A 139,979-nucleotide genomic window follows, 5' to 3' on the forward strand; every position below is an offset into this window, starting at 1 on the left:
GAGAGCCATAGATATATGGAGGCACTCTGTGGACTCAACTGTGGCCCTCTGGCTGCAGGAACCGGAGCGCCTGCTACAAAAAAAGAGGAAGAAGAGAAAGAAAATAAAGGGCAAGAAAAAGAATGATCCACCCATCCATGCATCTATGCATGTCTCGACCTCAAACTGCATTCTCCCTTTGCAAAACCAACTGCACTGTGCTGCACTGCGCTGCTCTTGCTTTCTGACCTGACCACTTAAATAGATGCTAGTGAATATTTGATGGTGCAAAACACTCAATATTTAATATTTAAAATAGGATTTTTGTTCCAGAAGGGACTAATGTACAGCTAATGCTTCATTTTTTTTCTTTAACTTGGAGGACCAGATGAACACAAAGAGATTGAAGAATTAAATGGTGAACAGTAAATAAAGAAAAGACTTATAAGTATACAGAGCAGGAGTGTGAACAACACACAGTCTGCTCATGTTTAGCTGGAGTATGTTTGCCAGAAAACACTGTGTGTGTGACTGAGTGAGTGAGAGAGAGATGCTTCTGGGAGTAAAAAAAAACAGTGCAAAGTGCAAAACTACCCCAAAAAAAGTCAAATTGGTGTAAAAACTGATGTAATGTGACATGTAACCTTGTTCCAGGTTCCTTCATGCACTGGTAGGAATGCGCTCTACACCACTGTTGGCCCTCAGTATAACAGATGTAATGTCTCAGTACAGTAGACAGATGGTTCGTGCTAAATTGGCCCCTCTCTCTCTTGCACTCTTTTTTCCTCCTTTCAAAACGGGCATTTTGCAACACATATAGGGGGGGGGGGGGGGTGTTCAGATGCCGCTGCTGCTTTGTAGTGTTTCCGTGTCACTGCCATAATTAGTCATTGACAGATCTCTGCTCTGTGGAATCATGTGTATGTGTGGGTAGTAGTTCCAAGTTTTGTTTCTAATTGAGTGTGCGTGTGTTATGTGGATTCACAGCTGCGCCACTATGAAGTTGACGTGGCAGCCAAGTCAAGTCAAACCCAGCCAGAGCTGCCTGGGACAGACGAAATAATGCCCCCTTAGCTTCATGATTCCAATGCTGGACAAATGTATGAAGGAAAAACACCCAATGGGAGGAACTTGATTGTGTCAAATGTTGCAGTCACATGCAGGTCAAATGTGGCATCCGTAAAAAAAAAGAACAGATAAAGGTCCATTCATCTCCAGGAAGAAGCCTGAATGTTTCACTGACCTCAAATAATCAGTCAGTATCAACCACAAAACAAGAAGACATGTGAACTCCTGTACATATATAACATGTTGTTTTCTCTGTCCTCCTGAAATAAAAGTGGTAACAGAAAGGTTTATTTTTAACCTTCTCTCCTTTTCTGTCTTCTGTCTGGTGTCTGATTCCTCCTCTGGACAGATTTTGCAGCACCTGGATGAAGTCCTGAGTAAACCATGGACCAGTTATCGAAAATCAGTTGACATGTGAACATAGTTTATATATGGGTTGACTTCCTGTTGCTATTAAATAACAGGAAGTCTAACTACGATTTAATATTAGCATGTAATGAGTGCAAAGATCATACTGACCAAATGTGATGTTGATCTGATGTTTGTAAAACCAAAATGGCAGCCATCCTAACGTTGGAATTATGGTCTCTACATGTGTTGGTTTGGAATATCATATGTGGGGGCGACTGTCTGGGCGCTCTGTCATAATAGATTTGTAGGGCACTTGTTTCTTTCAAAGTTTATTGAGTTTCTGAGCCTCCCAAGCCCCTCATCAAGTACCTTACCTTCTGCTGTATTAAAAGTCTACTTTTCACATTTTCTTTTATCTATTGGGTTTTTACAGTGTATCTGTATTATTACTACCATTCACATTCAAGTTCAATACTGCATATTCAGCAATATAGTATTGTAATTAGAATCAAAGACTCATGTTATGTTACTCATATTTGGTATTATTAATATATACAAAGTCTATTACACATGTTCCCTAACTATGACTATAAATATGTCAAAAATCTAAATGTAAGCACCACAAACTCTGTCCCAGTACAAATCAGGCCTCTTTAAACAGGTTTGGCAGCCTGTGCTGGAAAGACAACATATGTCAACATGAGGAAGTGGAAAGCATCCTACATGCTTGCCATCTGTGCAAGAAGCTGTTTTTGTTGTAGTCTATCAAACATAAGAGCAACACACACATGCATGTCAACCCATTCAACACAGCCAAAGTTTCCGCAACATGACAGCGTTAGAAATTTTCTGAATATTCCCGTCTGTACTCCGTGTCGATCTCTGATGACCTCCCTGTGGAAACAAGGCACCAATGCAGCATTAACATTGTCATTATCTCTGAGAAGTCTGTGTGATCTGTGTCTGTACACTCCAAACGCACAGTTTATGGTGTGTCAGGTCTCTGTGTTCATATATTTTTTTTTGCCCTAAGCTGTCTGCCCGGCTGTTGTGTTGTCATTTCAAATCTCCATATGACCCACTGCACCAAATTTCTGAACTGAAACAAACATTAGATTATTAGCTCATTTGTCTGACATATGCTGTTTTGTGTTAATTTTGGTAATTTGTTTATTTCTATAACATCAGCCTGTAAACTATTAATGAAGTAAAATGTCAACACAGCACTGTATTTCAAAGAGTTGCCTTAGTGATTCTGCTGAAATGAGACTGTTGGCATCAGAATTATAATCAGCTGAGTCACTGGAGCACTCACAGCTACCATTCTGAGTGTAATTAGTTGGCTTATTTCCCCTTACAGCTCCAGCGCAAGGAATGCAAACACACCTGTCAATGCAAAGGGGCAGGCTCAGGAGTGGTTCGCTGTCACTTGTTTTAACACAGGCATCATTCAAACGAGCAGAAAGTCATTGTCAGAGAGAATGGACCTGAGGAGTTCACTCTAAGGGGCAGTCATTTTTAAGAGGATGAGAAGGAAAAGTTGGTGAAAAGGAGGAGAATAAACGTGCAGCCATGACGTGGAGGAGCCCTCTGGCCCTGGTGAGGGATTATCTGCAAGGTCAGAGGGCACGGGAGAAGGACCTCCGCAACCTGGTGTCCAATCTGCCTTATGAGGGCCTGGAGAAAAGGAAGCAACCCAACCGCTACTTCCTATCAAATGCCATCAAAACCACCAAATACACCCTCCTCTTCTTCATCCCCATGAACCTTTTTGAGCAGTTTCACCGGCTGGCTAACCTCTACTTTGTGGGTCTGGCTATTCTGAACTTCGTCCCCGCAGTGAATGCCTTTCAGCCAGATGTAGCTCTGATCCCCATCTGTGTCATCCTGTCTCTGACGGCCCTGAAGGACGCCTGGGAGGACTTCAGGAGGTACCAGTCTGACAGAAAGCTCAACAACACTCCATGTTTCATCTACAGCAGGTAATAGAGTGAAAGGCAAATCATGTCCTGGTTATAGATTCGGTGTGTTTTCTGCTGTTCAGTGAACACTCTCACGGTTAACGGCACCTCCACATCTGTGTTTGTGATTCTTATCTTCCTGCTGTGAGAGTGTGTAGATCTGTGAGATAGTGTGATACACTTGTTGGTGTTTGTGTGTGTGTGTGTGTGTGTTTTAACTCCTCTGCATTTCAGCACCCTGTGGGAATTTTTGACTTAGAAATAGAAAATGTGTGGGAGACTATTCCTCTTTTGAAGAGCCTCACAACAATATCTCTCACCACCACATTGTGCTCATTTGATGAAATCCTCATCTGGGTATTGCATCAGCAGAGATGGTAAGGTTAGCAGTTATCTATTTTTGAATTACTGGTGAAAAAAAAATGAATAATTTACAAAAGAGAGGATAAACACTGTCACTTTCAACCTTTTTATTGCTGTGATTTTGGAGTACAGTGGGACGAGGAGGAGGAGGTGGTGTGGATGTGGATTTCCTATGGATATGTCCCCCTTTCACGATGAATTCACAACCCGTATAAAAACACTACAAATCAGCAGGGCTCAGCAAGGGAATCCTCGGCAGGGGAGTAGGGAGAAGTTTGTGTGTGCAGGTGGTTTTGAAAGTGACTCCAGATCCAGCACCACACCACCTGCCTGTCCCACATACAGCAGCTGAGCCATGGCGAGGCAAGTTCTTGTGGGTGTCTCATGGTTCTCATGGCTGCTAAAGTTTTAGGGTTTCTTTAAAGTCAACAAGTGTTCCTTGTTGAAGCACAAGATGGATGTCTATAACTTGTAAAGCTGTTTTGACATGCAGACTTTTAGATCTGTCAGTCATCCTTACAGCGCACGTGAAGGCTCACATGGACTGTAGTCAGATGGGGATTTGGATTTAATTCATCAGACCTTCTCACATGCACGTCTTTATTTCCCATCAGCCCTCAGCTCAGCTGTGTTCTGTGTTGTGATGGAGGTGTGAAGTGTCTGTGTTTGAGTGTGACAGGCCTTATCTTTAGGGTCATCTTATCTATCTTGTCTCCATATCAATCCACCTGCACTCAGACGTGCTTGAACATGAAACACGCCGGCTGTTAATCATGCTGTTTGAATGCCAAGACGTGTGCTTGTATTGTACAGCATGTCTTGTTTTATTGTTTACAAATGAGGCTTAACTAAACCTAAACTCGTTTATTTCCAACAAAAACTAGATACAGCGACTCAAAGTTTGTGTTTCAGGTATTCTGTCACACACACTTATCATCAGTTAAACATCTACCAGCAGCATATACATATATTCAAAAACATGTTGTATAAATGATTAAGACAAACCAGACAAACCTGTACTAAAACAATGGATTTATAGCATAAGAATGGTGGCTGTCTGCTCATCATTCTATTTAAAACCTTTCTGGATGGGAACCACACTTCATGAGACTTCCCATGTCCTGAAGGTAAAGCTGATAGACATCCCTTAACTGGACTGACGGAAAAAGAATTTGTGCAACATACTAAAAATACATAATCCACCCCTTCTGGCTTTGTTTGGAGTGAGGTGTGGTGTTGTGTAGCAGCCACCTGATCAGGTCCTACATGCAGGACAGCATACCTGCGACTCACCGTCAGTGGAGGATAGTCAGCTTGACGTGCAAGTTCAAACCATAAACACATGTTTATATGGAGGCCTGATCCCTGTGGACAGCAACAGCTCAAACTGTAGAGTCTTCCTCTGCAGACCTCGTCTGCGCTGCTCTCCAAAAACAACAGCATCGATCTTCTTGTTGACTTGTGTTGTTTATTCACTGACTTAAGCTCAGGTTTTGTTTCTATCCTCAGTAAATGAATCAATTTTTCATTTCACAGGATACATAGGAGTGTTAAAATAATCCATAATGATGTTCGGTCATGTGTGATTTCAGGAAGGAGAAGCAGTTCGTGCAGAGACGTTGGAAGGATGTGCGTGTGGGAGATTTTGTGAAAGTGGTTTACAATGAGATCATCCCTGCAGACCTCCTTCTCCTGCACACATCAGACCCCAGTGGAGTGTGTCTCATAGAGACGGCCAACCTGGACGGTGAGACCAACCTGAAACAGAGGACGGTGGTGTCTGGACTCTGCAACACGGTGAGGGGCTTACTGTCCTCCCTTTCCTCCTCCTCTCCTCATGACGTTTATTAGATTTACCAGAACAAATGTGAGATGTCCGGACATTACTTCTGGTAACTGAGGTCTTTAAAATGTGTCAGCGTGAGATGACATACTGGTTGGATCACATACTTCATATAAATTCTTCCTGAGAGCAGGAACATTTCCATTAATACTGTGAAGTCTTCATGTCCCTCCTTTTAATTTTACAGAGTCCTGAGTTTGAACCAGAAAGCTTCAACAGCATTGTGGTGTGTGAGAAGCCCAACAACAATCTGAATCATTTCAAGTGTTACGTGTGAGTATCAACACACAGATCAGATTCCCCAAAACACTTTCCGTGAGCCTTTCAGAGCAGCCGAGCAAAACTAATTCCAAACCACTTGCCGGACTTTCCAACGCATTATTGTAGCAGTAATGGACTATAATCGATTTTCTCAGGAAGCGCAGCTCTTAGAGATGGTCGGCCTGTGCTGTCCAGCTACAGCCATAAAGCAGCAGAATTGCTAATGGGGAATGCATAAGCAGTAATGAATATCTAACAAGATCTGACAGTACAAAGGAGGTTTCTCACTTTCTCCTGCTGCAGAGAGAAACCTGATAAGGAGAAGGTGGGCGCTGGGATCGAGAGTCTGCTGCTGCGAGGCTGCACAGTGAGAAACACGGACCATGCTGTCGGCTTTGTGGTTTATGCAGGTACATTCTCCATTTTCTCAGCTGGCCCACTGCTTTAACCTTGACGCTGAAACACAGAGGTCACATTTTAGACCGTCATCCTCACTCTATGAAATGAATGATTAAAACAATGTACCTTACATAACTTGCAGCTCGGTGGAACATTTGTGTTTTTATTTTGACATAAGAACAGTTAACTTTAGTCTGCAGTCATTCAGGCTGTGGGACTGCACATCAAATACTGAGCAAGATGCTATGTCAACATGCTAACATTTACAATTATTTGTAATTTTGTTACCACATACAGAGGATAGAAAATGACATCTTAGTCAAAAGACCCATGAGCCACATTTGCTATTTTACATGGGCCACATCTAATTCATCAGGGCCACATGAAGGCCACCAGTGCTGCATCAATGCCAGAAGTGGGAAACATTCACTTACTATCTGGGATATTTGTGTATTTTTATTATTATTATTATTGTTATTATTTTTTGTTTATGTTGCTTTCATCCTCTTTACTGGTCCTTACTTGATGCTGTATAAAAATAAGATGTCACTCAAAAAAAGACAGTGACGCCCAAGTTTAGTACGTGTTAGCTGATATTAGTGTGTGAATTAAAGGTAGGGTAGGAGATTTCCTTCTGATGCACGTTTTGTTAAATTAGTGTAACTTCTCTTTACAATCCGATAGCAACCGATTAGTTCGGCAGTTTCGCTTTAAAACAAAGAATATGAATCATCTGTGGAAGCTATAAAATGCTAAAAACATCAGCCAATCCTCAGGGACGACCCTGTGTGGAGTATTGGTTGGTTGTCACTCTCTTCCTGCTCTGCGTGCACCAGAGAGGTACGTGCATGATGGCCGAAGTCACAGACCGCAGCTCGTCTTCAGGTAATGCGCGTCCATGTGTTTGGGAGGCGTGGCTTCGGGGTGAGCTTTGAGAGAAAGGGGCTCTCTCTCATTGAGTTTTCAAAATCTCCTACCCTACCTTTAACAGCGGTAATCAGTTGAGGTAATAGTAGTATTTCATGTATGTTTTATCACTTGTAGAAATCAGAAATTTTTCATTTTACATTTAAGAACAAACTTTCTTGTTATACACCTTGTTGTTCCGCATTGACAAATGGTTACTAACACATTAGCCTGCAGCTTAATCCCATGAAAATGTAATTTTGCATGCATAAAAAACACTAGATCTTCATCAAAACACCTTCTCATCCAACATTTAAGGCCATGAAACCAAGTCCATGCTCAACAACAACGGGCCAAGATACAAGCGCAGCAAACTAGAGCGGAAGCTGAACACAGACGTCATCTTCTGCGTCATTCTCCTCTTCACCATGTGTCTCATCGGAGCACTCGGTAAGTAATGAATTACATTACTTAAACACAAATCCACTACACAGACTCCTTCATGATTAATGCATCGACATTATGAGGGGACATTAAATTTCCAATAAAATGTCCCACTTTGGCCACAGGCCCAAACACATTGACTTCCAAGAGCAGGAGGGAAGATGGGGGGAAGTTGTAGTGCCAAAAATAGCTTTCCTCCCTACTCCACGGTCAGTGTGATTAATCCCTTCTGTCCTCATACATACAGGTCACTTCTTATGGCTGCAGGCGCTGCCCAGTGTGCCCCCTTACCTGGTCCCTGACAGCAACGGTCACCTGGACAGTCCCAGTCTGTCTGCTTTCTACATGTTCTTCACCATGATCATCCTGCTGCAGGTGGAGCAGGCGGAGACAAAGCATTTATCACTGTTTGGTGTTTGTTTCATTAAACTAATCTAATCTTGTCTTGTCTGTTGTCTTGGTTTCTTCTGTGGTTACTGATCACACTTTTTCTCCTCTTCCTTATTCTGTATTATCACCATCTGTTCCCACATTTCTTCTTTTGTTTGGTTATCTGCTGTAATTACATCGTTGCTATTTTCTTTTCTCTCTTCTTCTTAACTCCCACTTCCACTTCTGCCTCACTTCTCTTCTATTCCCCTTCCTTTTCATTCAACTTTCTTTTCTCTCTAGATCCTGATTCCTATCTCTCTCTACGTGTCCATCGAGTTGGTCAAGATTGGTCAGATCTTCTTTATCACGAATGACGCCGATCTGTATGATGATGACACTGAAGTCCGCATGCAGTGTAGGGCTCTGAACATCACAGAGGACTTGGGACAGATTGAATACATCTTCTCTGACAAGACAGGCACCCTCACTGAGAACAAGATGGTGTTTCGGCGATGTTCCATCGTGGGCACTGAGTATCCACACAAAGAGAACGGTAAACCTCCACACTGTGATGCAAGGCCCATATGGGAATATTTTACAAAATTATTTTGATTGTTTGAAATACAAATAAAAAAGACCCATTTTATTTTGTTTTGCTGTTTGTCACCTGATCACATGGCATGCACTTCCTGGTCGGCTCATAAAATGTGATTTTCCATTATGCTGTGTCATCAGACCTGCATTTGAATCTCAGTGTGTATATTAAAGTTCAATTTCCCTTACATGTTGCGTGTATGATCATGCTGATTAGCCTTGTTAAGGGCTCAGCCTGATCTGTCAGAGTACATTTTACATGTGTTTAATGTGTCATGATATTTTGTTGGGATTTCCAGCCATCCGTCTAGCTCTCCTCGCTGAAGTAGATTTAGAGGAGGAGGTTATCTTCAACCAGCATCCACAACCTCCGCAGACGAGTTGGTCCCTGGATGCTGAGGACACAAACTCTCAAGACTCACATCGCCGTGGCAGCCGATGCAAGAGCAAGGTCGCAGCAAGTGCCCAGAGCGATGTGGCCTTCAGCAGTCCACTGGTATGGTGATCACTTAATCCTGAGTGGGGTTATTTGTTTTTTTAATAACCTGACTTGATAATTCAGTGACAAATTAAACATGGCAAACAACACTGCTATGATTTCTTGATTTTACATTCTCTCGATTCTGACAGTAGATGACATGTTTGTGTCAAAGTCATGTCCTGACTTGTAACAACACAAAATCCGCTGTGTTAACCAAAAATGAAATAATGAATATGGAAGTTTAAACACTGTCAATCCTAAACCTCTTACAGTATCTTGCATGTGGACACAGGGGACTTAAGATTATCCCAGCATGCACTGGGCCAGCAGCAGGATGCACCCCAAACTGATGGTTTGTCTATCACAAAGCAACAACAACATTAGATCCATCACCCACTGTTTGTGGTGGGAGCAGATACAGGCCGTATTTTATGCCAACTTGGTCGCATACAGTTTTTTCACAACATTTGTTACAATGTATTTGGAATATAATTCCAAACCAAAAATTTGCCATTTGTTTACCCAAATCTGACCTACCCTCATGTCAAAAGGCCTTGTGGTCTCAGTCCCTGCTGCAGATGGCCGAGCTGCTAGGTGTCAGTGATGAGCACATCCATTTTGGCTCAAAGCTGCCCCTGTGTCTGTGACGGGACATATGGTCATGCTGAGCACCATTTGGCACAGACCTCTGATGTCACATCAACTGTAAACGTGCACTATAGATTACTCATCACCATCTTGTATATTGTACAGTATTTCTGTGCCTATTTTTGTCCATGGGCCAGAGAGCAGAGGCCTGGAGATTCAGGCTGAGGCAGCCAGTGGCCATCTTTAGCATTCTTCATGCTGTGTGTCTATGAATGAAAACTTGCTTCCTGTAATCCTTCCACAAGCATGGACAAACAGATGAAAAGTTTAAAAGCCAAACACCCCCCCCCCCCCCCCCAAATCCAATTACCAAAAGTGGAAATACTTTATCAACATAATTAACAAACTGATTAACTTTTACTCCAACAGGAAACTGAGGTGATTCCAGACAGGAAGCTCCTTCAGCAGATTAGCAGGGCAGAGAGCAGCAGCAGAAGGAAGACAGATCCTTACCTGGACTTTTTTCTGGCTCTCGCCATTTGCAACACAGTGGTCGTTTCCATGGCAACAGCTCAGAGACGGAGGGTGAGCACTCGCTTTGCTGTGACTGTAGATGAGAAGAAGAGAGATGGAGAAAGCAGTCAAGAGAGCAAAAAGCATCGGTTCAAAATTATAAACAACTGCACTCATGAATAAATAGTCCATTAAATATGTCATTATTTTATTCTATAGAGACAAATTATATTATATTATATACATTAGTCCACATGAAAAAAGGTGAATTCTTCCTAATCTCTCAGATGGTTCATAACAAGAAAGTTTGTTTCTTCTCGTCCGGTACATTTAAAGTCTCACTTAATCATTCTGAGTTCTCTAAATCTGCCACAGAGTTAAGGGAGAATGGCAGGGTCAGTCAGGGTTGCCTTTATTAATTTGAGCCTTTGCTGCTCCCGACTGTGCTGCTCTGCAGCCTGGCAGATGGGAGAAATCAGTGTGTTTTTTTTCCCCTGGAGTTTGGAGTTGAAGGTAAAACAGAAACAGAGTTATAACACCAAACGTGTGTCATCTTGTTGTGTTAGAAGATCTTAGTCTTATAACATTAATTATTTCTATTTTTCCCCCAGGTGAGTGTCTCTCCACATGCCTGGCAGACAAATAACGCATTGGATACTTTGTCGAATGTGGTGAAAAATGCTGGCTGCATTTTTACCTCCTGTTGGCGTAAGCCCAAAAGGAACCGTACTGTGTCAGAGGGCTCAGCTTTAGAGGACGACAGTTTCCAACCCCCTCTAAAAATGACGGGGACTGTAAACACCAACGGGATCCAAACATATTCGCTCCACACTCCGTCCCAGGGCGACAAGCCTGCAGCAACCCTGGATAATCTGAGGTATGAAGCAGAGAGTCCAGACGAGGCCGCCTTGGTGTATGCAGCCAAGGCATATGGCTTCACTCTGCTGGCCCGCACTCCTGACAGTGTGACTGTGAGGCTCCCGTCTGGGGAGGACCTCGTGTTTGAGGTGCTGGACACCTTGACCTTTGACTCCAACAGGAAGAGAATGTCTGTTTTGGTGAGACACCCAATCACCAAAGAGTATGTGCTGTACACCAAAGGTGCAGACTCGGCCATCATGGAGCTCCTTGGTACACCGTATGCAGGTGTTTGCAAAGTACATATCAACATAAGTGTGCATTATTCTAAATGTAATAAATATAACTGCATTTTATTATTTCCAGAGCACTTGATGACAAGAAATATCGCAGCTGATACTCAACATCATCTTGACTGTTATGCAAAGGAGGGCCTTCGTACTCTGTGCATTACAAAAAAGGTACAACATCATATATTTTTACACTCACTGGGATCGATATTTGACAAGAACTGTGTTTTATCTTGTCTTCTTCACATGTTGCAGGTGGTGAGTGACAATGTGTATGAGAGCTGGTTAGTGGACAGACAGAGAGCTCTGGCTGCTATAGACAACAGAGAGGAGCTCATCATGGACACTGCTGTGCAGCTTGAGAAGAACCTTTCCCTGCTTGGTAAGAAGGACACATCATTCATGACTGTTCAAAGCACCACCAGTGTCACAATTTGGATCCATGTCCTCCCGCAGGAGCAACGGGCATTGAGGATCGTCTGCAGGAGAATGTCCCAGACACCATCATGGCACTGCGGGAGGCTGGAATCCAGGTGTGGGTGCTGACCGGTGACAAGCCAGAGACAGCTGTCAACATTGGCTATGCCTGCAGGCTGCTAGAAAAGGATGACCTGGTGATCAACATGAGCTGCAAAAACAAGGTGAGGAGGCCGCATGCTACACTGAAGGTTGAGGCAAAAATTATTAACACTGATCAAAAATGATTAGCTTTGCAAAACATGATCTGCATACAGAGGAATAAAACAGGATGTGCTATAGACGGTAAAAGATCAAGGGGGTCTATGTAGACAGAATTGTTTTCAGAATTTATTTCTTCCTTTAAAAATAGCATAATAACAGTAATGTTCTGTTTATAATATATGTATATATACTGCACCTGTCACACACAGCTTGTTTAAGAGAACTTTGACCTCTTTAGTTTTCATTCAGGACACGCTTTGTGTTTTCCTAGCAGTAGGTTCAGGAGGTTTCACCCGTGAGCTTGCCTTCCTCACATTTAAATGACTGAATCTTTTTCACCACTTTTACATTTTAACTAAAGGTCAGACCCTCAGATTTCCATCTGAGAATGATAAGGTGTCAGGTGTGGGCCCTGCTGCTTCTGTGTGGTCATTAAAGGTCTAGTAGAGCAGAAATGAACTCATCCCCTGCCTCAAACAGACTGAAATAATCGCTAACAGATACAGTGTGAAACATCACTGATGAAGAATGGAGTGAGATACCCGAGCACAATAACTAATGCTTTTATATCTAATTACCGGTTTATTATTCAACCCTCACAGGAAATACCCTCGCTCTCATAATCCAGAGTGGAACCACATTAGCAATGAACTATTTTTTTTACTGCTGTAACTTGATGACCACCTGAGAGATGCACTCCCACAACCACCATCCTCCCACCAAGCCTAATGAAATTTAGCCCATATTAGATGGAATAAAAATAGGGAGCAACCTTTTTTTCCCTCTATCATCTTAGTTTCCTTTTGGCTGAGAGACTGGAGTTATTTACACACAACAATGATGAGTCTAATGGGACAACAGCACAGCTACTATTCCTCTTCACATGCTGCTGCAGAGTAAAGTCAGTGTTGTCTTGGTTGAATGTTACATTGTATAAATTAACACATGTCAAGAGCAAAAATCTAAAGGCATTTCTAAAATCCAAGCTTATTGCTTGATCTCTGGTCACCATCAGAAAATCGGTGTTGCTTGTTGTTTTGCAGCTTGCATGCACATCCATCCTGGACTGCACTCTGGAAGAGGTGCGGAGGTACAGCCAAGACCCGCGGAACGTAGATACCACCCCAGACATCTCTCTGGTGATTGATGGGTGCACCCTGACCATGGCCATGTCACCTGACCTGCAGGAGCGCTTTGTGGACCTGGCCAAGCGCTGCCGCTCTGTGCTGTGCTGCAGAGTCACACCACTACAGAAGAGCAGAGTGGTGAAGGTGATCAGGGAGAAACTCAAAGTCATGACGCTTGCTGTTGGTAAGAACATGTTGTGTGAAAGGAGTCAATCACCTTTCCCATGTTTATTATTATCTCCGGTCCATTCAAGGTCCCTCTCTCTGTGATTTAGCTAACATTCACTGTGTGGTTGCAGGCGATGGTGCAAATGATGTCAACATGATCCAAGCAGCAGATGTTGGCATTGGGATATCTGGTCAGGAAGGGATGCAGGTTGGGATTCATTTGTCTGGCTTTCATGTGCAATGACTCTGCAGCTTCAAACATATCCTGAGTCCTCTTTGTCATCTGCAGGCGGTCATGGCGAGCGATTTCGCCATATCTCGTTTCAAACACTTGAAAAAACTTCTCTTAGTGCACGGACACTGGTGCTACACTCGACTGGCCAACATGATCATTTATTTTCTCTATAAGAATGTGGTGGGTCAAACCTCTGAGTTAAAGCCTCCCTGCTGTCTAAATCACCCTTTTGCACGGGTTCCTCATCTGATCGTCTGTTTGATGTGCTCCTCAGGCCTATGTGAACTTGCTCTTCTGGTACCAGTTCTTCTGTGGATTCTCTGCTACCGCCATGGTCGATTACTGGCTGATGATTTTCTTCAACCTCTTCTTCACCTCGGTGCCACCCATCATGTTCGGGATCATGGACAGGGATGTTTCTGCAGAGATGCTGCTGGGTGTCCCTGAACTGTACAGGACTGGACAGGGTGCAGGGGTCAGTGACTGAATAATTTCCCTCAAAAGTTGGCACAAATGTTTAGGTAGACTCAAGAGTGATTAGAATTTGGTGGTCAAAGCTTAAAGGTCTGCTTTGCGTATCATATCTTATACTTTTTTTTCTATACTTTTTTGTATTATAGCAATACAAGTTTTCAACTTTCTGGGTCTCTATCCTCGATGCCTTCTATCAGAGTCTGGTGTGTTTCTTCATTCCATATTTGGTAAGAGACACACTGGTTAGTGATGTTTCTCGTGGTGCATGAGTGACGTAATTTACCGGTTAAGTGTCCACTACCCTAAATCTGACAGCCCTGTTTTATTTCTCTCAGGTTTACATGGATTCAGACATTGGTATTTTTACCTTTGGAACTCCTTTGAACACAGTTTCTTTATTTACCATCTTGGTACATCTGTCAATAGAGATTAAAACCTGGGTGAGTGCTTGATGCCTGTTTCAGCAACTACAACAAAAACACACATAACTAACTGTGTTTTGTCACTGCCTTGCAGACAGTGGTGCACTGGGTAGTCATGTTTGGCAGCGTGGCGCTGTACTTCATCGTAACGCTCGCCTACAGTGCCATCTGCGTTACCTGTAACCCTCCATCCAATCCGTACTGGATCCTCCAGAACCAGATGGCCGACCCCATGTTTTACCTTATCTGCATCATCTCCACTGTGGTGGCCCTATTGCCCAGGTAGTGTCAGTGTTATTCTCACTGTGCCTCTCTGTCATTACTCAAAGCTAGCAAGGGGTCAGTAGTGTGTCCACAGTTTTGTAATCAGGTAAACAAACACAACATGTTTTATAATACACAGTAGCATAAATATATCTGTTTGGATTCTCTCATCTGTGTGATGTCAGTGTGATTACCGGGCACAGTATTATTTTTCTAAAGTGTTTAGTTTTCTAAAAACCATAGAAGAGAGCACATCTCTTCACCACCGCCGCTGACAAACACACATTGCTCAAAATAGCTCCAAATCATTGTAGTGCTGCAGTCATTTTATCTGAGCATGTTTCAACCTGCTCAACCTTATAATGATTTTGTATTTATATTAGTACGAGTAGGCTTTGACTCAGATCTCAGATCATTAATTGCTATGAAATTGTGAGGTTGTTGCAGTGCATGTACTGTATGTTCTGGGCAGATTTGTAATTAAATAATGTTAATTGTGAAGGTCAGGAACGACTGCAGCAGGGCTCGGTCTTCCTCTCAGTGGCTGATGTAACTCAAAGTGCTGATATTTAGAGGGGATGCTCTGATTTACATCAAAGGGCTGCATATTTTTCTCTGGCCTACTTTCTCACCACCACACTCTCTCCCCCAGGTACATGTTTCACGTGCTGAAGAACTCTATCGCCCCCTCCCCACTTGTACAAGCCAGGCATCTGGACCGGCTGGACTCCTCCACGAAAGAACAGTGGATCAAGGAGTGGAGGAGCTTCAGGGGTGGAGGGCAGGTTAAACGCTCCAGGCTGTCTACCCCACCTTCTCCCACTCTAGAGAATTCTGTGGACATTAATCCTGAGACTCCCACAGCTGCTGAAAATATGGAGGACGATTTCACACTGAATGTAACCAGTCAGAGGCCTGTACACACATGAGGAACAGAAGTAATATGATGTGTTACTTGATCTTTTCAACACACTGTGGTGATCAATTACTCATGCCACCTACCCAACTAAAAAGTGGCACAAAATCCTTGGTTGGTTTAAATGTTCCGTTCACCTAGACACCTCAAACTCTCACAGTAGTGGCCTGTAAGTTGTTTAATTTATATCTCTAGAAATATATGTAAATTAAATTCTATTTTTGTCTTGGTGTGTGTGTGTTACGTGTGTAAGGTTTACACACAGACATCAAACAAGCAAAAAGGTGCCTAAATTTAGAAAAAAAAGGCTTCCCAGCCACAAAGTCTGCTGCGTTTTATGGAAATGGATTGTGCACAAGTGAATCCACTTGTAAAAAGGGCTGAGTTATCACTGGCATGCTTCATTATACAGTAGTGGCTCTGCTTATATAACAGTTTGCTGCAACCAGTTAAGTCATTGCTGCCCTCTAGAGCTGAAAATGAAGAGCTGCACAAAGATCAAGGAAGACAAAACATACATGGTAACAAGGCAACATAACGCGCAGCATTAAAATCTCATCATATATTTTAATTTATTTGTATTAAGAATTAAATACAGTATCAATAAACAGCAGTATTTTAAAGAAGCCTGATTGTAGCTGTAGCAACATAACACATGTGGCACCAGGTACTGTGGAAACTTAGCTTAAGCATAAAGCTTAAAGTATATATATATATATATATATATATATATATATATATATATATATATATATATATATATATATATATATATATATATATATAGAAAAAATATTTGAATGTAATCTTCGTCTTGTTTAATACCCTTACATTTGTTTTATATAAAACATATATATATATATCTTTAGACACAGCAAAGCCATCAAGGGTATTAAACAAGACGAAGATTACATTCAAATATTTTTTCAATAAGTTTACACCAAACCAAACGAAAACAAGCAGCAATGGTCCTTTGTCTTTAGATGGTGTGTAGGTGTGACTCTGACTCGACTGGAAACTCTTGTTTTGCATTGATGTCACTATTGTGTGACATCTATTCTATTGTGTGTTACTATGTTTAGTGATGCGCTCAGAATGAGGTATGCTCATCATCCACTAGAAAACTCTACAAGTCCAGATGCCTTGCTTCAATCCTCTCTACGTATGATGACCTGGATGACTGAGAATCTTCATCAACATCATCCACAAACTAAAAAATAACTTGACTACCACTCAGAATTTTACATTACAATATAAACATACAAAAAGAAAACAGATCAATCTGCACATTTTAAGAGAGAGACAAAATAATTAGATTCACTCACAGACAGCTGACAATAAGCAGCAAAAACATTAGTTAAACAGGATAACTGAGTTGAAGCCCTGTCATGCAATCCTGGGGGCCATGACAGTCATGTGCTCCATTAGCAGCCCTCGTTTCTGACTTGCTGTCAGCCTACCATGTGGGCATCATGTCAGGGAACCACATACGGCCGAGGTGCTTCGACACCTCAGCGTGGATCTGCTCCATGTTGTAGCTGCTGTCTGGGATCAACACCTCTTCCATGATTGACAGCTGAGTCAGCCGGCCCCCACACATCTTCATAAACTCTACATAGCTGCTGCAGGTCACCTCGCACTCACCCAAGCCGATGGCCGCCAAGCATTTGCAGCACTCAGCAATACAGATCAGCTCCTCATCCAGGGGCTCAAGGCCATTGGTGCACACGACCAGCTCCACCAGCCGGGGGCAGTGCAGTCCGATGAGGCCCAGCGTCTCTTTGATGACCGCTCGGCCAAAGTACAGGTGGGTGACTGGGGCTTCCTCACAGAAGAAGGGCTCAAACTCCTCTTCGTAGAGGAAGAAGTACATGACAATGTTGACCTTGGGTGAATGCCGCACTAAAGGCTCCCAGCTGCTCCTCTGGATGGTGTGAAATCGTGTCTGGCCAGGGTTCTCGCTTACCACATCAATACACAGGTGTTCCAGGTGGACATGTTTTTCAGATGACAGGGCAAGAAGCAGTTCATCACTCAGGAGATAGTAGTTTAAAAATGCCAGCCCCGTGAGGCCATGGCACTGGTCTGCATGCCTGAGGAAGAAGAAACTACTTTAGTTACAGTTCCTTAAAAAAACTAATCAGCCAAGCAGGGAAGGTCAGGATATTGAATTTGAGGCTCGGATGTGAGTCCTTCCAACTTTGGTGTCATTTTGCACTATTATCTTGTTCAAGTGATACTTTGGTTTACAAATAACAAATAAACCTCAGCTGTACATTGCACACAGCACGCTAACACTCTAAACTGAGGAGATGGAGATGAAGCACTACTGTGCTTCTCAGACCTGCCAGAATTTATTGATATATTAATATAATATAATGGTATTTTCTCAGTCATGTGGTGATGATCAGGTTTGTAACACACGGAGCTCACTGTAAAATGTGCTGATGACTAAAAACAGTCAGCTACCAGCTGGGGAGACATGAGGACAGCTGCTCATCTTCAGCAGCTTAAAGGTGTCACTGTTGTTGGCAACAAGCACCCTCAGGGACGGATCGTCCACAGGGGTGTCATCAATCTTGATAGAGGACAGGGACTTGGAATTGACAAACACCACGGTCAATGCAGACACAAAGTGGGCCTGAAGAGGAGCAAAGAATACCTGTCATCAACAACTTTTATCTATTATTGTGCAGAATATTATCATAATGTGCAAAAATCTGTTTCATCAATGTCTGTGAGTTTCTGTGAGGCAGTTTCTTACCTGAGACATCTCCATGAAGCTGGACTGTGCTATAGGAATCAACCCCAGGGTCTTTATGGTGCAGTTCACCAGCTGGGAAAGAATGTCACAGGCCGCCTCTGCAGATTCTGTGCAGCTGTTCACCTGATTTACCAGCAGTGATTCACCATTTAGATAAAACACAGAAGACACACACACACACACACACACACACACACACACACATAAAATATGAGGGAGGGAAACACGGAGGTGTAAGAATCATCTCAGCCTGTTAGAAGCCATTACTGCCAAGACAGCTGATGTGTCATGATCGATTCTGCAGCAGATGGTCTGGATTAAGCGTGGTTCATATTGTTTTAAGGACAGCTGTGATGTGAAAGTGGGGGAGGACCGAGGAGGTGAAAGAGGAAGCTCTTACTTTAAGCTGACGTATTGCAGGTGTTGTGTGTGCTGCTTGATGATCTGCTGAATGAGGTCAGGGTGAGTGGAGCGCAGGTAAGACGTGGCCGGCTGATTGAGCTCAAACTCAAACCTCCTCCAAAGGTCAGGGGTATGAAAGATGTCATTCGAGCGCCGGCACACAGATGATGCCCTGGCACGGTCTACCAGGGACAGATGCTGGAAGACCGGCAGGACGATGTGGTGGGGCAGGTTTCCCCAATCCTGTGCAGGAGCCCGCTTCTGTCTCTTAGCCTGCTCCTCATGGGAGGGAAAGGTGTCGCACTTGGATCTGAGACCGATCCTTCCAGGTTTCATTCTAAAACCAATCACCAATAACCCAAATTTACTTTTACCAATACTTTTACTTGTCTATTATGTGTACTGACTGGCTGCTGAACATCGTAAAAACATTTCAAAATTACTGCAAAATTACATTAACATGCTAAACAATGAAACAGACTAAAGTAAATAAACTTGCCTAAAAGCGCCTGCAAACATGTCGACAGAAATTCCCCTTCCTTTAAAATTAGTCAGCAGTCTTGTCGAAAGCAAATTTTCAGCCTGTATGCACTGATGTAATCTATATGTAATATGCAGGAAACACCAATCAAAATCTCCTTTACTCTCTCCACTGAGCAGCCTAGGTTTATTACTGCCCTATTTGCAGTGTAAATCTCAATGTGAGCTGCTATTGGTAAATGAACTACCATAACAGTAAATATTGTTTATATGCTTATTAACTGCATATACAGGCTCTAAACGGACTAGCTCCACTATACCTGCAGGATCTAATAGTCCCATATATTCCCAATAGAACACACGGCTGGGGGACACAAACATGATGCACTGAGCAGTTCCATCACCTCCTCAACACCACCACCATCTCTATCCCCCTCTCCCCTCCTCGCCTCTTATTAGGCTGACCTATGATCCATTATTTTATGTCACTAACTGTGTGTCCAGTCTTTTCTTGTCTCTCTCTCTCTCTCTCCCTGTAAAGCACCTAGACACAATGTTAATTGTAAAAGTTGGAAAAATGGAATTTAATTGAATTTTAAAACTGTTTCTATTATTATAATTACGTCATTATTATTGATCCCTTTGAATAATAATCTGAATAGAGAGTGGTTTCAAACACATTAGCCTACAGATTTCTACAGTAGTTAGTATAGTTGGATGTTGTCCACTCCAGAGCGCACAGAAACTTCCCCCCCCTGACTCACACCTCAACAACAGATACCCACACTGTCCATGCAAACACCAGCTCATCTACTTACACGAACGGCTCAAAGACTTCACTTTCCTTCAGGTTTGGTGCTGAGAAGACAGCGTCCACTTGGAGCCATGGCTGGAGAAACGCTGCCTGCCGCTGATATAGGACAGCACCAGCAGCTCCCATAATGAACTCTCCTCGCTTTAGTGACAGCTTGACAGGCGCTGTCCAGCCTCCGGTGCATGTGAGCGGAGGGAAACATCTGCTGGGCTGCATCATCCTCCACCATCATACATGCAGAGAAACACAGTGATCTACGCTAGTACATTAACATCAGTGGAGAACACAAGTTACTGTGTGCACGCGTCCGGAGAAAGCAGGTCAGTGTGGCAAAGTGCGTGTGCGTGAGAGAGAGAGAGAGAGAGTGAACAGCTGCAGAAAAAATATTCAACAATACTAATAAATCAATATGTATCGATCACCACTTTAAATGTAAAAACTGCTCTGACAGGACTTCTGCTGAATGCGGCATTATAGCCTCTGTGTGTGTGTGTGTGTAGCAGTTATTGCTTTTATTTGTTTAATCTTGTAATATAATGCATGTATGATCTATTATTGTGGCATATAAATACATATTCTGAATTTTTGTACATATTTCGCCTGCTTTATAAGCATATAATTTTAAAAGGAATCTCGAAACTTTGTTTGAAGCTACAAGTATTAAGTAGCGCAATAACAAGTAAGGCGAATTATTCTGATGAAATAAAGCATGGAGGTCCCTGAGAGAAGGTGTCCAGATGTGTGTAACTAAATACTTTCTTCCATCTTCTAAGATGTCTTTTGTTAAAACAAGTTTCTCAGTCTGTAGCATGACTGCAGGCTGAGCATCAAATTTCACACATAATATTCCTGACTACACAGGAAGCAGGGCTGATTTCAGTAGTCAGGGATACAACTAGGGGGCAAGACAAGGAGACGAGGCAACTCTAAGAAGAATGATTTTAAGCCCTGATATTTGTCTGTTAGGCTGACTATTCTTTTCCATCTGAGTAATAATACGTTAACCATCCATCGTAGTCGTTCTTAAAAGTTTACCTATTCTGAAAAATAATAAATACAGTGTAGATACAATGTTGATTGGGGCGATAACAGCCTTTTATGGCTTCAACCTTAGAGATATGGTTCAGGGAAAAATGTCCCTGTATTCACAGATGTGGCTCCGCCTCTTGGTGGTGACGTAGTAGAGTGCAGCCGTCAGGCACGTCGGCATGAGGAGAAGAAACAAAAACAGCTCCGCACAGTTGGGTTTTGTGACAACAGCTGAGCAAAAGTCTAACTTCAGCACTCTTAGTTGTTCTTCGTAGTCAGCGTGATGCAGCGATGTGTCGTTTTTGTTGTCTGTAACTCAGGTTGAAGAGAGGATGCTAACTAGCTTGCTAGCTTATTTCAGCCACTCCGTCTGACAGCTAGCGTCAGTTGCCTGAAGCTAACTGGTTTGTTCCTTTTGAGCAGATAAGGTGAGTTTTCCCCCCTTTACTCGTAATGTTACATATTTCCACCAACTCTGTTTAATCAGACAGTGCGTTTTGTGTTAAGTAAACGTTTCTTGCTGAAACATCGGGTGAGTTTCTTAAATTGTGAAGTGTTGTGTGATTTTTAACAAGTAGGCGACAGCTAACAGTCATTAACTACTGCTGGAACTCATTATTATGTTAATCAAGCTAATTTATTGTTAGCCCTAACCTCTGCTAAATAAAATGTGAGCCACGTGTTCTCTCAGACACAACTTATGAACGAAACAAGTGTCAAAGATGGTATTTAGCTTGTTGTGTACAACGTGTCGCTTTATTTGTCGCTAAATGTGTTTTGTTCCTGTTTTAGTTGTTTTTTTTTCTTACACAAAAAAGTATTTCTGATTTCTGATGCTTTTGTTTCTATTAGCATTTTAATGTCAACCTCAGATCTACAGTTTTGAGTGAGTGGTTATGATAATGAGACTCAAGAGTTTGTAGCGGTATAATTAGATCAGATGTCATCCTTAAGACCGGTCTGGAACTAATATGAGCTTTTGTTTATGTGCCAAGTGAGATTCAAAACCCCAGGGCATATTGACAAAGTTGATATTTGACATAAACTCAGAATTCATAGCAACATAGCAGCTGTGTTGTCACCACTGTTTTGGGAGAACAGTGACTTCATTTTCAGTGAACTTGCACATTATCTGTCAGAGCATTACTGTGATAGAGGCAATTGTAAGTTAATGAGTGGCATTACATTTCAATGATAGGATTATTATTCAATGCACGCACAAAATTAATGAAATATTATCTAACGTTCCTAGTGGTTTTATATGTCATATATTCCTGCATGTGGCACCTTGAAAAAACTAGAGGCGCTTTGTTCCTCTTTTCATTTAGGCTAATCAACTATGGCACAGAATCTGTGTTCGGTTACAGTTGGAGTGGAAGGAATGACCTGTGGCTCCTGCGTCCAGTCCATAGAACGGCACATTGGTTCTGTGCATGGAGTGATGCATATAAAGGTAAATATTGTCTTTATATAGAGAACATTTTTTACACTAAATGTCATTTTATATTCAGTGATGATGTGCTTTCTTAAAATTTGCTGACTTACTTTTTAGTGGTACTTCCAGTTTAAAAACAGGTTTTGCAATGATTACTGAGCTGTTGCAACATTGTAGTCTCTAATTTAAAATGGAGTGTGGAAACCCATGGACAAGGCAGAAATGTATACATTATATTACAGGTCCCACCCATGTTATGGTTTTAGGAAACCTGCAGTCTTATGCCCTCAGGGGTAGCTGGTGAGATTTACAACTAAATAACATCAATGTGGCCATGAGAGATAGCTTAATTCCAATTGTTGTGGTCTGCTCTTTTGTTTATTGTTTGTTTACCCCTCAGGCTGAGATTAAATGAGAAGGTAATTTAATTGTGTGTACCAGATAGTGCTCTGCCCTTTGTAGGATGTGACATCAGGTCAATATACATTGTGCGCCCAGAGGAAATGTAATTTGTGCCCTAAGAGAATTTAGTGCCTGAATCACTTGATGGTTATAAATATATTGGCATGAATGAATTGATTTTTCCCTGTTAGAACAGTTATTGTCTACTTCTCAGAAATACAAGTAAATTCAACAGGCAGCTGCACTCACTCAGTACCAAACCCTCCAAGTCAGATGATTTCTTCTGTGTGTCACATGTTTCTTTGTTGCTTAGGGTCATGCTGACCAAACATGCTGTTAGTTACCGAGTCCATGAAGTCACTTCCTCCTTTATGTTGTATAAAGGTTCATTGTTGCATAAAGATGTGTTCACAGCGTGGTCGTAAAAAGCTATTAAAAGCAAATGGAAGTAAAGGTAGTTGGTGTAGTTGCATAGAGCAAAGTTGGTCTTTTTATATTATTTAAATCAACTCTGAATAGCTTATTGGGTTATTGTAATTCAGTGCTTCAACAAATGCAAACAAACCAGTATTAAGTACTTAGGAGTGTAACCAGCAGAATATTTGATCAGGTTGTTTGCCTAATCATTAGCAGCATGAAAGTCTATAATTAAATGGAGCTATTGCTAGCTGAAGGGATTAGTGATTAGTTAGGTCTTATTTTTATAAATTTAAAGTTGTACTATATGTAACATTCTCCTCTGTCTACCCATAATTTCTACCTTTATCTTGTAGGTGTCCTTAGAGGAGAAGAATGCCTTTGTCATATTTGACCAAAGCCTGCAGAGCACAAAGTCTCTGTCAGAGGCCATCGAAGACATGGGCTTTGAATCAAGTTTACCAGAGGGCTGCACGGCCACACCGGTCTCTACAGATACCCAGCTGATTGCCACCTCAGGCCTGACACCTGCAGCCCAGCAGGAAGCTATGGAGAAGCTGTCACAAATTCAAGGAGTACTAGATGTCAGAGAGACCCTGCCACAGACAGGTCTCACTGTCACCTTTGTTCCTTCGCTGACCTCTGTGCAGAAGCTGAGCGAGGCAGTGATCATGTTAACACCTTTGGAGACCCAGTCTACCAGCAGCTATATGAAAAAAGACCCAACCTTATCCCCATCTCATGCTAGTGGAGGAGGGGTGGCAATCCTAAAGTTGTCCATTGAAGGAATGACCTGTCACTCCTGCACCACCACCATAGAGGGCAAGATTGGAAAACTGAAAGGGATTGAAAAGATCAAAGGTAATGTATTTTTTTGACAAGCTGGTAATCAGATATAACTACATTGTCTGACCTGGAAGAGATATTGAAACACAGCTGCTGCGTTGCACATCTTTAAGAACACAGGTGTCATGTCACTGTGCGTCAGTCCAATGCTGAGAGAGTGCTTAGTGAGATTTGAGTGACTCATAAAAACCCTTCCCTGGTAATGTTAGGAGTGGCATGTAGACAGATAGGATTATGTTTGCTGAGTACAGAATTGTCTCTGTGTTTAAATGGTGCTGTATTCTCAGGGAAGTTGTCTTGCACCGTGTGGTTGTACGTGTGTACTGGATAGTTTGGATAAATAAATGATGTGTGCTTTTATGGCATGATTGTTTTGCTGGTAACTACCAGTTTTTCCTTCCCTTTTTCTGATTTAACCCACTAAACCTCACACACAATTGGATGCTCTTATTCATCCAAGTCATGTTACATCCAAGAGTTTAAATCGAGTTTTTTTTTTTGTTGTTTTTTCCAGTTGCCTTGATTTAAACTCTTGGACAAACCCCACACATATTCTTCATGCCACATTTGTCAAATCATATTTTTACTACACCATCCAGTCCAGTCCAGCACAGATCGCAAGAATTAGCAAAAAGTAGGGACGTGTCTTTTGTGCAATATGGCAATTATAGTTATGGAATCTTGTACATGTTCAATTGTGCACACACTTAATTCTGTTTTTTCTTTATTCATGCATAGTCACATACTGTTGCTGTAAAAAGTAAGCTTTGTATGTATGTCTAATTTGTTTCTGTCTTTATACTCCATAGTTGTTTTGGAGTCTCAGGAAGCTACAATCGTCTATCTGCCTTACCTCATTACTGTCCAAACCATCATCAATCAGATCGCAGTGGCTGGTTTTAAGGCCAATGTGAAGTCCAAGCCCCGCCCTCTGCAACTGTCGCCTAGTGAAGTTAAAAGTTTTATTGATTCTCGAAAAGATTCTTCACCTTCAGAGACATCAGAGGAGACAGAAATCTTCATAGACACAGCACCTGTCGTGCTCACGGTGAAAGGCATGCACTGTCACTCCTGTGTGCTCAATATTCAAGACAATATCTCAATGCTGCCTGGTGTTTCCTCTGTGGAAGTTTCTCTGGAGGAGGAGAAGGCCTCTATCTGCTATGATCCTCTGAAGATTACAGTGATTCAGCTGCAGCGAGCCATTGAAGCTCTCCCTCCTGGAAACTTCAAGACTCAACTCTGGGACTCTTCTGGCCCCCTCAGTCCTGTATCCACATCACTTACACCTTCCTTATCAAGACAAGCAAGACAGGCCAAACCTGCTGCCTCACAGCCTTGTTTTACGCAGCCTCTGGCATCTGTAGCTAACATCCACATTGAGGGCATGACATGCAACTCTTGTGTTCAGTCTATCGAAGGCATGATCTCCCAGAGGAAGGGAGTGATGTCAGCTCAGGTCTCTTTGTCTGACCACCAGGGGGTCTTTGAGTATGATCCCCTTCTGACCACCCCAGAGGAGCTAAAGAATGCCATAGAAGACATGGGCTTTGATGCTTTTCTGCCTGGTAAGAGTATAGATTGGCTTCTATTAGTCAGCTTATTACCCACATGGTGACTTGATTAGTTACTGCAAATATCAACACTTACAGGAATAGTGTTTTGGACATCTGGAACATCCTGGAAAAAATAGTGCCATGGTTGCTCAGCAACTATTGACTCAGTGTGTAGTAGCTCTAAGCCAGAAGATTTTGCTGCCCTTCAATAACTATCATTTCTTGTGTACAGAGACCAATTCTCTGCTGCCAGATCCCATGTTGTCCAAGTCTTCAAGTGCAGTACCTGTTAAAGGCAAGAAGTTGGAAAATGACATACACAAACAAAACACCTTGGGAAGCAATGGAGACAAACACTCAAAATGTTACATCCAGATTGGAGGGATGACATGTGCTTCCTGTGTGTCCAACATCGAACGAAACCTCAAGAATGAACCTGGTCTGAAAATATAATTTATTCCAAAGTGAATTAATTACTGGCCATTGTTTTTGTTAGAAGCTAAAGAGATGGTATTTTCTGTCTTAATGCAGGTATCTACTCTGTTCTGGTGGCACTGATGGCTAGTAAAGCAGAGGTCCGCTATAATCCTGAAGTCATTGACCCTGTGAAGATAGCGGACTGTGTGAAAGAGCTGGGCTTCACCTCCTCTGTTATGGAGGACTATGAAGGCTCTGATGGAAACCTGGAACTAGTGGTAAGTCAGTTAAACTGACCCTATGTTTTGTTGTATGTAGAAAAAGACTTGATGCATTCCACTGTTTATGTGAGCAATATGGAAGCCATAACAGGCTTTTATATTACTGACGTGTGCATTTGACCTCTTTTTCTCTCGAGCGAAAGAATCTTGCCAGTTCCTCTCTACATACACTCATAATGTATTTTTGTCTCTACCTACCTGACTGCTCCTCTTCACTTTTTTCAGGTCAGGGGAATGACGTGTGCCTCTTGTGTTCACAAGATCGAATCCAGCCTCATGAAGGAGAAGGGGATTATATATGCCTCTGTTGCCTTGGCAACTAACAAAGCACATGTTAAGTACGACTCCGAAATTATAGGGCCGCGGGACATCATCAAGCTGATTGAGGTATTAGTCCTTTCCCTGTCTGTTATGTATGCATTTAAATGGTTTTAGTAATGTTTGCTATTGCTTGTTGTCCACACAGACCAGCCAAATACAAAGACTTTATTAGCAGTCTGGTTGTTTGTTGTAGAATCTAGGATTTGAAGCATCTTTGGTCAAGCGGGACCGGACTGGTAGTCACCTGGATCACAGCAAAGAGATACGACAGTAAGCAGGGTTTAATTCTTTTTCTCAGTTGTAGTGATATGTACCATCAGTTCCCATGACTGGAGCAAGATCTCTTTTTAAACCATAAATGATAACTCAACAATTTGTCTGACCATTTGTGGCTAAAAATGCTGTTTACAGCTGATGTTCTATTGCAACTACTGTTGGACAAATGTTTTGAAACCACAGATTATATAAAAAGAAGTGGAAGTAGTTACTGCGATTTGACCCACTGGCTTCATGTTGAGCCACTTTGTGACCATATTTAGATGCAAGGTTGGACTTGATGGCATGATGCATGGCCATTCAGTAGTTGTTAGTCCCAAGCTAGCATAAAGCACACTTGGCTGTTGCGTGTGTTTTACAATGACTCCCCTTTAGGGTAAAAAAAACACAACGTTCCAATCCCAGTGGTTATATACAATATATGGTCAACACACACAGCCTTTTTGCAGGAGGAGACGGAAGGACATGACATCTGTTATTTTAGGGGTCTAATAAAATTAATCTGTTTCTAACGCAAATGTCTCTGCTCCCTAAGGTGGAGGAAATCTTTCCTTGTCAGCCTTATTTTCTGTGTGCCTGTGATGGGAATGATGATGTACATGATTGTTATGGACCACCAGATGAATGTTTCTCATCAACACAACGCCACAGCAGAGGACCGCAACCATTACCACTCCACCATGTTTCTGGAGAGACAGCTACTCCCAGGTCTTTCCATCATGAACCTCCTCTCCTTCCTGTTTTGTGTGCCTGTACAGGTAGATCACTTGGATTAATTGCACCTACACAAAGCATCATGTGGATACATTTAACTTGACGCTTTTGGATTGTAAAATGGGTTTTCTGTTCTACCTGGTTTTAGTTTATCGGTGGTCGCTACTTCTACATTCAAGCCTACAAAGCTGTGAAACACAAGTCAGCCAACATGGATGTGCTAATCGTTCTGGCTACTTCCATTGCCTTCAGCTACTCACTGGTCGTCCTGTTAGTGGCCATGGTGGAGAAAGCAAAAGTCAACCCCATTACATTTTTCGACACACCACCTATGCTGTTTGTCTTCATCTCTCTAGGACGCTGGCTGGAACAGATAGCAAAGGTTTTTCAGACTATTCTGATCTGATCATTTCCATTCTGCGTAATATGCATTAGTTACAAATCCATTGTTTTGTGTGCTGCCTTCCAGAGCAAGACCTCTGAGGCTTTATCCAAGCTGATGTCATTACAAGCTACTGAGGCCACAGTGGTCACTCTCAGCAGCGATATGTCCATTCTCAGGTACTCCTTGTTCTCTACACTGTTTGCAATAAGATTTCATATCTTTAGTTACTTTACTAGATTACAACAGTAAATGTTAAACATTGAAATGTCATGAGAGGGATAACAAAAGGTGTTTAGTTTTACCCGTCTGTGTTTTGAAAATAAAAGCACCTTCAGATTTTTAAGGATCACTTGGCCATTAACACCACAAGACAAAAGTTTCTTTCATTTCCATCATAACAAATGTAATAAGTACAGTAAGAGTGATGACACTTGTTTTGGTTCATACTCCTGTGTTGCAGTGAGGAGCAGGTGGATGTTGAGCTGGTGCAGAGGGGGGATGTGGTTAAAGTCGTGCCTGGAGGGAAATTTCCAGTCGATGGTAGGGTCATTGAGGGACATTCAATGGCAGACGAGTCTCTCATCACAGGTTAGTCTCATTAAGTGAAGGGCAGAATACCTACTAAGTAATGAGTAGTAATATGAAAGCATCAGTATATTCTAAAGCTGTGTGCACGCATACCTGTTGGGTTGTGTGGTTCCTTGCTATCTGAAAAATCTTTATTTACATTTTACCCTTTGAAACAGTGTAAATGAATAAATAGAGGAAGTCAAACTCTAAAAATCAGCAAACTGTGTTGTATCAACAAAGCACCAGTATTTGCTCCAGATGACCTTGTTTTTCTGACCTGCTGTTGCCTTGTGTCTCCAGGGGAGGCCATGCCAGTGACAAAGAAGCCTGGGAGTTCGGTGATTGCTGGCTCCATCAACCAAAATGGCTCTCTGCTCGTCAGTGCAACACACGTTGGCACAGACACCACACTGTCTCAGATTGTCAAACTAGTGGAGGAGGCACAGACGTCAAAGGTGAATGATGTGGTTTGTGGCAGTATGTTCCAGAATTAAGTGTAACACTGGACTGTATTTAATTTTGGAAAATTATTGTATTTCTGTATTTTTGCAGGCTCCCATTCAGCAATATGCAGATAAGATCAGTGGTTACTTTGTCCCCTTCATTGTTGGGATATCTGTACTTACATTAGTGGCATGGATCGTCATTGGGTTTTTAGACTTCTCTTTAGTGGAGACATATTTTCCGGTGAGTTCTTGTTTATATTGTTAATATTACCACTAGTTACAAGTGATTTTCTTTTCCTCACCTGCACTTGTAAGTAATTGTTATTTAGAAAAAAATGAACATCTCCATTCCCTCCTTGCAGGGTTACGACAAAAGCATCTCCAGAGCTGAGGCAGTGATCCGCTTTGCCTTCCAGGCCTCTATAACAGTATTATGCATCGCCTGCCCCTGTTCTCTTGGCTTGGCAACCCCGACAGCTGTCATGGTGGGCACAGGGGTTGGAGCCCAAAATGGCATTCTGATAAAGGGAGGAGAACCACTTGAGATGGCACATAAGGTGTGTTAGTAGTTATATTCTCACACCTTTATGTAAAGGACATTACAGTTTTTAATAATATTTCCTTTTATGTGCAGGTCCAGTCAGTGGTGTTTGACAAGACTGGGACCATTACCTACGGTGCTCCAAAGGTTATACAAGTCAAGATTGTTGTGGAGGGGAATAGGATGCCTCGCTCTCGCCTGCTGGCTATTGTGGGAACCGCTGAGAACAACAGTGAACATCCTCTGGGAGCAGCTATCACTAAATACTGCAAACAGGTTGGTTACCCCACATTTAAACTCTCTTTGTGGTGTTCACCAATGACAAGAATTTCAATATTAAAGTTAGTTAAGTGCTGGATTAAAAGACGCATCATGATGCAGCTACAGAAGATTCTGTGTTAGTGCTATGAGGTCGTTAGTAACCAGGATGCTGTAAAAAATTTGATCAAAGCATTTGTGTATTAGTGTAACCATAAAGGTACTTTTATTTATCCTCAACTGTGGCTGGTAGGTTGAACATTTGGCAAGTGGTGGGTGCTAATTTTTCAACCCTGACCCATCCTATACATTACCCACCTAATAAAATGTTTTGTCAATATTTGCGTGCAGGAGCTTGGGACAGAGTCTCTTGGCACATGCACAGACTTTCAGGCAGTGCCGGGCTGTGGCATCCGTTGTCAAGTCAGCAACACAGAGACTCTGTTGAAACAGATGGACAGTGACAGTGAGGACAACAACCAGCGCAACAGTGTCCTTGTACAGATCAGTGACACCCGGATGTCCACCAGCTCCCATCCACTCATCATGGACCCACAACCCTTAGGTATGTTGAGTGTGTATGCAGTTGAGTAATGTAGTAAAAGATTATGCTTTCTAACCTCTGTTATCTCTGTATGCAGGCCTGGTTGAAACAGCAAACTATGTAGTCCTCATTGGAAACAGGGAGTGGATGAGGAGGAACTGCCTCCAAATCAGACCTGAAATTGATGAAGCCATGACGGAGCATGAGCGCAGAGGACGCACTGCTGTACTAGTCGCTGTAGATGGTGTGTAGTAATGTGAAGGTCTTAGAATAACAACTGTGCTGAGAAATGTCTTTACTTACTGTGAAATGTATGTTGTTGTTTTTGTGTATAGATGTGCTGTGTGCAATGATAGCCATTGCAGACACGGTAAAGCCAGAGGCGGAGCTGGCTGTCCACACATTGACAAACATGGGTCTGGAAGTTGTGCTGATGACTGGAGACAACAGCAAGACAGCTCGAGCCATTGCTGCTCAAGTAAGAGGAGTGACTGGAAAAAGAGCTTATTGTGATGTTATTTGTGTATTTTTGTGGGCAAATATTCAATCTGTCCTTCTTATTCAACACTTCAACACATATTTTAAACAGACAAGCTCATTGAGAAAAAATATTTTTATATTATAGTGTAAAGGACAGAAAAATATTTAACGTTCCGTACTGTATAGATTCAGTCTATTAGGCTGAAAATGGAATAATATTTACATCATGGTTTGTGTATTTCTGAGCCTCTCTGTGTCTGGGTTTTCCACCAGGTCGGCATCAGAAAGGTGTTTGCCGAGGTGCTGCCCTCTCATAAGGTGGCCAAAGTGGAACAGCTGCAGCAGGCTGGAAAGAGAGTTGCTATGGTGGGTGATGGTGTTAATGACTCTCCTGCCCTAGCAATGGCTGACGTGGGCATCGCTATAGGAACCGGGACAGATGTGGCCATAGAGGCAGCAGATGTGGTGTTGATCAGGGTAAGAGTTTGAGCTTTGAGGTGTTAGTCTTATGACACAAAGGCATGATCTGCCCAACAGCATGGCCTCAGTGTCGATCACTGTGTCAGCAGTATATACACAGTGTTATCAAAATAATACATTTTCAGTATAAATGATCTGATTGTTTTTACCCTCTGTTGTGGTCTTGTCTGCAGAACGACTTGCTGGATGTTGTTGGCAGCATCGACCTCTCTAAAAAGACTGTGAAGAGGATCAGGATCAACTTTGTCTTTGCTCTTATCTACAATCTGGTTGGGATTCCTATTGCTGCAGGTTAGTACTATAAAAATCTGTACCATCTACCTATTACAGAGACAGCAGCCTCTCACTTGATTGGGTGAATATGGTCTGTTCTCAGGTATGTTCCTTCCCATTGGTCTGGTGTTACAGCCATGGATGGGCTCTGCTGCCATGGCGCTGTCATCTGTCTCTGTGGTGTTGTCCTCTCTTCTACTCAAATGGTAATGACATAGTTAATGTTTTGTGGATTCCTCTTATGTGTTCTGTTTTTCACCCTTATAATATTCCAATTATTTCCTCTGATTTTCTCCCGCCGCCTGTGTAGTTACACTAAACCCACTGCTGAGAACCTGGAGGCCAGACTGGGAAATAGCAGGCATCAGGGCAGCCTGTCCGACGTCAGTGTCCACATTGGCATGGGTGAGATGCGTCGTCCCTCCCCCAAACTCAGCTTGCTGGACCGCATTGTTAACTACAGCCGAGCCTCCATCAACTCCCTTCGCTCCGACAAGCACTCGCTTAACAGCTTAGCACTGAATGAGCCTGACAAACACTCGCTGCTGGTGGGAGAGGCGCTGTGTGAGGAGGAGTTCTGCTGAATATGTTGAGCTCACATGACTACCCAAGATTTTCAGATAGTAACTGCATTCTTTAAAGGGTAAGTGGAGCCCAGCTGAAAGGGTTATAATGAATAATGCCCATCCATCTGCAGCAGGTGCCCTCGGGCAGGCAGCACTGTTTACTTGAAGACGACTTATGTGCCCCGTGGTTTCTTTTAGCTCAACCAGCTGATCACATGCACTTCAGAGCATGCTGGGGTGATGTCTTTGCGTTGCAGACTGTCTTTTATTCAGGTCACTGCCCTGGGGGACACTCCCATTGACACTTTGAACCACCAACACACTCTCTGTAGGATATAAGGCTTCTTCAGAACCCTGAGGCAGATGTCCACATCTAGGAAGCAGAGCTCTAATCATCTCTGCCACTGTGGTCATGTGCTGTTACAATCTTTGACATCTATCCAAAGACTTTCATACAGTAGTGCCCTTTGTAAGAGTGGACACTACAGAGTTATATTGTAACTAATTTTCCTAAAATGGAAAATTGTAACACAGTTGTATAATTTTATTTCTGATTATTTATATTATCATTATTTATCTATTTTTGCATTTATAGCCTATGTGGAGAAATGAAGTTAAATCTAAATGCCAATTTTCATTTTCACTCTGAAAATGTGTGATTACTGATTAAATGGAGGTATAACATTTGATGTAACAAGCCTGGAAACTAGCTGCAGTCTGACTATTGTGCAAAACACTAATTGAGTTGCTAATGACAGTGTTACCCAAGTGCCAATCAAAATGCCAACATGGCAACGCCCAACACATTCCAAAGATAGCAGAGTACAGGCGTTACCTTGGACATCATTGGCACAGAGTGTGAGCAGAGACACGGGTCAATGATTCAAAGCAGAGCTGTGCTGAAGGTCGACCACAGTCTGGTTTAATTTAGCTGTATCTGCACCTTTGGTCAATGATACAAGAATGTGAACATTCACCATTATGTTGAAGCAGAAGTTGTTACATTGTTGGCACTGGGCTTGGAAGACTATGTGCCGTGAAAAGGCCAAACTGTTGTTACAGTAGGTAAGGTGCTGTTACTGTTCCTAAGATTCTCTGTCAGCTTTTTTGTAGGTTTCACACTGTTGCACCTGATCAAAGAAAATGTTATACCCAGGCGAGCTGAAAGAACAGCAGCATCCGCAGCCAGAACACAGCTGAGTCCAACAAGATCCACCAAGCAAATGACTAAAAACAAAGCGATTACCTAAGTAGGTAGCTGTCTATTTTCTTCTCCTTGATTATTATCAGATGTTTTGTTGCTTTACTATTGTTAAATGAGCACAAAATCAATCGCTACATATTCCTTAAATGTTTGCGTTGGATCTATTTTTTGTTTTCTTCGTAATGATCAGTTAGTCCTGCCTTCCCTCAATGCACTGCGTATTCTGTAGCGGCCACAGCTTGCCGAGTGCAGTATCTGCCAATCTTTTGTTTCCGTGCAATGCTTTATAAAGACGTCCATAGGGCTTGAGATCTGTGTGCAGTTAAATCAAGCATTGTTTGCTCTAAGTTCTTCTGAACATCGTGTGCCTTGGAATAAAAAGCTTTTGTGAAGTCACTCTGTTATGTCCTCTTTCAGCCAGTAGATGGTACTGTGGAGTCATAATCAACAAACACCACCTGCAGGATTTTATACTTTTTATTTCATCTGTTAATCTAAACATTACATCACCCCAATGTATTGCAAAACAATCAAATACCAGATCTGTCGTTGTGTTTTTTAAAAATATTTCAAATGGATGCAGACTAGAAACAAGCTCTTGAGTTGTTTTAGCTTTGGCTGCAATAATTTGGTTGATCTCAGTTTATGAATGTTAGTTTATTACGGAGTTAATTATTAGATTTTCACACATCAATGAGGAATGAGCCCATCAGATGCGACTGTAGGACACTCGTTATTATATCATCCAAAGCCCAGGTCATAATCTTCTCCCCCTTGCGTTTGCAGATCAATAATGTGTTGAAAGTTATTGTGGTCAGGAAACTTAACGGGTTCTTAAAAATGTGCAGCATTTTAAATCTGTTACATCATTGTGCTTTTCTGGACGAACACACCATAAACACAGCTGTAAATCTCAAAATGCTACATTCAGTTACCATGAACACTGGAATCAACAAACTTGACTTCAAATCGGCTCCAACACATATCTCTCCAGAAACACCAACAATCTAAAATAAAGTTACTTACACAGCCATATTATGTTAGATTACAGTATGTTTAACATTAAACACTTTACATAAAATAATGCTTAATGAGAGGGCATTCACAATATACTTCATTTTAAGATGTAAACATTGGAATTTAATACACCTTTAAAAATACAATTAAAATCATCATATAATCAAAATGAGGATTAGTTCAAGATTTAAATAGTGTGTGTGTGTGTTTCACTCTCATCCCTGATTTAAACATATCTAATGGTGAATCTAGCTCATCTTTCTGATGTACACAAAGGCCTTCAGTATGTAGCAGCAGCAGCAGTGTGAATTTGATCTGTCCTCTGCTGCAGCAAAGATACAGAGCAAAGGATACAACATCAGACTGCTCCTGTGTTATCAGCTCACCAGGACTAAAGTCTTTTTACTGTAAGTATACATCTCCCATAGTGAAACTGAAAGCAGAAAGCAGTTGGGAGCTAAACATATCTCAAACCAGGCTGAAGTGAGTCACTGTGAGCTGAAACTTGAAAAGTAGCAGAATTCTAATTAAATACACATACTGTATACGTGTCCTTATCATGAGGTCCACTGTCCTCGGAATGTTTTTGGTATTTCCCATAAAAGCAAACATCCATAAAATACTAGATCAGCTTTAAAACAACACCTTTAAACTTTCACATTTTTCTAAAATGTCTCACTTTGTGCAGTAATTGTTGAACCTGTGTAAGGCATGAATGAGTTGTGGGAGATTATGGAAGTGAAAACCTGTGTTTTTCTGGTACTGTCAAAACCATAATGTTTTCATGAATGCAGCCTTTCTTCTTTAATATACAGTTAAATCCCACAGTGCTCATATGAGGAGTGGTTTGTTCATATTCGTGTCTGGTGAGCAGAATAAATAGTGTGATCAACACTGATTAATAAGACATCAAATAGCACCATGTTGGTCTGAAAATATGCCACCATCAGCACATTTTATAGGGTGAGTCCCTGGAGAATTGTTTTACATACACGGTTAGATGTCAAGAGGCCCCAAGACTTGTTTAATGTGACTAGTTTGGTAATATGAATTGGATTTTAAATTAATACTGTTCTTTAAAGGTGAAGTAGGAGGTTGTAATTGGTAATTGAGGTCTAAAAATGACAGATTTGGCAAATAGAGAGTTATCTAAAGTCAAATCTGCTGTAGGTGAGTGATAAACTGCCTGCCAACATATGGTGTTGGATTCATGGCGACATATGATCAACAAGTCACCAACTTAAAACGACATACAGCACAAACAAAAAACAATCTTACACGGGGCCACTATACATCTGCCATGATAAACATCAAACGCTTCATCCGGCCCAGTCGGAAAAAAATCTTCTCTAGAAGTTTCAATAAAATCAACAATCACATTGACAAATAGCAAACATGTCATTACAAAGAGAGAGGGAGTCCTCAGATATCCATCTGAATGGAGATGAAAACTTAACTTTGGCACACTGAATGAGGAGAGCCGGCAGAGAGGTGAGGGCCGAGCCTGCAGCTGTGTTATGGCAGTGTTTGGATGAGGAGGGTGCACACTCATAGCCCTTTGTTGAAATAGACCCTCTCCACTCCCGGGTGGTTGGCCCGGATTTTCTCCTGCAGCTCGGGCTCCAAGCGGCTGACTGACATGGAGCTGGATGACGGGGAGATTTGCAGGGGGTTAATGGGTCAAACAGGCAGTATGTGCATATCATGCTGCTTTTTTAAGGCAGAAAAGAATCTTGCACAGTCTGCATATGTTCAACCAGAGAACGATAAGGAATCTACTTTTATCTCTGTGTCAAGTTTACATGAGTCACTCACCTCTTCTGAGGGAACAAAGCGCAGCACAGTGGAGTGGCAAACACCAGACTAAAAAAAGGAACAACATTTATGAAACATACAGGCAGACAGCACAGAGCCTCCTGTTCTAATATCATTTCGCTGTCTGAATACAAACCCACTGGACAATTTGGAATAAATCCATTCATATCCGACTGATTGTTAGGTGAGTACAAGCTTAACAAATGATGTCAAAAGTCAATTTACTAATTGTGCACTATCACCCCTGCAGCAGCTGGTTTACTGTGTGTGTGTGTGTGTGTGTGCTAGTTGGCAGGATGTCCTGCTAATGCTATTTGAGTTAAAGTAAAGGAATGTTACACGTGAGTTAAATGGGCACACTGGAAGCCACAGAGAGGGAGAGCACGGCAGGAAGGCTCAGCAAAACACAGGAACAGCGTGTGAATAATTTGCACATTATACAAGCATGTTTAATCATAACATACTTCTTAATGGCAGCATTTAAACTTTTTGTTTTAGAAATTTTAAAGGAACCACACATGGTAGCTTATCAGGTGGACAATCTCTGACAACTCACCAGAATCCCACCAGGCCGACTTGAATAGGTGCACTCATCCATGGGAACTTCTGAAAAGACCAGGCAGAAAAAGAATGAGGGGCACAAAAGCAGTTGTGAATTCCCATACTGGATTGGCCTCAATGCTTTTCATTCCTCTGATATGTTGTCGCTTCATGGTCTTTAAAATCAGCCATTGTTTTATAGGCGACTGTAAGAAATAACTCAGAAACACGCTTACCTTCAGGAAAGCCTTCTTTTCCAAGTGGTTCATTAAAAATGGGGGGATGGCTAAAAACACACACACACACAACAATAAAATATGACTGCAGGTCCACTGTGTGTCTGACTGAACAGAAGACCAGAGATGTTCATACCCATTCCTGGGGAAGCCATGAGGATCCTGGAGACCACAACCTGAGTGATGGCCTGCTGTGCAGCTTTGGTCGACTCTCCTATCCTGTTGTCATTTTCATCTGTTATGGGAATACCGTGCTGAAGTTCTCTGAAGGTTGAGAAGAAAGAGAAGATCAAACTAAGACATGAGGAGGCGATGGCAACACTGCACTGTTCTGTTGGCTTGTGGGAGTTTTATTTTGTAGATTCACAATTAAAGGTCTCCTGGTACGTTCCTGTTCAGTGTTTGCCTCACAGCAAGAAGGTTCCTGGTTTCATTCTGACTGGGGCCTTCCTCCCACCCTTTAAAGATGTGCTTGCTGGGTCATTTGGTGTGGTTGTTTGCCTGTGTATGTTGCCTTGTGATGGACTGGCAACCTGTCCAGGACCCTGACCTCTCATCCATAGACAGCTAGGGATAGGCTCTAGCCCCCCATGACCCTAATCTACAAGACAAAGATGATGGATGCTCTCCCACACATTTAATAAGCAATCAACAAATAGAAATAGGATTTCTCATCTCTGATTTTCCCCCAGCTTGAGCATGTACACTGTTGCTCAACAATGATCTATAATTACTTATAAGTTAATCACACTCGGCAACAATTGTGTAATCAGAGGAGCCATGCAGGCACACTGCATGTGTGTTTCTATCTGAGGTCCACTGCTGATGAAGCCGCTGACTCAGACTCTCAAAGTGGGAGTGTATAGCTCAAAGTGGACACACCCTGGAATCCAGCTGACCGTTTTAATTTCCTATATTGCTTGCTTTTCTGTGTATATATTTTGTGTGTCCCTCTTACCTTTGTCTCATCAGAGGAATGTTGATACAGTTAGCCGCAGCTACAGCAGCAAAAGGAACGAACCGCCCAATCAGAGGTGAAACATGCTGCAGCAGGAGAGAAGGGGGAAAAAATGAAATCAGGACACTTTTCACTTTCCAGACCAGCAAAAGTTAAAATTTCTGATGCTGTACACGAAGGCTTTTCTAGCATTAAAGATGATCTGCAACACAAATCAGTATAAAAGCTGGCAGAACAACAGGCTGATTACTGAGCATGACCCTGTGAATAACATGGTTATTCTATGACAAAGAGAGTTTATGTGTGGCTGACTTCACTTCAGCACACCCATGCTTCTGGGGGGTCAATACATTAATATGAGATGCAGAATGGGGTTACATGAACTGATACCTTTGTTAGTGCATTTAGTCCTAGAGCGGTGGCAACAGCCCCTGTGGTGGCAGACACATAAGCTGTGCCAAGCTGACTGCAAACAAAAGAGTCACCGGTCACATCACAGAAACAAAACATTGAACTGAAGGGTTAATATGAGCCGGTGTCAGTGCTTAAACCTTTGTCTCTTACCTGACAGTGATTGGAGCGTCCCCGCTCCTGTTGGTATAGTTGACTATTGCATTGAAAGACTGATTGATCCACTGCCAGAACAGCACAGCTGGAGTAGTCCTGCAAGATCCAGCATGTTCAATTAGAACACAAACTGGTTTATAATATAAACATGGCATAAATTTCATTGTGCAGCATTTAGGGAGCTCTATTAGCAGAAGTCAAACAGTATTTATAATTGTTTCATTAGTATAAAATAACTAGCGGGCAACTGTTACCTTAAAATAAGCTATTTATATACTGTTGAAGCTGTCAGCCATGCTGTAACTCCATGTTTCTGCTGTAGTAGAGTGGACAAACTAAAGCAAGCTTGGAGAAGAATAACTGCAATACACAACCTCACCACTAGATGTCACTACATCTTGTACATTAGTCCTTTAAATAATTACTGGGTTTTAGCCATTATAGTTTTTTTCCAGCTGTCACTAAATACTGATTGACAGGTTTTACCTACAACATTAAAAATGAAGTGAATTTGTAACATAACAGCACCTTAGAACTACTAACAGCCGTACTTCTATAAGCTTAAATGTTACAGGCGCTGTCTCATTATAAAACAGGTTCTCACTTGTAAAACGTCATCATGCATCCAGTGATCGTCATGTTCATTGGAACCTGTGCTGACATGCGGCCGATCAGGATCATCTTCTCTCCGGTGTCGGGATGGAAAGCTGAGTCAAAGACATATTTTGCCCTCCACAGTTCATCCTCTGTCAGTCCCGGAGAGACAATGCCTTGCCTACAAGGAAACATGTCAGAGACTGATGTCATATTTCTGGCTTTTTCCCCTCAGAATCAGGCCTCTGCTCTGCTGAAGTGCTATTTGTTTACCTGTAGTCTGTGATGATTTTGTGCGCGTGGGCTAGTTGTTCGTTGGTGAGGAGGATGTTCCGGGGGTCTGTGACAGTGAAGAAATGTTTAGCCCGGCCTACAAACGTGCTCTGGTCCCACCGGGGCTCCTTGATGTTTATGGAAGTGGATAGCTCTGCTGCCATGTTTATCTGCAGAAGGAAAAGTGTTACAACCATCACATTTAGGCGCACAGTAAAGACAGTTTACAAATGCCTTCTTCTGACATGAATGCAGTCAAACCTGCTGAGTTAAAGTTCTCCAGTTCCATGTGTGTTCTCAAGTCTGTGTCGTATTTGGCACATACTGAGAGTCCAGGGCTCAGACACAAGTCAGTGCAGGAGGGCTTGTGAAATACAATGCCCCCCTTTAGACTGCCATGCTGCTAATTCAGCATAATGTTGCTATGGTGATGGCTGACCTGACACAAGGGTTGTGAAGCGCTAAATTGCAAAGCCCTATTATGGGCACACACCAACCCCCAAACTGTGTCTGAAAAGCACTTCTTGGAAGGTGACAAAAGCCCACTACATGTAGCCACTGTGCATGACTGTAAATGTTATTTTCTATCAGCAAATTGCAAATCAGGGGGATGCAAAGCACAGCAGGGTTATGCAAGATCTGGCTTTTTGTTAGTGTGCGTTTCATTGAGACTTTATTCGTGTATTATTACACTAGTCTGGAACCAGATCAGGCTGGCTTTGTGGATGTGCTCCTTTTCTTCCCAGTGTGTGGCTCCCTGTAACCCAGTCTGATCTGGTTTTTAACCATTTGTTCTTTGCTCCAGATAAACAGCCACACAATGAGTCCTTGCCAGTCCTGTGTGGAGTGATATGCAGCAGTGTGAGTGAAACTCTACCTGAAGCTGCACCAAAAATGGCTGCTGGACTGACACGCCAGATAGAAAGACTGTCCCTGTCTTGTTTGCTGGCTGCTGTGCTTTCCCTTTAAAATGAATCAAACTCACGAGATGGCAAAAAAAAAAAACCTGCATGGGGCTGGACTGTGATGAGGTTGCAGGACACTTCCTTCCTGTGGTCAAACCCACTGTTAACAGCATTAATAAATCACTATTGATTGTAATATCAGAGGTCTGAACTTTGGACTGACACGCGGCCTATAATCGATAACCCCTCCGCGGCTCCTGCTCTCACTCTCAGCCAATCAACGGCGGCCTGCGTGGCTACACATTAACCCGCAATCCACAACTCCTTGAGATGAAAAACATCATTAAACGCGGCTCATATTCGTAGCTTCGTCTGCTGCACGCCGCTTCCTGTCTGTGGTCGCGGGGTAAACACGCTCCCTGGATGGATCACGCTTTATTGTCCAACCCGACGTAGACCAGTCAAATCTGGACTGTAACTGGAGGTGTTTCAGCTTCTCAGAGGAAAAAAAACAACACCTTCACCAAACAATGGTAATCAAAGTGTCATCATTTGATCAGGCCTGATCAGTCGTGGCATCTGTCCAGCCACATAATTGTCCAGCTGTGCGCCCCAGATTCAACTAGTATCATCCTGCCACATACACACATCCAGCCAAACTGTACAACCGCTGCTCCTCCGATCACACACACACACACACACCCGAACCCCTTTGTCCATGTGGATCCTTCTCTAGAAAAGACATGCACAGCTTATACTTACTGCACTGTGAGCTCCGGCGGTCCGCAAGAGGTTTCCCTGAAGGGCTGCAGCCAGCTAATTTTTCATGCAGCAGCGTCAGCGCAGGCAGAGCTCACACACACACATACACACACACACACACACACACACTCACACTGTGGCACATCCCCCCAGCAACAGGAAACCCATCTACAAAGTAAAAGCCCTGCCTTCATTTATACTGGAAAACACATTCTAATAATGACCAACGAGCTGTAAATGGTCATTCTGAAAGTGCAAGCAATAAAATGGATCTGAGATAAGATGTGACACAGTAAGTTTCAATACACGCTGTCCTTTAAATCATGCTTTTATTTCCAGCAGCGTCTACGTCCGCCAGCGCTCGGTGCGTTGATTTACAGGCAGTAAATCATTAATGTCTGTCAAAACTTTGCAGGATTTCAACGCATGCCACTCTTTATACAGTAACACCAGAAGTGACAGGATGTTCTATTAGCGGGTGTCCCTTTAAACAACGAAAGCTTTCTTTGGTTTACTCAAATGTATCAATCAATTCAAACCGATGACAACACTGAGACAGAGACTGGTTCACCCGAAGGACAAGATTCCCAGGGAGAAACACAGCAATGTGATATATGCAGTCCAGTGCAGTGAGGAATGCTCTGATCTGTACATTGGAGAAACTAAACAACCACTTCACAGAAGAATGGCTCAGCACAGGAGAGCCACCTCCTCAGGACAAGACTCAGCTGTTCACCTCCACCTCAAAGACAAAGGACACTCCTTTGAGGACAACAATGTTCACATTTTAGACAGGGAGGAAAGGTGGTATGAAAGAGGAGTCAAGGAAGCATCTATGTTAAGCTGGAAAAACCTTCCTTTAACAGAGGTGGTGGCCTCAGACATCATCTTTCCACCACATACAATGCAGTGATTCCATCCATTCCCAGGAAGTTTGCACATACTCACAGTAAGAACAAAGGGCTGTCAACCAGTCCTCCTCCGGCAGTTTCATAGTCGTTAGCCAGTCGTTAGACACACCTGGCCCAGTCAGCCAGAACATCACAGGTAAGTATGGAAACATTTAGTGCTATTGTTTTTAAGTTTTACACAGACCCACCCACTGAGGTCTGTAACCACATATAAACCATGTTTCCCCACCAAACAGTTAGAACTGATGAAGCTGCTTGGATGAGCAGCGAAACGTCTTCTAGAAAACTCTACAAGTCCAGACGCCTTGCTTCAATCTTCTCTACGTATGATGACCTGGATGACTGAGAATCTTCATCAACATGTATCAATCAATAATACATGAATGGATAAATGACCGCAGTAAACAAAGATTAAAACAAAAAGAATCACCTTTGGCTTGAGTGACACACTGCAAACTAACAGAGAGCGAGAGAGAGGTCTGCCAATAATAATCAATCAATCAATCAATTGATCAGTCAGTGAAGCAAGCAAGATTTGTGTGTCTGTTTCCATCTACTGGTGACTGGTGGGAAGTGTCTGTAAAACAAATGTCACACACTGCAAGGGAAATAAATGACAAAGCAACTCCAGGCTTTATTTTGTATAGCTGTGGCTGCAAAACATTGAGTTAATATTTTTTTTAGTTACACCTGTTATTGCCTATTTTAATGGATAATCAGAGACAGCAGACAGAGAGCTATTATCACAGGGTATAAAAAGAACAGGTCTGTCAGTGCCATGTGATAAAAATCAAATACAAAAGTGCAAAAAGAACATATGATCGTTTCTGATCCCTTATCTTCTAACATCACCAAATAAAACACTTGCTCTTCGGTTACAAAAAGAAAAGAGTTAACGTCATGTGTGTCAACCTTTGATATGAGGCCATGCCGAGTGAAAGATGCAGCTGTATATACTGTATATATGGCAACACACTCTGGTCATCGTCAACACAAAGAATACTTACATTTAGTCTCAGCATTAGTTCATTATTTTCTCCTGACAAACCAGCAGGTATATTATGTTCATAGTAGCAATCGTTTCTAGCATTTAAAATGTCATGCACAGAGAGGGGACAGGTTGATAGGATGGTGCTCTTTAGCCTGGTGTGACAGTTTCTGTTTTATTTGTGATTATGGCACACAATTTTGAGGAGTTTGAACCCTTCTTTTCTCAAACCTCTCTGCAGCCGACCGCTAACCGGTCTCACCAGTGATCTTTACAAGAAATAGTCCGGCGTGCGCCGCGTCACATGGGGCTCTCCTCTGCGTGGTGCAGGGTCAAACTGTAGACTAAAACAAACAATAGGACAGGAGTCTACATCAGCTTATGGACAATTATCAGTATTTTGTAATGATTATTATCACAAACTACAGACATGACTTACAAAGAGTATTTCAGTGTGTCATCCAGTTCCATTATTGCTGCCTGGTTTCCACATCGATAACAGTAGTTTGGTGCACTGAAGATTGTCACAACATTCCGGTCGTGGCACCAATTATAACCCTTTAATAAGACAGTAGCTGTGTGTCAGTGATTTTTTAAAACAGGCTGTGTAATATCAGAGCTGAACCTTAGTGAATAAATACACTCAGAGTACCTCCATCACCAGCTGGTGGGCTCTTGAAACCAAAGTGAGGCCATTTGCGTGGTTGAATGTCTCAGAAATGTCCTGCCCAAACGTGTAACCAGCACCACGGGGCGAAATGCCCCAACCACCGCGGTCATCTGGATCTGACCATAACAAGTCACACATGGGACCCTAAAGCGTGGAGGGAAAAGTTGTTAAATCTATTATAAGTATAGACTTCATCATCATCAGTGTGCATGTTTGGTGGGAGGTTTTAGGTAAAGTTATTGTGAGCTATACCTCATGAGGAACCTCCTGCAAGCGATCCAGCGCTCTGATGTGTTCCAGTGTGTCTATGGAAGGCGATAATCCTCCATGGAGGCAGAAAATCTTCAAGAAGAAAGAGGAAGTAAATAACAGCCTCTGTATTTGTGTGTATTCTCTGAATACACAACCTTACCTGGTTGTCTACCAGCGCAGTAAGGGGCAAGTAGTCAAACAGATCTGTGAAGTACTTCCAAACATTGGCATTCCCATATTTTCTTAAGCATTCATCGTAAAATCCGTACACTTGTGTGATCTGTCTGCTCTCATGGTTCCCTCTGAGGATCGTGATACGCTCGGGGAACCTAACCTACAAAGACAGATGTGTTTAAAAAACAAATACATATCCAAGCAGCTGTTATAAACACCAAATGGCAAGATACTTTACCTTAAGAGAAACCAGGAGTGTAACGGTCTCCACAGAATAATAGCCTCTGTCCACATAGTCTCCCATGAAGAGATAATTTGTGTCTGGAGACTTCCCTCCGATCTTAAACAGCTCCATGAGGTCATGGAACTGTCCATGAACATCTCCGCAGACTGTTACTGGACATCTCACCTCCTGCACGTTGGACTCCTTCGTTAAAATCTCCTTTGCCTTGAATGGAGAACCAAGAAGGTGCAATAAGCTGCTGTAGTTAACAGGTAACAGTGTGGTGCAGTGTAGGAGTGTTTGGTGGGCGTGTACTGGAGACAGGTCGCTAAATTAAACCCCTATATTGTTTATTATCATATTATAAAAATACAGCAGAGCTGTGGTGCTGTGGTTCTGTGTGCACTTCAGAGATGAGGAGGAGGAAGCAACAGTGGGCGTAGCTAAGGAAAACATCCAGGCATCCCCCTCCATCTTCTTCAAGACATGTACTGCATGCAGCTGCAGTCAAATGGTGAGCTCCACAGCAAGGCCACATGCAATAAATGATGACAGTCCAAGCTACACTCCTAGTGAGCCTGGTGATGCAGGACATGTTAGAGCTAACGGAACGCTAGCATGTAGAAGGCTAGTGTGATAACTCGCCTGCCTTCATGCGCAAATCTTACCTTTTCACAGAGGACTTTGACCTGATTCTCTGACAGCTGTTTGCACTCGTTCAGTTGTTCGATCCATCCATCCAGCTCCTTGGTGAATGACTTGTCGTCCATGCCTGGTTTGCCGTCAACTAGCGAGCCGACCAGCTTGAAAATCCCTCAGGAAAACCTCTGGCTCTCGCTCGTTTCAGTGTCCCGGCCACGCGCGCTACGTCCTGGCTGGCTGTGAGCGCTGGCTTCGCGGGCGCGTGCGTGCGTGCGCCCACGATCCCTCCCAGCTGGATGCTGGTTGATGTCAACAAATGTCTTTAATAATAGGAACGATGTGTTTCTTCTCATAAGACCAAGGTCATCGTAAAGAATGTAGTTTAAACCCTGCTGGTCCACAGAGAGGCCAATTTACGTCATCACATCAAGCGCGAGCATTTAAAGGTGGATTTACAAAGTGTGGGCTTTCTACATGTGTTGTTATAATGATGTCGTGTGCCTGTTATATCCTAATGTTGCTCTTATCTAGACCGAAGGGCTGATGTTTAAAAGTTGACTCGCTGGCTGTCCCGCCCCCTGCTGGAGAAAACAAGGTACAGCCAGCCAAGGGATGAAACTATAAACACCAGTATTTGGAAGCAGATCACAAAAACTGATTCATTGTGTTTAGTTGCTTATCAGTGTTTCAACATGTATGTTGAAACACTGATAATATAATATAATATAATAATATAATGTATTAAATTACACATTAAAAGGCAAAACGGCAGCATGTTTTTAAGTAGTCCTTTTGCTTGATAATATTGTAGCAAGCTTGCTAAGCAAGTCTGTCTAAGAAAACGAAGCAAACCACCAACGGTTTTTACTCTAACTTGACACAACCTTCTACTCTTTATTTAAACATGTGTATGTGGGTGTGTAGTAGCTGTCCCTCCACCTGTCAGAGGGCCAGACTGCGCAGCACAGGAAAAACTACATTACCCGTAGCTACACCACTTCCTTTTGAGTACACATGCGCAGTCGTTTGCTCTACTCTAGACAGCTGTAGGAGAAAATGGCAGCGTTCATGCTAGGACAGCAGGTAAGACATTGAAGTCATTTGTATAATTTTAGGCGTTTTATATGTGTTTTCGCCGTTCTTTCATCGGCTTAAAAACTTGACTTATGAATTGTAATCATTCTAGTGACCAGACCGTTACGCTAAATGTCCAACAAATTTACACGAGGTGTTGCACTTCAATGACTGCTAACGTGTTAGCCTGCTAGCTAACTGCTGTCATTGCAAACGGTACAAAGCGTCCTAAAACGGTTCCCTTTAGCTCTAGTTTTAGTTTTTGTTTCTCTGATTAACATCGTGCAATTGTTTTTCCAGGCCCGCCAGCTCAGCACGTCTGTGGCCAGACCTGCAGCAAAGCTGATCAGGGTAAATAACGTCCAACAGCGCACTTCATAACTTATCATCAGCATTCGTGTTTAGCTCAATTCTTAAAGTTTCATGTGTTTATGTCCTTCTAGCCTCCCATCCAGGTCTATGGAGTGGAGGGCCGCTATGCCACTGCTCTTTTCTCAGCTGCCAGTAAGCAGAACAAACTGGACCAAGTGGAGCAGGAGCTGGGAAAAGTCACTGTAAGTCGAAACAACACTATGGAGTATTACCGTATGTAATGAGGAAGATGTCAGTGGAAAATGGAAACAATGATTTAACTAATGTTTATCCCAAAGTAGTGTTATCATGTTTAAAACCCTGTTAACATTATCGTGTCATTGAGTTAATGAACAGTGCAGAATTTTGTAATTCTAAGGAATTTCTGCCTGACTTGGCTCTCCTCTTGTACATTAACTCTTTGCTGAATGCCACCTTGTTTTTCAGGCTGTGATCAAAGATCCCAAGTTTTCCAGTATTGTAATGAACCCTCATGTAAAGCGCAGCCTCAAGCAGAAGACCTTCCTTGATGCTCTTACAAAGGCTAAGGTTTCACCTATCACCATCAACCTCATCAGTGAGTGTTCACTGACAATGAGCATGTGCAAAGTGGAGCCCATGCTGATGTGATGTGTTTTCAGGTCAACTTAGTGCAAATAATTATTGTAACTATTGTACTACACAGAAAACACTGTGGAGATCATGTTTACATGCTTTCACTCTCTTTTTTGTCAAAGGTACCACCATGTAATTGTAAATGTGAAAGTTAATAGTCAGAAAAGACACATGCTGTGATGAGTACACAAACATGCAGTGCATTTTGGAAAAAAATTAAATTTGTCTCAACCTGATTAGTTTATTTAGTTTGTTAAATGTAACAGACCTGGGGCAAACAATATACACCAACCCTTTTCCTAGTGGTAAGGCTGGTTAGCAAAGAAAGCCTCTTGGACAAATACAATAATCATGGTTTATTCCTTAGATGTTTTGGCTGACAATGGTCGTCTTACTCTAACTGGTGATGTTATCAGCGCTTACGGCAAAATGATGAGTGCACACCGTGGGGAGGTCATCTGCACTGTCACTACTGCTCAGGTATTAAATGATTCTACAGGATGTGTTTCTATACATTCTTGTAGTTTCTTATAAAAACAGGCACATCATTCTTCTGAATATCACTCAATTATAAATTACATTATTTGGATATAATGTATAATCTGTCAATAAATGTGTTTTTCTTTATTTAGACTTTGGATGATGCTAATCTTGCTGAGTTGAAAGTTGCACTGAATGGCTTTCTTCAGAAGGGTGAAACCATCAAGCTAGAAATAAAGGTACAGTTCATGACCAGCACTACTGAACAGTAACCATATTGCATGAACACATCCTCTTAAATTCAGCAATGGTTATTAAAACATTTAGTGTATCAATAGATTTGGGTGTAATTTCAACATGTGTTCTTTTCACAGTCTGACCCTTCAATCCTTGGTGGCATGATTGTCAGCATTGGAGACAAGTATGTGGACATGTCCACCAAAACGAAGATCCAGAAACTGACCAAGCTCATCAGGGAAACTTAAGTCCTGTGGACTTAATTTTGCAGAGACGTTGGTGTAAAAGTTGATAAATGTACATTGCTATCTGCTCTAGCACTGCGGTTGCGCCATAAATCCACTGTCTGTGTTAATAAAAACAAGAAAAAATGGAAAATGGTCTTTGTTGTCATTGTCACGCATGCATGCGTTTCCCAACAACTTAGTGCTGTACAGACCTATCGATAGGTCCTTATCAATAATACCATGATCATAATTCAGCATAAGATGTGTATATAATGTTTAAATTTATTCGTATAATTGTATTTATAATGATTCATTATGACCAGCGGCGCGCATTTTGCACGTTGCGTCACATGGATCTGCGGCTACGTTTCCTGGAAGCCTTTTGCGCATGCGTGCTAGGCGCATTTTGTTTTATTATTTTTTTGTTGTCCAGGCGAAAATGGCTGCCCCTCTCATCTAAAGCTCCTGCGTAAAGGATTAACTGAGCATGACACGGGCAGCAGAAATCACTATCCTGCTTCAAGACAATACTCTCAGACGGCAGGGCGTAGTCTGAGCAGCTCCTTCACAAAGATGTTGTGGCTGTCAGGGAGGGAAAATGTATACGATTCGTTATTAACCCTTTCTAGCCCAACATCCAACAACAAATGAGGTACGAACTGTTCATTTTACATTTGTGAAAATAGTTGAGCGTTTTTCGGCAGTAGGCAGTTACATTTATTGACGTGCATGCCGCACCTATTGCACGCTATAAATGTATTTAAAGCCACTTTTTTCTTGACCTCATTTATTTTTTATGTTGCAACGCTGAAAGGCCTGCTTGTTGCAAAAGTAAAGTATGTAAGACGTCTTTTTGGTTTATACTTGTCAGAGTACATGAGGCTCTTCTACCTAATATTTGCCTTTTTTTTGCACCCCACCAGAAAATGATGCATCAAGTGACCAGCAGCAGCAGCGACTATTGTATGAGTGGACTGGCTGAGGACTGTCATTCAGCCAGCCACTTTGATTTATGTAGCACACAATCCAACAAATTCTACCACTCTCCCACAAACCCTGGTCTGCAGCTGTCCCTCGCCGGCCTTGCCCCTTTGCCACAGGGAATGCACAAAGCCATGGCATGTCAGCTGCAGGAGACCCAGACTGACTTTCAGCCGCAGGCAGTCAGAATCAGGGCTGGTGAGGCTCTGGGGCCTGATGGCTCCAAGAAAAAGAAAGGCATAGTGAAATCAGGGCGGAGAGGGAGGCCATCAGGGACCACAAAATCAGCCGGCTATCGTACAAGTACTGGACGCCCACTCGGGACAACTAGAGCGGCTGGCTTCAAAACCAGCCCAGGGAGGCCTCTTGGAACTACCAAAGCTGCCGGATATAAAGTCAGCCCTGGAAGACCGCCCGGAAGCATCAAGAGTCTAGCACGGCTCAAGAAGCTTGAGCTTGGCTGTGACAGCAACAAGAAACTTGACTTTAGCAACTGTAGTGTTCCCAAAAAACTGGACTTTACTAGCTGTGACGTTCCACCTTTTCCATACACAGTGATGGAGAAAAGAGACCTCTGTGAGCCCAGTGGTAAAATGGATGAAACCAACGAGTAGTTATGCATGAAAGACGTCTCAGAAAACATTTCTCAAATATTTGCTGAATGAACTTTTTCTCTGTCTGTGTGACATTCTCGTTATCCTCACATAATAAACGACTGAATTAGACTTCTGTTTATGTTCCCGTCTGGCAGAGATGCATGCACAGAAACTAATCACACTGATCAGTATAGGGAAGAAAGAATCCGTTCCTCTGCTTTAACATTTCTACATTTATCAAATTACTTTTTCCTCCCTCAGCATAGATGTGAGCGTGTAGTTGTCCTTTTACAGTATGTGTTGTCTGTGATATAACACTGCACTATGTTTTTATTAGCTTGACCCGGTGGAGCTCTATGAGTTGTTGTTTTTCTGCATCCTGTAAATATAGTTTTAAATCTGTGTTGTAACATCCATCCACACACTCTCTCATGCTATCAGCAGGTTTACATGTAATTTGGTCATGAGAGGAAAAAAAAAACAATGCTTTGTGGAATGTGTAATAAGACTAATGTTCTGTATGTGAAACCGAAATAAAAGAAACCTTTTCACACACGGGTTTCCTGTTAAATTGAAAGCATGTTATTCTCCCTGTGGACACAAGAGGGCCTGTGTCTCCAGACAATAGCAATCATTAACGTTTTTATTAACCCCCCTAGTTAAATTAAATTATGGCGTTCAGACAGTCATGGGCTTCTAAGGTGTATTTTTAAACATGTGAGAGAGAGAGGGGTAAAACTTAATGTTTTAGAATTACCTCTCGGATCTGCCAGTTCTTTCTACATGATTATTCAGCTGAAACATTTGACAAATAAACAAATAAAATACGAACAAATAAAACAGAAAGAAAGCACAGAGAGGTAAGTTCCTCCGCTGTCAAGTCGACACGTAACAGGATGGTCTTTGTTTCATCATTGGGCCGCTGCACCGAGCTTATACTCTGCGCCCTTAAGTGTGCGCGTTGCCATTTCTGAATATGTTTCCATTTACACGCGCACCAAATGGTGAATGTTATATGAGGGCAAAGCTGAAACATGGTAGGAAGGTGTTTTTTAATCGGAGTGGAACCCGACACACGGCCACACACCGCCTCTCCCCTTCTTTATGTCATTTTCCTGAGCGCCTAGCGGCCTGTTTCCTCATGTCAGAGCTCTCCGTGGAGAGGCAACATGGCGCACGGAGGTTTGGTTTGACCGGACAGGCCGTGTGGTTGTGTTTATAAGCGCTCGTTTTTGTTTTTTATTTTTTGTTTTTGTGGATCTGCCCTGCTGCTGTTGCTGCTGCTGCTCACAGACACACGGGCCTGGGTCAGTTTATAAACTTGGACAATGAGATGGGAAATGCGCGCAGAAACGGTGCCAGTTTCTAAAAAAACAGGCCAATAATCCACGTGATATTATCGCTGATATTATTTATCATTAACTAACAGAAACTTCACCTGGGACGTACACGCGCGTGCATGTGCAGGCTTGTGTGCGTGCGTGCCTGTGAGTGTGCGTGCATGTGTGTTAGGAGGGTGAGTGTCACGGCCCTCTGCAGACGGGGGGTTGGGTAGCAGTGCCGATTGGTTGCTGCTCACCAACACAGTCAGTCTGGGCTTGTTTTAACATTACCGGGGGCACTTCGACAGCAGGCAAAAACCATATAGTGAATAAGCCACTGTGGCTGTTAGGGGACCGGTTAAGGCACACTGAAATTCGTCGCTGCAAGATGTTGCAGCGTAATGGAGACTTACTTGTTATTTTGTATTGAATGTTACAGTTTTTTTTTCAGAGGGCCGCCGCTGATGAGGCGATGAAGTGCCGAGAATGAGAGCTGTGCCTTGGCCTACTACTAGTGCTGCTGCAGCTGGGCTTGTGCAGATCTGCTTCCACAAACCGAGAAAAACACTCATTTTGTGCCACATTATCAAAGATCGGCTGTTGGTTTCACGGTGACCGACCTCCAAATGGTGAGTTCTTCACGTTCCCCCCATGTGTTGGCAGTGTGGTGAACTTAGTGCCGATCAGCCCTTTTTTGTGTTGAGTTAATAGCAGCTTCCTATGTCGGTGTGTGGCTGTAGCTTGTTTGTGTGAGCCACTCACTGCTTCTGTGATGGCTCAGTGTCACCACCTCTACTACAGCTTCAGCGCTCCTCCATTGACTGTACTAGTCAGCGATCGCCATGACCCACGACCATCAGACAAAGCGGCGTTATTTTCTAATAGTTTGTGAATGAAATGTGTGAACGGAGCGGTTGTGTGTTTTGTCTTGTGCCGTCCGACTGGCCACTAGAATGGAGGCCATGCAATGTCGGCTTATTAGTGTGAGTGAGTGTGTGCGCGCAGTCCTTAGCTGGTATGCTCTTTCACGGGTTTCCTGTCGGACTGCTCTTGTTTTGAAAATGTGTGTGTGCTTCTGTCAGCATGCTTTGCTTGTGTTGTGCGGGATAAGAGTCAATAACGCTCCCATACTGTACACAGCGGGAAACTTAAATGGCACAGTTTCCCCATCTAACCCTGCCTCTTTGTATTTGACAGGATGTAGGCATGACAACATGAATCAGTCATACAGACGGGGTCCTAGGGTAGGCTCGGTGTTTGGCTCAAGCCAGCCAGAGCTGAGGCCCTGCAATGGCCTTGTAAGCACTTCCTATGGAAACCAATGTGGTACTGTGAAGCGAGGATCAGACCACACTTCACAACTGTCATCCTCCTGCCTCAAACAACCTGCTTTACTGGGGTACAGCCAGCCAGACCGGTCTCACTGCTACAGCCCGCCGAGGAGGCCGCTGGACCTTAACCCTGTGGTCAACAAACCCGACCTAGGGAGGGACATCCATCCTCAGAGCAGCTTGCCCTGCGCAAGCCCTATCAGTGATGATGATGAGTTTGAGGCACCATCAGTCCAGCTGCCTCCATCTCCAGGCAATGAAGACGTGGAGCCATTTGAGACCCTACAGGACGTGAACAGAAATGGCTTCTCCCCTCATAGTTCGGACAGCTTTGAGCACTGTTCACCCATCCCAAATGGCTACCTGCATTTTGAGTCCACACTGTTTGACAGCAGTGACATTAAAGAGGAGGAGGAGGAGGAGGAGGAGGAGGAGGAGGAGGGGAGGCACAACAGCCGTGAGAACGTCACCCCTTTTCACCACCCCCTAAAACTAAGTGTGGACCAAACGGTTTCTGAGCGTAAGACATCATGCAACTCAGGGGTGGAGAAAAGGACATACAAACCTACAGTCTTTAATCTAATGTCCAAAACTATATCTGAACTTAACCCTACACTAAGTCTTAGTGCACTGCCAGAAATCACTATGAGAGATGGGTGGAGCTTGGGTGAAGAATCAGACAGTGATGGTGAACTTACCTCTCCTGTTGACCCTGGACTTATCTCACCGGCTGGCACCAACTCAAATGTGAGTCTGAAACTTTTGGCCAACTTCTCTGGACACCTATCTGATTTGGTTTTATATTGATATACTGTAAAACTTCAAATAATAGCCCGGGCCTTTATTTGCCTAAATCGCAAAATTGTCCCTGCTTGTATTTGGGGCAGGCCCTCTAATTATTCTGGCGAAAAAGCCATCCAGAACTAGCTGAAAAGTTGTCCACATCCCTTCCATCATTAATGTCATCGTACATTTCCTTAGCCTTGTTTATGTGTCTCTATGACAACGTCACACGTTGGCATAAAATGTTGTTTGCTCCTTACCTTATGAGAAAATCAGACCTGGCTTATAATTGAGGCCGGCCTTTATATGTCCAAATCCATATTCGGACCGGGCCTGTAAACGGAACCTCCGTCAGTTCGGGGCTCGGCTATTATTTGAAGTTTTACGGTATAATATGTATATATACATTCATATGAATCGTGTGATGTTTGAAATCAGAAAAAAGTTCAAATCAAGGGGGAGACATTACAGGTTTCCAACAGTGCTATTATAATATTAGAATGCAAAGGATGCTCTTTTCTTTTTAATATGTCATTTTTTAGACTCATAGCTCAAACATGACAGGAATTTTGATAGCTAGCACTCTGTGCTTCTAATATTAAAGTATTAAAGTAAAGTATTTCATTGTACTGATTAGTCCAACAGCCCAAAGAAAAAGCCTCCTCCTGCAGTGAAATACTTGGAGGGTGACCTGGTGTGGGCAAAATTCAACAGGCGGCCGTGGTGGCCCTGCCAAATCACCTGTGACCCAGGCGAGGGCGTCCACACTAAGATGAAAGGTGAGGCTTGACATGAATACTTGACCTTTAACCCGATAGGTGAAACCAATCAAAGAAATGTTGTGTAATTAATGAGCCTTAATTTTTTAAATTTTGTCCCAGCTCCAAGTCCTCGTCCTTGTCGGATGTACTTCCTGGAGACAGTTGGGGAGATTATAGAGAGAGCCTGGGTTCCAGGGAATGCTGTTTTTTCTTTTGAAGGAGGCCAGCAGTTTGAAGACCTTCCTGTGCTCAGACGGAGGGGGAAGCAGAAGGAGAGGGACTACAAATACACGGTAAATACTTTAAATTGATCTTATAGTTCTTTACTGTGACCATCACTGTGATTGTTTTTCCTGTTTTTTTGGTAGATACCTAAAAGTTTGCAGACTGCATGGAAAGTCAGTGTGGCAGAAGCAGAGTTTCTGCTCCCTGGACGACAGAGGAATAGGGAAAGTGCACTTTCAGTACCCATTGGAGAGGAGCGTGTACCTAGCCCACTTCCCTCAGAAAAGCCAGAGGTGGCCCCTTCTGTCTCTGCTGTGGACCCCTGTGGACCTCCATCACGGCACATAGCCCCCAATGGAAATGAGCGCCAGCTCCTTAAAAACTCCACCTGCCAAACAAATAAGAATAAATCCTGCAAGAGGAAAAAGAAATGTTTGTCAGATATATTTGGTCATATAGTCAGCGGGTCAAAGGAATCACCTACTGTCACAAAGCAGTTTCATACCACAGTACATGCACTGAAAGACGAGCCAAAGGACTCGCCGTACGCTGACCTGGATTCAGTTCCAATGCTGCATCGTCCTAAACGCACAGCTGTGTCTCCGATTAAGAATATGGATGGACTCATCAGAAAAGAACCAGGTGCAACAAAAGCTAAAAAGAACACTGAAGAGGTCAACCAATGTGCTGATTCATCTGGTATTTTAAAAAATAAATTGACATCTAAGGATAGAAACCCTGAACAGAAGTTGGGCAGCTGTTTGGAACGGATGTACAGTTCAGGTAAAAAGCACTCTGCGGATCTTCCTGCCAGCAGTCGTCTGATGACAAGGGCTTTAAAAGCAGAGGAAGAGACCGATCTCAAAGATGCACTGGCCACAAGCCAAATCTCAACAGATCACGATGTTTGTCCTGATAATTCTTCCATCACAGCTGAAAGGTCTCCTGACAGGGAATCTCCCAGAAACATGTCCTCTGTTGGAAATCACACCTCACCAAAAAAGCATGTAAGGAAGCTTGACAAGAAACTCATTCATAATGGCTCATTGATTAGGTCTAAGTGTGCGGACTCAGCCGAAGTCACTGTGCAACCTGTTAAGATCAAGATGGAAGTCCCAGATCTGTCAACTACTCCCCCATCCTTACCTCTGTCTCCAGTGGGTGCGTTCCATGATGTGAAGGAACTCATGTTTAAATCTCTTGCAGCAGAGGACAGCAGCGACTCTGACATGAGTGTTTTCCGGCCGGACTCCAACTATAAATTCAGTACTTTCCTGATGCTCCTGAAAGATATGCACGATATCAGAGAAAAAGAAGGTAAACCTCTAACGGTTCCACCGTCACCAGTTTTAATCAAGGAAGAACCTCTGGTGATCCCTACTTCCACAGAGGGTGACCCTCTGAAAGGTTCTTGTGATGGTGTAACTCATGGGATTAAACTTGAAAATGGCCAGTCAGGGAAATCCACATCAACCCGGAATGCAGCAGTGAAAACCAAGAACAAGACTAAAGGTATCATGAGAGCTGACACCTACCATTGTGAAGACTTTCCTGTTCACACTCAGCCTGGAAGTGCAGACAAGCAGCGTAGAAAGCAAAGGCTGCCTGCCAAACTGAAACTTAACATACCCGGCCTTTCTTCAGACCTGGCTGCCATGGCTTACGGCAGGGAGTTTGTTAGCGGGCATGCAGACTTGGCTAATGCTGGATCTGATTCTCATGTTGCTGCTGATCCTTCCACCAGCTACCTCCACAAGAACTCAGAATCCACAGTGGCTCCAAAGAAGCGCTGGCTGATGGTGGAGGAGGATCAGGGTGATGTTTTAGGTGAAGTAAAGGAGTCTTACAACCTGAGCACATCACCGGGACTTGATCTGGAGGCTGAGGGGCATGCAGAGAATGACTCTCATTTCTCAGATGCAAGCAGCTCAGCTGGTAAGACACAAGCAAACTCCGCTGAGTTTGTCTGATGAGACGGAAAAACTGATTTGTGTTTTATTTGTTTTTGCACAGGACATGCCGAGAACAAACGTCTCCGGAAACCAACCAAAAGACTCCTAGAGTCAACTGAGGAGTATGAACAAATATTTGCCCCAAAAAAGAAATCAAAAAGACATGCGTCTGAAACTTCCAAACTGGTAAGAAGTCAATCATTCCTGACAGTACTGAAGGCTCTTGTTTTCACTTGCTTTCACTTCACTCACAGTGTGTTCTGAGCTGTCAGGGATAATGACTGGATCAATGCACCTTCCTGGACTCGCTACAGGGTCACTCACAAAAACAAAATGCTAAGAAATGTACATGATTTCCTTGATTCGACACAACTTTCCACAGGGACCGGCTACAAATCATTTTTACACAGTTGAGCAGTCTGTGTCAGCATCAGCTGCCATCCGAAAGCTTTTCTTATTATTACTCTAGCCAACGTTTTCATTTTTAAAGCTCTTACAAATGCCATTAAATGTGTTAATAATGTCTTAAACATATTGTTACATATTTTCTGTTCTTTGTGCTGCTGTAGGTTGATATTAATCAGTGTCTCTGGAAAACCACAACATGTTACTGGGATATGTCAGTCTGTGTAGACAGTTTAATCTACTCCAACTTTTTTGTTGTCTCGTGCTCATGCAGCAGACTTCAGGGATGACAGCACTCCACAATCTCAGCACCACATCGGATATTGTTACCTCACCCTCGCCATGTGCAGAGCCTGCAGAGGCTCCAGCAGAGCGGGAACAGAGTCCTTCTCAGGATGAGCTTTCTCCTGTAGCGCCGCCTGTATCTCCAGTCGCAACACAGCCCTCCTTTGAGGCAGAGACAGCAGAAGAAACTAGTCTACCTCCTAAATCTGGTAATTTAACTGAATACGATGTCAGATAACAATACAACCTTTTTGATTTCTCGGAGATGTCATTGTTGAATTATTTTTGCCTTAGACTCGAGATCTTTAGTCCAAGAAAAAAAAAGGCCAAGGAAGCTGTCACACAAGGTGCTGGATTGTACCATAGAAGAAGTGTCAGTTGCTCCTTCAAAGAAGAAGGTTTGTTGGATTGAGATGGAAAGCCAGCATCAATCATTGTGAGATGTTGAATGGATTTGACAGTGTTTTTTTTTTTATTGTTCTTTAGGAATTTAAGCGACACAGTGGAATTATATCAGAGGTGAAGGTGGTAGTCAAGAAAAATCAGGTACTACAACCAAACTCTGTTGGTATAGCCCAGCAATGTTATTATTATTTATGTTAAAGTCTGCTAAAAACAATGAAATCTCACAGGTTGGGTCTGTAAAGAAAGAGAAGCTTGCGCCAGGCACATCCTCTGCTCCTTCTCCTGCTCCTGCTCCTGCTCCTGCTCCTGCCGCCGCCGCCTCTAAGCCTGCAGAGAGCAGGTCTCCCAGCCCCCAGAGATCCAAAACCCCCAGGCAGGAGGCAGAGATGGAGGCCTGGACAACTGAGGAGAAACACACTGGAACACTAACTCCCAAAACTGAGGTAAGAAAATCATCTATCAAAGAGAAAAATAATCTGTATATTTGTCAATGCCTGTTAGTAACAACAGAAAATCTCTGTAGGTGCTACCTGTTAGCTTGAATGATGGCCTGACATCCCAGGTGGATGGAAAAGGGAAAATAGGTGCTACATGCTTAAAGGAGAATGTCTGTCAGGTGAGGCAAACAATCAGAATCTGTATTATATGTATGTAGTTTCTCTATGCCTAGGTTTCAGAAATAATTAGCATGTGTATGTGCAGGTGTGTGAGAGAACTGGAGACCTGCTGTTGTGTGACGGCCACTGTTACGGAGCCTTTCATCCACAGTGTATTGGCCTCTCAGTAGCTCCAAAGGGAAAATTCCTTTGTCATGAATGCAAGAGTGGTGAGTACACTTTGTGTTTGACAAGACCTGCATGTCGCTAACTATAACGTAAAATGATACAATTGTTTTTATCCATTTATGTTGTTCTTTCAGGTCACCACACATGTTTTGTGTGTAAGAAGTCTGATAATGAGGTCAAGCGCTGCATAATACCACTCTGTGGGAAGTTCTATCACACCGACTGTATAATGGCCTTCTCAGCCACACAGCCAAATAACAAAGGATTCCGCTGCTCGTTGCATGTGTGTCTGTCCTGCCACATCACCAACCCACTCAATGTCTGCAGCTCCAAAGGTGAGCCGTCGCCTCATGTAATGCTTATCAGTTCAATTTTCCAGAAATGCAATCAAACAACTTTGTCCTTGACAAAGTCAAGTGTTTAGTCTCATGCCTGAATTTTGTTTTATATAAGTGAGGCACTTGTATTAGATTAGTTATAATTGTCACTGTTAGCTAGGTTCATGTGTGGTTAGATGCAAAGCCTGAGATGCTTTCATACACACTCGGAATGTTTTCATGCACAAAATATTTGTTTTTGCCATATAAGCTGTTTTACATAGCTTATGAAAATTAATACGCTGTCAGAGTGCATGTGAGCTTTGATTTTGGGCGCTCATCTATGCTGCAACCTTGCAAACAGTTGGCTGGCGGGTTTGTTTGCAACCTAGAGCAGAACGGTAAAACCCAAAAAGAGAAACATGTTGTGAATGTGCTCTTTATTAAAAATCAAAAAGGAAAAAGTCACAGGGAAAATCAAAATATCCAAAATGAAACCAGTACTGGGCGTGGAACAGGTGTTGGTGTGATTTTGTATACCATCTTTGCTTTTTTGCATACAACTTTGAATGAGTATCAATGACCTCCTTTGAACTCAGTGTTGAGGAGATTCAATTTCATGCCTGGAGAAGTCTGGATTTGTTTTGGTGATTATTAAGCCCTTTTTTCCTGAATGACTCACTCGCCTTAGTGTAGGCAGAGATGGATGCGTTCAAAAGTATGTCTCAACTCTGGCAGTTTTTTTAGACACAAAACCTGACCTGAGATGCTTTGTTCATATAATATTCTTAGAACAGCCCCTGCAAAACAAAGTGTGGGTGTTAACTGCGTTTTGATGTGGCTCCACACAATGCTGACTGTACAAGAGCTTAACATTTAATGACTTCCGTTGCTTTATGTCATTTCTCCTAGTATTTCCATAGCAGTCAGTGTCTTTGTGTCAGGCTTTGTAATGAAAGTGTGTTTGAAAGATCTGAGAGCATTGTATGCCATTTGTTTAATGTGACTGAAATTCCAGATGTGCATGAATTAAGCCGTTCTTTCATTTATGCATTTGTGCTTTAGGCCGGTTGGCTCGATGTGTACGCTGTCCTGTTGCCTATCATGCCAATGACAACTGCATGGCAGCAGGCAGTGTTGTGCTGGCGAACAATAGTTTCCTCTGTCCAAACCACTTCACTCCCCGCAAAGGCTGCAAGAACCATGAACACATCAACGTCAGCTGGTGCTTCGTCTGCTCTGAAGGTCAGTCTGCTCTTCTGTCTCTGTGATCATATGTTGTAATGATCGCATGGATTACAGAGCTAGATACACGTGTAAACCTTAAAGCAACAAAACATTGCTAATCACTAATAACAGTGAATGTGTTTTTAAAGGGGGCAGCCTGCTCTGCTGTGAAGCCTGTCCTGCTGCTTTCCACCAGGAATGTTTGAACATGGAGATGCCTCAGGGTAGCTGGTTCTGTAATGACTGCAAGGCTGGAAAGAAGCCTCGCATTAAAGACATATTGTGGGTCAAATGGGGGCGTTACAGGTAAGGGCAAACCACTGCCCCTCCCCCCACACACAGTCGCTCTGCCCATCAACTAATGGATCCATATCTGTATTTCTGACTCTTCTTTAGATGGTGGCCTGCTGAAGTCTGTCTGGCCAAAGATGTCCCTAATAACATCTTAAGGATGAAACATGAGGTGGGGGAGTTCCCGGTGCAATTCTTTGGCTCCAAAGATTTTGTGTGGACATACCAGGCTAGAGTCTTTCCCTACATGGAGGGTGATACTCACAACATAGAAAAGATGGGTAAAGGTGCAGATGCAGTGTACAAGAAGGGTATGTATGCCTAAGTGCTTGTGAAGTACTTTCTCCTAAGTCTTTGTTTTATCTGTGGTGCAAGATGGGCTTTTAAAGGTATTGACAATGGTGTCTGTATTTACAGCCTTGACAGAAGCAGCGGAGCGGTTCAAAGAACTTCAAGCAGAAAAAGAAATGAGGCAGCTTCAGGAGGACAGAAAGAATGACAAGAAACCTCCTCCATACAGGCACATAAGGGTACTACAAGTCACTCACTTTACACCAAACTAAGACTAGCTTCCTCAGATGTGCTGTAAAACACATCCTGCCTCTCTCCCCCTTTATCAGGTAAACCGGACGATTGGGAAGGTGCAGATTATCACAGCCGACTTGTCAGAGATCCCACGCTGTAACTGCAAGGCCTCTGATGAGAACCCATGCGGTATCGACTCAGAGTGCATTAATCGCATGCTGATGTACGAGTGCCACCCTCAGGTGTGTGCAGCAGGGGAGAGATGTCAGAACCAGGCTTTCACAAAGCGCCAGTACACAGCTGTGGAGATTTTCCGGACACTTGGCTGTGGCTGGGGTTTACGCGCTGTGTCGGACATCAAGAAGGTAGGATGGGGGAAAAATAGAGTAAAGATTATTTTTTTTACCACATTTTATTCAACTTTATGTTTTGTCTGTAGGGAGCTTTTGTGATTGAATATGTGGGAGAGGTGATAGATGAAGAAGAATGCCGAGCCAGGATCAGACACGCTCAGGAGAACGACATCTGTAACTTCTATATGCTTACACTGGACAAGGTGATTGTGTGCCACCAACCCCCAAAAAACAGGCTGGATTTGGCACAGCTTAGCGACTTGTGTAAACCTGCTTGTGTTTTTTTTTTCTTCTCCAGGACCGGATCATTGACGCTGGGCCCAAAGGAAACCAGGCTCGCTTCATGAACCACAGCTGTCAGCCAAACTGTGAGACTCAGAAGTGGACAGTGAATGGGGACACCAGAGTGGGGCTGTTCGCTCTACAAGACATCCCACAAGGTTTGAGTGACATGCTGTCGTGGATCAAAAACTCAGACTGTTTATTTTACCAAGTGATCTAATAAAACATGTTCTTTAGGTGTGGAGCTGACTTTCAACTACAACCTGGAATGTCGTGGCAATGGAAAGACTGCCTGTAAATGTGGAGCGCCCAACTGTAGTGGTTTTCTGGGTGTTCGACCAAAGGTAGATCTTCATATATTAATTCTTGCTTTGGTCGTGATTTCATGCACGGAGCTGCTTGTAACCTTTCTGTTCCTTATCTGTGATTTAGAACCAGCCACCAGCTGATAAGATGAAAGAAGGCAAACGAAGGGTTTCCATGAAGAAGAAGACAAAGCAAGAAGTAACCAAGGAGAGGGAAGATGAGTGCTTCAGCTGTGGTGACGGGGGCCAGATAGTGTCCTGCAAGAAGCCCGGCTGCCCGAAAGTCTATCACGCAGACTGTCTCAACTTGTCAAAGAGACCTGCAGGCAAGTAGAGGAGGAAAATTGGTACTGTACATGCAAGAGTTTCCTTGAGCACAATAACAATTAGATGAGCTGTGTGACCCTATGTCTGTTTGATATGGTCTACAGAGTCCAAACGTGTACCAGGCTCCAAGCATATTTATATCTGTTGTAAAACTGGACATTTTAACACTAAGGTTTGACTCGCTTTTAGAGCCAGTCTCAAGTGGCCATTGAAGGAACTGCAGTTTTTGGCACATGGCCATTCAGCTGCTGCTTTAAACACACTCCAATGGCTTTTATGATTTATTTATTTCAATCAATGTTGATGGTTTAAAATCTTGCTATATTTGTACATTTTAACCTAAAACCTCTCTCTCATCTCCAGGGCGATGGGAGTGTCCATGGCACCAGTGTGATATATGTGGTAAAGAAGCAGCGTCGTTCTGTGAGATGTGCCCCAGCTCGTACTGTAAGGAACATCGAGAAGGAATGCTGTTCATCTCCAAGCTGGACGGCAAGTTGTCTTGCAGTGAGCACGACCCCTGTGGGCCCGAACCACTGGAGCCAGGGGAAATACGTGAATATGTGCCCAACGTGACCTCCATGAGGCCCAGCTCCATGGCTGTGCCCATTACTCTCCCTCTGGTCCCAGAGTCCAGAAGAGCCTCTTCTTCATCTTCTTCCTCCTCTTCGTCCTCTTCCTTTGCTGCGGCTTCCATTTCCTCCCCTGCTGTCCACCCAGCACCACCTATGCAGGAGCCTCCACCTCGTCTTTACATCAACACAAAGACTGCTACCTCGAGCTTTGTCCCCTCCAGCAGGTCTTACCTCACAGATAGAACTGAGGAAAAACCTTTCTTCACCCCTGCCTCCTCCAAGGATGAGAGAGAGGACGGAGAGGTGGAGGACGGGGAGGTGTGTGGGTTAGATATGGAAGAAGTGGAAGATGGTGACGATGATGAAGAAGAAGAAGAAGAAGAAACAGAGGAAGAAGAGAATGATATGGAGAAGATGGAGATAGTTGAAGATGAGGAGGAGGAAGAGGAGCCAGTGTATGGAGGTGATTTGGTGGAGGAAGATGATGACGACGATGATGAGGAGGAGGAAGAGGAAGGAGGGGATGTGTATGACACTTGGGGAGAATATGAAGATGGAGATGAGGGGGAGTGGGGAAGAGTGGAGGATGAGGATAAGTGACACAGACCATTCCTTCATTCATACTCTCAAAACCTCTCAGACAGTGAAAGGACTGAAAAGTTTCATATTTTGGTACCTACTTGAACGCAACACTGCCTTCACTTTTGGTACAACAAGGCCTTCTCATCTCCGGACTGTAGGACCGACAGTGGAGATGTATACTGGTGCTAAAGGCTTACCGGCTGATTGACTCAGTTCCTTTATACTTTTGTCAATATGTTTATTTGTGTCTGGTGCTGTTACGTTCTGTTGTTGTTTCTCTTAACATTGTTTACATTTTTTGGCCTTTTTTAATGTTTGGAATATAAGAAAACGGTGAGAGGTTTCACCACACCAGACTGTCACCATAAGAACATCCTACATTGTCGTTACTGTCTTAACAGGAATCATCAAAATCATGTTCTCTCGCTTGTGATATTCAAAAATAAACCCACTGGAGTCATCAGGCTGTCGATGATTCTTCTCATGACAAAAAGAGTCTTAGTTTCTGTATTTAAACTCCAGACAGGTCAGAGCACATAGGGAAATAATGGTGTACTTATTCATTTAGTGGTCTGTATTTTGTTTTCTTACAGTGACATCCAGCAGACAGAAACTTGTCTACAACATTTTTTTTTTAATCTGCGACCTACAATTTAGAATTTAATGGAACATCTTACCTTTTTCAAATGTTGTTTTGGTACAAGTTTGTCAGCAGGCATCCACCCATGACATGTCACTGCATTCTGTGCAGTGATACAGTTCCTGAGTGTAGTTTGGTAGAAAAGGAAATATTTCTGCAGAAAAAAATCCTGCATATTTTTTTTTTTTTGTGCTATATCTAGCTTTATTATATTGGAGAGAAGAAAGGAAACCTCTAAGGCTTGATAGCTCCAAAACAAAACTAACACTAAAACAACCTTGATGAAAACAGGAAAAATAGCAATATTTCATTTCTGGGTCATTCCCGTACCTTAAAGTGCCATTTATTTCTCCACAAATAGGATTATTTAATCTGTGTTTAGGTGATTGGGGAAATATTTACCCCTTTCTGATAGAAAATTTTTCTGTGCAGTGTGATCAGATTATTTATGAAAAACAATATGTTACAAAACACCTGAATTATTGCCTGTAAATGACCCATAGAGTATAAGGACTGAAGTAGTTTTAGACTCCTTATGATAACACCAAGATCAACTAGGAAAGGGCATTTCCTGATGAAAATGCAAGTTTGATTTCTGCAGCTGAAGCATTGCTTTGAACCCTGATGTGAAGCAATCTGAATTTAATTTGCTGAAACACGGTTAAGACTTCAATGTTAAATGGCTTTTGAATTTTTATTATATTTTCAAAACGAAACATATTTGAACAAATACACGTTTAATAGCCCTTGGAGAGCTGAACAGAATGATGTTTGAATGGTTTCTGTAGCTGAAAACATGTGGAACTAGTTACATGCCAAAGTTGAAGGTGGTTTTGAAGGCTCCTCCATAGACTCCCATGTTGAAAATGACGCATAAATTGCTTAATATTTGAAAAATTATAATTTAAAAAAAAAAAAAAAAACTTGAAGTTGACCCGGAATCTCCTCTGTGAGATGAACATTTTAATAGCTGAATGGCTGAAATCGGTCAATGTATGCTGAACATACGCTGCGCCAAAAAACGTACGAAAGAATAAGAAAGAAGAAGAAGAGAGAGTGTGAAGAACAAAGAGTTTGATTGCCTAGCAACGGCAATCAAAGTAATTATTATTATTGCGCTTTGATGCCGCATAGTTCCAAAATAGCTCCAGTCATTTGTGGATCATCAGGTCCTGTAACTGAAAATATTCATTGGTATTTCTTTGGTTCTTTGCAGAGATAAACAAATAGTGATGAGCTAACGGTAAAGACAACCTTTTTTAATCGGTTGGGACACAGCGAGGAGCTTTGTTAAATAGACAGTGGCGCGGTAAACACCATCGAGGAAGAAAGGATCTGACGTCACCGGAATAGAGGTAAAATGGCGACGGACGCGTTTTACTAAAAACACAGCGAACGAACTTCAAAAAAGGCAACGTTTAGAGGGAATACTGGTTTTACGGAGGAAATAATACTTTCTCGGTTATTCCTGGGCTTTACCAAGGTAACGAAGTAACTCAATAAATTAAATATGACCTAAATACAGGCCATTCTGCTCGTAAACAGTTAGCTCAGCAAACGTTACAGTAAGGATGTCGTAACTTTGTGTGAACACGACTAGCAAGGCAATAAACATATTCTGGACGCAAATGTTGCTGCAGTCGATTAAATAAGTGTTTGTGTGTGGCAGGTTTAGTCATGACGGAGCAGACCAGCGCGAACACCGAGGGGATCGTGGGCCTAGATGAGCCCAAAAAGATGACCAGGGAGGACTGGAGGAAGAAGAAGGAGCTGGAGGAGCAGAGGAAGCTGGGAAACGCTCCAGCTGAGGTGGACGAGGAGGGAAAGTAAGCTTGTGTGTGTGCAGTGTGTCTTCTCATAAGCAGTTTGAGAAATGTTCCAGCTGGGTGTATTGCCTTTTCGTATTGTCTTCGCACTGGAAACGTTTCAGTTAGTAATGTTGTGATATATTTGTGTTTCCAAGGGACATCAACCCTCACATCCCACAATATATTTCATCAGTACCATGGTACATTGACCCATCTAAAAGACCCACGCTAAAGCATCAAAGACCACAGACGCAGGACACACACAACTCGGCCATCGCAGATTGGTACAAAAGAGGAGTGCAAGAGGCAAGGATGACAAGCATTACCTACTTTCACATCATTGAAAAAGAAAAAATATCATAGTAACATAAATCTTATTTTGTATCTCCACAGAATGCAGTTGTGACTAAATTTCGTAAGGGTGCTTGTGAAAACTGCGGCGCCATGACACACAAAAAGAAAGACTGTTTGGAGGTAATTTTTTTTCCATTTTCTGTTTTCTGTATAACAAAATGTTTGTATATTTTTTAATATCTGATTTTAACTTTTGTCCCATCAGCGACCCAGAAAAGTTGGGGCAAAGTTCACAGGAACAGGGATAGCTCCAGATGAACACAGTCAAGTCCTGCTGGACTTGGATTATGATGGAAAGCGTGATCGCTGGAATGGATATGACCCTGAAGAACACCAGCGCATTGTTGAAGAGTATGCCAAAGTAGATTTGGTAAGCTATCCTGTGCTAAATTATGCTTGACTAAACAGAAAGATACATTGAACCACACACTTTGAACCTGTGTATATATATAAAATCAAAACCTGATGTAAGAACATTTGTTTTATCAGAATGTATTTAGACATAGTCCTGTCCTGTCATAGTCCTGTTTCAGCTTCCAAGAACACTAAACTCAAAACACTGTGTTGTTGTATCTGTTATTGACTACAGTTGTACTACACAACTGATTTGTTATTTGCTTTGTATTGTTTTCAGGCCAAAAGGACGCTAAAGGCACAGAAACTTCAAGATGAGCTTGCCTCTGGAAAACTTGACCAAACTGTAAGTGTTTAGTAATAACCAAGTAATAACAACGATTGTTTTGTTGCTTAATTTTAGAGGTAAAACCTGCTTTTTCTTTGAAGGAGCGAGAACATGACAGTGAGGATGAGGATGAAGACAAATACGCAGATGATATCGACATGCCTGGTCAGAACTTTGACTCCAAGAGACGAATCACTGTCAGGAATCTGCGTATTAGAGAAGATACAGCCAAAGTAAGTCGTTTCAGTCATAGTTTGAATAAAATACAATAAGAGGAGGCTTCGGGTCCCCTCTAATTTCTGTTATAGAAGTTTATGAAATGAGAGGTGAGGGTCTAATGCATTCAGTGATCTATTCATTGTGTATTTTTTACAGTACTTGAGGAATCTGGATCCAAATTCAGCATACTATGATCCAAAGACTCGAGCTATGAGGGAGAACCCGTATTCAAACACTGGCAAGAACCCTGATGAGTAAGTTATTGTTAATGTATTTCCAGATAACTTGGGTCTTTTACTGAAATAATGTCCAAACTCTTGTTTTACAGAGTGGGGTATGCTGGGGACAACTTTGTTCGGTATTCTGGAGACACAGTCACCATGGCTCAAACACAATGTAAGTAACAAAGATATGCCCTATGCTCTTCAGCAACTCACTGCCCCTGCACTTTATGTTGGAAATGACAGTTAAAGACATTTACATTTGGATATGTGTTCTGTCCCTTGTAATGTAATGTGGCAGTGTTTGCCTGGGAGGCTTATGAGAGAGGCACTGAGGTCCATCTGCAGGCTGACCCCACCAAGCTCGAGGTGCTCCACCGGTCCTTCAAGGTCAAGAAGGAGGACTTTAAAGAGACACAGAGGGAGAGCATCCTGGAGAAGGTACACAGCTGCCGTAGTCTTTAGAAACGTTCAATGTCTTCTGCAGTGCTCATGTATTTCTTTATCATCTTATGGCTCATTCTGTCGGTCAGGCTGTGGACAATAATATCGGTGCTGTCACTATGTTTCCCTCCACTTCGGACAGCCATTTTTAAAATGTTTAGGTCAAAAGTAGTTAGCAAGTGAATACTTTACTGACAGTCTTTTTGCTTCTTTGTGTGGCAGTATGGAGGTCAGCAGCATTTAGATGCACCACCACGGGAGCTGTTACTGGCTCAGACTGAGGACTATGTGGAGTACTCTCGTCACGGCGCTGTACTGAAAGGACTGGAGAAGGCTGTCGCCCGCTCAAAGTACGAGGAGGATGTGCTCATCAACAACCACACTGTAAGAACAGTAGAAGAAAGACTCTTGAAGATCTCTCTAATGTTATTACATGTTAATAACATTGTATTCTAAAAAATCTTTTTTCTTTTAGTGTATTTGGGGCTCCTACTGGAAGGATGGCTTTTGGGGCTATAAGTGCTGTCATTCCATGGTCAAACAGAGTTATTGTACAGGAGATGCAGGAATTGAAGTAGTGAGTATATGTACCAGCTGTGTTGAAAGCCAATGCTTGATACACATGAAATGTCAGTTACCGGTAGCTTTTAAATTAAATACTCATATTTTTTTTTTTGCACAGAACAACACAGACTGTGTTCCATTTGAGGAGGGACTAACTGAACCACAGGAGGAAGAACAGCCCAAGTCTCTGCTGGAAGTAAGTGAAAAGACTGAGAACGGAGATTAAGCATGAGCAAGACTGAGCTACCAGTGTTGCAAAGTTTAAGTGCTGGTAGAAAGACCTTCTTCTCTGTTCTTAATACCAATTTCTGTACTTAACAGATGCATCGAGAAAAGATAACAAAAGATAAGAAGAAGAAAAAGAAGAACAAAAAGAAGAGGCATGGCTCTGGCAGCAGTGACTCAGAGGACGAGGAGAAGAAGAAGGAGAAACTAAAGAAGGTAAACATGGTTCTACACGTTTTTAGGTACCTCTGTTTTTGGTTTGCTTTGCTGTTAACCTCATTCTTTCTTTTAGGCTCTGGAAGCAGAAGACAGGCGAGTGAAGCATGTAGAAGCATTGATGCAACTGGATGAGAGGAAGAGACCATACAGCAGCCTGCAGGAATTGAAAGCACCCACCGAGGAGGAGATAGAAGCTTTCCGCATGAAACGCTGCCGGCCAGATGATCCCATGGCTTCCTTCCTGGGACAGTGACCCCTTCTTAAACACTGCTGACTCCCACAAGCTTTCTCCAAGGACTCCGCCAGAGCAGCTGCTCAATAAAAAAACAGTCATTTTTTTGTGGTCGCAAATAGTAGAAAAACTATGTACAGTACTTTACTTTAAAAAAATTCATTTGTTTTTGAAGCTGCAGGTTGACTAGAGGACAAAATAAAAGTTGTTTTTGCTTGTACTCGGATCCACAGGAAGGTTTAATTAAAGCTTTTTAAACATATTTAAGTCAAAACAAAGGCCACCTTAAGTTCAGGAGCATGTCATTCCCTTTCATGAGATAATTGTGTTTTTATAATAAAAAAATCTTCCAGTCTATTGTGCTATGTGTACAATTTATTACACTTTTATATAGGGAGTTTCTTGTGTCAGTGTAAGACAATATTAACTAGTGTCCATTGGATCACTGTTAAGGTATTTTCAGTCACATCTATTACACTCAGTTGATCCTGAGTGCACAAGCACCACAGGTGTGAATGTTTTATACAGAAAATCAGTTAAGAGCTTTCAGCAAGTACATGTGAAAATATTCTTCAGTGTCAAATTCAGTGAAGCTTATACATTAGATTTAAGCAATAGTAAGTACAAACTTTCAATTGGACATGATCTCTGCCTGTTCAATACTGATAATGTCCTTAAGTTATCAATGATGAGTGCGAAGGTGTCAGGATATATAATGGTACAGCATATACAGTCAGGTGTTGTCTGAGTCTCTGAGTGTCGTTACTTTTTGGTCGTCTCTATAGAAACAAACATTTATGTTCACATTTACTGTAAAAAGTAAATGCAATGGATCCGCCCAATCTTAACTTGACTATCTATTTAATGACAATTCGGTATGTTGCTTTACAAACTTTTATGTTAAATTTCTTTTTCTCATGCTAACAGTGTGTGAATTGTGTGCATCAGTGTGTGTTGCGTCACTCCTTCAGCTGCGTATTGTTGCTGCACTGACTTGAATTTAATGACATCATGGTGAAAGTATTCTTTGGCTCTGGACTCTCTTGAACAGGGTGGATGTTCTACAGACGATGATTCCCTGGACTGCTCATTTCTCTGCAGTGCTTCTCTTTGAGAATGCTACCTCACACATTAACTGGAAAACCATGTAGGGAAGTTTGTGTGCCTTCGAGCAGAAAAAAGGCCCTGAAAGAGTGGTGAGTAGTTCCTCCTTACTTTTAAAAATGGCTTACCGGTACACACACCCTTTGGAAAACAGGCGGTAAGTTACATTCTTTCCTTTTATCAAACAAACTGATCACACATTTACACAATTGTACACATTATTTATCTGATTATAGCTCAAGATGCCACGCATGTACTCTACTTGCCTCTATTTTATACTCTAGATGTGAAAAGATGTCTGCATCATGTGCATATGTTTAACAAAAACAGTTTCTGTCCTTTCTCTTCTTGTGACTTTACAGTGTCCATCATGTTCCAGATGTGTGTGATGATCTGTGCGTTGTCAGTTGTCGTGTCACAGTCGACTAATTCCTCGTCCAAGAGAGGCCATAATTTCACCGTCCACTCCTCCCAGCTGGTCTGCAGCCTGCCAGGCCCGGCAGGACCCCCAGGAAACCCAGGAGCCCCTGGATCACTGGGGACAATGGGACCCATGGGTCCTCCAGGGAAGGATGGTCCTGATGGGATGGATGGAGAGAAAGGAGAAAAGGGAGGGAAAGGTATTTCTGTCTGACTCCTACTCAACACCATACTATACATAGAATATATTCTAACATATCATTATTTGAAAATAATTTGAAAATAAAACGTGTTGATATGAGTTTTTAACATAAAATGTCACATTACTTCTGTTTGGGGTCTCAGAGGCTCCAGCTGTGTGACACAGTTAATACAATAAAGTTTCATTATGCTTTGAGTTCAGTTTGATGTTACTGAAGTATTTTATGCAGCTTTAGCCTTCACCATTTAAAATGAGGTGGTAAGATTTTATATGTTGGCAGTTTTCTAAGGATTAAGAAGTAGATGCAGCTCTTGAAACATAAATGATAAACTAATAACAGTACAGTTCCCTAAAGATTTACAGTGATGTAAATGTTATTTATTCTGTGGAGAATCCTCAAAAAGCCTCAGGTTATATTTGTTGATGAAGTTATGATGTTTTTCTTCTTTGGGTCAGTGCTCTGTCACTGAAGCCTTCGTTCAGTTTGCTGTCTGACTTGTGAGGTTTACATCCAGATTTTCTGATAACTGGTGGAACTGATTCGTTCTTTGGTCTGTGAGTCCCATGCCCCTCACAGACCCACATCAGAATATTTCTGTGTGCTTACTGAGAGGTATTTTTTGCTCCTCCACATGTAGTCTTACCTGTAATTCCTTAATGACATTTCAGACAGTGGAGCCTTTGATGTCATTTCCTAGCTCTTCTCTGCTTTGTAGGCATCAGATAGTTTCATGTCTGGATCCCCACTCAGTTCCTAGACAGCCTGTTGTTGTTGAGTGTCACCACAGATTTGAAGCATCAGAGAATTTATCAGCCTTGGCAGTCATCACTAGCTTGCTGCAAATGTTCTGTAGTTTTAATCACGACCAAGTCAATAAAAAGGAATGAAGTGTTTTCAAAACAGAACCACATGCTGCAAACTGATTGTGTTTATGGGCTGTTTCCAAACAAGGATTAATCTGTCAGGGATAGTTTTTACACTGTGATAAGCACAAACATTGTTTTGCCATCCTGTCGTAATTTTGTGTCTGTTGTCAGGTGAATCAGGGAGGACTGGGAATCCAGGTAAGCCTGGTGTGAAAGGCCGTCAAGGTGTAATCGGAAAGGCTGGACCTCGAGGGCTGAAGGGACTACGTGGACCTCCAGGGGTGGCTGGAAAACATGGACAAAAAGGAGAGGTTGGCGACATAGGTCAGCAAGGAGCTCCTGGAGGCTGTAACTGTGGCAGTCCAGCCCGATCAGCCTTCTCTGTGGCAGTCACTAAAAGCTACCCTAAAGAGCGAACGCCTATCCGCTTCAGCCGTATTCTGTTGAATGAGGGAAACCACTACAATGCCAGCAGTGGGAAGTTTGACTGTGCTATCCCTGGAGTCTATTATTTCACATACGACATCACACTGGCCAACAAGCACCTGGCCATCGGACTGGTGCACAATGGACAGTACAAGATCAAGACATTTGATGCCAACACAGGGAACCATGATGTGGCATCAGGTTCTACTGTTCTCCACCTGAAGGAGGCGGATCAGGTCTGGCTGCAGATCTTCTATTCTGAGCAGAATGGACTGTTCTTTGACCCTTTCTGGACTGACAGCACCTTTACTGGCTTCCTTATTTACCCTGATCAGGATTTCCTCAATGAAGCTGATAGAAAAGCAAATGCTCAGGCTGACAGTTATCACTGAATGATGTTGGCTAGTTTTCCGAATTGATTTTGTGTCGAGTCCACAATGCCAGGCCTGTGATTTTCAGACATTTAACACACTCTGACACCAGGGGGCGTACAAGGAGAGAAAAGAATTCAGCTGTGCGTTGTGAAATATGGTGCTGTACTCTGGCAGGATCTTTTTTCATAGATGGTTGTAAAATGCCATTTTCTATTTGATGTATGTTTATTAATAAAAAATATGAACTAAATAAAAGCAAAATGGAACATTAAGTACTTTATAGTACTTTACATTAATTAATATAGTGGACAAAAATCAGTAATAACAATACATTATTCTGAAATTAAATGTTATAAATTAAATGTGAAAGCGAAACAATAAATGAGTAAGATGTCTATATGCATAGAACAGCCATATTATATTGGTTTTTAACTCTTTATTATGTGGACAGAGATACCTTGAGAATGCAATGAATTCTTTGCAAACTCTAATTTTTTAAATTGTTGGACTACTTGCCACCAAAGTCTTATAATATAATATAATATAATATAATATAATATAATATAATATAATATGGCAGGATGCGACCTTTGCTGAACTATGGGTGTTTGTAGTCCTGACGACACGACGCTGACCTGCAAAGGACTACAAATCCCACGCCGGAGGGGGGACCTGCACGTCGAGCGCACGAGCCTCGCAGCTCAACAGCAGCAGCTGGTGCAGCGAGGAGGCTACTTTGTTAGAGCGGAGCCACCGGAGAGAAAACGGATTCTCTCGGAAAAGTGTGAACAGTTTGGGGGAAACGGCGCTAATAGGGGCCTGTCGGCGGGGTTTTGCGGTGGCACCTGTTTTATGATATTGCCGGCGGATTTTAAGTCTATGTTTTCGCCGACAAAAAGAGGTCTTTCTCAAAGTTGAGCCGAAGAGGAGTTCTCTCATTCAGGATGTCGGACTGAGACAAAGAGGTCTAGGGGGCATTCCTGTCGGAGCGGTAAGTGGCACATGTAAAAACGACGGAGATGAAAAGTTCTCCAGGTAGCTGTCCTGTAAGGAGAAAGAAGCTGCGTTTATGGCGAGGTGTTTAAAAAGAGCGTGTTGGTTTGTTTTTAATCCAGGCCAGTGTTTGTGAGCTCGGTGGACAGTTAACTTGTGAAGCCTCACTGTTTTGCCGCTTTCTTGTGGCGCAGATGCGTTTTAAATGATCGGCGGAGCGTGTGATATGTTTATAATTTGTCCTTGATGTGAACAATCGTATCAGAAAGTGGGATTTGTGAAAGGCTGCTCTGTTTGTGACCCACGGCGTGGTCGAGTGGGCATTTAACTGAGCCATTTAAATTTCCAAGCAGAGAAAATGGCCTGTGCAGGCAGAGAGACCTCCGCTGTATGATCAGCGAGGTGTTCAAAAACTTTGTCAACACGGCTGCATTCCTCAAAAATATACCTGGTTTTGTAACAGTGTTATGTTATTGTCACTACAAATGCAAATCTCCAGTTAGATAAATATAATGTCTTTTAATAAATAAAAAAAGATTTGGGACGTTATCTCAGTAAAATAATGCCTAGCTCCTCTAGAAGTACCTGAACGTTGTATTATTGTTTCTCCGCAGGTAAAACTTGACTGTTGAAGCCTCCTCTTAATGGGAAAGATGGAGAGGGAGTTGCAGTGGTGGAAAGGACAGCTAGCTGCAGATATCCATCAGTCTCTCCGCATCAAGGTGAGTTTTAAGGCCTAACGTAAGGCTGTTATCTTGTTGACAGTCTGATCCAGCCCTGCGTTGACTAAACACGTCTAACAAACGTTTGTTTGACTTAAAAAGGCATAAAGTCATGCATTTTTTAAATCAATGGCGAATGTCTGTGTTGTGTAGTGTGACTTAAGCATATAATTAGCAAGGATTTTAGCAAGTAAAATGCCTTTCAGTAAAAGTATGTCTGTGGATGCTCTCATTCATCCAGGTCATAGTCGTGTCCAAGAGTTTAAATGGAGGCAGCTGGAATCAAAGATTTTTGTTTTTAATTTAGGTTTTGAAGATGTTTTGCCACTTCCTCATGTGGCTTCTTCAGTTCTGCTTTAGTAAAAGTAGTAAGATTAAATTAGGGTGAGAGCATTTGGTCAGTTTTTTGTTCAGGTCTTTAAAATTATTGTTTTAATGATACAAAACATTTTTTGTTTTTAAAAAAACTTGCAATAGGAAAATCACATTTTGTGAAGGTTTGCCATAGATAACATGATAAATACAGTTTTTATTTAGGTAATTCATACACCGCAGCAACATCTTACCTTTACATTATACCACACAATGGAAAATAGGAAAGAAAATATAATTATGTGGTTCTGTTGTGTATTTAGACACAAACTAAATTAGATTACACGCATGGTTCAGGCTCATTAATTGAGAATATCTTAATTAACCTCAGAGCATGATCATATTTCCTCCCATGTGTCACCTTAATGGAGACATCTGTCACTTGACTGGCGTCTTCAAGCCGTGACTCTTCCTGCTACCTTTCATACTGAGGGGGAGATGAGCACGGATCAGGGTTTGGATATTGGATGGCAAAGACTAGAGTGTGCATGTGAGGAATGAGGACAGTGCTGTAGCATATCAGATTGTGAATCAGATGCCTTTGAGTCACATAAAGAGTCACTTACACACTGTTTGAATCGGCTTAGTCATTCTGGACAGAGTCTGACTCAGAGCGAGCTATCCATTAGACTGAAGATCTGCATGCAGACCTGGAAACTAAACAACACTCCCACTCTTTTCTCATGTAGTATAATGACAAAGTCATACTGTGCAATACAATGTCCTCATTGTAAACAATAGTGACACATTAGTTAAGTGCTTCACTGTATTTTTGTCTTACAGCTGACGGTAAACCTGCACTGTTTTAACCTAGTTTGCTAGTCATACTGTTCAAACAGGGGGTTTCTCACTTCTGATGGTGCAGCTTATGATGCATAAAGATGTTTAAAGAGCTGTGGCCTTTTTCCAGGAAGACATTCTTTTCACACATGACCTTACACCGTCTGCACTAAAGTTGTGGGTTTCTTACCTTTTCAGTGTCAATCTGAAAAGGTAATAGAGCCTCTTTGTTGTTCTTATTAAGGAATATAAGCTCCTTTGACATCTAGTTTTTGTCTTTAGTGGGATACAAATATCCAGTCCTGGGTTAAATGTTTTAGTCACCAGTGTTGTAATTATGCGTGGTCATGCGAATTTAATTTTCCCCAACGTGGCTATGAAACTCAGTAACTTCTACACCTCTTTGCCATTTTAGCTTACAAATTCAATCGGTCTCCAGTTGAGCATTGTTCATTCAACTTTAAATCTGAAGGAACTGAGGTAGACGACAGTGCGCACTAACCCTGTTTTCATGAAAAATGTCATACATTTGCAAAAATACAGAGAAGCAAAACAAGTCTGCTGGCACAGGAAAAGCAACCAATTGGCATTAGTGAGTTTACCTCTACATATATGAGTAACAAATGATTTTTGTATAGTTTAAGAAAAAGTGAGGCGACAAATTTATGTCACCATTTTCATCAAGGATACAAAATTTTCATTACACGAGGAGCTACATGACATTAATAATTACACCTGAATCAAATGTAATGCATACAATGTTAGGACTCGATTTGATCAAAGTAAACGTTTTCCTGGAGTTTAAATAGAAACAAATCATGTTAATCATCAACTTATTGGCGCATTAGTTCCTCTTTATGCATGTCAAATGTTACATATATATATTTTTTATTACATAGATTAGTGATATCAAAAACTGGCAAAAAGACCAGTAAAATACAACTATTTTCAGCTTTAAGTAGGCCTACGTATGTGGAGGAGAAGCAGAAGTGGGGAATCTGAAAGTCAGCCACATTTCATCACTGACTATAGTGGTGATATCAGAGCTGTGTGTAAGAAAAGCCTTCACACAGTGTTCAGATTTCATCCTGGCTTAACGACGTGTGCTGCAGTGATAATGCCCTGATGTGGGAGATTGCGGTGGTGTGTAGCATGTGGCAAATTATCAGACATGCAAATCAGTAGGCAGCTGTGGAATCCTTAATTATGTGCCGATCCCCCACAAAGGCACCTCTCCACCCGACACAGACCCCCCCGGAGCCCTTTCCAGACTCCCAGCAGCTCCCCCCTTCACATCCTCCCCCATTCTCTTGCTGCCCTCGTACCCCTAGACAGACAGATGGACCAGAGGCAGAAACAGTGGGAGGAGAAGAGAGGTTGGGGAGGGCTGACTGATATGGTCGGCCATAGCACCGGGGGTGGTGCTGCTTTATGTTGATTTTGGAGGGGGGTACTGTTTATTTCTGGGTTTCACTAAGGTGTCCATCTGAGCATTCTTGTTCTTGTGCTCAAAATAAATACTTAACAGGTTGTGTAACCCTCTCAGTGTCAGGAGTTTTTCCCATGCTGAATAATCTACAAATGTTTTTTACCTAAGTACTGCATTTGAAAATCATAATATTGAAAGAAAAGAAGTTTTCACAGACTTGAACACCATATGTTTTAGTATTTTTTTTTTATCATTTCAGAGTTATGTTTTGTCTAAAGTTTTAAGCCAGATTTGTGCTGTTCAAACTACCCTAAACCTGGAATATTCCTAAAGAGACACAATGTGTCTTTTATTTTAAAGACCCCTCGCTGGCTCTAAGAAGATTAATCTACCAATCCTCAATCTCTTATTAAATCTAAAAGCCCTTGTTTTTATTCAGATTTACAGAGAGCAAAAATAAATCTTTTTGAAAACAAAAATATTTTTTGGGATAAGCGGCTTTAACACAGACAAAATAACTGTAATATGAACTTGTAATATGCAATTCTAAATGTATTGTGTTTCTTGCCTCAAGGCAGATTTGGAAACTGGAACCTTGTGCTCTCCAGTTTTCTATTGCTGATTCAATGATAGTGCCCCTGAGTGTCTTCCTTCCACTTTGAAACACATGCAGCTAATTGAACATAAATAGGAAATGTGTTGGGGTGAAACCTAATCCTATCTGTTCCTCAACCTAGACTAAAAGCCCCCCCCCCCCCTTCCCAAACCACACACTCACTCAGCACACATAGAAACTGTCATCCCATTGTTCAGATACCCCTGTAATGACTCGAATTAGCCTCAGTTCTCTGCAGCAATGAGGAATTTAATTAAATTGAAATGAGGCTGAACCATCCAGCCATCTTTCCATTGGCTATACCCAGTTATCCTGTTCAAGCTCCCTGCTTCTAGTAGGTGAGAGCAGGCGCTGAATGCCCTGGCCTGACAAAGAGACAGACTGCAATTTATACTCAAACACCTATTAATTCATCACCATTATTTTAACACTAGTGTGTTTGAACTGTATGAGTTGATGTATGACGTGATGCGAGTCGATGCACATAGGAAAAACTTGTGCAGCCACATGCAAACTCATAGTTGTGAGGCAACAATGCTAAGCACTGTTCCACCATTATTCATTATTTAACTGAGTTCTGTTTTTGATTATTCTGATTTTAGAGCCTACAGCAGCTCTCCTGACAGCAGTTAAACCCAGTCAGCAGGAGACATGCATGCCTGTCTATTATTATGCATCTTCTTTAAAACCCCTTCTTCATCACAGCTTCCTGCCCACCCTGCTTCTCACACCCCTTGTCATTTACACCCCCCACTCATCCTTCTTCTCTTCTCCCCCTCTAGGAGCTGAAGCTACCGGTCTACCGGGCCCACTCCCCACAGATTGGCATGCGACGGTACTTTGCGGACCTCTTGGCCATCCTGAGTAACCGCTACCATCTATGTCCTACAGCTCGTCACTTGGCTGTCTACTTGCTAGACTTGTTCATGGACCACTATGATGTGGCAGTCAAGCAGCTCTATGTCATTGCTCTCTCCTGTCTGCTGCTAGCTAGTAAGTCCGGCTTCTTTTCTAAACCTTGTTGTGTGCTTGATTTGATTGTGTCTTGTCATCTTGAAAAACCTTGCATTTTGCTTAAACAGATTAAATGATGGTTTATGCACAGATGGCACAAGGTGAAACACTTCCTGCAACAAGGCACCTTTAGGTTACCCTGAAGAGACCATGATATGTTACCTTTTTTACAATCTCCTCCCTTCTATCCCATCTGCTGATGATTTACTGTTAGTAAAATGCTGGTTTGAAGCGTTGGCAAATTATTTTGGGTGAAACAGACGGGGATTGTGCTCATGTCTGCAGAACCTTATCTATGTCTACTATTCAGGCTTTGATATAATCTTTGGGGCAGCTTTAGTTAGTTTGAGATACTCTACCCTTTAAGACCAAAATGTCCTGACATCCAATGTGTGATTACCCCCTGCTAGTGAAATGCTACTATGCAAAGAAAAGCCTACACATCCAAATCTTTGTATCTTGTTCCACTGTGCCATAGAGCTGTATTGTTGGCCAGTGTGTCAGTCGGTGTGTACAGATGCAGATGTTGTGTTTTTTCATTGCAGTACATCATTGCTTTTGTGGAAGCGATTTGATTTGTAACCATTGTGCTTTTTTGCTGTAAAAATCTGTTACTTGGTGTTTTGTGCAAGGCAGGTGTGTTAATCACTTTTCCCCTGCTGATGCATGTGCAGGTTGTGAGGTAGTTATTAGTGTCTCTATGGCTGTCTGGTGATTAACAGGCTGAGGTTTTCTTTACATTAATGCACTCTTTGGCATCATGGGTAATTAGACTAATGATGCTGTCAAAATCAGACTCTGGAACAGGGCCTGTTCACTTGGGAGAGCTGTGTGTGTGTTCTTGCATAGTTGTGTATGGACCATCTTTGCAATCAGAGAAGTCTCCGGTGTGAGATAAATTTGAATATGAGACTTGAAAGAGGTTTTATTTAAAAGCAATCTCATGAGAATCTAAGAATAGCTTTGCTCATGGAGTGATCTTATCAGCCAAACCTGGACAGAGGTTATTCTTTTAATGTCTAATAAATTAATCAGATTTTTTATTGAATCTTTTGATTGTGGCTTTTAGTTAGTGAGGTTCTCTCTTCTCTGTTCTCCTTCATCTGACTCCTCCAGGACTCGAGGGAGTCTCTGTCATGATTGATGAAGGCTTGAAAGGGTGTTTGATTCAAAGTTGTCTTGGATTTTCATCTGTCCTGGGGTGCTTTGGAATCTGGCCTAGTTATTGAACAACCTCCCCAAGTCCCTGCCTGCCTTTGACAGGCGCATACATTGTCTTTCTTTAAACTTTTAAACTGGCTTCTGCACTCAGTTAATTAATTGGTGTCTCTTTTGTACCTCTCAGCATTCACTGCTTAATCCTATTACTCCACTGTATGTTTTTTGAGTGCATGTGTTTGCTTATGGATGAGCTCCCCTTCATTTGTTGGGGTAAGATTATGTTCTGGTTTGTAAACCCGGGTACTTATTTAGACACCTCACTTTGCTTAATTGAGTCCAATGAACACGAGAAACCAAAAAAATCCAGAAAAATAAAATGTGTATATTTTAAGGGATCAGCATTTGAGTCACTTCCCAAACTCAAGCCTCTACTGTCTTGCAATCCATGGAGTCCTGCAGTGTTCACAACAGCCTTCCTGGCAGGCTTCAATCACTGATTGCAGCTATTTGTAATCACAAGTGATATAAAGGATGTGTCCCTGCTGCTGACCAGCAAAATAATACTTTTTTTTGTAAAGCCTGTCTTATCACAACTCATAAATCAATATCAATATGTCTTTGTAGCAAATGATCACTGCAGCTGGATTTTGCTTAGTAATGTGTTTTAGTGAATGAACTCCAATAATAACAAAAAGAGCATTCTATGAAACAACTAAGCACCAGAAGCTCAGTCATGTTTGACTACACAGTCCACTTATGTAGCCGAGCCCGGGGGTGGGGAAGGACTCTGCTGAGGGGCACCTGCCATATGCTCTCCGAGTCAGGACTCAAACAAAAGCCAGTCAATGCAAGCAGGACAGCCAGCCAGACCCTTCCCAGAAAGGGGGAGGGGAGCACAATCTAAGGGATGGAGGCTGCTGTGTGTGCAGGCGTGTGTTTGTGTGGATATGCTTAAAGCTGAGAGAGGCCATGGTTGCTGTGGCAACCCTGTGATAAACCTATGGATCCTTGTCTTGAAGTCACCTAATTAAGATCTACATTGGAGTTTCATATTGAAAGGGGGCTGCATATCCTTTTAACTGACTGAGTTCCGGTGGTGTCCTTTTACCTTTTGCTGCTGGCTTTGTTTCCTCCTTGTTCTCTCACCTTGTCAGGGTCAGTCACTGCCAGCCAGTCCTGGGACAGGGCGGCCAGTAAAAACAGCCCCACATCCCTGGGGGGTTGGGAAATGAGCAGAGCAGTACTTCAAAGGCAGGTTGGCTGCTGATGTTAAACAGGGTAGAAAGGGAGGAAGAGGTGGTGGCCTGCAAAATGGGACATGTTAGAACTGAACCACCCAGCAGGGTGCCCTGCAATGTAAATTAGCAAGGAACCTGCACCCCCCTGTATCTTCATCTCAGAGGTTTGACAGTAATTCTGATGGAACTGTTGCCATGTTGGAAATAATTAAAAGCATTATATAGAGATGTACAGATAGGTTGAAAAATGATCATCAAATGCTTCAAAAGAACAATTTTTCTTCAACAACAGGTGTGTAACTAAAACTGGACTTAAAATGTCAGCATTCAGTTAAATTTAATGTTTTGTGGTATAATGCCTGAAGCTATGTTTGCCAACTTGCCCCCTGTATTACCACCTATATGGCTAAGGGCTTTATCCCCTCAGTCAATTAATCCCACCCCCCTCTCTCTCTCACACACACACATACACACACCACGCCATAGTTTCTAGGATTCTCCACAGTCACTCAAGCATTCAGCATCAGGGGTCAAGGGTCGGCCTGGGCCTACATTGTGAAAGCTGCCAAGACCAGGGGTGGCAACACACAGATTCTGTGATGGAGCTGTGACCAATTTCCCACTCCCAATGAAAGATGAACCAACAAATAAAAGGAGTTTAAAGAGCAGAGGAAATTCCTTCATGGCTGTCAAGACAAAGAAAAAAAGAACAGGCAATTTGAAATGATTGCTCAGATAATAAGTGAGAAAAACATTTAGAAAGCATATTTCTGACATCTGATAGTGGCTGTCTGTAACAGCCATCATCTATAACTTGCCAAGATTGATGGTTCAGTATTCACACCTACTTTACACCATGATTGCCACTGCAGAGGTGGAGACAAGCCAGCTCTTCTAGGTCTTCTAGCTTTTTTCCAGTGTGGTCAGATAGCATGTCTTGAAAACCACTTCTGAGATAAATCAGCTCTTACTGCAGAAATTTAGTTTCTTGTTGGATAATGAGTTTTGGTCCCCCCTACATTTCTTACACAAGAAAAACTTTTTGGAGGATTGATCAGAAGTAGTGCCTGTGAAATGAAGAGCATTGGAATCAGGTCTTTCCTTTGTGAGAATACAGCTCTCGAGTTTCTCAACAGCCCCTATCATTCTAAACCCTTTTCCACCCCCACCACCACAACATTTTCCCCAAACAGCACACCTGGGAGGAGGCCCTGCATCCTGGCTTTACCTCTGCCTAACCCCTGACTTCTAACCTCTCCTGTTTACTCAATTTTTTAAATTGTCATCATCACCTTTAGGCACTAAAACAGATTGGTTTCCTGTAGTTGCTCAAAATGAATAAGTACTTGGTGCAGATAAACAGGAAAGCTGTTTTTCTTGTTGTTTCTCCACTGTGCCCCTTCCCTGCATACTGACTTAAGATATGATCATTTTGCTGCCTGCATTCCAGGTAGGCTCACTCACAGGAGAAGAATGCACTATCTCTGTTAGGTCACATTCAGGCTGACAGCAGTAAAATGGCACAAGGAGCTGTGATAGTCTTGGCATGTTACAACAGGGTATCAATGAAAGGGTGAAATACAAATAACGACGTCCAGTTTAATTTGTATGTGCAGTGTATGTGCAACAATGGCTCTAGAGAGCCAGTGTTGCATATTTCACAATAGGATTGGGTATTAAATCTTAAGTACTTCTAGGAAAGAGCACAAATGCAAAGCTTAGCTAGAGAGCTAGCCAGAAGAACATTTAGAATTAATTTTGTAATAGCTACTTAAATGTGAAGAATTGTTCATTTTACTTATTGTTTTAAGCTCCTTTGACATGTGTTCAGGGTGGGACATGGCACCCAAGTCAGATTTATACTTCGGCATCAGATCTACAAAGCTTACGTGTAACCTACACTAATGGCTCGTGACTGAGCCTTTGCCCCTCTGTTGTTAACTTCTAATACACATGATGGTATGTTCTCACTTTTTAGCAACCAACTCTGTGTAAGAGCTTAAACAGTGAACACTGGCTTTGTGTGAAAAGGCTATATAAATAAAATAATGTTATCTGAAAGGTAGCACAATCTGCATGTATTGCAATATTGTCATGTATTGTACTAAATTATAATCATTTGGGTTTTGAGTTCTGAATGAGAAAAACAAGAAAACATGATTGTATTCACTAATTTCTGGCATTTATAGTAGATTAGATGGAAGTAGATGGAAGATTTGTGATGGAAATGCTTCAGAAAATGTACACCCAGGATCAGCCTCACTTAATCACCATCCTGTGTTTTTAGCTGTATTGCTGCATAGCTGCACCCCTGCTGTTTCTACTCTTTGAAATGAATGAGGCCACTGTTGTTGTCACAAAGGCTACCATATAGTCAGTTCTACTTGGAGTAATTCAAACCGATTTGTGGCTCAAACTGTAGTTTTTGTAGGTTCCTCTGAAGTCACAATGTTTTTGGTTTGTGAGTCAAAACATGTTTCTCATGTGCTCAGTCACCTGCTGTTGTAAACAAAAGGAGTAATCACAGAGCACAAAAAGGAGACTGACTTGTGCTGCCTCTCTCTTTAAGATCAAAGAATGTTGGGTTGTGTGGAGACTGGGGGCATTGATGGCTTTTTATGGCTGCGTCTGTGTGGACATAGCAGTCTAGTAGCAGATCGAGCACTGATCCAGAGGATATGAGGGTGAGAGAATGGGACAAGTGTGGACTGAGCCATAGAACGATCCCTGGCGGCTGTAAACTGCCCTTTTTCATCGTGTTTCCTGTTCTGCTGGAGAGACGCCATTACTGCCTCTGTGCTAATTGCTCCCTCACCCCCACCTCCTGGCATGCTGGGCTGCAGATCCCCTTCCCTCTTTCTTCCTCTCTCCTGCCTTGCTTTAATGGCAGGTCACAACATCAGTGATAAAACTTACACTCTGTAGGGGAACAGCCTGCTCTACTAGATGTAGGCATAAATACATAAATGAGGTCCAATAAAAGCAACAGGAATGTCAGACAATTGTTGCTCACTATTCACCTGTAACTGTTCAGAAAAGTGAGTAGGGCCTCTGTTTTGCATGTCGGTTGCCATGATTTCAGATTAGCAGATTAATTTCAAGAGCGTTGTTGTTTTACCAAGTTGATACATAATTTCTTTTCTTACTTTTTGGATGTTAGTAATTTTGCAATTGTTATGAAGTGGCTTTTTATCAGCAGGCACAAATATGTATACATGTTTGTAGTATGTAAATGTAAATAATGATCATTTATTGTCTATAAATCATTATAGGCTCCAAAATAGGACATTTAAAGGTTGATTTTGGGAACCAGTAAAATTTCTGACATGCTGGGTGTAGTTCTTTACAAGAAAGTCTGTATCAGAGTAACCTGACACCTCCTTGGCCTCATTCTTAGTGTTTGAGAAGAGGCCTGTTAGACCCTTTCGGATTTAAAAGCAGAACCACCCCTCTTCATTGGTCACATGGACCCCTGAGGCCTCAGGGCTGTTGCTATGGAAAGGAGGATATCTTGGGATGGGGAGGGGGCTCTCCATAATGACAGTGCTGTGATGTCTGTGAGGTTGTTAGTCAGAGCAACAGAAATATTTTAGATGGAACTGGCTTGGTTTGTCATAGAAAGTGTTGAACTTTTATAAGCCACAGTAAGTGCCTCTGTAAACCTATAGCAACAGCTCCCTGAGCTTATTAGTGCAGTAGCTTAGCTTTATGGCCAGATGTCCAGATGTAGTCAGATTAATTGCTAATGCTTAGCAGGCACTTGTTAGGTTTTGTGGAAGTTGCAGTAAGCTGACCATAAACCATCTGCCCATGATCATACAGACACATACAGAGAACATTTAAAAAAGGAAGGCAATTAATGAACGTCTTAGCAAGAGGCTATGATTCTACTTGATTCTTAATCATAATAACCTTTTTACATTGACACTGGCTCATAGATAAGAAATATGATTAAACCTGACTGTGTCTGTTACTTTTTAGGTAAATTTGAAGAGAAGGAGGACCGGGTTCCCAAACTGGAGCAGCTTAACTCTCTGGGCTTCATGTGCAGCCTGAACCTCGTTCTCAACAAGAGGGATCTGATCAAAATGGAACTTCTGCTGCTGGAGACTTTTGGCTGGAATCTGTGCATGCCCACGCCCGCCCACTTTATTGACTACTACCTCCATTCCTCTGTGCAGGAGGGGGACCTCTATAACGGCTGGCCCCTGTCCTCACTCTCCAAGACTAAGGCTTTCATGGACAAATACACACACTACTTCCTGGAAGTTTCACTGCAGGGTGAGTTTAGGAGTTACTGGAAATAAAGATCAGCTCATGGTGTAAGTTTGAACAGAAAAATAATTTAACCGTCTTCTTTTTGTAGATCATGCCTTCCTGAGTTTCAGACCATCTCAGGTTGCTGCCGCATGTGTGGCTGCATCTCGTATTTGCCTTCAGATTTCCCCAAGCTGGACAACTGCTCTGCATCTACTCACAGGCTACACATGGGACCACCTCACCCAGTGCATTGAACTCATGTTGCTGTAAGAAAAACACAAATACACACAAGTAGAGAAAAAACACAGCAAGACTGGCGAGAGACTGATTTCTTGCACCTCTCTTTTCTTTGTGTTACTCACACCTTGCTCGCTCTCCCCACACAACAATGAAAGTTTTATGTATCTATTTTAATCCATATTGCCCACTGTTGTATTGACTTGTTCAATCTGTTCTGTTGTGCCAACAGTGCTCATGACAACGATGTGAAGGAGGCCAACAAAACCAAATCCACCCCTCCTCATCGGCCCTCCTCTCTGCAGTCCCAGCCCCAGACCTCTCACCTCTCTCCTGTGTCAGCCATCCAGAGACCAGCCTCCTCATCCTCTTCCTCCACCTCCTCCACACCACAGCTGCTCTTTCAGCCAGATGGCTTCCCACACCTTTCCCAGCATTCCCCGTCCTTGTCTCAGCTACAAGTGTTAGCTGATTCTCCAGCTTTGGGCCCCGTGGTGAACGTGTCTCAGGACTTCCTTCAAAGTCACAGGATGGGCCTGCTAACTGCAGCTCCTTCCATCACTCCAGGGGCGGCATTCCCGTCTTACCCAAGCCTAACCTCTGGTCTCCAGCCTGGGGCTCGTGGGCTGCCATTCCAGGGCCCTATTTCTGTGCAAATGGCCCTTGCTGGGGAGCCACGACACTGTCTGAGCATGGCCTACAGCGGGGGCTACCTTGGAGCTCATCACACGTTTGCAGCTGGATGCTTTGATAGGTGACGCCAGGAGACGGAGAGGGAGAACAAACCTCTACGGGAGTCCACCACTATGGTTTTGTCCCAACTCCCTACCAGGAAACATCCTTTGACGGACCTCCTCTCTCTCTCCGTCGGCACCGAAACACCTTCAGCTTGTCCAGCTCCCCCATCCCTTTCACAAAGACACCTCAAACGCAAGCAGAGGGCTAAAGGCAAGACGGACCCAGTGGAAGTCATCACACTGACATGACAAACACTCCACTGCCTCACATGAAATACTGAGGCGCTACAACAATGTTACTACCATACTCTGGAATAGATTTTTTTTAAATCTGCGTTATTATAAGACTGTCATCACTGTGAATGGGATAAAAGCAGCAGTGTGATCTAACACCCACCTCATTCAGCACCTGTTGTCAGTTGTGTGACAGCCGAGCCAATTTTAGAAGTGCACAGAACATAAGCACGTCATGCTGCTTGACTTTTTTTTTCATTTTCTATCCCAAAAAATTGACAATTTGTAAAGGAAAAATTTGGCTGAATTTTTTTCCCTGAGCCACCATCGAGAGAGAAAGAGGGTTGTCGCTGACTCGGCAGGGCACAAAGAGGCTGACTAAGTTTTTGACTGTGTCTCCTCAACGTCAGCAAACATTGATCTAACATGCTTGAAGGGCTCCTTTGGGAATTCTTTACAACATTAAGACCTTAGAGGGGACGAAGAATTTATTGTTTTGTGCAGGTGAAATCCACAGTTTCAACAGACCTGCATTTTTTTTGTCCTCCTCTCTTTCTCTCCCATCTCCAAAGAGCCTTGTGGCAGAGCCCATGAAGTGTGGCTCTCTTACAGCTGCTGCAGGCTGTCATACTAAAGTCTTAACGTCCCCATCACCACACACAGAATTAAACACAAACTGATGTGACTGGACCAGTGTGGTGAAGGAGACGTGGATATTGGTTGTGTATTATACATATGAATTGCTGCTGCCTTCTTATGATCTGTTGGTTCTGTGTCTGTGTTGATGACTCCAATGTTTACATGAACCACTAAATATCAGGGACATAAACAAGATTACTTGAATATGATGCCATTGAAACATGCCATAGCTTTTTATTTATGATTTCTTTCTTTATTTTATAATTTGTAGTTTGATGTATTGTAGCTTTTTTATACCAACTTAGAAACCCACCATTGATTTATAGTTCTTTGTACCTGTGTATAGAAACTGTATATTCAGGCTCAGGTTTTAGGGCTGAAGCGAGCAGCCTTCTCTTCATTATTCTGGGCGATTATGCTTTAAAGTGGATGCTAATTCAGCATCTGCGGGGGTGCTGCGATAACCTCCTTCTTCATCACTGGACCATATTCTCTATACAGCTCAGTTACTATATGCTTGAAACGGTCTATTTGCTGCGTAGAAGTTCAAACCCACAGTCACTGGTTTCAAACATCTGCAGCCAGTCGTTGGTAATTGCTTCCCAGATTTCTAAAGCTGCAATCCCCAATCTTCCATTTCCTGTCAGAGTATAAACACATCCAGATTCTCAGTGCTGGTCACAAGGGTTGCCCATTTGTTACCATGGTGATACCTTGATAACTGTGCAAACCCCAACTTCTGAGGTGTCCTTGACGGCTCTGAGGCTGAATTAGAGCTGCAATTAAATAGTCTCTTGGTTATTATCTGGATTAAGTGCCATTTTTGAAAGTGGTTAAAAACGGCATCAGTTGGTTATGTAGTTAATTATAGCGCAAATGACTCAACACCAGTGAAAAACCTTTATTTTATACGGCGAACAAAAGCAGGAACTTGCAAGCATTTTTTGTTTGAAAAACTGAACAATAATTTTAGGTAAGTGCAGATAAACTTGGAAATGTTAACACTGCATGTAGCTTAAAAGCTCTGGCTGTATGTCAAACTGTTTTCTGTGGACACTGACATTTTATCATGTCGTGCCTTGTTTTCAGCAGGCTTTACCTGTTCAGACACTGATAACACTACATGAAGCCTTTCTGCATGTCTCACATTAATATATTCACTAAATGTCATTTGATTTTCCACCCTCTTCTGTGATATGAAGTATGACTATGCTACATTTTTCTAACTGTGTACAGTTTTTTTTTACATTCCTTTTGTTTTTGATTATGTTTTAGTTCATGATTCCTTCAATGATCGATGTTGGTGTGATCTAGATGCTTTTTTTTGTTGTTTTTAGAGTTCATTTTGCTCTTTTTCCTCACGAGCAACTTCTCATTTGAGGTGTATAAAGGTGCAATACGTTGTTTTCCTGTTTAAACTCACCACAGCCGTCACTGTCTCGTGTGTACCACTGGTTCATCTTTTGTAACTTATTTTTGAGAATTGTGTGATTTGACTTGGTCTCCTGTAGAGGGCAGTGGGTTCTGAACACAATGAATATGTTGCATATTGCAGCCACATACTTTTGAGTGATAGATATTACTGAATTGTCTTTTAGCTAGAGTTTGATGAAAACATGCGTTTTTTTCCCCCCTTCCAACAAAGGTGCTGACACCACTAACACCAAACAACACTTGACTAATGTGATCGTAATGAAATGACACCACAACCTTTCAATTTATATTTTTGTATTCTTTTGTAATGACCTGTAGTCTTGGATAATGTGACACTAAATGATATTTTTTTATCATAAGGTGCCATGAAAAAATAAACACACAAGTGACCTGAGTCTCTGTAAAATGTGATTCTTTTTAGGAAAATTATGTTGCTCCAGTTATTATTTTACTGCTGTATTTGAAGGGGTAGTGGACGGGTTTCAGGACCAAATAGGAGTCGGTTGTAAAAAAAAACCCAGCACATTTTTTATTTAACACAGATTATTTACGGACAGATCTACAAGTCATTCCCACACTTGTTACAGCGGGTGGAATAGTAACTCCATGAGCAGTACGCCTTGTCAGACTTGACAAAGTTACTATTCAACATTTCAGAACTGGCCTCTCCTCGGCTTCTTAACTCCGCCTCCACAGCTCAGTCAGAGCATTCTGTTGTGCTGCGTTTGGATATATAACATTCATTGACAGGACATTATGCTCCTACTGCAGCTACTGACCTCTTCATGGTCAGAATAGTGAACTCTTTGATATTGCTGACTGTTAGCTTTGTTCTCTCCAACACAGAAGAATGTGCATTTTAAATGATTATTTAAGGTGAAACACACACACACACACACACACACACACACACAGACACACACACTGACACACAATGACACACACTGACACACACACTGACACACACACACACTGTGACTGACTCTCAGGCCAGCTGCTGTGGCTGCTCTGTTACAGAGAAATAATCCCAGAGTTCAGTCTGATTTACAGTCACTTTATTCATAAGCATGAGGTCATTTAACATGAGCCGAGACCACTTCAGGGTCAGTGGAGCTGAATACTGGATTCTGATTGGTCAGTTGCGTTCTGCCACCTCTTCTTTCTGATAAACAGAGGATCCTGACCAATCTGTGAAGTTATGATATTGAGGATGTGTTTACAGCAGTGATTCCAGATTCAACCCCCCAACCTGCATATGGCTGAACAGCTGTACTTCCTGTTTCCTGTCAACAGGTGTCCTTCAGGAGTCCAACCAGACGAGCGCTCTCCTCCCATACACACACACACACTCTGACACACACACACTCTTAACCTCCTGTGTTTCGTGTCGCTGGTGTGCTGTGATGTTTTACCCATGATGCTGCTGGGTTTGTGGCTTTCAGGGCTGCAGTCAGACGTTCAGTGATTGGCTGCAGGAGAACTCCCTGACCATCATCGCCATGGACGTCGCCCTGCTGTTACTGCAGGTAGTAACACTGCACTGCCTGCAGAGGGCGCAAACACGCCTTTGTCACAGTCTGAGGGTTTGTATGTGTCTTCACTGAGTCACCAGCAGATCACTTTGACGTGTCAGCACTTCCTGTCTGCTTCTGATTGGATGGTTTTGAATCAACATGGCTGCCTGTTTGTGGTTATATGACAAATATTTATTAAGGGTGAAGAAGAAGGAAGATCACGCAGCCCTGTATCTGTTAGTAGATGAGGTACTGAGGTAGGTACTGAGACCAAGCAGCACAAACTGCAGTTCCTCCAGTGTCCACTAGAGGCTGTCTCATACAGTGAGTCTGGATGGTAACTTATGTTACTCTAGCTCCATCACACTGAGTGTTTCCGCCTCTCTGCAGGTGGTGCTGTTCGTCATGGCGGAGTATCTGTACCGTGCATTTGGAGAAGGCCGCGCTCTGAAACGGACCGATCTGCTGGCTGGCAGAGACCACGCCCCCACCGATGACCTGGGGGAGCCGAACTACGCCTACCATGACCAGGATGGAGCTTACATAGACCCCCATCACCTGCCTTATCACCACGACGACCACGGCCAGGTGTCTGTGGACCAAGTGCAGAGCTACTAACCTGCTGCAAACATTATAGGCTCAGGTTCTGGTTCTGGAAACATGAGCCTCCAACCAGCCTGCGGTCTTATACCCTCTGTTATCCAACAGACAGCTTCTCAGAATACTCACACACATCTTAGAGCAGGCACAGGCACAATCATACTTCACAGTAACATATCATGGATGAGATCATCGGAGTGACATCACATATATGTCCATAGTAAGACATATGGACAGACTGTCTCCACAAAGTCCAGCAGGCCATGCTGCTGACACAGGTTCCTTCCAGAATTCTTCCAACACAACCTGTGTTCAGAGGGAAACCAGAGTAAGATGAAGCGTTTAGACAGAAGACTTCTGGTCCATGATTCATTTAAACATCAGAATCAGAATCAGAATCAGAATCAGAATCATGTTTATTGCCATGTAAGTGAAGGGGGTTCACATTACTAGGAATTTGCCTTAGTGATTGGTGCATACAAAGAACATATAACAATTAACATGCAATAAGATAAAAACTAAGATAAAATTAAGTAAATAAACTAAAGTAAGGCTAAATTTGCATGACAGACATGGCGTAACAGACATACAATGAACAGAACATAGAATACTGTGCAGATGAAATGGTAAACATAGACCCTTATATGATCGAATGGAACAGTGTAATAATGTAATAATGTAACAGGTACCACATGGGTCGGTGAGGTGGTACTCGTGTGCAAGTAGTGCAAGATGGAGTAAACAGTGCAAATAGTCGTCATTGTGCAGTGACTATACTAAAGTGACCTTCTGAAGACAGTGCAGAGCAGTGCATTAATTACAGTTTAACAGTCCAACAGCAGAGGGGAAGAAGCTGTTCTTGTGGCGTGAGGTTCTGGTCCGAATGGACCGTAACCTCCTGCCTGAGGGGAGTGGCTCAAAGAGTCCGTGTCCAGGGTGAGAAGGGTCAGCTGTGATCCGACCTGCACGCCTCAGAGTCCTGGAGACGTACAGGTCCTCGATAGATGGCAGGCTGCAGCCGATCACCTTCTCAGCAGAGCGCACAACACGCTGCAGTCTGTGCCTGTCCCTGGCAGTGGCCCCAGCGTACCACACTGTGATGGAGGAGGTGAGGATGGACTCAATGATGGCCGTGTAGAACTGAACCATCATCCTGGCTGGCACCTTGAGTTTCCTCAGCTGCCGCAGGAAGTACATCCTCTGCTGGGCCTTTTTGATGAGGGAGCTGATGGTGAGCTCCCACTTGAGGTCCTGGGTGATGGTGGTACCCAGGAAGCGGAAAGAGTCCACTGTGGAGATGGGGGTGTCTGTCAGGGTGAGGGGGGGTGATGGAGCTGGCACTTTCCGAAGGTCTACTGTCATCTCCACTGTCTTCTGGGCATTCAGCTCCAGGTTGTTGTCAGCACACCAGGACACCAGACGATCCACCTCCATCCTGTAGGCAGACTCATCCCCGTCTGAGATGAGTCCAATGAGGGTGGTGTCGTCAGCAAACTTAATCAGCTTGACAGACTGGTGGCTGGAGGTGCAGCAGTTGGTGTACAGGGAGAAGAGCAGAGGGGAAAGTACACAGCCTTGGGGGGTACCGGTGCTGATGGTCCTTGTTTCCGAGACATTCGTCCCCAGCCTCACATGCTGTCTCCTGTCTGTCAGGAGGTCAGTGATCCACCGGCAGATGGAGTCTGGAACATGCAGCAGGGACAGCTTGTCTTGGAGGAGAGCTGGGCGGATTGTGTTGAAAGCAGAGCTGAAGTCCACAAACAGGATCCTAGCATAGGTTCCTGGGGAGTCCAGATGCTGCAAGATGTAGTGAAGAGCCAGGTTGACAGGTCGTCCACAGATCTGTTGGCTCTGTAGGCGAACTGCAGGGGGTCCAGGAGGGGGGCTGTGATGGTCTTGAGGTGGGACAGTACCAGGCGCTCAAAGGACTTCATGACTACAGACGTCAGTGCCACAGGTCTGTAGTCCTGAAGTCCAGTGATCCTTGGTTTCTTGGGAACTGGAACAATGGTGGAGGATTTGAAGCAGGCTGGCACATGGCATGACTCCAGAGAGGTGTTAAAGATGTCTGTGAGCACTGGAGTCAGCTCATCTGCACAGTGTCTTAGGGAGGAGGGGGACACACCATCAGGTCCAGGAGCCTTGCGGGGGTTCAGTCTCCTGAACAGCCTGTTAACATCCTCCTCCAGGATTGAGAGGGCAGCTGAGGGGGAGGAGGAGGGGGGCAAGGAGGACTCTGATGGGGTATCTTTGATGTGGATGTCCGTGTTGATGGGGTGTGGAGAGGTGTGTGGAGAGGTGTCAGGGCTGGCTGATAGTCCATCAAAGCGGCAGTAGAACTCGTTCAGACTGTTGGCTAATTGCAGGTCGTCAGCTGAGTGGGGGGCTTTGGGCTTGTAGTTGGTGATCTGCCTCAGTCCTTTCCACACAGAGGCAGAGTCGTTAGCAGAGAACTGCTGCTGGATTTTCTCAGAGTACAGTGATTTAGCACTTCTCACCTCCTTGCTAAACCTGTACTTGGCCTGTTTGTAGCAGTCTCTGTCCCCACTTCTGAAAGCGGCCTCCTTCTGCCTCAGCTGTCTGAGTTTAGCTGTGAACCAGGGTTTGTCATTGTTATAACTCACCCTGGTGCGTGTTGGCACAATACTGTCCTCACAGTACTGTATGTATGACGTCACAGTGTCTGTGTACATCAAGACTATCAGTGGCAGCCCTGAACACCTCCCAGTCCGTTGTCTCAAAACAGGAGCGAAGCTCCTCCACAGCCTGGCTGGTCCACTTTTTAGATGTCCTCACCACAGGTTTGGAGAGCTTCAGCCTCTGTCTGTACGCAGGAATCAGATGGACCATCACGTGGTCAGATAGTCCAAGAGCAGCACGGGGCACTGCGCGATATGCCTCGCTTATTGTGGTGTAACAGTGATCCAGTGTGTTCTCCTCTCTGGTCGGGCATTTGCTCAGCTGTTTGTACTTCGGGAGTTCTTTGCTCAGGTTTCCTTTATTAAAGTCACCAAGGACAATAATTAAGGAGTCCGGATATGTTTGCTCCAAACACAGGATCTGATCCACGAGTGCACGCTGAGCCTCGTGCACGTCCGCACCGGGCGAGATGTAAACAGCGGCCAGAATGAATGAAGCAAACTCACGTGGAGAGTAAAACGGCTTACAGTGAATGAATAAGTATTCCAGAGCAGGAGAGCAGTGCTGGGAGATCACAGTCACATCAGTACACCAACCACTGTTGATATAGAAACAGACACCTCCACCTTTGGTTTTACCGGAGAGTTCCCTGTGGCGATCCGCTCGGAGGAGTTGGAATCCCTCCAGCTGCAGCGCGCAGTCCGGTATCTGTTCACAAAGCCAGGTCTCCGTGAAGCACAACACACAAGATGAAGAAAAGTCCCTGTTCCTTCCCATCAACAGTGTCAGCTCGTCCATTTTGTTGCTAAGTGAGCGGACGTTAGAGAGAAAAATCCCAGGTAACGGTGTGCGCGTCCCACGTCTCCGGAGGCGCACCAGCTCTCTTCCCTCTGCGCCGGCGTCTCACCTTTTTAACTAAAACGTGTAGTAAATCGGCAGCAGATGCTAAAAAAACTGGTGATAAGTCCACAGGTATGGTAAATCTGATGTTCATGAGCTCTTCTCTGGTGTAAGAGCATGCAGACACACAGTTTGTGCACAAAAACAAACAAAACAGAGCGCACCAAACACCAGGGCGTCCGTACCCGGCGCCATCTTGATTGATTGATTGATTGAGAACCTGAACATGAACAATATATCATAAGATTACATGAGGTTTATGTATTGTTTTGAAAGGGGGCGTGGCCTTTTGAAAATATGACGAATTGTGATGCCTTTGAAAGTCACCCTCATGTCATGAAGTGTCCCCCTGAATGTTTATCGGGCGCCCCTGACTACAGAGAGACAGTTTCCAGATTCAGGACAAGTTCCAGGACTTTCAGGATTTTATTCAGAAGAAGACGCAGAAAGAGTCTGAAGGCTGATGTGAAGGATTCTCTGAGTTGCTGGAGAATCTGCGCTCTGAACTTCATTTGCTGAAACACAGGTAAGAACTTAGAAAGGTGAAGCTCTTGGCCCGGATTCATTCCGCACGGAGAGCGCGGCGCGGCGCTGTGCGCATGTTCTGTCAGATTAAAGCTGCTTCTCTACTTTTCAAACGGAATCTCTGCTCGTACATGTACATCTGCGTCTGTTTGCACCGACTACATCGAGCAGACAGGAAGTCAGTCACCAGAATAAAACTTGCTGATTTCACATCGCTACCGGCGGAGAAACAGACATGTACGAGCAGAGATTCCACGCTGCGCGTTCACGTCGGTATAAACCGGGGTCATAAGTAGAAAAAGTCTGAGTGCTGCAGCTGAAGCGCTGCTTTACTGCTGATGTGAAGGATTGATCTGAACTGATGGAGAATCAGAGCGGTTCAGAGCTGTGCGTGCCTCTGTGTGTCAGCCTGTCACCATGGTAACAGCAGAGGAGACCTCAAACACCACTCCAACTTTGAGAGCCTGGTGCGCGGAGACGATCCGGAATTATAAACTTCTGAATACAAGTTTGATAGAGCAGCATGTGATGAGCGTTTTAAGACTGAACTGGAGTCTGTAGGAGCAGATACATTTGGCACATGAGCCTCGTTGAAGGGCTCCTAGATACTCCCATGTTAGAAATGATGCAGAAACTGCTTAATATTTGAAAAACTATAATTTTTTGAAAAAAACTATAAGTTGAGCAGGAACGTGCTCTGTGAGATGAACACGGTGAAAGTTGAATGGCTGATTTTTAGAGGGTGTTTTTACATTGGAAATGCATTAGGAGGGGACAGAGAGAGCGGATACAGGTAAACATTCAGGTTGCCATGGTTATTCAAAGATCAACCTTTGACCTTTGAAAATCCATGGCAACCGGATCAAAGGCAGGTCCTACTCAGGCCGTTGTAGGAGTGAGAGCGCAGCTCAGAGCTTTAGTTGTGGTTTGACTCTGAGCAATAAAGGTGTTTGTGAACAGTTTCAGACACAGCAGGATATTTTGGGGAGTTCCGTGGAAACGAACCTACCTGAAGTGGAAAGCAATAGGCGTCCTAACGGAGAATAATCGCAAGCTGATTACTGGACTAAACACAGAAGGATCAGACAGGAAGAAGGAGACACAGCTGCAGAGGAGGCTAACATCTCAGCAACAGGTTTCTTCATACAGTCAGATTCGTGGTGAGTACCAACAGTAGAGAGTGATAAGTGCAACTTCATGGTTTTTTTTTTAAAAAACCTGAAGGTGAGCCTGAATGTGCTCTGTGAGGTGAACACGGTGAAAGTTGAATGGCTGATTTTTAGAGGGTGTTTTTACATTGGAAATGCATTCGGAGGGGACAGAGAGAGCGGATACAGGTAAACATTCAGGTCGCCATGGATACAGGAAGGCAGGGCCGTTACCATGGTGACAGGCTGACACACAGGAAGCATACAAAGCAGCCATGTTTGTAGTCTTTGTCAGACTTTAAGCATTGTATCTGTCATATTGATCGTCCTTCAGCTGTGTGCTACTTTTCCACATTCACATCACACAGCCTGAGCTTCTTATTACTCAAAGTAGTTTGATTGCCATTGCTAGGCTATCAAACTATTGTTCTTCACCCTCTTTAGTCTGATTGCAGAGCAAACTTGTATTATTATATGTTGATAAAGCTTCTCAGTCATCCAGGTCATCATACGTAGAGCAGATTGAAGCAAGGCGTCTGGACTTGTAGAGTTTTCTTGAAGACGTTTCTCTGCTCATCCAAGCAGCTTCATCAGTTCTGTTTGGTGGGAAACATGGTTTATATGTGGTCACAGACCTCAGTGGGTGGGTCTGGGTCAAACAATACAACAAACAAACAATAGCACTAAATGTTTCCATGGTTACCTGTGATGGTGTGGCTGACTGGGCCAGGTGTGTCTAACGACTATGAGACTACCAGAGGTGGACTGGGGGACAGCTCTTTGTTCTTACTGTGAGTCTGTGCAGACCTCCTGGGATGGATGGAATCACTGCATTGTATGTGGTAGAAAGATGATGTCTGAGGTCTCCACCTCTGTTAAGGGAAGGTTCTTCCAGCTTCACATAGATGCTTCCTGACTCCTCTTTTGACCATCTGTCCTCTCTGTCTAGGATGTGGACATTGTTGTCCTCAAAGGACTGTCCTCTGTCTCTGAGGTGGAGGTGAACAGCTGAGTCTTGTCCTGAGGAGGTGGCTCTCCTGTGCTGAGCCATTCTTCTGTGGAGTGGTTGTTTAGTTTCTCCAATGTACAGATCAGAGCATTCCTCACTGCACTGGACTGCATATATCACATTGCTGTGTTTCTCCCTGGGAGTCTGATCCTTCAGGTGAACCAGTCTCTGTCTCAGTGTTGTCATAGGTTTGAAATGGACCGGGATGTGATGGTTGTTGAAGATCCTGCGGAGTCTCTCTGATACTCCTGACACATGGAGATGTTCTTTCTCCGCCGGTTGTTGTCCTTCTTGTTGTTGGGGGGTCTTGTTTTTGTGGCTTTGATGAGTCCAGGTAGCCACAGGTCTGCAGGGCCTTCCTGATGTGGTGTTGCTCCTTCTTCTTCCCCTCTGAGCTGGTGGCTACAGTCTGTGCTCTGTGCTGCAGGGTCCTGATGACTCCCAGTTTGTGTTCCAGTGGGTGGTGTGAATCAAACAGCATTTGGTGCTTTGGTTTGGACACACCAAGCAGCTGTTCAGAGGGTGCACCCCCATTAAATTACATGATCTGCCCTGAGACGAGTAACAGGAGGCTGACACACCTCTCTCTCCAACATTAATTAGGCTAATTAGGCAGGCAGAGCTGTTACCATGGTGACTGACAAGAAGCATACAAAGCAGCCATGTTTGTAGTCTTTATCAGACTTTAAGCATTATATCTGTCATATTGATCATCCTTCAGCTGTATAGTATTCGGCTACTTCTTTATCCATCATTACACATGATATCTGCCATATTCATCGCTATGGAGCTGTTTGCTACATGTCCACATCGCATATACTGTGTTGTAGAGCAACATCTTGTGATTCTGACTGTGTCCATATTTTATGTCTGAAGGCTTCGGTTTGAACAAAAAGAGAGGTTGTTTAGAGGGTGTTTTTACATTGGAAACTCATTATTAGGAGGGGGACAGAGAGAGCTGCAGTTGGGGGCAGTTGATAAACATTAAGGTTGCCATGGATACAGGCAGGTGGGCAGGGCTGTTACCATGGTGACAGGCTGACACAGGATCAAAGGTAAACCTCTGATTCAAAGGTCAAAGGCATACCAAAGGTATATAAAGGTACACCTTTTTGCAATAAAGGTGTTTCAAAGACAGACACAGCAGGATATTTTGGGGAGCTCTGTGGAAACAAACCTGCCTGAAGTGCAAAGCAATAGGCGTCCTAACGGAGAATAATCTCAATCTGATTACTGGACTAAACGCGTAGAACAGAAGGATTTAGAGAGGAAGAAGGAGAAACAGCTGCAGAGGAGGCTAACATCTTAGCAACAGGTTTCTTCATACAGTCAGATTCGTGGTGAGTACCAACAGTAGTGAGCGATAAGTGCAACTTCATCGCGTTTATTCAAAGAGAGAGAGGGAGAGAGAGTCGTGCACATTTACGTACATGCCGTGTGTGTGTGTGTGTGTCTGTGCATATTGGGGTGAACTCCATTCTGTGTGATAGAGAGACCAGAGAGTGTAAACCCAGGGACTGTAGAGATGGTGGAGCTCTCTGTGACGTTACATTGATGTTAGACTCAACTTAAAGAAAACGCTGGGAGGAAGCTGTTGTCTACTCAAAGTTACAGTAGATGGTTTTATTTGGCTGGTGATCTGTTGTTTGCCATATCTGCGATGGACATGAGGAGAAGGGTTACAGGCTGGAACTAGAAAAGGGCTTTTCCTGAAGAAAATGCAAGTTTGTGTTATGTGCCGTGCAGAAATTGGACCCAAATGCAGACAATGGTGAGTAAAACAAAAGGTGAGCTTTAATAAAGCCAAAAACACAGTCCAGGGTACAAGAAAGACTAAACTAAACTACGACTGAGCAACTAAAAATACAAGCAATACAACAAACCAGGGAGAAGAAGTCCATGGGAGCACGGGAGAAAGGCAGGACGGAAGGAGCCCGGGGAGAAGACGAACACGGCATGGGGAGTGACAAACACACACAATGAACTGATCAAGACAAAGGGGAGCACAAGACTTAAATAGGGAAGAGATAGCACAGGTGAAGACAATTAGGGAGGAGCTGGCAATCAGGGAGGAGGAACAGAAGGAGAGAGGGAAGGACTGAGGAGCAGAGAACAGGAGGGAGGAGGAACAGAAGGAGAGAGGGAAGGACTGAGGAGGAGCAGAGAAAGACGAAGTACACTGAAAACTACATAACAAACAATATAATAACCAGACAAGGAGCCAAAACCCTGGCTCATGACAGTTTGATTGCTGCAGCTGAATTGTTGCTTTGAATACTGATGTGAAGGATTGCTCTGAATTGCTGGAGAATCAGAGGAATCGCCTAGCAACGGCAATCAAACTAATTAAAAACCAGCCTGTGAATATACCATATGAAAGGTCTGAGGCTGGAATAATACCATAAATTTATAAGAAGCTCAGGCTGCGTGATGTGAATGTGGAAAAGTAGTATACAGCTGAAGGACGATCAATATGACAGATGCTTAAAGTCTGATAAAGACTACAAACATGGCTGCTTTGTGTGCTTCCTGTGTGTCAGCCTGTCACCATGGTAACAGCCCTGCCTGCCTGCCTGTATCCATGGCAACCTGAATGGTTATCAACTGTATAGCTCTCTCTGTCCCCCTCCTAATGCATTTCCAATGTTTCCATGCAGGGTGTGTCGTGTCCCCACAGGGTATACCCCGCCTCTCACCTCCTCCGCCTCCAGCCCCCCGTGACCCTGCACTGCAGGACAAGAGGGTTAACAGAAGATGGATGGATGGAAACTGCTGTTTTTGTCCAAACCGAAGCCTTCAGACAGAAAACACGAAGAGAAGCCTGAGAAGAAAGAGTGCCAAGAACAAGACAAGCACCAGAAGAAAGAGCGCCAAGAACGAGAGAAGCGTGACCAGAAAGAGCGCCAAGAACAAGACAAGCGTGACAAGAAAGAGCGCCAAGAACAAGAGAAGCGTGACAAGAAAGAGCGCCAAGAACGAGAGAAGCGTGACAAGAAAGAGCGCCAAGAACGAGACAAGCGTGACAAGAAAGAGCGCCAAGAACGAGAGAAGCGCGAGAAGAAAGGACAAACGTTGAAGCAGTTTATTGGGGAATCTGAGCAAACACAGAAAAGTTTACACCAGCCTCTGACGCAGCAGCAAAAGGAGACTCTAGAGTTAGGGGTAAAGTGTGAACAGCTCACAAAAGAAAACGAAAACCTCAGAAAGGCTGCGGAAGAACTTACCCAGTGTTCTTCCAAGTGTGAGGAGCTGGCCAACGAGGTCTGCACTCTGAGGAGTGACCTACAGAAGGCCAACAAGACCATCCAGGAAAAAGACAGTGAGATAAACCAACTGTCAGAGGACAGGTCCTCCTTAGAAGATCATCTGAAACAAGAGCAGGAAGCAAGAGAAAGCATTCAGATAGACCTTGATGAGGTCGAGAAACGTAAAAGCGATTTTCATTCAGAGGTGGTTCGTCAGGTGAATTTAATCACTGACCTGTCTGTTGAACACATTGATGTCTGCAACCAACTGGCGAAGAGCAAGGCCAAGGTCGGACAGTTGGAGAAAAAGGAGCTGGAGTTTGAGCAAACACAGAAAAGTTTACACCAGTCTCTGATGCAGCAGCAAAAGGAGACTCTAGAGTTAGGGGTAAAGTGTGAACAGCTCACAAAAGAAAACGAAAACCTCAGAAAGGCTGCTGAAGAACATACCCAGTGTTCTTCCAAGTGTGAGGAGCTGGCCAATGAGGTCTGCACTCTGAGGAGTGACCTACAGAAGGCCAACAAGACCATCCAGGAAAAAGACAGGATGATAAACCAACTGTCAGAGGACAGGTCCTCCTTTGAAGATCAGCTGAAACGTGAGCAGGAAGCAAAAGAACCAGAGGAGCTCAAGCAATGTGACAGCGACCTGATTGCTGAGAGCAAGGATCCCTGCAACCAACTGTCCAAGAGCAAGGCCAAGTTCAGACCGTTGGACCGCAAACAGCAGGTAAACATCTCTGAGCCAGCATGGAAAGATTCACAGGAACCACCGAAGAGAGAATGTGTCGCAGAGACACCAGAAAAGAGCAAGGCCAAGGAGGAATCACAGGAACCACCGAAGGAAGAATGTGTCGCAGAGACACCAGAAAAGAGCAAGGCCAAGGATACACATTCGGAGGACAGTGAGATGGACAGCCTCTTTGCAAGGATCAAATCAGACATCTGGTACTACCATGACGATGAGGAGTACCGGAAAAGCTGGTACTACCAGTTCCACCAGGCTGAGCGAGAAAGTTCCAAATATCAGGACAGCCAGGACTACCAGGGCGGCCGGGACTACAAGAAGAGTGTTGACCACCAGGATGGCCGGGAGAGTGTAGACCACCAGGCTGACCGGGACTACAAGGAGAGTGTAGATCACCAGGACAGCCAGGACTACAAGGAGAGTGTAGAGGCTGACCAACACAGCCTGGGCAACCCGAAGAGTAGGGATAGTTGTGGAAAGGAGACAGGCAACAGACAGAAAGGAGGAAAGAAGAAAAAGAAGAAGAAGACAGGCAGAAGACACTGAAGTAGACCTAAGTCTCTGAATTGACCCTGTTTTCTGACAGAATCGTGCTTTAGTTGTGTTGATGTGGCTGTGATCTCCCAGCACTGTTCTCCTGCTCTGGAATACTTCTTCATTCACTGTGAGCCGCTCCACTCTCCATGTGTTTGCTTCATTCTTTCAGTTCCACTCTTTCATATCTGGGTCTATGTTTGCAGCTACAGTCCCCACTCATGTTCTGTTCTGGTCATTGTCTGTCATGTCAGTTTATAGCCATACTGTTAGTTCACATTGTTCACCTTGGCTTTTACCACTTTTATGCAGGTTTTATCTTGTTTCCTGTACTTTGATTATTTTACTTTGATGTTATTCATACATGACTGACTCCTGTCTGCAGCACTTTGTTGTTTTTTAAATGTGCTTTATAAATAAACTTGACTTGACCTTGTTTACGTGACCTGATCTTTTTGTTACTCACTTTCAAATTTACAGAACCAAACCATTCAAGAACACATCTTCATTTGTACAAAGTGAGATGTTAAAATATGTGTTTGTAAAAAAATACAAAGTGTTATACTTACAGTACAGTGTCATAGATTTCTTTCTGGAAACACTGTAACAACCATTTGAATGTGCAGGCTGCACCATGCTTGTGTACGGCTTTTAATAGCTGCAGTGTCAATGAGAGTGTTAATGGGAGGCGCTTACAAAGGTGCACAAACAGCTGCAAAGTTATTGTTATTCACAAAGTGAAGTTATCATCTTAAACACACATGTTTGACTATGACTGTATTATTTATTTATGATATACTTCCAATATATATATATTGCCATTTATTCATTGTTTAATATGCTTATTTAAATATACTGAAGCTCTAACCCCAGATCAAATACTGCAACTCAAACTCCACTCCAAAAGGGGGCGCTACATGTTACTACACTACGTTTGTGCAGAAGACGAAGAAGAAATCAAACGCACGGCGGAAACAGTTCGGAGCCTGTGGAGGAACAGAGGGAGGTGGAGACGTCACGGAACTTGTTGAATTAGTATCTCAAGCCATTCATGTCACATTTCGCCAGCACTTAAAACGTTGTTTTTTACGTCATACACATTGACAGTAAAAACTATGGACAGAGCTTTGTGACGTCACCCTTTTGTTTCTGAAGAGCCGTTCTGAGGCTCGGTGGGAGGCTCCAGGACGTTGATGACCTCCGCCATGTTGGCAGCGTCACGTCCGCCAAAACTCCAAATATGGACAAAAAGGGGGGGGGCACGAGCGGGGTTTAGGGGGGCGGGCGATCGTGGAAGCAGGAAACTCACGTTGTGATACATCAACTGTGTAACTGCCTGTCAGTTAGTTTTGTGATTTATTGTTGTTATAGTTAGTTGTTCTGTGTATTATTAATTGTCCTGTAAGCGGAACTAATGTGCTGGCCTAGTGTTCCATAGTGTTTCTAATTACACGCGCACCTCACCTGCAATCGCGCCAGAGAGAGAGAGAAAAAAGAAAGAAAGGCCTCAAAGAGTCGGCATGTGTGGAATATTCACAGACATACACAGCTTTTTTGTAACTGTTTTTTGTAATAACCTTTTGTAACTGTTGTGACCTGATCTGGTCACCCCGGATTCCCAGACTCCGTCCCCGATGCACAGAACATTGAATGAAAACCAGTACTGATCAGTTTCAGTTTCGCCTTTATAAAGGGAGAATGCACAGCTCAATACAGACCCCTCGATCTGCTCCTGCAGCTGACCATTTGCATTCTGTCCGTCCCATGCATTAGGCTCGTTTTATTAATCTTACAACAAGGTGTGGTTACATTTACATAGAAAGGCATAAAAGGTAATGTTTTTCAGTGAAACATGCATATTCAATAATCACAAGGTGGAGGGCGTATACGAAACTTAAAAGACATTGAAGTTCTCCACTCACATCTAAGATGTGAGTGTGTGTGTGTATTCTCACAGGTCCTCCTGCTACACGACCTTGAGTATATCTTGTCTCTTTGGCAAGCTTGTGTTTTCATCTTTGGGGTCAACTAAGGGGTTTGCAGTTCGAATTTCTAGACTAACCATTAAACATCAGAATACTTTATGGCCTCAGTCAGAGGTCTCGATCTATGAGCAACCATACACTTTTACCATATGTGCAAACAAACATATATTTTGACCAGGTTTGACCATATATTTCCACATAACTTTGTTTTGCCACTGTGAGCTCCCCCAACCAGCTAAAAGTTAAGGTTTAATTTCTAAACAAGAAGAAAGAAGAGTCCAGGACCTCAAACACCACTCCAACTTTGAGAGCCTGGTGCGCGGAGACGATCCGGAATTATAAACTTCTGAATACAAGTTTGATAGAGCAGCATGTGATGAGCGTTTTAAGACTGAACTGGAGTCTGTAGGAGCAGATACATTTGGCACATGAGCCTCGTTGAAGGGCTCCTAGAGACTCCCATGTTAGAAATGATGCAGAAACTGCTTAATATTTGAAAAACTATAATTTTTTGAAAAAAACTATAAGTTGAGCAGGAACGTGCTCTGTGAGATGAACACGGTGAAAGTTGAATGGCTGATTTTTAGAGGGTGTTTTTACATTGGAAATGCATTAGGAGGGGACAGAGAGAGCGGATACAGGTAAACATTCAGGTTGCCATGGTTATTCAAAGATCAACCTTTGACCTTTGAAAATCCATGGCAACCGGATCAAAGGCAGGTCCTACTCAGGCCGTTGTAGGAGTGAGAGCGCAGCTCAGAGCTTTAGTTGTGGTTTGACTCTGAGCAATAAAGGTGTTTGTGAACAGTTTCAGACACAGCAGGATATTTTGGGGAGTTCCGTGGAAACGAACCTACCTGAAGTGGAAAGCAATAGGCGTCCTAACGGAGAATAATCGCAAGCTGATTACTGGACTAAACACAGAAGGATCAGACAGGAAGAAGGAGACACAGCTGCAGAGGAGGCTAACATCTCAGCAACAGGTTTCTTCATACAGTCAGATTCGTGGTGAGTACCAACAGTAGAGAGTGATAAGTGCAACTTCATGGTTTTTTTTTTAAAAAACCTGAAGGTGAGCCTGAATGTGCTCTGTGAGGTGAACACGGTGAAAGTTGAATGGCTGATTTTTAGAGGGTGTTTTTACATTGGAAATGCATTCGGAGGGGACAGAGAGAGCGGATACAGGTAAACATTCAGGTCGCCATGGATACAGGAAGGCAGGGCCGTTACCATGGTGACAGGCTGACACACAGGAAGCATACAAAGCAGCCATGTTTGTAGTCTTTGTCAGACTTTAAGCATTGTATCTGTCATATTGATCGTCCTTCAGCTGTGTGCTACTTTTCCACATTCACATCACACAGCCTGAGCTTCTTATTACTCAAAGTAGTTTGATTGCCATTGCTAGGCTATCAAACTATTGTTCTTCACCCTCTTTAGTCTGATTGCAGAGCAAACTTGTATTATTATATGTTGATAAAGCTTCTCAGTCATCCAGGTCATCATACGTAGAGCAGATTGAAGCAAGGCGTCTGGACTTGTAGAGTTTTCTTGAAGACGTTTCTCTGCTCATCCAAGCAGCTTCATCAGTTCTGTTTGGTGGGAAACATGGTTTATATGTGGTCACAGACCTCAGTGGGTGGGTCTGGGTCAAACAATACAACAAACAAACAATAGCACTAAATGTTTCCATGGTTACCTGTGATGGTGTGGCTGACTGGGCCAGGTGTGTCTAACGACTATGAGACTACCAGAGGTGGACTGGGGGACAGCTCTTTGTTCTTACTGTGAGTCTGTGCAGACCTCCTGGGATGGATGGAATCACTGCATTGTATGTGGTAGAAAGATGATGTCTGAGGTCTCCACCTCTGTTAAGGGAAGGTTCTTCCAGCTTCACATAGATGCTTCCTGACTCCTCTTTTGACCATCTGTCCTCTCTGTCTAGGATGTGGACATTGTTGTCCTCAAAGGACTGTCCTCTGTCTCTGAGGTGGAGGTGAACAGCTGAGTCTTGTCCTGAGGAGGTGGCTCTCCTGTGCTGAGCCATTCTTCTGTGGAGTGGTTGTTTAGTTTCTCCAATGTACAGATCAGAGCATTCCTCACTGCACTGGACTGCATATATCACATTGCTGTGTTTCTCCCTGGGAGTCTGATCCTTCAGGTGAACCAGTCTCTGTCTCAGTGTTGTCATAGGTTTGAAATGGACCGGGATGTGATGGTTGTTGAAGATCCTGCGGAGTCTCTCTGATACTCCTGACACATGGAGATGTTCTTTCTCCGCCGGTTGTTGTCCTTCTTGTTGTTGGGGGGTCTTGTTTTTGTGGCTTTGATGAGTCCAGGTAGCCACAGGTCTGCAGGGCCTTCCTGATGTGGTGTTGCTCCTTCTTCTTCCCCTCTGAGCTGGTGGCTACAGTCTGTGCTCTGTGCTGCAGGGTCCTGATGACTCCCAGTTTGTGTTCCAGTGGGTGGTGTGAATCAAACAGCATTTGGTGCTTTGGTTTGGACACACCAAGCAGCTGTTCAGAGGGTGCACCCCCATTAAATTACATGATCTGCCCTGAGACGAGTAACAGGAGGCTGACACACCTCTCTCTCCAACATTAATTAGGCTAATTAGGCAGGCAGAGCTGTTACCATGGTGACTGACAAGAAGCATACAAAGCAGCCATGTTTGTAGTCTTTATCAGACTTTAAGCATTATATCTGTCATATTGATCATCCTTCAGCTGTATAGTATTCGGCTACTTCTTTATCCATCATTACACATGATATCTGCCATATTCATCGCTATGGAGCTGTTTGCTACATGTCCACATCGCATATACTGTGTTGTAGAGCAACATCTTGTGATTCTGACTGTGTCCATATTTTATGTCTGAAGGCTTCGGTTTGAACAAAAAGAGAGGTTGTTTAGAGGGTGTTTTTACATTGGAAACTCATTATTAGGAGGGGGACAGAGAGAGCTGCAGTTGGGGGCAGTTGATAAACATTAAGGTTGCCATGGATACAGGCAGGTGGGCAGGGCTGTTACCATGGTGACAGGCTGACACAGGATCAAAGGTAAACCTCTGATTCAAAGGTCAAAGGCATACCAAAGGTATATAAAGGTACACCTTTTTGCAATAAAGGTGTTTCAAAGACAGACACAGCAGGATATTTTGGGGAGCTCTGTGGAAACAAACCTGCCTGAAGTGCAAAGCAATAGGCGTCCTAACGGAGAATAATCTCAATCTGATTACTGGACTAAACGCGTAGAACAGAAGGATTTAGAGAGGAAGAAGGAGAAACAGCTGCAGAGGAGGCTAACATCTTAGCAACAGGTTTCTTCATACAGTCAGATTCGTGGTGAGTACCAACAGTAGTGAGCGATAAGTGCAACTTCATCGCGTTTATTCAAAGAGAGAGAGGGAGAGAGAGTCGTGCACATTTACGTACATGCCGTGTGTGTGTGTGTGTGTCTGTGCATATTGGGGTGAACTCCATTCTGTGTGATAGAGAGACCAGAGAGTGTAAACCCAGGGACTGTAGAGATGGTGGAGCTCTCTGTGACGTTACATTGATGTTAGACTCAACTTAAAGAAAACGCTGGGAGGAAGCTGTTGTCTACTCAAAGTTACAGTAGATGGTTTTATTTGGCTGGTGATCTGTTGTTTGCCATATCTGCGATGGACATGAGGAGAAGGGTTACAGGCTGGAACTAGAAAAGGGCTTTTCCTGAAGAAAATGCAAGTTTGTGTTATGTGCCGTGCAGAAATTGGACCCAAATGCAGACAATGGTGAGTAAAACAAAAGGTGAGCTTTAATAAAGCCAAAAACACAGTCCAGGGTACAAGAAAGACTAAACTAAACTACGACTGAGCAACTAAAAATACAAGCAATACAACAAACCAGGGAGAAGAAGTCCATGGGAGCACGGGAGAAAGGCAGGACGGAAGGAGCCCGGGGAGAAGACGAACACGGCATGGGGAGTGACAAACACACACAATGAACTGATCAAGACAAAGGGGAGCACAAGACTTAAATAGGGAAGAGATAGCACAGGTGAAGACAATTAGGGAGGAGCTGGCAATCAGGGAGGAGGAACAGAAGGAGAGAGGGAAGGACTGAGGAGCAGAGAACAGGAGGGAGGAGGAACAGAAGGAGAGAGGGAAGGACTGAGGAGGAGCAGAGAAAGACGAAGTACACTGAAAACTACATAACAAACAATATAATAACCAGACAAGGAGCCAAAACCCTGGCTCATGACAGTTTGATTGCTGCAGCTGAATTGTTGCTTTGAATACTGATGTGAAGGATTGCTCTGAATTGCTGGAGAATCAGAGGAATCGCCTAGCAACGGCAATCAAACTAATTAAAAACCAGCCTGTGAATATACCATATGAAAGGTCTGAGGCTGGAATAATACCATAAATTTATAAGAAGCTCAGGCTGCGTGATGTGAATGTGGAAAAGTAGTATACAGCTGAAGGACGATCAATATGACAGATGCTTAAAGTCTGATAAAGACTACAAACATGGCTGCTTTGTGTGCTTCCTGTGTGTCAGCCTGTCACCATGGTAACAGCCCTGCCTGCCTGCCTGTATCCATGGCAACCTGAATGGTTATCAACTGTATAGCTCTCTCTGTCCCCCTCCTAATGCATTTCCAATGTTTCCATGCAGGGTGTGTCGTGTCCCCACAGGGTATACCCCGCCTCTCACCTCCTCCGCCTCCAGCCCCCCGTGACCCTGCACTGCAGGACAAGAGGGTTAACAGAAGATGGATGGATGGAAACTGCTGTTTTTGTCCAAACCGAAGCCTTCAGACAGAAAACACGAAGAGAAGCCTGAGAAGAAAGAGTGCCAAGAACAAGACAAGCACCAGAAGAAAGAGCGCCAAGAACGAGAGAAGCGTGACCAGAAAGAGCGCCAAGAACAAGACAAGCGTGACAAGAAAGAGCGCCAAGAACAAGAGAAGCGTGACAAGAAAGAGCGCCAAGAACGAGAGAAGCGTGACAAGAAAGAGCGCCAAGAACGAGACAAGCGTGACAAGAAAGAGCGCCAAGAACGAGAGAAGCGCGAGAAGAAAGGACAAACGTTGAAGCAGTTTATTGGGGAATCTGAGCAAACACAGAAAAGTTTACACCAGCCTCTGACGCAGCAGCAAAAGGAGACTCTAGAGTTAGGGGTAAAGTGTGAACAGCTCACAAAAGAAAACGAAAACCTCAGAAAGGCTGCGGAAGAACTTACCCAGTGTTCTTCCAAGTGTGAGGAGCTGGCCAACGAGGTCTGCACTCTGAGGAGTGACCTACAGAAGGCCAACAAGACCATCCAGGAAAAAGACAGTGAGATAAACCAACTGTCAGAGGACAGGTCCTCCTTAGAAGATCATCTGAAACAAGAGCAGGAAGCAAGAGAAAGCATTCAGATAGACCTTGATGAGGTCGAGAAACGTAAAAGCGATTTTCATTCAGAGGTGGTTCGTCAGGTGAATTTAATCACTGACCTGTCTGTTGAACACATTGATGTCTGCAACCAACTGGCGAAGAGCAAGGCCAAGGTCGGACAGTTGGAGAAAAAGGAGCTGGAGTTTGAGCAAACACAGAAAAGTTTACACCAGTCTCTGATGCAGCAGCAAAAGGAGACTCTAGAGTTAGGGGTAAAGTGTGAACAGCTCACAAAAGAAAACGAAAACCTCAGAAAGGCTGCTGAAGAACATACCCAGTGTTCTTCCAAGTGTGAGGAGCTGGCCAATGAGGTCTGCACTCTGAGGAGTGACCTACAGAAGGCCAACAAGACCATCCAGGAAAAAGACAGGATGATAAACCAACTGTCAGAGGACAGGTCCTCCTTTGAAGATCAGCTGAAACGTGAGCAGGAAGCAAAAGAACCAGAGGAGCTCAAGCAATGTGACAGCGACCTGATTGCTGAGAGCAAGGATCCCTGCAACCAACTGTCCAAGAGCAAGGCCAAGTTCAGACCGTTGGACCGCAAACAGCAGGTAAACATCTCTGAGCCAGCATGGAAAGATTCACAGGAACCACCGAAGAGAGAATGTGTCGCAGAGACACCAGAAAAGAGCAAGGCCAAGGAGGAATCACAGGAACCACCGAAGGAAGAATGTGTCGCAGAGACACCAGAAAAGAGCAAGGCCAAGGATACACATTCGGAGGACAGTGAGATGGACAGCCTCTTTGCAAGGATCAAATCAGACATCTGGTACTACCATGACGATGAGGAGTACCGGAAAAGCTGGTACTACCAGTTCCACCAGGCTGAGCGAGAAAGTTCCAAATATCAGGACAGCCAGGACTACCAGGGCGGCCGGGACTACAAGAAGAGTGTTGACCACCAGGATGGCCGGGAGAGTGTAGACCACCAGGCTGACCGGGACTACAAGGAGAGTGTAGATCACCAGGACAGCCAGGACTACAAGGAGAGTGTAGAGGCTGACCAACACAGCCTGGGCAACCCGAAGAGTAGGGATAGTTGTGGAAAGGAGACAGGCAACAGACAGAAAGGAGGAAAGAAGAAAAAGAAGAAGAAGACAGGCAGAAGACACTGAAGTAGACCTAAGTCTCTGAATTGACCCTGTTTTCTGACAGAATCGTGCTTTAGTTGTGTTGATGTGGCTGTGATCTCCCAGCACTGTTCTCCTGCTCTGGAATACTTCTTCATTCACTGTGAGCCGCTCCACTCTCCATGTGTTTGCTTCATTCTTTCAGTTCCACTCTTTCATATCTGGGTCTATGTTTGCAGCTACAGTCCCCACTCATGTTCTGTTCTGGTCATTGTCTGTCATGTCAGTTTATAGCCATACTGTTAGTTCACATTGTTCACCTTGGCTTTTACCACTTTTATGCAGGTTTTATCTTGTTTCCTGTACTTTGATTATTTTACTTTGATGTTATTCATACATGACTGACTCCTGTCTGCAGCACTTTGTTGTTTTTTAAATGTGCTTTATAAATAAACTTGACTTGACCTTGTTTACGTGACCTGATCTTTTTGTTACTCACTTTCAAATTTACAGAACCAAACCATTCAAGAACACATCTTCATTTGTACAAAGTGAGATGTTAAAATATGTGTTTGTAAAAAAATACAAAGTGTTATACTTACAGTACAGTGTCATAGATTTCTTTCTGGAAACACTGTAACAACCATTTGAATGTGCAGGCTGCACCATGCTTGTGTACGGCTTTTAATAGCTGCAGTGTCAATGAGAGTGTTAATGGGAGGCGCTTACAAAGGTGCACAAACAGCTGCAAAGTTATTGTTATTCACAAAGTGAAGTTATCATCTTAAACACACATGTTTGACTATGACTGTATTATTTATTTATGATATACTTCCAATATATATATATTGCCATTTATTCATTGTTTAATATGCTTATTTAAATATACTGAAGCTCTAACCCCAGATCAAATACTGCAACTCAAACTCCACTCCAAAAGGGGGCGCTACATGTTACTACACTACGTTTGTGCAGAAGACGAAGAAGAAATCAAACGCACGGCGGAAACAGTTCGGAGCCTGTGGAGGAACAGAGGGAGGTGGAGACGTCACGGAACTTGTTGAATTAGTATCTCAAGCCATTCATGTCACATTTCGCCAGCACTTAAAACGTTGTTTTTTACGTCATACACATTGACAGTAAAAACTATGGACAGAGCTTTGTGACGTCACCCTTTTGTTTCTGAAGAGCCGTTCTGAGGCTCGGTGGGAGGCTCCAGGACGTTGATGACCTCCGCCATGTTGGCAGCGTCACGTCCGCCAAAACTCCAAATATGGACAAAAAGGGGGGGGGCACGAGCGGGGTTTAGGGGGGCGGGCGATCGTGGAAGCAGGAAACTCACGTTGTGATACATCAACTGTGTAACTGCCTGTCAGTTAGTTTTGTGATTTATTGTTGTTATAGTTAGTTGTTCTGTGTATTATTAATTGTCCTGTAAGCGGAACTAATGTGCTGGCCTAGTGTTCCATAGTGTTTCTAATTACACGCGCACCTCACCTGCAATCGCGCCAGAGAGAGAGAGAAAAAAGAAAGAAAGGCCTCAAAGAGTCGGCATGTGTGGAATATTCACAGACATACACAGCTTTTTTGTAACTGTTTTTTGTAATAACCTTTTGTAACTGTTGTGACCTGATCTGGTCACCCCGGATTCCCAGACTCCGTCCCCGATGCACAGAACATTGAATGAAAACCAGTACTGATCAGTTTCAGTTTCGCCTTTATAAAGGGAGAATGCACAGCTCAATACAGACCCCTCGATCTGCTCCTGCAGCTGACCATTTGCATTCTGTCCGTCCCATGCATTAGGCTCGTTTTATTAATCTTACAACAAGGTGTGGTTACATTTACATAGAAAGGCATAAAAGGTAATGTTTTTCAGTGAAACATGCATATTCAATAATCACAAGGTGGAGGGCGTATACGAAACTTAAAAGACATTGAAGTTCTCCACTCACATCAAAGATGTGAGTGTGTGTGTGTATTCTCACAGGTCCTCCTGCTACACGACCTTGAGTATATCTTGTCTCTTTGGCAAGCTTGTGTTTTCATCTTTGGGGTCAACTAAGGGGTTTGCAGTTCGAATTTCTAGACTAACCATTAAACATCAGAATACTTTATGGCCTCAGTCAGAGGTCTCGATCTATGAGCAACCATACACTTTTACCATATGTGCAAACAAACATATATTTTGACCAGGTTTGACCATATATTTCCACATAACTTTGTTTTGCCACTGTGAGCTCCCCCAACCAGCTAAAAGTTAAGGTTTAATTTCTAAACAAGAAGAAAGAAGAGTCCAGGATTAGCCCCCCTCCGTAGTGTTTATGCAGCCTACGAGGTATGTGTGGTCTAATGTATTGAATGCTAAACTGAGGTGACATCGTGTTATGAGTATGATTGTGCAATATATGTTGTGCGTTAGAGTTTCACGAGCTAACGGCCCACAGTGTAACGCTGTTGAGGTGTGTGTGTGTGTTTGAGTCCTACCTTTGCTAACAATGTGGGGACATTCATGCATTGTGCAGCGGTTTTTATTTTATTTTTTACTTATTTCCTTTATTTTTGTCCTGTTCTCAGTTCTCACGGGTCTTCTTTATGGAATAAACCTTGTATTCAACTATGATCTCGGACTCTGTGATTATACTACCGGAGGGTGCTACAGTGAGAACTCGTCTGCTCCGTTGCTGTCACGAGGAATAACTGTGCCAAGGAGCGGCGATCTACAGCATCAACAGATGTCTACTTGCAGCGTCTAGGACAAACATTGACACAGCAAGATTAAGGTGAAGAAGAGGAAGGTAGCAGCAACTCAGAGACTGTTTACATTGGATAAAAGACATATAACTACATTCATCTAATGAATAGTGTGCCCCTTCTACCTGAAGTTCATTTAAGTTGAAGTTGAATTCTGATTCAGTTATTATATTGTGTTAATTGCTGTTATGCCATAAAGGGAAAGGGGTTAAAACATTAAGAGCAAGCAAGATACAGATCATTAAGTAGTGTTGAAACATGTGTAAGTCTCCTAATTAGAGTGTGATTTGTTGTGTAATCCTCATATAACGGTCCAATTTAGACTAGTTAAATATAGGCTGAAAAATTGTTACAAATAAGCTAAACTGTTTTTCTTTTGCAATACTAGTCTAACAACCATACACATTATTGGCCAAATTAATTCAGTTCTTCCAATTTGGCTTTTCTGATCTCAGTAAATTATCTACACAGCTAAAGTCAGGAGTAAGTAAAATGTCAGTGTTTGAGTTCCTGTCAGACGATGGCAGAGAAGGTTTCAAGGAAGCACAGGAGAATGACGATGATATGCTGCCTCAGGCATCCAAAGGCTCAGGTGAGGATAAATGTGCATCTTCTCAAGGACCACAAGGAAGCCAAAGAGCCCGCAAGTTAACAGACAAGGGCCAAATGCTACAAGATGAGCAGGTAAAGAAAATTATGCACCGTTTCAACCTGAGTTATGAGAAGTGGAAAACTATCATTAAGGATGCCAGAGGAGCCCTGAGTGATAACTGCTCAGATGAAGAGATCCATGAACACATCACAAGAGTAAACAATGCCTCAAGAAAGCTGAATGTTGTCTATGAAGAACTGAGACGCATTGATAATCCAGATCATGACACACGTCGCAAGGTAGACACCTGTGGAGCAGTGACAGAAAAAATCCTTCACTCAGCCAAGGAGCGTCTCAACACTGAAAGAGTAGAAGGTCAAAGAAAGGATGAGCAACATGCAATGGAGATGGGAGCTGCATTGAAGTCTGTGGCTTCAGAGAGGATGAGTATCAAATCTCACCACACACAGTCTACTAAGTCCACTCATTCACAAACCAGCTCAAGGAACACATCTAGACGTTCAAGCCACTTGTCTGCAAACAGACAAGATGCGGCTGCTGATGTTGCTGCCAATGAAGCAGCCTTGGAAGTGCTTCTTGAGCAAGAGCGACATATTGAAGAACTGGAAAAGCTTGAAGCTGAAGCTTCCCAGTTAAGAGTTAAACAGGAGGCTGAAAATGCAGAGAGAAAAAGAATGCTAGACGCTAAGCGCAGACAAGTGGAACGTTTGGAAACAATCAAACGGATAAAGGCTGCTAAGGCACGACAGAAGGTGTATGAGCAAAGTGAATGCTCAGATGAAGACATAGACTCAATGCTCCATCAATGTGCATCCTGGAAGGTTAAGGAGGAGGTCATGCCTGAAAGTCCACGGCACTTAAAACCCCCAGTGCAAGTCAGCACACAACCAAGACAAGAAGATAACGCAGTAGCTCTTGTTAGAGCCTTTGCAGAATCTATCGGTGCAAGTCGCCTTCCTGTACCTGAACCTATGATATTTAACGGTGACCCACTGAGGTTCAATGATTGGAAGGTTTCCTTTCAAACGCTCATCGAAAGGAAAAACATACCAGCCGAAGAAAGAATATATTATCTACGAAAGTACATTGCTGGACCAGCAAAGAAGGCCATTGAAAGCTATTTCTTACTAGGCACAGAGTCAGCCTACCATGCAGCGTGGACCATCTTAGAAGAAAGATATGGCAATCCATTTCTCATTTGCAAAGCATTTAGAGATAAACTCAATGCTTGGCCCAAAATAAGCTCAAGAGACAGTGTTGAACTCCAAGAATTTGCTGACTTCCTTCGTAGTTGCGAAGCTGCTATGTCGCAGATTAAAGGGCTAGAGGTGCTTAACGACTGCAACGAGAATCAGAAACTGCTTGTCAAGCTTCCAGACTGGTTAATCTCGAGATGGAACAGAAGGGTTATAGAAGAGGAGGAACAAAGTCACAAGTTCCCAACCTTCAGCCATTTTGTGGAGTTCCTTAACCGTGAAGCAAAAATTGCTTGTAACCCCATCACATCTCTTCATGCTCTGAAACCAAGTGAAGGTGAGAAGGTCAGAGTCACCAAGAACAGAGAGCCTGGAGCAAGAGTTCTAGTCACAGACTCAGAAGAAAGGTCTGGTGTTATTGTCTGTGGTTTCTGTGAAGTGTCAGGTCACAATCTACAGAAGTGCCGTAGATTTATGGATGAGAGAGTTTCTGAGAGAGTCAAGTTCGTCCAAGAGAACAAGTTATGCTTTGGCTGCCTGAAGTCTGGCCATCGCTCAAGAGACTGTGAGAGTAGAATGATCTGTGATACGTGTGAGAAGAGACATCCAACATGCCTCCACGATGATCGCAACAAGGATGGAAGGATGTCAAGGCGGTCTGATGGAGACAGAGATGGCGCAAGGTCAAGAGAAGCTAAGATGGATTGTCCACAGAACAAGGTGCTGAAAACATTACACGAGGCAACATCAAACAGAGTCATTCAGAATGTCAGAGACACTCGTACTTCAGCAATCATTCCAGTGTGGGTGTCAGCCCTAAACGAGCCTGACTGCGAAGTTCTTGTGTATGCCCTATTGGATACACAGAGTGATACAACCTTTATCTTAGAAGAAACAGCCAAGACACTACATGCAGAAAACGAACCAGTTCATTTAAAGCTCTCCACAATGACATCAAAGAACACAGTGGTGCCATGTAAGAGGCTAACAGGTTTACAGGTTAGGGGTTTCTACTCAGACAAAAGGATTCACTTGCCAGTCACCTACACAAGAGCATTCATACCTGCAAACAGGGATCATATTCCCACACCAGATACTGCAAGGAAATGGCCTCATCTTGAACACATTGCAGATGAGATAGCTCCTCACCAAAGCTGTGATGTGGGACTGTTAATCGGCTACAACTGTCCTCAAGCCCTCGTCCCAAAACAAGTCGTGCCTGGCAAAGAAAATGAGCCCTTTGCACTGAAAACAGACTTGGGCTGGAGTGTAGTTGGCCATGGCAACCCATGTCTGGATGGTGGTGATGCAATTGGAGTAAGTCACCATATCATTGTGAAACAGGTCACACCAAGTCTTCAGGTCTCTTCAAACCTCACAAGAGAAGTGCACTATGTCTGTAGAACGCAGGTCAAGGAAGTAGTCACACCCACAGAAATCATTAAGGTGCTGGAATCAGACTTTGTAGAACGAGCCTTGGAAGATGCCAACGTATCTCAAGAAGATTTCAGATTCCTGTCAAAGATGGAAAGAGGCATTAGAGTCAATGAGGACGGTCACCTCGAGATGCCTCTGCCGTTTAAGAAGGACAGACCCAACTTACCGGACAACAAGGTGTGTGCCATGCATCGTCTCAAGTGCTTGAAAAGAAAACTGGAAAGAAACCAGCAATACTACAATGACTATAAGACCTTTATGGAAGAGACCATGGCTCGTGGAGACGCAGAAAAGGTTCCAGAAGAAAACATCACTCAGACACTAGCATGGTACATTCCTCACCATGGAATCTATCATCCCCAGAAGCCGGGGAAGATCCGCATCGTATTTGACTGCTCTGCAAGGTTCAAAGGGACATGTTTAAATGATTATCTGTTGACAGGCCCCGAGATGACCAACACCTTAGTGGGAGTACTTTGCCGGTTTCGCAGAGGCCCTGTGGCAATCATGTGTGACATAGAACGCATGTTTCACCAGTTCCACGTCAAGGCAGAGGACAGAGATTACCTGCGATTCTTGTGGTGGGAAAATGGAAATCTTGAAGCCCAACCTTCAGTCTACCGGATGAAAGTCCACCTGTTTGGCGCAGCCTCCTCACCCGGCTGTGCCAATTATGGGCTCAAGCACCTTGCTGCTACAGGAAAGGGACATTTCAGTGAAGACACCATCCAATTCTTCCAGAAGAACTTTTACGTGGATGATGGCTTGACCAGTTTAGCATCTGATGACCAGGCTATACAGCTAGTCAAGGAAGCAAGAGAGCTTTGTAGCACTGGCAAACTCCGGCTACACAAGTTCATCTCAAACAGCAAAAGGGTCTTAGCCACAATTCCTAAGGAAGAATGCGCTGACGCGACCAAAGATTTGAGCATGGCATTGGGCGAACCACGTGTGGAAAGAGCTCTCGGTGTACAATGGTGCGTAGCTTCTGATGAGTTTCTGTTCAGAGTGGTTGTCAAAGAAAATCTACTCACCCGAAGGGGAGTTTTGTCAACGGTTGCTTCAGTGTATGATCCACTTGGATTTGTGGCTCCCTTCATCTTGGTAGGAAAGCAGATCCTTCAACAAATGTGTTGTGACAAGCTCAGTTGGGATGACACTTTACCTGATGATCTCCGACCCTTGTGGGAATTCTGGCTCCAAGATCTGAAAAACCTAGCCAATGTAAAGGTTCAAAGATGTTTCATTCCACCAGGCTTTGAGGTCCATCACTTTGAGATTCACCATTTCTCAGATGCTAGTACATCAGGTTATGGAGTGTGCTCGTATCTCAGAGCAGTCAGTACATCAAAGGAAGTCTTCTGCTCCTTAGTCATGGGGAAGTCTAGAGTCACCCCTACTAAGGTTACAACCATACCCCGACTTGAACTGTCAGCAGCAGTGGTGGCAGTACGCACCAGCGACTTGCTCAAGAAGGAATTGCAAGTAGAATGCACTCAAGAAATGTTCTGGACTGACTCAAGGGTCGTGCTTGGATACATCAGTAATGAAGCCAGAAGGTTTCATGTTTTTGTTGCGAACCGTGTGGAGCGCATTAAACAAAGCACAGAATCAACACAATGGCGGTATGTGACATCAGGTGAGAATCCAGCAGACCATGCCTCACGAGGTGTCACAGCAGAGCAGCTTGTAGCATCCAACTGGTTCACCGGTCCCAACTTTCTGTGGCAAAAAGAACTACCAATCGAAGATGTCAAGGTGGGAGAGATCTTAAGTAGTGACCCAGAGCTTAAGAAGGTTGTGGTGCATGACACTCAGGCAAGAGAAGTCAGGTCACTCTTGGTTCGCTTACAGAAATTCTCTGATTGGTCAAGACTTGTGAAAGCTATTGCCAAGCTCCAACGCCATGCAAGGGAGATCAAAGGCCTTGTGCCAAGATCCGGTGAAGCGACCAGTTTAGAAGAAAGGAGAGAAGCAGAGCTGACCATTATTAGAATGGTTCAAGAAGCAGCACTGTCTTAAGAAATGCAGTGTCTCCAGCGTATCAAGAACGGACAGCTAAAGGGCAGATTACACAAACTAAATCCATTCCTGGATGACCAGGGAATCATCAGGGTGGGAGGTAGGTTAAGTCATGCTGCTCTGCATTCACATGTAAGGCACCCAGCCATTCTACCAAAGGACAGTCACGTGTCCACCTTACTGATTAAACACTATCATGAGAGAGTACACCATCAGGGTCGAGGAATGACTATAAATGAGATCCGTTCAAATGGAATATGGATCTTGGGATGCAGCTCTGCAGTTTCATCTCATATTCACAAGTGCATAAAATGTAGAAAGTTCAGAAGGTCTACAGAACAACAAAGAATGGCAGACCTTCCGGAAGAGCGAATGGAGACGACCCCACCATTCACCTATTGTGGAATGGACTGCTTTGGACCATTTTGTGTCAAGGAAGGACGAAAGGAGCTAAAGCGCTACGGGCTGCTACTCACCTGCATGTGTTCCAGAGCAGTACATATTGAAGTGATTGATGACTTAACCTCAGATGCCTTCATTAACTCTCTGCGTTCTTTCATCGCAATTCGTGGAGCAGTGCGTCAGATAAGATGTGACCAAGGAACAAACTTTGTAGGTGCAAGACGAGAACTTGCAGCAGCATGGAAGGAGATGGATCAAGAGGAAATGAAAAAACTGGGTTGTGAGTTCATCATGAATGTTCCAGCTTCAAGCCATATGGGTGGAGTTTGGGAAAGACAAATTCGCTCTGTAAGAAACATCTTGACATCCATTCTAGATCATTCCGCCAAACAGCTGGACTGCTCTTCGCTACGAACATTCCTATATGAAGTCATGGCTATTGTGAATAGCAGACCTCTGACAACTGAACACCTGAATGATCCATCCGGTGTAGAGCCTTTAACACCAAACCACATTTTAACCATGAAGTCTGCTATTATTCCCCCACCCCCAGGAAAGTTTGTCAAGGAAGATCTTTACCTCCGCAAGAGGTGGCGTCGTGTCCAACTCTTAGCGAACAACTTCTGGTCACGGTGGAAGAAGGAATATCTTCTAAATCTCCAGAACAGACAGAAATGGACAAAGGATCGCAGAAACTCAAGAGTTGATGACATAGTTCTTCTGAAGGATGATACCACACCTAGAAACCAATGGAGGCTAGGAAAGGTGGTTGAGGTGTACCCTGGAAAGGATGGACGAGTAAGAAAGCTTAAGTTGCTTGTCGGAGATGGAACTCTGAATGAAACTGGAAAGTGTACATCCAAACCTGTTTACCTGGAGAGGCCTATTCAGAAGATAGTAACACTGCTGGAAGCTAACTGAAGAGCTCAACATCCATGCCATCTTTATTTATCTTATAGTTAGCTGATTAGCATCTAAATTTAGCATTACAGGTAAGATCAGTACATTTAAGTTACAGGAAATCCCTTATTGTGATTTGGTGGGAGTGTAACTGCCTGTCAGTTAGTTTTGTGATTTATTGTTGTTATAGTTAGTTGTTCTGTGTATTATTAATTGTCCTGTAAGCGGAACTAATGTGCTGGCCTAGTGTTCCATAGTGTTTCTAATTACACGCGCACCTCACCTGCAATCGCGCCAGAGAGAGAGAGAAAAAAGAAAGAAAGGCCTCAAAGAGTCGGCATGTGTGGAATATTCACAGACATACACAGCTTTTTTGTAACTGTTTTTTGTAATAACCTTTTGTAACTTTGTTTTGCCACTGTGAGCTCCCCCAACCAGCTAAAAGTTAAGGTTTAATTTCTAAACAAGAAGAAAGAAGAGTCCAGGATTAGCCCCCCTCCGTAGTGTTTATGCAGCCTACGAGGTATGTGTGGTCTAATGTATTGAATGCTAAACTGAGGTGACATCGTGTTATGAGTATGATTGTGCAATATATGTTGTGCGTTAGAGTTTCACGAGCTAACGGCCCACAGTGTAACGCTGTTGAGGTGTGTGTGTGTGTTTGAGTCCTACCTTTGCTAACAATGTGGGGACATTCATGCATTGTGCAGCGGTTTTTATTTTATTTTTTACTTATTTCCTTTATTTTTGTCCTGTTCTCAGTTCTCACGGGTCTTCTTTATGGAATAAACCTTGTATTCAACTATGATCTCGGACTCTGTGATTATACTACCGGAGGGTGCTACAAACTGTCTGTCACTCAAGCGGCAACGCCCATAATTATTGCGTAATTTTAAGTCAGAATACAACTGAAACCAGTGAGTTGTAAAAAAATTCACCCCCCCCTACAACTGACACTAGAAGAGAACCTATCATCTGAGACCAGAGTGGTTTTGGTACCAGGCTGTAAACATGTTTTTTTCTGCTGTGAAGTCGGCCATTTTAACATGGGAGTCTATGGGAAATGACTCGCTGCTGGAGCCAGCCCCCAGTGGTTGCAGCGTGGACTACAGGTTTTGACACTTCCGCATGGGCTTCAGGTCTGAGCCCCGAAGGTTGCCGCTTGGTCATACGCCATACGGCGTTTTCTAATGTTCTAATGATCTCCGCCCCATAACTTGCTCAGCCACTAGTTCCCTCTTTATCAGCAGAGAAGAAGGACGGACCGCGCTGATCCAGCACCGACCTCCTTTGCTAATGTGGATCCATTCAAGATTCAAGATCCAAGACGTTCATTGTCAAATGCACAGCAGAGGTCACGCAGAGCACTGACCCTCTGACTGTGCCAGCTCCCTTCACATGACTTTGTCCACAACATAACTAAGATCAAAGAAAACAGAGCAAGAATCAACACAAATAAGAATAAACCAAGAAATCCAATAAGCAAAATGAGCTGATGTGCAGGTCTGTGTACAGAGGGTGAAGTGCTGTCAGTGTTGAAGGTTCATGTGTTGTTGTCAGAGCTCGGACATTCAGAGCGTGCAGATATCTTTGTAAAAACACACATGTGCAGGTACTGATGTTAAAAAGTACTTCAGTAAAAGTACAGAATACTCTCCCCAAAAAGTACTCAGAGTACTAGTTACTTTCAAGGGTTGACATGTAATGATTTATCATCATCCATCTTCTAGCACTGGTCCGGGGCTGGAGTTCTGCTCGGCGGTCTGGAGCACCGTGTTTCTGGTGAGTCCATCTTCACTTCCTTCAATAAGCTCAGAGGCCTTTTTCATCCAGGACGTCCGAGGAAAGATTCCTCTGGATGAATCAGCAGAATCCTTCTGATCATCACTGATACATGTACACACACACACTGACACACACACTGACACACACACAGACACACACACAAAGACACACACACACACACACAGACACACACACACACACAGACACACACTAACACACACACTGACACACACACACACACACACACACACACACACACACACACACACACACACACATGCATATTCTGATTCAAGTGAGAAAATCTGAAGAAAATGAATGTCTAAATCAGAAAATAATGAAACATATGAGACTAAAGGAGTCTTTAGAGTTCAGTACTCATCATGCACTAAATGCTTCACAGTTGTTGACACTTTGTTCTTGTGACTTAAACATGTTATTTTAATTACTTGAGTTTGGTCCATATTCCTAAAATGTAATTTGTATGTAACCAAATGAGCATGTGTCTGGTGGCCATGTTGTGAGTATGGTTACGTTTCTTTTAGTATACAACATCATGCTTTTTTTCTTATATCACCACCACCTTTTTTTTTGGCTCTTCAGCTTAAAAAAAAGTCAGAAAACCAGCTTTGTTGTGTGTGATGTCATGCTCATTAAAAAGTGCACAGCCATGACAGAAACCATGTAATATGACACAGTATGCAGGATTTCTGTCATGCAATATCTGAGAGGGCAGAGAGGCGCCTCACGCCCATAGATAGCTGGGAGAGACTCCAGCCCCCTGTGACCCTGTACTACAGGACAAAAAGCAGTGGAAGAAGATGGATGTTGAAAGGCTTCCTCACAGCTTAAAAAAATAATACATACAATTAATACTGTTTGGATCCTAGTGTAATATATGAAATACTATAACATGGTCAGACCAGAACAAAAATGAATTGAATCAGATCTGGTTTGTTGGAATCCATCTGGGCTGACATGATGTCATAGCCTGGCCTCTCAGCGCCTCTTAGTGGTGATGGTAGAGAAATGCAGCTCTCTCTCTCTCCCTCTCTCTCCCTTCCTCTAAATTCATTCTTCTTTACTGCTTCCTAATATAAATTGTTTTTCCCACATGTATTACATCTTGTTCTCTAGTTGTTCATTCTGATCTCTCCTCTTTCTTTTATTGTGCCATTTTGTTGTAATTTTGTCTGAATGTTTTGTGATTACATCTCCTCTGAAGAATATTAAAAATACATATGAAGTACAAAACTAAACTTCAGAGGAGTAGCTGCAGTTTGCTCTTTTGTTCCTCTTGTATGTTTCTCTTTTTGCAAAGCACTGCACTGCACTAATTGAAAAAGTCAGTCAGGTTTAATTCTGCTTTAAAAAGTGTTTGTTTTAATGGTTAGCTTCCTTTGTTCCTTTGTTCCCACACCATTTGTACTCTCTTTGCAGCTCATCTTTTTTATTTTACTTTTAGACCTTTGTCTCTCTGAACAATCTCTGGTCAATTTTCAGGCTAACACCATGGGCACTATTACTGCTAACAAGATGTTTAGCAAGAGGACTGAATGAGCCTGCAACTTTCTCACATTGTATTCATTAGTAACAGTGAATTCTGATATGTCCAGCTAGCAGCTGTTAAACAATAAACAGCTCATTATTAAAGCTGTGGTGCAGAAAGTTCATTCTGTAATGTAATTACACAGACTCTGCTAATGCAAATGTAACTAATACATTAACTTTTTGTGAAGCATTGATGTAGATGTAGAAAAAACACAATCTGTTATAAATGCCTTGAACTAGTGTGACTAAACCCACAGTACATTACACACAGTAGAAAAATCCCCTCATGTGTTCAGAACATTAATAAAAATGTGAGAATTACACAGAAAAAAAACGTTTATAAACAATCAGATGTCATGAATGTGTTGCAGGTAAAGGTATATTTATTGAATCAACTGAACATGTCTGAGTGATAATACAGTACTTGGTGTGGTTTCACCTGAGAGTAACAACAAGGAGCGTCCATCCTGTGAAGCCATGAGTCTTCAGACTTCAGTAACTGCAGTGAGGTACCTTCTGCACCCTCTTTTCCAATAAAACATGTTTAGTCTTGCAGCTTTAGATCCTCTTGTTAATCCTTTTGAACGTCACGCCCTTTTCTCCCGGTGTTACACAATACTGCATAGAAAAGAGAAGTGAGGATGATCGGGGGTTAAAATTGAACAAACGTGTCCACAGTGAGAGGATGAGTCTTTTTGAAGAAGTTTACAGTTCCACTGCTTTAACCCATGTGATCCCTTCTCTTACCATTATTAGTTTATCTTCTGTGAGCTCTGCTGTGAAATGGTATTGAGGAAACTGTATAGAGATCTTGCCACCTTCCATCGTTACAGTAGCCTGTGGAGCGAAATGTCACAACTGGAGCTTACTTTCAGATTCGGTTGATGACTTCCTCCAGCATGTCATTAACTCACCTTGAATTTGGAGCCTGTCATTGTGGTGAGCTCACATTCCTGCCCAATAGTGAACTCATTAGACCAGCTCCAGTTGGGGATGGTCTGTGTCCAGGTGAAGTTATTCCCATCCTGAAGCACCTCTGTCACCACTTTGTGGTCTGTCTTAGCACCGAGGAGCCCTGTGTGGCACATTTTAGTTTTTACTGCACAAAGATTAAGATTAATATTAAGAAACCTTTATTAGTCCCACAATGGGGAAATTGCATTTGTGCAACAGCAGATACAGACAGCAAAGGATAAGTTAAGAAAAAGACATAGAAAATAGAATAGAATCAAAAAACAGTTTACATATTAACAGTTATTGCACAGGTGAACATGTTTAGATCAACGATCATTCACAGTTTAAAATATATGTATGCATACCAATCACTTCCAGAAACTCCTCATAGTTCTCTTGACTCTCAAGCTCATATTTCCCAGTGAACGCCATGTTGCTGAATGAGAGGTGTTCAAATAAGGAACGCATTATAGAGCCAAGAGAGGAGTGGCATGTTTCAGTTCCTCTCCTTTCACACATACCTCACCATGTGTCACCCTCATATGTGTTTGAAAAATGTTAGCAGTATTTTTCCAAGACATAGCGTCACGTTGTGTTACGTCCATGCTGCCGTCATTATCAGGTTTTTCCTGCACTTCTGCGAGTTTGAGCTTGTGTCATTCAATAAAACACAGCACGTTACAACATCCTTCAAGTAGAGGTCATGCAGAAACTTCATTTTCTTTAGTAAAATTCAGCAGTGAGTGTGACAAAATGAAAAAATCACATAATTTAACTGCCTATCTATCTATCTATCTATCTATCTATCTATCTATCTATCTATCTATCTATCTATCTATCTATCTATCTATCTATCTATCTATCTATCTATCTATCTATCTATCTATCTATCTATCTAGAAATCACCTGATATCTGGACACAACACACAGCATAGTGTTAAGGAGCAGTAAGATCTGTGTTGCAGGAGCAGCAGCTGAGGAGGACCAAGATGGAGGAGGACCAGGAAGGAGGAGCAGGACCAGGAAGTAGGAGGAGGACCAGGAAAGAGAAGGAGGACCAGGAAGTAGGAGGAGCCTGGACTGATCAGAGACTGAGTTCAGGTGTGAGGCCTTCTCACTTGCTTGCAGCAGATCTCTGGACTTTATTGGAACCATCTGACTGTGAGTGCATTTTTTCTTACTGCAGTGTCATGTCAACATTAGGTATGCATTTTACACATTGTGTTATATGTTGTTGATGTGCATATATTCTGCCTTAATTAACCCTGCATGGTTTGTTGTTGACTTCCAAGACCAGCTACACACCATGTGCACATCAGCACTTTAAGCTGCCATTCCTTTTGCACAGAGCCTGGTGTTTCATTGTGAGCTGTGTATGGGCTCATGGCTAGCTGTTGACTTTGTGGTTACTCTTTTGGCACATTCATATCTCTGACTGAGCTGTGTTCAGAGTCTTGCTGTGTTTCAGGCTGTCAGCTGGCTCTAGCACAATGAGAGCATTTGTTTCAAGTCCCTTGTAGCACAAGCATGTGGTGGGTTGATGTAGCTCTGTATGAACAGGACACAATGGTGCTGACAGTTTTTAATGTATTCCGTTACATTACTCAAACTGAGTAATGCATTCTGAATACTTGGATTACTTACACATTGAATTGCATTTTAAGTGATTGAATGCTTAAATCTTAATCGGCCAGTTAGGGAGTTAGTGAGAAGCTAACTAGTTCAGTCATTCAAGTGATGCTAACAGTGTCTCATTTGAACTGCTTTAGCATGCCTATGCTTCTGCTGCTCCTTGCTGTTTAATCATTGTCCTAATTGTCATGTGCATGTTCTGTAACTGAAAGGGGTCTGCATGTTTTTCATGTATGTCTGAGGTCAGGTTTTATAGTGTTTTTTGGTGGTGTCTCATTGCTTCTTATATTAAAATGATGACAGGTTCATAATACATATTGACATTTTTGCTGTGTAGAGGATATCACCAGAAGTGCAACCAGGGTGTCAAGGAAACCACAAAGGAGTTGGTGGACATCTGCAGAGTCTGCGCTGGTTTCTTCCCCACACGTCCTGTGGTGTGTACCTGTGCAGGACTCATTACACCATGAAGTGTGGGAAGAGTCTTGTGATTTAACCCAGCTCATACAGTCATGGCTGGTATTTATGTTTATTAACATGCATGGTAATAAGTGAAAGACTGAGTTGCCTTCAAGCAAAATTTGAGCCACATTCTAATTTTATTTACTGATCACATTTCTACAAACATACAAACAGGATGGTATCTGATGATTGTGCGCACAGCAGATAAAACGGGTTATACTTTTATTTCTGCAATATACCATGAAGATATCAAGTGACTGCAACAGAAACATGATCATTTGTCTCATCACACTTTGTACAGGTTCAGAGTCGGCATCAGTCTTTTTAAAACAGGGCAGATGTGGATTTTTAACTGAAAGGAGTGAAGGCTGTACTGGGTGGAGCTCATTTCTGAACACTGATTGTTATTGACTGTCTTTGAACCCATTATTGTCTGTTGACAACAAAACAAAATACCTGTGATACAGCAGCATAGTCAACACTCACGTATCTTCACCTTACATCAACTACTAATGACAATCCACTGAATGATGAATGATCATGTACAGTGAAATCTGTGAACTCATACATTCACGTCTGTTTGGAGCTGTAATCCCAGTGAATAATGAATCAGTAAGTCACATCTGTAACACACACACATTGTCGTCAGGCACGATGCTGTCTTTGTTGACTTTATTTTTCCCAAAGGAGAAAGAGAAAACTCCTCCAGTGCTCTCCTCTGCAGCTCTCCCTCCTTTCGGCTCCCCTCTCAGGCCCCCCTGATGGCAGTCCGCAGGGCTGCCGGGCAGCAGGTTGGGTGTAGAGGGAGTTGGGGTGGAGCCTCCCCAGATGTATAATGTTTCTCCCTCAGGGCAGGGTGGCAGACCCTTGCTCAGGTAGCTGGGGCTCGGACTTGCCGATGACGGCAGAGTACGCTGGCTGCCGTTCAAGCAGCTGGAGGTGTGGTCTGTAGAGCTTTTACGTGAGTTTCCGGAGGAGCTGATGTTAGAGGAACGGTAGTTGTACGCTCTCCAGCCGGGGTGCTTCCGCTGGTGACACTGGCATCTCAGGATCCGGATGAAGGCCAGCTTGAACTCACGGTTGTAGCAAGGATAGATGATGGGGTTCAGACAGCTGTTGAAGTAGCCAAGCCAGAAGATTACTTTGAAGAGGAGGTCGGGTGGGCGCAGGTTCACATTAAAAGATCCTGACGACAGAACAAAAAAAAAAAAAAAAAAAAAAGCATTCAGTACAGGAGGGTGTTTCTGGATCTTTGATTTGTTGTGGTTAGTATTTGTGTATAATGTAGTATAATGTTTTTTTTTTTTAAATCAACTATATTACTATTGCTAATATAATATGAGGAATGAATTCCTCATGTATGTGTAGGGACCTTAGAGCCTTCTTCCACTTCTTTCATATTCTTCAAATATTAATCTTTTTTTCTACATTGCAACATGAACATTATGTAAACATCTGCATCTGCCTTAAGCTCCAGATAGTTTCATCCTCTCAAATGCTGTTGCTTTGATCAACATCAGTGTAGTTTCAGAACAAATCACCCAGCATCCAGCAATCAAACAAATGTTCTTCTGACAATGCTTTTTCTACTTTTCTAAAATGAGAACTTTCTGTGATTGGCTGCGTATTTTAACAGTTTTTATTTTTGGGTTGCCAGGCAACCAGCACAGAGTCCTGATTCCACCCCCTTCCATTTTCCCTACAGAGCTGCTTCACTTCTATCATCTTCAGATCTTATTGATCCCATGCAACCCTCAGCAAATGCTAAATGTATCAGAACATTTCCTCTGAAGTTTACTAGTGGTCCCATCTTTAAAAGACATTGTTGTATCATACATGCACACAAACCTCACATGACAGTCTCAAGATGACATATTTGACAGGAACAGTGTGTATAAACTGCATGAATTTGTATTTGTGTTTTTTTTTTGTTGATATACTTTATATTTGCACACTCTAAATTACTCTGTACTTTGTATATGTTTTGTAGTGTATTTTATTTATATATTACATATAGTAAATACCTCCTATATTTTCGCTGGCACCCAGCATCCAACAGCAGTTTTTTTTCCCACCCATGCACCTATAGTCCATTTTGTACATACAAAAATATCCAATGATTAGACTTATGCATGCTGTGCTGTCTGTGCTGTCTATGATGCTTTATATATATATATATATATATATATATATATATATATATATATATATATATATATATATATATATATAAAGCATAATTTGTTTGGAACACAAGTTTACCTCTAATAAAAACACTTATTCCTTCCAACATAAATTGCACATTAGGAGTGAAAGTGAAGGAAACACAGGATGCAAACTCTCAGATGGAAACTGTTTAACATGGATCACTTCCATCATTTCAATGATTGGTTCAGTGCTTCGCCACACTGTAGGCCTATGTCCTGCTTTCATGTTTCACAGAGCAGAGCTCTCACCCAGCAGGTGGCAGCATTAAGTAAAGAACATGGCCTCACTCCAACTGCACATTCAATATGAAGATGTTTAATTCCACAGGTTATTTACCATTAAACAAAGACCTTATATTTAAGAAACAAACGTCAGCAATGCGCTACGTTTATTTAAAAAAAGAAAGAAAAAAGAACATAATTAATTTTAGTGCACTAGCACAGGAGTACAGAGAGCAATGGATGACCCTGAATTTCCTTTCAGAGAAATACACTGTGGAGAGACGTGTTGCTTTTAGTAGAAATGAAATGGCTGCTTATTCAGTGCGAGGTCATGGAAGTTTCAATAAGCCTTTTTTTCACAAATATTGTGTGTCTATGGTGTCAGATTTAATCTTACTGATGGAAACGACATGCTCCCAAAGATTCTAAGGCAGGTTTGTCTATATGATAATACATAAGTTAATCTACGCTTGTAGTCCAACTGTGGCTGAGCTTAGGAAAGCAAGAATGTCTTACAGGCAAATGTAAAGTAAAAGTGTAAATGTGAGAGGAGGACGCCAGAGGACAAAACATTAATTTGAAACAGTGAGATGTTGCATGATAAGGCTTAGGATGCTCTCATGACCTCCGGCTTTTATAAGTGGTACGACGGACAGACAGAGGTGCCACAGTTTGCTTCTTCATGAATATCAGACCAACAGCTTTACAAAGGCTCTGGGAAATGATGCGGAGTAAATATGTCCACTTCCTTCATGCACGCATGCACACACACACACACACACACACACACACACACACCCATTTGTTTAAACTGGATGAAAGTGATTTTAATATTAGCTTTTAACTTGATTTTAACTGTGTGTGCACCTGTCGGTAGTCCATGCACAGTCCAGTACAGTCCACAGTATTTTAAAGGTGGCTTCAGTGTGAGGTTTAGACAAGTAGCTGTCACGTTCTGTGAGAAATGACTGTAAGCTGATGTAATGTCCTCTGGATGCAGACTGCATGTGTGAGTTAGCTGACTGTCAGACTGTGAGGTGAAACTGGAGAACACTGTTTGAATGTGCTTTGGCTTCTTGAACCAGCGATGAATAGGTCCCACTCTCGTCTTAGTGGCTGGTATTTTCACATGCTATTTTTCCTTCTGGACAGCACTTAAAATGTGATTACATAACTGTGAGTTATGAGTGAGACTGGGATACAGAGAATAGTTCCATTCGGCTCCTTTAGTTACTGTTTCTCTTAATCGGTAATATAATAATAATAATTTAATTAACTTGGAATCAAGCATAGGATTGCAGTTCCAAAGAATCATAAGTATTAAAGGTTGAACATAATTAAGATTAAAAACAACATTTTTTTCACATTACTAGTAAATTGTTGAGACTGTTCAACAACAACCTCTGCGTCTGAGACACAGAGAACATTTCCTTGAATGGTGACTTGAGGCTGGCTCCAGATACCGCCCTATGAAACCACAGGTCTATGATGTTCAAATGTCCAAATTTAATTAGAAATAATAATAAGTACAGTGTTGCATTAAAAAAAACAGGAAAACCAAGGAGCTGAACTTTGCATTATTAATGTTATGGTCTTGATTGATTTGTTCAAGTATCACCAGAGCCATCAACACATGTCTGTGTTCTGTGCAAAGAGTTTTACCTTTTTATTTAATATTAATGAGACAATTATAAGTGTGCTTGTTAATTCCAGCCAAAGCCACCAGACTGTATTAGCAATACTCTAAAAGCTCCTCCGGCTGTAATCAAAGACTAGAGAATAGACTTTCAGACGCCAGTTGACAAATAACAATAATTTCAGATCTGCTTTGTGTCAGAACAAATCTTTTTCTTTTGTGAGGAAAGCTGAAGTTTCACCAGCTCTTGAGTTAAAGTGCCACAGGAATAATAAACCTGCGCCTCATCTCAAACAGGCTTTTCACAGTGGCAGATATTCTGCCTCCCCTGCAAAGGACTGATAAACATCCAGGAGCTCCTACAGAGACCAAAAGCAGGGACACTGGCATCATGTTCCTGTTAGTTTTTTCTACAAAAGCACAGGATAAAAGTGTAGGAAACCCTGTCCTTGTTTGTGTGTTTAAGTTCTGTGTGAGTTTGGTCCATTTTTGTCTTACAGAAGTGTTTATGTTGAATGGCTATAGTTTAAGCAGCAGAGGATGCAAGGGGCTTCGCTGTGAGACAATGGTATATAGATAACCGTGGGAGGGTTGCTGCTGGTCTCACCCCTTCTGTTAAGAGAAATGTTTGCACGTCCTTCCTGGCGACACACACGCGCACACACATACACACATCTCACTATAAAACACAGGAACATCTTAACAAAACAAGGCATCCTGTTATTCTTAATAATTGGAAGAAGCCTTGCCTAATCTGTGCCATGCGGTACACATGCACACACACACAGAATGTGCTCTCACAACACTCACACATCCTGTTTCATAACACCCCAATAAATATGATTAATATGTCTTGATCTGAAATGACAGAAGCGTTATTGCCCTTTCACACAGCTTTCAATTAGACCATAGCATGAAGCTATTTTTGGAAAATTGTGCTGACATCCCAGAGACCCTCATCTTCACCCTCACTGCCCTCTGGCCCCTTCAGCCCTGCCTCTGCCACCACTGCTTTGACATGTAGCACTCTCATTATTTGTCCTCCTTCTAAAACCATTTCAATTCCCCCTGGAGCACAGAGGTCAGTCAACCCAATGCTATACCAAAAAAAAAAAAACAACAAAAAAGCAAGGTGCATGATACTGTGTCTGTCCCAAAAATACACGCACCAGGAAACAATTGTTAACACCTCCAAGTGTTGGTTTCTCTCACATTTGGTTACACACTGTAAGCTCCACTTGCTAAATGCGAGGCCTTCACAGGACATTAGTTCCTTAGCTGGGTGTTAAAGAGCCGCAGGAAAATGTGTGCAATGAAATAATCTGTGTAGCCCAGAGAGGAGTGATGGCTTCTCTGCGGTTGTGCTGGAAAAAGAGCAAACAGCTCTTTGAAACACCAAATACAGATAATCTGATACAATTATACTCTGCTTATACTTATCTTAAAAATCTTTTATTAAAATTATGCTAATGTAGAATAGTATGTGCCGAGTCAATTAACTGATAAGTTGATGAACAGAAAATCGTGTTTTAAGCATGCAATATGATATTGATGTTACACATAGGGATAAGACTTTACTTTATAGTGAATATCAGGTTAAAATAAACCCTCATCATAAAGATCCACAATCACACAGATATAATTTTGTGCACAGTAGCTTAGAATAATCAGTAATCAATGATTTTGCAGGTTTTACTGCCTGCGGTGTTCTTCAACACGTCACAGAGAGCTGCTTCAGGAGATATTTCTATAGCCTTTTTTGTAAAGCTGGATACCGATTCCGGTTTCCAGCACTTTGTGCACTGGCTGATACCAAGTACCAATCAGATATAGTGCATTTTAAGCAAAATATCAGCAATTTAGTAAAATTTTATGCTAGAATGTGAAATGGAACTGGTGCAAATTTAAGCAGTAGAGACATTTCTGCTGCTGCTGTGGGAACAGCTCTACCTGCATGTGGTACTGGTTTATGTCCGTGAGGTAAAACGTGGTCAGATTTAAATAATTTTAAAATGCCTGAAGAGATTTGTCTGAAAATTGCCGTAAAATGTAGTTGTTATCGCCTATCTTTTATTTAATATGACGCAGGAATGTGTAACGAAATAACTTCAGATATGTCAGCTTTACTGACGAACAGAGCAGAGCTGGACTGAGTGTGTAAAATTTCAGGCTGCTTTTTGGACAAGGACGCTGGGCTGCAGTAGTACTAACTTAAAAACTTTGATGCAGTGTTTATATTCCTGAAGTCTGTGTACCTCACTTTGCTCCAAGTTAAAGGCGTAGAAGGAGACTTTTCAGCCTCAAAAGCAATGAGTCAAACTGTGGGAATGGGCCGTGTGTCTGCTTGCCATTTATGCACCAAAAACAAGGTATTTAAAGGTAAGAGACAGCAGGGTTTTCAAGAATCTCCTTAAGCTTAGCTCAGTGACTCAATTTAATCTTAAAAGGCTTTTAATTGTGTAAAATCACATTTATAGATAAGAGGAAAACCTCGGCAGATAAATATTTACATAAATATTTCCTCATCCTTACACACACACACAAACACACATATAAGACACACTTGACACAAGCACACACCCGCTGCCAACCAGAACCCCCACATACGTTACATATCAGTGACAGTATGCAGAGGAAGGAGCAGGGTAATAACAAGTGTGAAACAGGAAATCCCACTCTGTGGGTGGAGACTAATGAACACCCAGGGAACCACTCAAGGGGGCGGCTGCTGTCCTATCAGGAGCAAAAGTACAAACGTAAAAACAAACTCTCCCACTATAATCTCCATTCTGTATCAAGAGGTCAGCATCTTGCTCTGACATGACAGATATAGCAGCAGCCTTCTGTGGAATCTCCTTCCGACAGACAGATGAACGTGTTTGTGCTTTTCTTTATGCATCTGTGAGGCCAGTTTAAATGGGCATGGAGTGAAGCTGGGTGGCGCTTTGTCACAATCAATCAGTATGCTACAGCAGAAGCTGTAAAGAGACCCATATCCTTGGGAAAGGGGGGGGGGGGTACTTGGCAGTTTGTTCCTTGGTGTTACATAAACAGGGCCTTCCTCTTTGAAGCCTGTCAGATCTACAAATCAGAACTTTGGAAAATTACATCTGGTATGTCCTTTTGGTATCTCACAGAGAATTCCTTCAGGCCAAAGAATCCCTGCTACGTGAGGCAGCACATTGATCCTGCCTCAGGCTACAGTGTGTGTGTGTATGAGATGATGTGAAGAGCCAGGAGGCTGAACACACTCCCATAATCCCACAATAAGGCATCATCTGCAACCTCTAATGCTTTTACTTCAGGGAAGGCCTCTGCTACAAACTCGGCCACTAATATCATGTTTGACCTAAACGTTTTCTTACTCCCCCTCACCACAGCTTAGGCAGCAGCCTGTGCTTTTTACTGCAATATATTGTTTAATTTCCGGTGCAGCTTTTTTTAAACAGCCATGACAGCAGGGTGTTGAACGCTAGCCAGCATCAGTGGCATCAGGGAGCCTCGGCTCCAGCTCTGCAGGCATCTGAAATAACTTAGTTGAGCTGAGTGAGGCCACCTACTCCTCTCTGGGCACACACAAGTATCGGAACAGATTTACTAAAACCCGGGGAATACACCAAAGATAACAGCAATAATGTTTGGGCATGCTTGCAGAGAATTCCCCCTAGAACTCTGAAAATGTTTGATTCTAATTATGGGCCCCTAATTCACATAGTACAGTGTCGGTGATGCTTTGGCTTAATAACTGGAAAACTACTGAAACGTCTAAGTGATCAAATATTATGCAAACATCATTTAAGTACAGAAGCAGAGCTGAGGTCAGAGAAATAAAATAGATCCACTCATGCTGCATCATATATTCAATGCTGCCATAACCTATAACGACCACTACAGCGCATCAAGGCGCTCATAAGTGTGATGACAATTCAGGGCAGTAAATCCTGCCCAGGAGCCTCCCCTGTGCCAGCCATAGATACGATTTACTGAGTCAGCAGCAGCCTTTAACTTTCTCCAGACATCTCAATGACGGTAATATATTACTGGGTGCTGGTCTCATTAGCTATTTAAATTGTGGTGTGCTGTGAATGAATAAACCAGTGCAAGTGTTCAAGTGTTATATATGACTGCACCATCAGGTGAATACCTACCTATGGGTAAGGCGAGAAAGAAGGGCAGCCAGCACAGGGTAAACATGCCAACAACAACCCCCAAAGTTTTAGCTGCTTTCTTCTCCCGGGAGAATTTCAGAAGTTTCACCGTGAGGGAACTCCTCGCCTGGTGCGCGCGTCCCTTGCCGGTGCTAGAGTTGCCTGGATCCTCATGCACCTGAGATCCCTTGTGGATCCTAAGGGTCAGCTCGCTTGAGTTCATCCTCTCGCGCATCACACCTGCTTCCAGGTTCTTAGTGGTCCTTTTGGCGACAATGTACACACGGCAGTACATGGCCAGTATAACCACGAGAGGAATGTAGAAGGAGCCTAGGGAGGAGAAGAGTGCGTAAAACGGCTCCTCTGTGATGGGACACACCGTGTCGTCCGGTGAGGGCGGTTGCTTCCACCCGAACAGGGGTCCTATGGAGATGACCACAGACAGGACCCAGACCCCGAGCATGGCCAGTAGAGCCCGCTTTTCCGTCACGATCCCCGGGTACTGCAGCGGGTGGCTCACACCGATGTAGCGGTCGATGGATATTACGCACAGGCTCATGATGGATGCGGTGCAGCACAGCACATCCACCGCCGCCCAGATGTCACAGAAGATCCTACCGAACACCCAGTAGTCTAGGATCTCCAGTGTGGCGGACACCGGCAGCACCGTGGTGCCCAGCAGCAGGTCGGCGATGGCAAGGTTGATAATGAAGTAGTTCGTCGGTGTCCGCAGGTGCCTGTTGCACACCACCGAGAGGATGACGAGGATGTTGCCCGCGATGGCAAACACGATGAAAGCCCCCAGCACCAAGCCGAGCGGGATGGCTCGGTTGAGATCCACCTCGCTGTGCTCTGTGTGGTTTCCCGCAGAGCTGTTGGTGAAGTTAAAGTGGGAAAACGCGCCGTCGAGTTCCGAAGAACCATTTTTCCACAAGTTTGTGACATTGTCAGTGCTCAGACTCATTTTGACTCGCAAAGTCCTCCATAGCAGGCTTCAGATCACTTGTAACTGCAACTCCAAAAGGGGCTTAACTAAATATACAGTGCCCGAATGTCCTATGTCCGCATCAATAATGTAGCTGCTTGTAAATTCGTTTCTAAATGAGCGCCGATGCATTTTACCCGCTCATTGCGCAGCCGTGCGGTCCCCGCGCAGTCCCTCTCCCTCCACTCCCCTGGGGGCTTAGTGGAGAAGTGAGGAAGGCAGCAGTAATCTCCTGCCCCCTCTCCTCTACACACAGCAATACCATACTCTAACCAAACATACCTAAATGTAAGCCTGTGGAGTGCGCATGACGCACAGCGCGGCCAGCCGTGAGTCCACAGAAAACGCACAGAATGTGTTTGCATCCTTTTACGCAACTTTCTGCGAGAGAATCAGAGAGTGGGGAATTGTGCGTTTGGTAAGAGGGACGTGGTTGGTGTCTTTATTTGTTTTGCCACACGGAGGGAGGGTGCTTAATCACACGTGTCTTGCCACAGGCACGTTACGTCTTTGCAGATGGTGGTGACAACAAAGAGACAATTAGTGAAACAATTATGTTTAAGTGTGTTATTATGAATGAAGACATGCTTATGTGATTATAACCCCAGAAATAGTTTCCATTTGAGGATGTTCAAGTGGTCAGCTTAAAATGTTAAGCCTGAAGGGTAAGAGTTGGTAACAAATCAGATGCAATCCTCTCCTTTCACAGGTACTTGTTCTGAATTAGATTCCTATTTTGGTCAAATGCAGGAGTTCCTCATAGTAATCTCATTCTGGATGGAAGCTCGGTTAGCCAGGAGTGACTGATTTAATAGTTTGAGTTCAGACACACATTCCTATTGAGGTTCCTCCTGTTGAAGAGTGTCTTAACTATTTATCATGCAACACTCTGGAAAGACAAACAAGTGCAAAGTTGAAAACCTGCAGTTACAAATTATGACTGGATGTGAAAAACAAATTCCCTCAAACTGTCTTTAATGAGATCAGCTTTGTTGATGTTATTTTACCACTGACTGGAAACATCTCATACACTGTCTGTATTAATGTCAGAGCTTTTTTTAATAGTTTTTGGTTTGCCACAGACATCACAGTCCAAAGCATAGTCTAGATTCATTTTCCACTTTTTAGATGTCGTAGTGTTAACCTCGCCATTCGTTACAAATTATGTAGAAATGAAATGTACTGTTTTAGGAAGACTGATAATGTCTGATGATGGCCCAATAAAAATTCCATTATTATGAACAGCTTCTTGTCAGCTGAATTTTAAAATGACCTCCTGCATATTCAAATGGCTTAAGAGCATCCATCTCCTTAGAAACAGAGAGAAAAATCTGACTCGGAGCAAAAATGGAAGGTAAAAGCCTTTAATGGTTTTGGATAGGATCATTTCAGTGGTTAAACAATGGTCACAGCACATTTATTTTCAATGTTCTGAGGATAAAAAAATGTATTTGCTCATTTTGAGAGGTAAAATAAAAATGTTACTTTGAAAATATTTACAGAAGCACACATTTAAGGGTTTTCTCTCTACTTCTTTTGTGTGTTGACTTTGTTTATACATTCTCTTATTTTATTTTTTAAAGGCTCTAAATGCAACACCACACCCTCATAATGGTATAATGGCAGTCAGCATCAAGATGCTCACACTCCATGTATGTGCATTGATTACACAGTTAGGTTGCACTAATGTACTGAGAAACCAGTACAGACCTAGGTTGCACTGAACAACCAATAACAGATCGATACACGATCACTAAGCTCTAGCTTTGTACTCAGTACTGTCTTAAACATCCTGGGCTGATCTGTCAAATTGGCAAATGTACAAGAAGCAACCTTATGGACCACTGAAGCATCAGATCTATGCTGAGACACAGCTAACTGACTGAGCACCTGCCTTACAGAACCCAGGGCTAGTAGAAAAGTGTTGCTGGTTTCACAACTGCAAATTAGGGGATTCCTCCTTTTTTTTTTTTTTTTTTTTTTTTTTTTTTTTTTTTTTTTTAACAGTGAGGTGCAGCATTCCTTCAGAGGGGATTAGGAATTTTTTAACGCTGACACAGTCTCTCAATCCTTCAACAGGCACCAGGGTCCTCAGGTATTATGAGCATCTTTCCTAAAAGATGAATCACCTGGGATTATCTCAAATCATATCTACGACTGGATTTTACTGCCGGGATAAAATCCATTTCACTGCCTGTTTCACTTGGTTGAACGCAAGCTCAAATAACATAAACCCTTCAGTGGCTCAGTGCGCTGCCAAGTGCTGCGGGTGAGAGAAAAGTTTCATATCTTCTGCAGCAGTTTGGCTTCGGCAGGAGCATCCTCCATCTGTTTGTGGTGGAGATTTGTCTCAAGTTCAAGGGAATCCGCTTTTCGTTTTGGCAAAGAAAACAATATAAATCTTTTATTACATGAGACATAGAGCTATATGATTTCTTTTTAAAGACATGGCATCCAGTGTCGCAGTAACTTGTCATTATTTAACAATAATCAAATGAACCTAAGAACTTTTTTCTAAAGGGACAATGATGACATTTTGGAGTATTTTGGTGATTAAAGAGAATATTTATGTTTTATTTGTACAATTTAATTCCTTTATTTTAAAATTTTTAGAACTGACTGTTGGACAGAAGTTTTGTGGCTCATCTTGTCATGATGAAAAAAAAACAGTTTATTTTCTAAACAAGCTAAAACAGTTTGGGTTAGACTGTCTTGGCTGAATGTTTTTCTTGCTGTGAAGAGTTAGGAGGTCAGAGGTCAGAGGTCTATATTTTGACCTGGTGCTGCTGTTGTTCACGACCTGTCTTCACACCGATACGGTCACGGAAAAGTTGTGTGTGACACCACATGTTCAGTGAAAGGAACACATCACCACTTCACAGGCATTAAAAACCAACCGTGATGTAACGTAAAGTTCCCCATTTTAGGGCAGAACTCCTCTTAATAGTTGCTCTGGATGTTTTTATCCCATCAATAGGCCAGGCCAGCGGGTATAGAAGCCCACACACAGAACGAATCTATAGCGGCCCACCTGGATGAGTGGGCTTCTGTTCTTTGGTTTTTAAGTCTCTCCCTGCACCATATATGGCTGAAAGTTGTGTAATGTGCTGAGATCTCAGGAAATATTTTTTGTTGTGTAACTGTTTTTTGGGATTAGTAACATGATTTTGGAACAGCCAAAAATAGACTCCAGATAGAAAGAGAACTCGATTAGCTCATGCAGGTTTGTCACTCTTCTCTCCACGACTCTCAAAGTTTTGATTTACAAAATACACTCAATCATGTTAAGTCATTAAATCATTAAGGCTTAGCCTTATGTTTCAGCACATTAAGAGTAATGTCTGACCTCTGAGAGTATACCTGCAGCTCGGTGAGAACAATTGCTTTCATCATTCTTCCTCTTAAAGGGTTCATTTTTCTCAAGTGAAACAGTGCTAATAAAACAGAATATAATATAATAATATAATATAATTTAGAACCACAAAGCTTTGTTTCTTCGAATACAAGTTGCAACTTTAAGGCCAGAGAACTGAAATACTAGAAAAAGAATTGTCAGCAACAGAAAAAATGAGAGAAAACGAACAATCGAGATCCATCAGCACACTCTCCCAATAAGCCTCTCAGCAATGTCTGAATGCTTAACGCATAGAAGCCGAAGTGATCCATCAGACTCGGCTGGAGGCCTGCGAGGCTGTCCTCCACCTGCGTGGCCTCAGTTCAGGCAACGTTTCATGTGCTCGGTTAGTGAACCTGCTAAAGAGAAGGAAGCTCGACATAATGTGGGAGCTGTGTTAACAATAATTAAAGATATGAACTGCTTTCATCCACAGCTGCAGAAGGAAGGATGATAAGTCATGTACATGTAGTTCAACACTTCGAGTGTTTATGCTGAATGCATGTCTGTTTCATACTGTAAGAAGAAATGGAAACCATCAGTCTTAAGGGCCCATAAGGACATGGTGCTGATACTTGCGGTGGAGGTTCTATCTTACACCAGGATGGAAAAGATGACCAGTCCGTCACCACACAACAGACCACAGACAAGATCTCTTGGTATCCCAGGAAGATGTCCGTGCAGCTATCCACAACAAATGATCAAAGCTTCAGCCCACTGCGCCTGAAACTCTATGCGCCTTAATGAGAAACAGATTCAGCACAACATGCAAAGGGACTGTCTACCCTTTCTAAGGCAGATCCTGGGAGACTTCGTCAATTGATTCTCCAATAGCTGGGACATGGAGACTGTGTCCAACTATATCAGTTCTTTAGGAGGAAAGGCACTCTCACAGGTAACTACTTAGAAAGGGGTTTTACTGTGGCATACAGCACTGATCTCTTGAGATCGCCTCAGAATCAGTATGGATGTCTACCACCCTGAAACAATTACCTCTTCCCCAAGATGAAAAATAAGCTAAGATGTCACCATGTTGTCTTGTGCTCTGAACCACTTTGTGAAGGTCCAACAAAGACTGCATGACTGCTGGACTAAGTGTGTAAATGTAGGAGGGTATTGGTCTTGATTTTCCAAGATGGACTTTCCTGCTACAGATCGGTCATACAGGCTTAAATCGACTAATGACTGAAACCAACATGAAAAGGGTGGCTCACTATGATAAACCAACAGGAACTCATCATGTAGATCTCCTCTGTTCTGTGATGACTACTGATGTCTTTCAGCTTATTATTTTGGTTCATAGCCGGTACCTCCATTTACTGCATAAAGCTTTCCATATGTATCAGACGCTGAATGAACGATTGTGCTTTTGCTGTCCCTTGGAAAAACAAGGGATGCCCTATCTGGCTTTCTTCAAAAAAGCAGAATATTCATACCTCAGCTCCAAAAGTCACAGACCCAATCACCTGGCAGTCCATTGAGACACCATGAGAAACCACACCGGCAGAAGCTGTGTTAATATTTTTTGTCCCTGGCAACACACATCTGTGACTGTTGTTGAATGTTTCTTTTTGGAGATAAGATTAAATCATTTGGGCAAGAAATCCACATATTTGTTCAAATCTCCAGTGATTGTCACTTAAAATGGAGAAAACAAAGTTATACTGTCCTCTGGGACACAGCTGGGAGTTAATGTAACAACAACACTGAAAACTATTCAGCAAAAAAAAAAAAAAAACATGAAATGACATGTAACTTATATTTTGTTGTTTGCTGAAACTCTTTTAAACTTGTTTCCATCCAGCAGCTGCAAAACAGATTCCTCCTGACAGTCCATACCATTGGACTGATTATTACTATGTTAAATTGCAGTGGAAGAAACCCAAAATTCTTCAGCTGAAATGAAGAAAAGATGAATAGAAACTATTTCCTCCCTCTCCCAATAAGTCAAACTGCTGATTTCAGTGGTTTGCTAACGTTTTATGAATGCACAGCTGCTCATACTGCTTTGCAAATGGAAATACCTGCAGAGACGGCGGATATCATGCACACAGCTGTGTGATTTAATACACTTTACAATGTGTCACCTTCTCGGCTTTCTCAGCTGCCTTATCCCTGTCATTGAAATTTAGGTGTGAACAGCCACCAGACAGTTTATGTTTTTTTATTTTACACTCTTTATCCACTTTTCAGGTTGCATCAGTGGATTTAACTGTGGAGTTAAAGTCTACAGGACAGGCAGTAGTAACTCTGCATTAAACAGAGTGAATGAGCTTGATATGCTTCTCTTTCTCTCTCAGTTATGGTTTGTGCAGTTTTGAGTTTTTAACTTTCTTTTTTGCATGTTTTATTAAGGCTTAAAGGCTTCACCTTGACTGATTAATCAAAGGTAGGTCCGTCTATATATACACAAAACATACATAAACGCAGCCTGTTTGATTTGACTCCTGATCTTTTTAGTGTTTGGTTCTGTTGTTGAGTGCGTTGTGCTGGGAACTTCCTCTGCAGCAGAGATGCTTGTGATTGCTGACAAACTTGAATTTTAAAAATCGGAAACGGAATTGTTTTTGATTTTAATCTGTCTGATCAGACGAGTTCTTTTGTTTGAGTCGGTAAAAGTATTTGGAAATGATGCTTGTATTTGTGCCGTATGATAATTCAACATCATCCCAGTGGTTACATTACAGGTTTGAGGTGGCTCAGCAGCTGCATTCATCAGTAAAGAGAAATGAAAAGAACAGAAAATGGACTTCGTCAATGCTAAGCAGCACTGATGAATCACGCTGTGCCAGAGGAGGCCACTGTTTTGGCTGCACAAAAGAGCAGATGAATAGCCGTTCTTCAGCTCCTAAAGAGCCTGGTTGAGTCTATCTGGTGTAA

General features: G+C 42.9%; 13 protein-coding genes across 14 annotated transcripts; 8 read left to right on the top strand and 5 right to left on the bottom strand.

Annotated features, from left to right (window-relative positions):
* The first annotated feature begins 2,857 nt into the window (after positions 1-2,857).
* Positions 2,858-15,719, top strand: atp10b (ATPase phospholipid transporting 10B). The gene is made up of 21 exons (XM_028417056.1): positions 2,858-3,380; positions 5,315-5,519; positions 5,753-5,838; positions 6,130-6,236; positions 7,450-7,581; positions 7,823-7,950; positions 8,248-8,500; positions 8,841-9,037; positions 10,040-10,195; positions 10,735-11,269; positions 11,348-11,442; positions 11,527-11,653; positions 11,728-11,912; positions 12,996-13,263; positions 13,379-13,455; positions 13,537-13,662; positions 13,757-13,957; positions 14,103-14,183; positions 14,292-14,396; positions 14,473-14,660; positions 15,295-15,719. The coding sequence occupies exons 1-21, from the start codon at positions 2,971-2,973 to the stop codon at positions 15,569-15,571; spliced, it is 3,939 nt and encodes a 1,312-aa protein (XP_028272857.1). The 5' UTR covers positions 2,858-2,970; the 3' UTR covers positions 15,572-15,719.
* A 1,295-nt stretch (positions 15,720-17,014) lies between these two features.
* Positions 17,015-20,129, bottom strand: LOC114442776 (F-box/LRR-repeat protein 3). Its single transcript, XM_075353417.1, is given in 5 exon segments — positions 17,015-17,651; positions 18,018-18,199; positions 18,323-18,449; positions 18,726-19,061; positions 20,023-20,129. Coding segments are annotated over 4 exon segments (1,281 nt in total). The 5' UTR covers position 19,061; positions 20,023-20,129.
* A 1,069-nt stretch (positions 20,130-21,198) lies between these two features.
* Positions 21,199-33,851, top strand: atp7a (ATPase copper transporting alpha). The gene is made up of 23 exons (XM_028415821.1): positions 21,199-21,475; positions 22,376-22,500; positions 23,658-24,162; positions 24,957-25,715; positions 25,936-26,142; positions 26,235-26,398; positions 26,627-26,788; positions 26,916-26,992; positions 27,534-27,756; positions 27,861-28,094; positions 28,182-28,273; positions 28,558-28,685; positions 28,968-29,122; positions 29,220-29,354; positions 29,476-29,670; positions 29,748-29,930; positions 30,264-30,477; positions 30,554-30,700; positions 30,792-30,934; positions 31,210-31,413; positions 31,590-31,707; positions 31,793-31,895; positions 32,000-33,851. The coding sequence occupies exons 2-23, from the start codon at positions 22,387-22,389 to the stop codon at positions 32,271-32,273; spliced, it is 4,536 nt and encodes a 1,511-aa protein (XP_028271622.1). The 5' UTR covers positions 21,199-21,475; positions 22,376-22,386; the 3' UTR covers positions 32,274-33,851.
* Positions 33,852-34,097: 246 nt separating this feature from the next.
* sfxn1 (sideroflexin 1) lies at positions 34,098-41,269 on the bottom strand. Its single transcript, XM_028416797.1, has 11 exons — positions 41,127-41,269; positions 39,460-39,629; positions 39,197-39,367; positions 38,590-38,688; positions 38,416-38,491; positions 38,026-38,111; positions 37,204-37,331; positions 37,068-37,117; positions 36,848-36,897; positions 36,292-36,339; positions 34,098-36,121 (listed from the first exon to the last, which is right to left on the bottom strand). Exons 2-11 carry the CDS (start codon positions 39,621-39,623, stop codon positions 36,025-36,027), a joined length of 969 nt encoding a protein of 322 aa, XP_028272598.1. The 5' UTR covers positions 39,624-39,629; positions 41,127-41,269; the 3' UTR covers positions 34,098-36,024.
* Positions 41,270-42,647: 1,378 nt separating this feature from the next.
* LOC114442248 (serine/threonine-protein phosphatase 2A catalytic subunit beta isoform) lies at positions 42,648-45,476 on the bottom strand. The gene is made up of 7 exons (XM_028415636.1): positions 45,013-45,476; positions 44,360-44,569; positions 44,108-44,281; positions 43,948-44,037; positions 43,678-43,839; positions 43,465-43,583; positions 42,648-43,369 (listed from the first exon to the last, which is right to left on the bottom strand). The coding sequence occupies exons 1-7, from the start codon at positions 45,112-45,114 to the stop codon at positions 43,297-43,299; spliced, it is 930 nt and encodes a 309-aa protein (XP_028271437.1). The 5' UTR covers positions 45,115-45,476; the 3' UTR covers positions 42,648-43,296.
* A 503-nt stretch (positions 45,477-45,979) lies between these two features.
* atp5po (ATP synthase peripheral stalk subunit OSCP) lies at positions 45,980-48,121 on the top strand. Its single transcript, XM_028415562.1, has 7 exons — positions 45,980-46,069; positions 46,361-46,411; positions 46,504-46,614; positions 46,859-46,988; positions 47,394-47,506; positions 47,659-47,745; positions 47,881-48,121. The coding sequence occupies exons 1-7, from the start codon at positions 46,043-46,045 to the stop codon at positions 47,989-47,991; spliced, it is 630 nt and encodes a 209-aa protein (XP_028271363.1). The 5' UTR covers positions 45,980-46,042; the 3' UTR covers positions 47,992-48,121.
* Positions 48,122-48,408: 287 nt separating this feature from the next.
* LOC114442205 (UPF0461 protein C5orf24 homolog) lies at positions 48,409-50,102 on the top strand. Its single transcript, XM_075353416.1, has 2 exons — positions 48,409-48,622; positions 48,894-50,102. The coding sequence occupies exon 2, from the start codon at positions 48,897-48,899 to the stop codon at positions 49,563-49,565; it is 669 nt and encodes a 222-aa protein (XP_075209531.1). The 5' UTR covers positions 48,409-48,622; positions 48,894-48,896; the 3' UTR covers positions 49,566-50,102.
* A 613-nt stretch (positions 50,103-50,715) lies between these two features.
* nsd1a (nuclear receptor binding SET domain protein 1a) lies at positions 50,716-63,046 on the top strand. Its single transcript, XM_028415561.1, has 23 exons — positions 50,716-51,498; positions 52,067-52,947; positions 53,621-53,762; positions 53,865-54,037; positions 54,113-55,904; positions 55,983-56,107; positions 56,601-56,820; positions 56,906-57,009; positions 57,098-57,157; positions 57,244-57,459; positions 57,540-57,632; positions 57,719-57,842; positions 57,936-58,136; positions 59,184-59,363; positions 59,495-59,651; positions 59,742-59,947; positions 60,054-60,166; positions 60,257-60,526; positions 60,601-60,717; positions 60,813-60,954; positions 61,034-61,140; positions 61,229-61,427; positions 61,792-63,046. Exons 2-23 carry the CDS (start codon positions 52,084-52,086, stop codon positions 62,601-62,603), a joined length of 6,417 nt encoding a protein of 2,138 aa, XP_028271362.1. The 5' UTR covers positions 50,716-51,498; positions 52,067-52,083; the 3' UTR covers positions 62,604-63,046.
* A 1,396-nt stretch (positions 63,047-64,442) lies between these two features.
* Positions 64,443-68,550, top strand: slu7 (SLU7 homolog, splicing factor). Of its 2 annotated transcripts, none has more exons than XM_028416622.1 (15): positions 64,443-64,580; positions 64,895-65,051; positions 65,189-65,339; positions 65,427-65,507; positions 65,593-65,757; positions 66,022-66,087; positions 66,171-66,302; positions 66,445-66,542; positions 66,617-66,684; positions 66,811-66,950; positions 67,176-67,337; positions 67,429-67,530; positions 67,636-67,713; positions 67,839-67,958; positions 68,035-68,550. In XM_028416622.1, the coding sequence occupies exons 2-15, from the start codon at positions 64,903-64,905 to the stop codon at positions 68,212-68,214; spliced, it is 1,692 nt and encodes a 563-aa protein (XP_028272423.1). In that variant the 5' UTR covers positions 64,443-64,580; positions 64,895-64,902; the 3' UTR covers positions 68,215-68,550. The 2 variants fall into 2 exon arrangements, with proteins under 2 accessions (XP_028272423.1, XP_028272422.1); XM_028416621.1 differs by having other exon boundaries at positions 64,549-64,708.
* Positions 68,551-69,214: 664 nt separating this feature from the next.
* On the top strand, positions 69,215-71,858 carry c1qtnf2 (C1q and TNF related 2). The gene is made up of 3 exons (XM_028416623.1): positions 69,215-69,389; positions 69,660-69,917; positions 70,958-71,858. Exons 2-3 carry the CDS (start codon positions 69,668-69,670, stop codon positions 71,602-71,604), a joined length of 897 nt encoding a protein of 298 aa, XP_028272424.1. The 5' UTR covers positions 69,215-69,389; positions 69,660-69,667; the 3' UTR covers positions 71,605-71,858.
* A 457-nt stretch (positions 71,859-72,315) lies between these two features.
* ccnjl (cyclin J-like) lies at positions 72,316-87,846 on the top strand. Its single transcript, XM_028416854.1, has 6 exons — positions 72,316-72,577; positions 73,194-73,301; positions 77,281-77,491; positions 83,893-84,192; positions 84,278-84,437; positions 84,641-87,846. Exons 2-6 carry the CDS (start codon positions 73,224-73,226, stop codon positions 85,164-85,166), a joined length of 1,275 nt encoding a protein of 424 aa, XP_028272655.1. The 5' UTR covers positions 72,316-72,577; positions 73,194-73,223; the 3' UTR covers positions 85,167-87,846.
* Positions 87,847-121,811: 33,965 nt separating this feature from the next.
* Positions 121,812-122,937, bottom strand: LOC114442722 (gastrotropin-like). Its single transcript, XM_028416500.1, has 4 exons — positions 122,779-122,937; positions 122,374-122,534; positions 122,207-122,296; positions 121,812-122,077 (listed from the first exon to the last, which is right to left on the bottom strand). The coding sequence occupies exons 1-4, from the start codon at positions 122,930-122,932 to the stop codon at positions 122,018-122,020; spliced, it is 465 nt and encodes a 154-aa protein (XP_028272301.1). The 5' UTR covers positions 122,933-122,937; the 3' UTR covers positions 121,812-122,017.
* A 1,672-nt stretch (positions 122,938-124,609) lies between these two features.
* Positions 124,610-134,106, bottom strand: LOC114443096 (alpha-1A adrenergic receptor-like). The gene is made up of 2 exons (XM_028417003.1): positions 132,721-134,106; positions 124,610-125,693 (listed from the first exon to the last, which is right to left on the bottom strand). Exons 1-2 carry the CDS (start codon positions 133,682-133,684, stop codon positions 125,125-125,127), a joined length of 1,533 nt encoding a protein of 510 aa, XP_028272804.1. The 5' UTR covers positions 133,685-134,106; the 3' UTR covers positions 124,610-125,124.
* Positions 134,107-139,979: the final 5,873 nt, after the last annotated feature.

This window comes from Parambassis ranga, chromosome 10 (genome assembly GCF_900634625.1).
Source record: "Parambassis ranga chromosome 10, fParRan2.1, whole genome shotgun sequence".
In the NCBI taxonomy this organism is placed as follows: domain Eukaryota; kingdom Metazoa; phylum Chordata; class Actinopteri; family Ambassidae; genus Parambassis; species Parambassis ranga.

Coding starts and splice junctions, on each gene's coding strand:
- atp10b (XM_028417056.1), top strand. CDS start 2,971: ATGACGTGGAGGAGCCCTCTGGCCCTGGTGAGGGATTATCTGCAAGGT. Junction 7,582..7,822: donor GTGTCTCATCGGAGCACTCG/GTAAGTAATGAA, acceptor TCATACATACAG/GTCACTTCTTATGGCTGCAG. Junction 13,958..14,102: donor GGACTGGACAGGGTGCAGGG/GTCAGTGACTGA, acceptor TTTGTATTATAG/CAATACAAGTTTTCAACTTT.
- atp7a (XM_028415821.1), top strand. CDS start 22,387: ATGGCACAGAATCTGTGTTCGGTTACAGTTGGAGTGGAAGGAATGACC. Junction 24,163..24,956: donor AGGGATTGAAAAGATCAAAG/GTAATGTATTTT, acceptor TATACTCCATAG/TTGTTTTGGAGTCTCAGGAA. Junction 30,478..30,553: donor CATGGACCCACAACCCTTAG/GTATGTTGAGTG, acceptor CTCTGTATGCAG/GCCTGGTTGAAACAGCAAAC.
- sfxn1 (XM_028416797.1), bottom strand. CDS start 39,623: ATGGCAGCAGAGCTATCCACTTCCATAAACATCAAGGAGCCCCGGTGG. Junction 39,368..39,459: donor AAAATCATCACAGACTACAG/GTAAACAAATAG, acceptor GTTTCCTTGTAG/GCAAGGCATTGTCTCTCCGG. Junction 37,332..38,025: donor ATTCCTCTGATGAGACAAAG/GTAAGAGGGACA, acceptor CTCAACCTTCAG/AGAACTTCAGCACGGTATTC.
- LOC114442248 (XM_028415636.1), bottom strand. CDS start 45,114: ATGGACGACAAGTCATTCACCAAGGAGCTGGATGGATGGATCGAACAA. Junction 43,584..43,677: donor CCCACCAGCTGGTGATGGAG/GTACTCTGAGTG, acceptor GTCTTATTAAAG/GGTTATAATTGGTGCCACGA. Junction 43,370..43,464: donor GACACACTGAAATACTCTTT/GTAAGTCATGTC, acceptor TGTTTGTTTTAG/TCTACAGTTTGACCCTGCAC.
- atp5po (XM_028415562.1), top strand. CDS start 46,043: ATGGCAGCGTTCATGCTAGGACAGCAG. Junction 46,070..46,360: donor CGTTCATGCTAGGACAGCAG/GTAAGACATTGA, acceptor TTGTTTTTCCAG/GCCCGCCAGCTCAGCACGTC. Junction 46,989..47,393: donor TATCACCATCAACCTCATCA/GTGAGTGTTCAC, acceptor TTTATTCCTTAG/ATGTTTTGGCTGACAATGGT.
- LOC114442205 (XM_075353416.1), top strand. CDS start 48,897: ATGATGCATCAAGTGACCAGCAGCAGCAGCGACTATTGTATGAGTGGA.
- nsd1a (XM_028415561.1), top strand. CDS start 52,084: ATGAATCAGTCATACAGACGGGGTCCTAGGGTAGGCTCGGTGTTTGGC. Junction 58,137..59,183: donor CAATGTCTGCAGCTCCAAAG/GTGAGCCGTCGC, acceptor TTTGTGCTTTAG/GCCGGTTGGCTCGATGTGTA. Junction 59,948..60,053: donor AGATGCAGTGTACAAGAAGG/GTATGTATGCCT, acceptor CTGTATTTACAG/CCTTGACAGAAGCAGCGGAG.
- slu7 (XM_028416622.1), top strand. CDS start 64,903: ATGACGGAGCAGACCAGCGCGAACACCGAGGGGATCGTGGGCCTAGAT. Junction 66,088..66,170: donor CTGGAAAACTTGACCAAACT/GTAAGTGTTTAG, acceptor TTTTCTTTGAAG/GAGCGAGAACATGACAGTGA. Junction 67,531..67,635: donor GAGATGCAGGAATTGAAGTA/GTGAGTATATGT, acceptor TTTTTTGCACAG/AACAACACAGACTGTGTTCC.
- c1qtnf2 (XM_028416623.1), top strand. CDS start 69,668: ATGTTCCAGATGTGTGTGATGATCTGTGCGTTGTCAGTTGTCGTGTCA. Junction 69,918..70,957: donor AGGAGAAAAGGGAGGGAAAG/GTATTTCTGTCT, acceptor GTCTGTTGTCAG/GTGAATCAGGGAGGACTGGG.
- ccnjl (XM_028416854.1), top strand. CDS start 73,224: ATGGGAAAGATGGAGAGGGAGTTGCAGTGGTGGAAAGGACAGCTAGCT. Junction 77,492..83,892: donor CTCCTGTCTGCTGCTAGCTA/GTAAGTCCGGCT, acceptor GTTACTTTTTAG/GTAAATTTGAAGAGAAGGAG. Junction 84,438..84,640: donor TGCATTGAACTCATGTTGCT/GTAAGAAAAACA, acceptor TTGTGCCAACAG/TGCTCATGACAACGATGTGA.
- LOC114442722 (XM_028416500.1), bottom strand. CDS start 122,932: ATGTGTGAAAGGAGAGGAACTGAAACATGCCACTCCTCTCTTGGCTCT. Junction 122,297..122,373: donor TGACAGGCTCCAAATTCAAG/GTGAGTTAATGA, acceptor TTCGCTCCACAG/GCTACTGTAACGATGGAAGG. Junction 122,078..122,206: donor CAGAAGATAAACTAATAATG/GTAAGAGAAGGG, acceptor TTTTCTATGCAG/TATTGTGTAACACCGGGAGA.
- LOC114443096 (XM_028417003.1), bottom strand. CDS start 133,684: ATGAGTCTGAGCACTGACAATGTCACAAACTTGTGGAAAAATGGTTCT. Junction 125,694..132,720: donor CTTTCTCGCCTTACCCATAG/GTAGGTATTCAC, acceptor TTCTGTCGTCAG/GATCTTTTAATGTGAACCTG.